Below are 116877 nucleotides of genomic sequence, written 5' to 3' on the forward strand. Positions count from 1 at the left end.
CCAAAAAACCCATTCAAAGTACTGTAAAAGAAACACAGGCTGCAGGTGGAAAAACCTGTGGTAGAGGACCTGTCAACTTGTGCATTCCGATTGGTTGGTACCAAGAAGAAAACCATCCAATCAAAGTTGGTTTAGGGGGGTCCTCTCGTCCAATCAGAAGAAGTCTCCAGGCAGCCCTCATTTGAATACAGAGCCTATAAAAGGGCTGCTGGCGGCCTCTCCTGCCATTTTTTGCTCTTCTCTTGCTGAGGACGGTGCGCGTCTGTTCTGCGTCCAGGTCTCCGGCGGGAGAAGTGAGCAGCTCCGGTGGACTCCGCTCGTTCCGGAGACGCAAACCGTGTTTCCTCCTCCTGGAAAGTGCGCAGTGTGCTTCGCTCTCCAGCTTCTCGTCTCCCGTGAGTCCTCTTCTCCTCCCAGAAAGCGTCCAGTGATCTTCGCTCTCCAGCTTCTCGTCTCCGGTGAGTCTCCCGTTATTGAAGTTGGGTAGGGTATCACAGGGGGGCCGTGACCACGGGCCCTGGACTCTCCCCAAGTGGAGGGCGGAGTGGGGCAGGAAGAGCCACCTGCTTTCCTGGCGGTGAGTGGACGTTTTCGTGGAATGGGTGCTGGTGGTGCAGGTGCCCTCTTGAAGGAGCTGCCTGACCTCCTTGGCATTTCTACCTAGCGGGGAGAACCTTAGGTGGAAAGGATTTTGCTGCAAATGTTGGGGTTTCATTCTTTATGGGTAAATAATACTTTTTTGTATATAGTCCACCTTTTCTTTAGCAATTCTTGTGTAAATTTCTACCTATCATTAGTTTTTGTGAATAGTGCTTCCATAAATACAGGTGGTATGGTGATTTCATTTCCCTTACTCATGTATCCAGAAGTGGGATAGATAAACCATTTGGCAGATCTAATTTTAGTTTTCTTAGGAGCCTCCACAGTGTTTTCCATAATGGCTATATAAATGTACATTTCCATCAACAGCGTATCAAGGGTGCTGTACATCCTTGACCGGATTTCTTAATTTTTAAAAAAGTAATAGGCGTTCTTACTGTGGTGAGATTAAATCTCATTGTTCTTTGATTTGCATTTCCCTGATAGATAATAATTTAAGCATTTTTCCTTATTTTTTGGCTGTTTGTATTTGTTTTGAGAATTATCTGTTCAAGTAATTTGCCAATTTTTCAGTTGGATTATTTGTGTTGTGTTAAATTTGTTAGGACATACGTGTTTAGAAATTTACCCATTTCTTCTAGGCTTCCTGGTTAGTCTAGCAAAAGCTTTGTCAGTTTTATCTTTTTAAAGAGCCAATTCTCTGTTTCACTTCATCTTTTGTTTGCTTAAAGACTCTGTTTCACTTATTCCTTCTGTGGTCATTGTTATTTCTTTCCTTCTGCTAATTTGAGGTTTGGTTTGTTCTTGTTTCTCCAAGTCGCAGAGATGCATGTTTTGGTTACATGAAATCTATTTTTTTGTGTTGGCACTGATTGCTATAAAGGTCCTCCTTAGCACTAATTTTACTGCATCCCACACGTTTTGGTATATTGTGCAGCCATTTGCATTTCTTTTGAGAAAATTTTAATTTTCCCTCTTGTATTTCTCAAGTATTCACTCTTCACTCAAATGTATGTTGTTCAGTCTCCATATGTTTGTATAATTTCTAAACATTTTTTATTGACTTTTTTTCTTCCACCATGATCAGAAAATATAAAGGATATGATTTCATTTTTTAAAAATTCAACACTTGTTTTGTGGCCTAATATATGCTCTATTCTAAGGAAAATTTCGTGAACTGATGAAAGAATGTGTATTCTGCAGCCATTGGATTCAATGTTCTGTAAATGTTAAATCCATTTCCTCTGGAGTATAGGTTAACTCTGGTTTGTTTTTTTTGCGGGGGTGTCTGGATGATCTGTCCTGAGGTGTTTAAATCCCCCACTATTAACATATGGAATCCTATTTCTCCCTTAATGCCTAATAGTGTTTATTTTATGAAATTGGGTGTTCCTATATTAGGTGTGGTAGATTTATCATTGTATCTTATCGTTGAATTAATCCCTTGATTATTATGTAATGATCTTCTTTGTCTCTTCTTAATTTTTGTCTGAAAGTTTACTTTTTTTCAGATATAAGTATATATACTCTTGTTTACTTAAATTTCCATTTGCTTGAAATGTCCTTTTTCATCTTCTCACTTTCAGCCTGCCTACTTGTGAAGTGAGTTTCTTCTAGACAGCATATTGTTGGGTCTATTTTTAAAAATCTATTCAGCCATTTAATCAGTCTGTTTACATTTAAAGATGTTATTGGTAGGCTAGGACTTACTCTTGTCAAATCATTAATTTTCTTCCAGTCTTTTGAATATTCTTGTCATTTTTTTCCTCTCTTGTCCTTCTTTGTGGCTTGATAGTTTACTATACTGATAGTATTTGATTTTTTTCTATTTCTCTTTTGTGTACCTAGTCTTTTAGTAGGATTTATTCTTTCACATGTTTCCATGACGGTAGTTATCTTTCTTTTACTTCTGGGTATAAAACTCCCTTCAACATCTTTTGTAAGACTGCTCTGGTAGTCGTGAATTTTCTCAGTTTTTGTTTATTTTGGAAGGTGTTTTTTTCTCTTGTGTTGCTAAAGGATGGCCTTGTTGAGTATAGTAATTTTGGTTGTCCATGATTTTCTTTTAGAACTTGGAGTGATTTTGGTTGTCTGTGATCTTCTTTTAGAACTTTGGGTATATTCTGTTCCCTCCTGGCCTACAAGACCTCTGCTGAGGAATCTATTGTTGCTCTAATGGGTGTGTCCTTAAATATGACTTTATGTTTTTCTCCTGTTGTTTTTAACAGTCTTTGTCCTGTGCTTTTTGACAGTTTGGCTATAATGTGCTATGAAAAGATCTTTTCTGGTCTTTTTTTTTTTTTTTTGGGATTCTATATACCTCCTATACATGGATATACATGTTTTCCAAAATTAGGAAAGTTTTTTGGTATTATTCTATTAAGTAGCTTTTCTATGCCCTGAAGTTTCATCTCCTCACCTTTGGGTATTCCAAAGATGGAGGTATTTATTCATTTAATGGGGTCCCAAAAATCTTAAATGCTTTCTTCATTCATTCATTTATAGTCTCTCTCTCCTTTCTCATTCTCACTTTTTCTCCCTCTCTTTCTCTGGATCAGTTATTTACAAGACCTATGTTCAAGTTCAGATACTCTTTTAAAATTATTTATGTTTGAATTAGCATACATTAATATGAGGGTATTTATTATAATTCTATACATGAGCATTATATTTCCAGTTCAGATATTCTTTCTCCTATTTTAGAAGAAATTTTATTGTTGCTTTCAACTATGTGTTAACTTTCTATCACTGTGACAAAATACCTAAGAAAATCATCACAAAAAGAGGAGGTTTTATTCTTGCTCATGGTTGCAGAAGTTTCAGTCTATGGTTATTTGGCTCCATTGTTTCTGGGCATGTGATAAGGCAGTATCTCATGGTGGAAGGGCAGCATATAGCAAAACTGCTCATCTCATGCTGGCCAGGAGGAATGTGGGGTAGGGAAAGAGAAAGAGAGAGGGAGGAAGGGGAAGAGAGAGAGAGAGAGCACACACAAGGGACGAGGGACAAGATAGAGCCTCCCAATGCATGCTGCCATTGACCTAGTTCCTCAAACTAGGCTCTACCTCCTGAAGTTTCTACTACGTCTCAGTAAGTCCATCAAATTATGAATCCACCAGTAGATTAATCAAATGATATCAGAATCTTCATGAGTCATTCAACTTCCAAAATCCTGTAATCTGGCAACTAATCTTTTGTACATAGACTTGGGATACATTTTGTGTTCAAACGATAACAGACTGTAGTTTTCATTTGACTTGCTGAACTCTTTATTTTGAACATTTCTGTTTTGCTCTTTTTCTAAATCTCTATGGGGTGAATTTTTAATTCATATCCCACATTGTCTTCTCATTTTCACTTAACTGTTTATCTGTATTCTCTTGGATACCATTGAACTTTCTTACAAGCATTCTTTAAAATTCTCTATAGATGAGGTGTTCCATCCATTTGGATTTCTAAAGAATCTATTGCTAAAGAGTTATAATCTTTCAGAGGCATATTACCTTATTTTTCATATTTTCATATTTTTTGTGCTCCTATGTTGAGATCTATGCATTTTGGGGATCAGATATCTCTACCACTTTTACAGGGTTTTTTTCTTAGTGAGTTTTTCCTGAAGGTTTATGTTAGGTGTCAGTTTGTTATACTATGTTGGCTTTGCTTCCGGCTGGCAACATAGTGTAGTCTCCTTGAAGCTTCATTAGCTGTAATTGGTGAGTTCAGCACAGAGCATTAATGAGTCAGATAGACCAAGTATCTCTGCATTGCACTGAAAGTGGGGAAACCATAGCAGTTCAGGCAAGTATGGTGTAGATAACAATGGGTATGGATACCATCTGTGTGGCTACTTCTATGATGGATGTGGTGACTCCTGTTGGGTAGTGGGGGTTTCATCAGATATTGCTGATGCTTTGCAACTATAAAGATCCCTGGTTGCTACAGTATTGGGGATGAAGTCATGTCCTTTATCAGTCAGTGGTTTAGGCCCTGATGGTACATAGAAGAGGTGGTAGCTGGAACCACAGCAGTCCCTCTGTGGTGCTCACATCTAGTTCTAATGGCAGAATGTGGTCAGATAATATGCAAGGGTGGATGGTTTATTGTTAACTGTATAGGTCAGGTAGCACTAGGAATCATGGTGTTCATTTCTGCTGCAATAGTGGTAGCACCTGCCTGAAGTAGGACCTCAGCTAGAGCTAGGCATAGTGGTTCTCAGCCCCACCTAGCTATGTGTGCTCAAAGGCAGTGTGATGGCTAGAGTCATGGAGTTGCTAAATACCCCCTAAGCAAACAGGTAAACAGCAGTGGAAATTGCAGTGTTCCTTCCTGCCTTGCCAATATCAGACACCTGAGTGTTGAGCAGGCAAGGGGCAGTAGAAACTGTGTGAGCACCTGCCTCCAGTCCCACCACCCATGCAAGTCCACACATGGATGGTCATGTCCTTAGTCTCAGGGGTGAACATCTGAATCTCCAGGTTCTCAGGGTGGCTCACCTCCTATAGCACAGGGCACACAACAAGATAAAATTCCATTCTGCTGGGCCAAGTTGGGTTTGCAAGACAGCTACTCCCAAGATAGTGAAATGGAATGTCCTTGGCATCTCAGAAATGGAAATATGCAAGGGTTTTTGACCACCTAGAGCAGTCCAAATCCAGATGATAATTTGTCAAGATGGCTCTTTGCAACAGCACCTTCAGGGGTATGTTGAGAGATGATATGAGACCCTTTTTCAAAGCAAGGCTACTCTGCAGATATCAGGCTACTCATCCAACTGGATAGCAACTGGATATGTTTCCAGTAATTAGGATTGCTGGCACCTGTACTGAAGAGTTAGTGTGGACTCTTTCTTTCACACTTACCTCTGCAAGTGGGGCTTGCCTGCTGTGGAGTCACAGTGGCAGAAGCTGGAGTATTTTTATTTTGTTTCTCTTACTATGCCATCATCTTAGGTCTCTGAATCTTCCAAAGTTCAGTCTCTCTAGTACTGATTTCCAGTGTTTTGTCATGGTCACTCACCTAAAAATGCAGCTATATACCTGGTGCTTTGGTTCTTCCTAGTGGAAAAGGAGATGGATGCTAAGCACTTCTGTTAGGTCATCTTGAATACCCCAAACAGTTCTTTAATGTCATACATTACCAACTGTATAATCAAATTTATTCACTTGTCTCAAATTCTACATATAATGTTTTTATGTATCTTAAGTCCTTTATTTTAAATGGTTGTTATCATTGAAAATATGTATTATTTTTAATACTCCAGTCAGCTCACTTTGAATCTTTCTTCATGACTTTTTTAATTTATGGGTTCACAATTTTTTCTCTACATGGTTCATTATCTCCTGTGATTTCAGACAACACCAAGTTTATTTTAAAAGTTTTTGTCATTACAAAAGAAAATCAGATATGATCCTCTTAATCTTCAGAGAAAATGATTCCTTTTTCTTGTATGTCTACAAAATGGGCCATTATTCTTTTCTGTTTATTCATGTATATGTATATATTTTTGGTGTGTGACTTAAAACTACAGGAATGTATTGTCTCACTGTTCTTATGGCTATAAAATTGGAATCCAGGTGTCAACAGGTAGGGTGATGCACTCTCTGACAGCTGCAGGGAAAAATCCTTTCTTACCCCTTCCCAGTTCCTGGCGGTTTCCAGCCTTTGGTATTACTGTGGTTTGTAGATGCATCACTTTAATTCTTTGTCTAAAATGTTCCTTTCTTGTAAGGACACCCATCAGATTGGATTATGGTCTACCCTAATGACTTAATTATAACTTGATTACTTGTCTAAAGACCCTATCGCCAGATAAGGTCACATTCTTTGGTACTGGGCGTTAGGACTTAAACTTACCTTTTTTTGAGATACAATTCAACCCATTCAAGTAAGTATTCAGCTTAAAAATGAACTAGAGACCATAATAATAGGAGTATAAAATATTACATGCAATTTTGAGGAAATATAATTTTTGAGATGCCAAAAAGAATTCTGCAACTTATTTCTGGATCCTAACAAGGTAATAATGGCTAAAGCATAAAATTTGTTTCACAATATAATCATATTTTCAGAGGGCAATGATTAATTATAGTTTAATAAACAGATAATCTTGAAACATTTATATTTATAAATGTTTTGGGCTGTAGCATTTATATTTATTGTTTCTTTCAGTTTGGCACTAAATTTCAATCATTGAATATCCCACTAGTACTCTGGTACCATATTCCATAGAACGGCCTACAAGGCTTCATTGACATTCTACCAAAATTCCACAATGTTGGCACCCATCTCCTGTGACAACCGCTATCTTCAGATCCATCCCAGCCTTCAAGACAAGGCAAGAGACAGCAGCATACAATAGAAGATTGGCACCCCGAGCATTGTTGATATTGCACAGTTCTTTTGGTGAATGTTCATTGTACAATGATCCATGACAGTCTGTACAAAATCAGAAATATAGTCCAAGTCAGGTGATTTTACTTTTGTTGCAGTTTCTAGGCATATAGTTAAAATAAAATAATCCAACTTCTCTCCATATGGTGGTTAAGGAACCAACTCCCCAGAAGGCAGAGGGGCAGAGCAGCTTTAAATCCAAGATGATCGTTCTTCATCCCCAGCCTGGGTGACTGGTCTATGGATACCTGACCCTGACAGAGCTGCCTGTGGGAAAGTTGCCTACCACAGGTTCACTAAGAGGCACTGCTCATGGCTGTTAAGAAGCAAAGAGCTCAGCTGTTTATTCATATTGAAACAGGAGAGCTATATTTATTTCTGGAGTTTCTAATAGACATAGTGGAATAATCCTAATTCCTTTAATACATAGTTGTGCTAGAGTGTTTTTCCTTCCACATATAACCCTAGATTCTAAGTTGGTGGAATTTACATTGGCTGCCTGGCCTTTCTCTAATGAAAATCTTATGAGTTGAGGTGGGATCTTGCCATTCAGCTATAGGATTTTTTAATGCAGCCAGATAGTTTATAGCTCCTTGAAGAATCTGAAGACATTTCAAAATGGTTGTCTGGGGGGCTGGTGGGGTGGCTCAAGTGGTAGAATGCCTGCCTAGCAAGCTTAGCGAGTGTGAGGCCCTGAGTTCAAACCCCAGCACCAAAAAAAAAAAAAAAAAAAATCAAAATGGTTGTCTGAAATTCCTTAGAAGTGAATTTCTTTGCCTTGATTCAGAGGGTAGAGTATATAGTGGTCCATAATCTAGAACTGGTTGATGAATCCATCTTAATCAATTTTGCAATTGGTGCTGATTCCACTTGGACTTTGATAATGTAATCTTCTCTTATATCATGTATATATATATATATATATATATATATATATATATATATATATATATACATCTTAGGTCATGTGCGATGTAGTTGCCAGTTTTTGTGTGTTTTTAAAAAATATCTTCATAGGTATTTTAATAGTAAATTGGGCAGAAATATTTTAGGCCTAATTCCATTTTAACCTGGTTGTCCGTAAATGCCATCATTACATCTTATTTGTAGGATTCTGCTAGAGGGAAGGAAAGTAATTTGATAAATGAAATGCACAATTTAGAAAGAAAAGCTATATACATTTGTATTTAGGAGGAAAAGGTATTACAAAATAAGAGCAAGCATGTGATAGAAATGTGATAAGTTTCTTTCTCCATTACCTCTGATTAAAGGAGAGAAGGTAAGACATACGTGTCTTGGGAGGGGACTGCATTAGACACAAGTCTGTGGTACATGCTAAGGACTTAGCAAATATTTCAATTTGAAAAGTGTGCCTGGCTATACACTTTGATTAATTTCCATGGAAACTATAGAATTTAAGTAGAGGCTATGAAATGCTTTGTTTATGACAGTGCTTTGTCATTGGAGAAGAATTTCTCTTAAATCAAGTATTAGGCTTTCTAGGCACACAATATGGTTACTCTTGTTTTATTAAAATTAGAATGACTTTTCATGAAAACATGACATAAAATCATACATAAACCTTTTCATGGAAATATACTCTTCTAGTGTATATTACTTACAACTTTATTTCATTACTATCCCAAAATATTAACTAAAAAAGATTTATATTTGCTATCACCTTTTGCTCTTTCAAATCTGATTTATCACCTGTTTCAGAGTTGGTAAAAGTGAAATTTCCTGAACTGTTTCTTACCGAGAAAGTGTTCAGCCTTTCAACATTAAATCTAATGTCAACTGTATCTCGTAGATGCTCTTAATCAAAAGAAAGAAGTTCCTCCTTCTCTTGATTAAATAGAAACCTATTTTCTGAATTCTTAAAGCCATGAATAAATTTTGATTTTGTCAGATAACTTCTCTGCTTTAGTTAATTAAGTTGAGAATTTTCTTCATTAGCCTATTAATATGGTAGATAACACTGTTTGCTTTTCAAATATTGAATATGGTAGATAACACTGTTTGCTTTTCAAATATTGAATCAGTTTGGCATCCCTAGAATAAAGCCTATTTTGTCATAGCATGCAATTCTTTTTACATATTACTCAATTCCATTAGCATTTTTAAGGGTGCTGTGTGTGTATTCACATTGGAGATTGATTTGTGGTTTTCTTTTTCTGCATTTGTGTGGGTTTTGTATCAGGACAATAACTTGGTACAAGCATTGGGAAGTCTATTTTCTGAAGAAATTTTATGGAATTGGCATTTAATCTTCTTAATCTGTTTGATATTCTTCTTCAGTGAAGCTCTCTGGGTTTGAAGTTTTTTTACTGGGAGATTTTCAATTATTAATTCAATTTCCTAAGTAGAAATAGGGCTATTTAAGTCATTGATGCCAAATGGAGTGAGTTGTGGTAGTTTATATTTTCACGGAAAATAGTTCTCATTTAAGCTATAAATTGTGTATGTTGTAAAGTTGTTCATAGCTTTCCTTTATAATCTTTTGATGTTTTTGATGCTAGTACCTGTTGTATTCCTACTGCTGGTGCATTTGGTATACTATTACATATTAATAACTTTGTGTATTTGTGTCTCCTGTCAGTCGTGCTAGATATATGTCAATTTTATGGATCTTTTCAAAGGGATTTTCTTATAGATGGCATAAAGTTGTTTTCTTTTAATTGATATATGTAGACCATTTACATTCAATTTAAATATTCAATTTAATATATGATGTCTTAAAGAGACATCATATAAAGGGGAATTTGGCAATGATACCTGAGCCTTAAATTTTAGCATACCAATCTTAATAAGATTGAAAAAGAGAGATGGAAGGAAATTGTAACAAGTTTGTTTTCTGTTACACATAGGGTAGCCAGTAGTATCTTGCCATTGAAACTAAAGATTAGAGCAATACATGTAAAAATATTTTAAAGTAATGCCGTGTTACTAGTATAATTTAAAATAGATTCCGTTTCCTTAATTACTAAAAAAGAAAAATATTTCTTGTAAAAATAATAGAAAATTGGTGAAGTAGAATATAAATCTCAATTACTTAGAAATCATAGAATAAAATTATTGGAGTGAAATGTTCTTTGTGAATATGAAAAGATCAAATTCTTCTTGCAGAGGCCAGCTGTATTTATACTGTGTGAGAAAAATGAAACCCCATCCACATGTTGTATATAAGAGAAGCATCTCAAGTACAGTGACTCAAACAGGCTAATGTTAAAGGCCTGGCAAATGTTCACCAGAAAAATGTGAGCCTCCAGTGCTCAAATAGCTAATATATTAAGAACAATTCAAGAGATTCATTAGATAGGGCAAAGAAAGTTTAAAAAAAAGTTGGCAAAAGCATGGTCCATAAACATGATAAAAAATTTGAAATTGTGCTGAAAATTATCACCAACACTTTAAAATATGACTAGAAATGTAAATGAAATTAACTGAAAAGTAGTTCTAGGAAATCTGGATGCACTGATGAAATTGCTAATTAATAAATATGAATATGGAGAAACTGAATAAAATAGTGCCCATTTTATACGATTTATATAATTTTGGACTATGCACAATGAGACTATGTATTTTCTTTACTTGGCCAGTTTATAAAAGTTGATTATATAGTTAGCAAGAGGGAGATGAAAAAATCCTACAAGGAAAGACATAATTTTTGATAACACAGAAATAAACTGAAACTGATAGTAAATTGCCAAATCACAGGAATTTAAAAACATTCTTAGTCACAGATTAAAGTAGAAATTAAACCTTTTGTAATTATGGTTTGTTTGGAAGTTATTTAAATGAGAGCAACATTTGCAGGTCTTATAGATGATTAAAATGCATTTAGGGGAACTCGTGACATTAGTACAGAAGGAAGAATGAAAATGAATGAATCTATCATTTACCTGGAGTATTAGTTAAGTAAAAATACATTCCACATATTTGTTTGTGTATAGGTGTATGGAAGTCAAGACAAGAAATTATTAAACATTCAAGATGAAACTAGTGAACCAGAAAAGTGATACCAGCAAGTAAATTCAATAATAAACTAAAAAAACAATGTACCATGATCACAGGACTGAGTAAGATTTATTGTAAAGATATAAAATCATTCCAATATTAGAAATAGAAAAGGAATTAATAACAGCAATAGGTCAAAGGAGCAAAAGCATGTCACTCTTGTGATAATGATAAAAAGTTACTTAACATGCCATTTTTATTGATATTAAATATTCTTCAGTGAAGTGGAAATAGACATTTCCTTAACTTTATAGTATCTATCTTAATTCAACAGCTAAAATCTATTCAGTGTTGGAACTTGACAACTGTTACTATTAAAACTGGAGAAAACAATAGTTCTCAATTTCACCAATAGCATGTGAAATTATTCTAGATATTCTGATAAATCTGAAAGGACAATGCAATATACAAGAAGTATATTTTAACATTAACATAGATGATACATATGACTTACCTATATAATAAAAACATTGAACCACTAACAGCATTTAAACTGAAATTCAATATAATTCATTCATTAAATTGAGTATAATTATTGGTTAGGCATACATATAACACACTTAGATGAGTTAATTCTACTGTGTGTACACATATATAACACATATATATAACATACACATACACATATATATATATATATAATTTTTTTCTCCATGCTTGCAAAGCAGGCGCTTTACCAGTTGAACCATACCTCCAGTCCATTTTGTTCTGACTATTTTGAAGATGGGGGTCTTGCCAAATATTTTCACAAGTGGGCTTTGAACTGAGATCCTCCCAATCTCAGCCTCCCAAGTAGCTAGAATTACAGATGAGAACTACCAGTGTCTAGCGAAAATTTGTTTCAATGGTTTTTTTTTTTTTTTTTGGTGGTAGTGGGGTTTGAACTCAGGGTCTCATGCTTTCTGGTCAGGAGCTTTATCACTTGAGCTATGCCCCAAGTCCTAATTCCAGTGTATAAATCACAATAAAGGAAAAAAGACTCCATTGATATTAGCAACCCAAACCATAAAATAGCTAGCAAGGAAAAAAAAAACCCTCAACAAATATTCCAGTCTTCTTTGAAGAAAATGTGAAAACAATATTGGAGGCATGTAAAAAAGACTTAAAGAGAAACAAAATGTACCCCGAGAAGAGAAAACTCAATACCGCAAAGTGTTATATACTAATCATGTATGAATTCATTATGACTTCAATGTGACATGTTCTGTGATATGTAAATGAGTTGATTACACATATATATAGAACAATCAAGAAATTTTGAAAAGGAAAAATAGGATTAATTTGAAATTTTGAACTATATTAAGACATGCTTGTGTTAATGTATGATGTGCTTCCTATCTTTCCAGAAAAGTAATCTAAAAATATACTAATAGAGTTTTTGGATATGATTATTGCTTTTGACTCAGGATGCAATTTCTCTGTTGCACACAAGGCAGTCGATACAATTTCACAGATGATACAAATGAAAGCAATATATATTAAACATTAATTGCTATAGTTTGACTAAAAGTATGGTTCGTTTTATTATATTACTCTGTTTCCAGGATTTCTACAACAACATTGTATTTTTATTACCATGAGAAATGTCACTTGTAAGACCTGCACAATCTCAGGCAGAAAGAACTTTAGAAATAGTTTTGTGTGGAGCGTGAGCCTATGTTTGTCAGGCACTGATTCAGGAGCTGTCATGCATGCTCTCATTTAATTCTCAAGCCACGTTTGCTTCATAAGAATTGTTATCACCTTAGTTAAGGGATGAGGGGAAAAAAATCAAAACAAGATTTAGAAAAATTAAATAACTTGTCCCAAGTCTGGAACTGAGGGCCAAACCCCATGTGCAGTTTCCTACATGGTGCCATATGCCTTCCTATCACAGAGGCTATACCTTTGGAAATACAGAGATCTTTTCAATTGACCATTTCACTTGGACAAGGCAAAAAGATACTAACCTTCAATTACAAAAAAGTCACTCATTTAGATAAACCAGAGTCCACCTCACTCCACCCTCCACCCACCCTCCTCCCAAAAACAAAAAAGGAAAAGAAAGAAAACTTCCCACAATGTTACTGGGAGTTTCAGTTCGGATCCTCGGTCCTTGCATTCCCACAAGAGAAGATTTCAAGCAAGATATGAATGTAGTGAAAACAATTAAGAGAAGTGAGGATACATTTTTATAGAGGAGAGCGGGTTGTCTTAGAGAGGAGACTGATGGTGCAATTTTTGTTTCCCGTATTTGTTGTGGTTTAAGGGGAAGTTTTGAGAGAGACTTTCATAAATGTATCAAGACAACATTGGGTCTTTATCAGTTAGATCTCATCACAAATCCTAACACAAACCGTCTATAACATACTTTTACCTTCCTGGTTTTGTCCTTATCTTTTTATTTACATTTTGGAACAATCCTTTAAGAGGAAACTTATTTAACCGGGTAAAAACTTTTTATCCAGAAAATATTCTCTTACAACTTTCTTATGCTTCCTCATGCTTTACCTCATTCCATCAATTGTATCTCAGCATGATAACACAATCCTTCTGTGACATGCTTTTAAGCTTCTGGTTTTGCCCTTATCTGCCTGATTCCACTTTGGAACAATCCTTGGCTTTACATTCAAAATTTGTTCTTATCCCAAAATGTTCTTCTTCTTTATAACCTTCTTTTTCTTCTTTATTTTTAATCTCCTTACCTCCTACTTACTGGTTGTTTTTACCTTGTCACCTACCCTCACATAACTATAGGTATTACACAAAATTTGCTGCACTTTTTATTTTTATTATTTTATTTTTTTTTCATTTTTCTTTTATTATTCATATGTGCATACAAGGCTTGGTTCATTTCTCCCCCCTGCCCCCACCCCCTCCCTTACCACCCGCTCTGCCCCCTCCCGCTCCCCCCTCTCAATACCCAGCAGAAACTATTTTGCCCTTATCTCTAATTTTGTTGTAGAGAGAGTATAAGCAATAATAGGAAGGAACAAGGGGTTTTGCTGGTTGAGATAAGGATAGCTATACAGGGCATTGACTCACATTGATTTCCTGTGCGTGGGTGTTACCTTCTAGGTTAATTCTTTTTGATCTAACCTTTTCTCTAGTACCTGTTCCCCTTTTCCTATTGGCCTCAGTTGCTTTAAGGTATCTGCTTTATTTCTCTGCGTTAAGGGCAACAAATGCTAGCTAGTTTTTTAGGTGTCTTACCTATCCTCACCCCTCCCTTGTGTGCTCTCGCTTTTATCATGTGCTCATAGTCCAATCCCCTTGTTGTGTTTGCCCTTGATCTAATGTCCACATATGAGGGAGAACATACGATTTTTGGTTTTTTGAGCCAGGCTAACCTCACTCAGAATGATGTTCTCAAATTCCATCCATTTACCAGCGAATGATAACATTTCGTTGTTCTTCCTGGCTGCATAAAATTCCATTGTGTATAGATACCACATTTTCTTAATCCATTCGTCAGTGCTGGGGCATCTTGGCTGTTTCCATAACTTGGCTATTGTGAATATGCACTTTTGATTTTTAAAAGAGTGTATTTGTAAAAATTTTTTTGGTCTTAAAGGAGTCTAAGAGTTATGGGATGTTGCATTTCAGCTAGGGCTGGTTAAGGTAACAACACTTCCAAACAACCTTGAATAGCAAAATTACCTCAGTAACAAGTAAAAAGAAGGTACAAGGGAAAGAAAATACACAGAGAGCCCAAAAGTCTTTAAATGTTCACCATATGGTTACAGTTTAGGATATGAAAGGCAAATTGATGGGTGATTTTTGGTCTTTCTTGACACAGGAGAGAGGAAAAGTAAATCTTGACTGTTGGGCAACTTTTGCAAGATAATAGTCCAGAATGAGGGTAAAACTGAAAAGGTGATCCAATCCACCCCATATTGATAAGGAATCAGCTAAGCCTGCCAGAATCAGAGAAAAATAAAGTCACCTACTCTGAGTAGGGGTCTCCTTGAGTCTCCTGGATTGGTTTGGCAAATATGTCACTGGACCCAGCTCACTAAGTCCAAGTGCCAGGAAGTTTTGGGTCCCATCAGAGAAAGAACTGAAAGATGGACACAAAGGAAACTTAAGCAGGAGCAGGTTTATTAATGCTAAGCAAAGAAAAAGTGCTCCCTCAAGACAGTTAGGTGGGCAGGCTTATGAGGGACAGCTGTGCAGAAGGTCCTAAGAACTCAGACTTTCCTTGGGTCTGTGAACATGAGGGTGGTCATGGGGGAAAACAGGAGATGTGTCATTAACTTTTGGAGACTGGCCAATGTGTCATCAACCCCTCCCACTTGTTGGGTATGGGGAGTTTTTGGCCTTGGGTAGTTCTGACTGGGGCTGCTATTTTCTATGAGCTCCAGCAGCTGTGGATCAGCAAGACCCTGCTATATGTCACAAGTTGTTCCGTTAACATCGACAGTCTAGGATGAGATTCTGTATCAACACCCAACCCATGGATCTCAGCCATCTGGTTTCCTAACTCCTTCCTAGCCCATATGTCAAAAAACAATTCTTGATTTGTATTTTCTCAAAATTTTATTATTTTAAAATCCATGTGAATAATTTCCTATATAATAGATTTCCTTAAGAGAGTTGTTTTATTGAATTATAATTTTGGAAGATGATTAATCAAATTGCCTGTTAGTAAAATGTTTCTCAAAAATGTTTCTCACATGCTTAAAAATCAATTTGTCTTCTAAGGATCTATTAATGCCATTATAATTTTATTGATAGAATTTGCAATACTTTATAAAGTGTATGCTAAATGTTTAATCTCAGTCTAGATTCCAAAATGTAAATAGTCTGAATTAAGAGGGAACTTATAAAATCTAACTTAAGATATTATGACTAGCAAATGAGTACATGTGAGGGAAAACTGTACTCAAAATGTTCTAGATGCCTATGCACAAAATGGTTTCTTTTGCCCAAGGAGATTAGGGGCTGGTTTTTAATGCAGCATGGAGTTTCCTCTTTAATGTACTTCTCCCACACTCTATCCTTTGTCTAGGTATGACTCATTAAAATTTTTGGAAGTAAGTGGGTACGAGTTCCCAGAAAACAGGGTCTTGTGACTTTTTCATCTTTGCATTTCAGTACCTAAACAATTGCTGGCATCAAGTAGTTTCCCAATGATTTATCTAAATTGGATCAAACCAACCAATAGTGAAACTTGTATCAGCTGCTTCAATGTCCTCATCTCTACCTTATCTCATATTGTAGCTAGTCTGAAGAAAAAACTTCTGAAAAGATATTTATAAACTGACCATTTGATAAGGATAAGCTTAAAATTAGTGTAGGAATGATGTGCAGATAGCTAAGTCTTTCAAGCCTCTTTCTGTAGTGATAACAAAATACATGAGGCCAGGGAATTTTTAAATAATAGAGGTTTATTTAGCTCACAGTTTGGGAGGCTGGAAAGTTCAAGAGCATGGTGCCAGTATCTGCTTGTCATTTTGTGAGAGCCTCATGCTGAGTCATAACATGGTGGAGGGAATCAACGTGGCAACACAGAGCTAGTGTGCTAGAGCTCATTTTTATAACAAAGTCTCTCCCTTGATAATCCATTAATCAGTTAAGTGGATAGATTTATTTATAAGGGCAGAGCCCCATGACCCAATCACCTCCCAAATACCCCATTTCCAAATATTATTAACATATAATTTTGGGGATTAGGCTTCTAACACAAGAATTCTGGGGACAAACATTTACCCATGGCCCATGTTATTCTTCAAGTTTAGAAATCATAAGGAAATAGGGATGCTTTTAATCCACTCTAAGACATAAGTGTTTTTATAATATTTTAATACTATGTGATAATGGTTTGGCTATTGCTATATTTTAATTTGAGTTACTCAGAAGATGGAAGGAGCTTGATAGTCTATCAAATATGTTACCAGAACAAAAAATTCAAATGGATTAGAAACTTTGTCTCCTAAAAGATCATGGATGTTTTGATCTAATTTGTGGATGTTCATTTATTTGAACATTGAAGGAAAGTTTCGAAAGGTCATTGTGATTATAGATTTCAGAATGAATTCAGTTTAAATTTGAATGTATTTCTTTTTTGCTTTGGGAATGTGTTTATGTAAACATTGCTTTGTAAAAACATTGGCAGTGGTGTGTGTATAATGAAAATAATTCATTATATTTATTGAAATCATATCTTCTGTAATGGCAACATCCTTAGGGAGGGGATGGAAGACAGTACCCATTAGATACTTTTCTGCATGTGTGAGCCAGACAGTATATTAGTTTTATCCAATTACCATCTGCCATCCGTTTTGTATACGGTATGCGTAAAGAGCTCACTGCATATAAGAGTTCTAGAAGATAAAGGTAGACCATATTGTATTTATATTTGCAAATACTGTATGTACAAAATTAGAAATATTTATGTGCCATTAAGGTCTGGATAAAGGAAATACAGAGTTAAAGCAGACATGCCTCTCTTGTGCAAAGCTGGGGGTTGAAGATAATGTTTGGCTAGAAATGTGTGGTTCATTTGTGTGCATAGTTGAATTATCATAAGTTTCTGAATGTATCACTTTGATTTCAGTTTTCAATAGTTTCCTCAGTACCACTTGCAGAGTAAGAGTAAAGAATTCCTAGATAATTGAATTGATTTATGATTGCACTGCTGAAATACATATAATATAGATTCAATGATGGAATTGATTTATTGAGGAAACACATTTAATCAATTTCTTGACATTTAAAGAATTACACATTTTGTGTGTAATTATGCATTGATATGAGACAATAACTAGAGCAATAGATTCTGTCAACACTGTGGCACATGCAGTTTTGAAATGGAAACACCAAAATTGTTTGATTTTTTTACAGTTGCATACTTTCAGTCATGCAGAGAAATAATAGTTTCCAGCATGAAATAGTTATCCAGGAAAATATTTTTTAAAAATATTTTTAAAGAGTAAAAAAAATGAGTTGTAATCTAAACCATTCAAATACATATATACGTACCCATACAAATATACCTGTACATAACTCAAAAAATCTATACAGATTCACAAGAAAACTTGGCATTCAGATTGTAAATGAAAGCCTTTCATCAGTCTATGATTTTGAAAATGGAAGCCTCAATGTTAAGTTTAATTGATGCATTAGCATGGTTATCTAGGGAGGCAGGTATAAGGCAAGTTTAATAAACCTGCTCAGATTGAGTCAATTATGTAGTGCAGTTGTAATATAACAAAGATCTGTGTGCATATACACATGTGTGCACACATGTGTAACATGCAAAGTGGCACTCAAGAAAACAAGAGGAAATGAGCCAGAAACGTCTATATCACAGCATGGATTTTTACCATTCCCTGTCTCATTGTCCCCACCGCCATGCTACCATTTCCTGGCATCAAATTTAAATGAATTGCTGCACTGAAGAACTCATCTAAGGCAGAGCCTTAGATGACTAATACAGGAAGTGTGTCTTGTTGTCCAGCCTATTGTATAGCTTCTCTAGAGTATCCATCACTGAATGTGACTTGAATCCACGACCAACATGAGTTTCATGTCTATAATCCTACTTTCTTTAGGCATCTTCTAGCTCTGGACTTTACCCAATTCTTTCACATCTTATAGGAACCTCTCTATCTTATTTTTAATTTACTTAGGGATTCTGAATTTTTCTGAATAAAAGGTCCTTTAATCATGTGCTCAAATGGCATTGATGAAGTGTATAATTTATTCCATTTGGTACCTCACATTGATATCAAAGCCTTAACTCAAAACTGTGAGTCGATAAGGAATTTGGGTTCACTCAACTCCTGTCAAAGAGGCTGACACCAATATTTCTGACATGGGGAATTTTTGCTGCCAACTCCCTTCTGTAAGAAAAATCCCCCAAATGTATGAGCTGAATGGGAACCGGGAGAGCATAATCTATGATTCAAGTATCATTATGTTTATTATGAGTTCAAGAAAATTTTAGTTTTTGAGTAAAGTACCTTACACAGGAAAATACAAAACAATGAAATTGACTAAGGAATGATTTGATGCACTACAAAAATGTTTTGTGCTTTATAACATTGTGTTCTATGGTACCTTTTATGAATAAGTACACAATATACAATGTACTGTATTTTTCCCCTACAACTGAATGTTCGTTGAGGTGTGGGGATCATTTGTTTATTTTTGTTGCTATCAAGTAATCTTTTACTTAGATCATTTAGTAAACATCTGTGGAAATACACATGAAATACTACCCTACTACCTACTTCTGCTAAGTATTTTTATAGCATTAATTACTTAACAAATTCTGCTACATGTTGAATGAGTGACCTCACAGTGAAACTTAAAATAGGATTAGGTGGTACCATCAACCGAAGAGAACTCAGAAATAACAAATAATTTTTAAAAGCTAGGAGAGAGCAAGGGCACACTAAGTATCATATAATAACCAGAAACAGTGATGTGAGGGCCAGACAGACATGAGTTTCAACCCTGGTTCTGCCACTCAAGGCCTGGGTGAAAATTTGCCTAACATCTCCAAACCTCATTGTAGAGGTTGTATAGTAACACTTATTTCATAGGTTTTTAGATTCTATAAAAGTTAAATGAGATCAAGCACATACCTACCCAAAATGTTTTTATTATTTCCTTCATACTACATAACTGGTGAGTTGTAGATACCTGATTTAATCATTACACAAGATATATAAGTACTGAACATCTCATGGTACCCACCCAAATATGCATATTTTAATGTTTTTATGTATCAATTAAAGTAAATTAAATAAAAATCTAGCTTAATGGTGTTCAAACTAAGGTTCTTTTCATTGCATGAGAATAGGTCAAGACAAACATCTCTGTAGTTAATAAGAACATAGGATTTGATATATTGGTATTTTTCCAAGACACCAGTACAACCTTAAAATATCCTCTGACTGATCTCGTTCATCAAGAGACCCATAGACTACTACATCAGGTGAATGACAATCTTTAGTGTTATATTGGGAATGGTTTTGTTTTTGTTTTTGGTGGTGCTGGGGTTTGAACTCAGGCCTTCATGCTTGCTAGGCAGGCCCTGTGCCACTTGAGCCACTCTACCAGCCCTGTAGTATTCTATTTGGGGCGTGAGTAGTGAATTTGCATCCTTTACCTTATAATAATGAACTCAAATAAGTGTTTCTTCCCTTAAGATAGTACTATCCTAAATGATGCACTTGAGAACATAAAAAAGGTACCTTTGGTTCTGTTGCTTGGACAGCTATTGCCATGGACATTGTGGTGCATGGAGATGAGCTGATATGGTAACTGTTAATATGGTGGCCCTTTGAACCTTACTGCATAATGGATTTCACAAGGCTCAGGGTCTGCTAACACCAGAGATAAACTTTGCATTGCTGTTCATCCCAAGCACAAAGAGGGTAATCTCTTTTCTGCCTGAATTAATATTTGCTGTTAGATTAAAATTCACAACTAGAACAGTCAAGATCTGGTGTAACAATGAAATTTATTCTAGAAATCTAGAGTCAAATACATATTTTTTATTGTTTTGCTGGGTGGGTATACATTGTGGCATTTATAAAAGTTCTTAGAATATATCAGATATATCATACTTGAATTTACCCCCTCAACCATTCTCCTTTATTCCCCCTCTCCCATTCCTGGAATGGTTTTAACAGGAATCATTTTTCATTTACATAGATATGTACACAGTATTTGCACTATATTTATCCTCCCACACCCTTTCCCTATCTCCTCCTCCATCCCACCAACCCTCCAGGCAGGACCTGTTCCGCCCTCCTGTTGTCTGATTTTGTAAAAGGAAGGAAAAAAGTGACATTTTTGTTTGTTTAAGACATTACCATGTATATATGGACATTTCCATATATATTCATATTTATAACACCAATTGGTTCATCTCTATTTTTCTTCTATTTTATTTCCCTTCTTATCATGGTTTCAATGTTTAAAAATTCTGTATTTATTCTTGTATAGAGAATATATCAACAATATTCACCTTCACTCCCTTTTTTTACCCTCTCCTATGTGATTTCCTCTTAACATGACCTGGTTTTCATAATATTATTGTATTTGTATTAGGTCTACATTCCACATATGAGGGAGAACATGCACCTTTTGGCCTTCTGAGCCTGGCTAACTTAAGATGATGTTGTCCAGTTCCATCCATTTACCTGTGAATGACAAAATTTCATTCTTTTTTGTGGCTGAATAAAATTCCATTGTGTATAAATACCACATTTTCTTAATCCATTTGTCAGTAGTGGGGCATCTTGGCTGTTTCCATAGTTTAGCTATTGTGAATAATGCTGTAATAAACATGGGTGTGCATGTGTCTTTATAGTAACCCGACTTACATTCCTTTGGGTAAATCCCTAGGGGTGGTATTGCTGGATGATATGGCAGTCCTAGTTTTAGTTTTTTTGAGGATCCTCCATACTGTTTTCCATAGTGGTTGTACTAATTTACATTCCCACCAAAAGAGTGTTTTTCCCCACATCTTCACCAACACTTGTTGTTTGTGTTCTTGATAGTAGCCATTCTGACAGGAATGAGATGGAATCTTAACGTGTTTTTTGTTTTTTTTTTAAGTTTTAGCAAGGATTTATTTTAAATATAGACAAAGTCAGAGGAGGGGGAGAGAAAAAGAGAGAGAAACATTTCCTGTCCTCATGCAGAAAATGGGAGCAAAGACTACTTAACGTGGTTTTGATTTGCATTTCCTTTATGGCGAGGGATGTTGAGCATTTCTTCATGTATTTTTCAGCCATTTGGACTTCTTCCTTTGAAAAAGCTATGTTCACATCATTTGCCCATTTATTCATTGGGTCATTGCTTTTGGGGGTGTTTAGTTTTTGACTCCTGTCTATTCTGTTCATTAATCCCTTGTCAGATATGTAGCTGGCAAAGATTTTCTCCCTTTCTGTGGGCAGCCTCTTCAATTTAGAAACCATTTCTTTTGTTGTACAGAATCTTTTTAATTTCATGTAGTCCCATTTTGCAAGCCTTTCTCTTAGTTGCTAAGCCTTTTGTGTTCTATTTAGGAAGTCATTGCCTATGCCTATTAATTTCAATATATTCTCTGCTCTTCCCTGCACTAACTTCAAAGATTCAGGTCCTAAATATACTTTGAATTGACACTTGTACAGGGTGAAAGACAAGAATCTAGTTTCAGTTTTCTGCATGCAGATATCTAATTTTCTCTGCAACATTTGTTGAAGAGGCTGTCTTTTCTCCATCATATGTTTTTGGCACCTTTGTCAAAAATTAGGTGGGCATAGCTGTGTGGATTCATAGCTGAGTCTCCTATTCTTTTCCACTGGTCTTCGTATCTGTTCTTGTGTGAGTACCATGCTGTTTTTATTGCTTTGGCTCTGTAGTATAGTTTGAAGTCAGGTATTGTAATACCTCTAGCGTTGCTCTTTTCTCTCAATATTGCCTTGGCTATTCATGGTCTTCTGTGCTTTGAAATGAATTTTAGGGTTGATTTTTCAACCTCTGTGATGTATCTCCTTGGAATTTTGATGGGAATTGCATTGAACATATAGATTGACATTTTCACAATATTGATTCTACCAACTCATGTGCATGGGAGATCTTTCTATTTTCTGTAGTCTTCTTAGATTTCTTTCTTCAGTAGTTTATAGTTTTCCTTGTAGAGGTCTTTCATCCCTTTGTTAAGTTTATTCATAGGTATTTTATTTTTTTGAGACTATTGTAAATAGAATTGTTTCCCTATATTCTTTTTCAATCTGTTCATTTTTGGTATATAGAAAGGTTACTTATTTTTGTAAACTGATTTTGTATCCTGCTATTTTACTGAAGATGTTTATGGTGTCAAGGAGTTTTTTTGGGTCTTTTAGATTATAAGATCATGTCATCTGCAAATAGGGATAGTTTGACCACTTTCTTTTTAATTTGTATTCCTTTATTTCTTCTTCCTGTCTTACTGCTCTGGCTAGGAATTCCAAGACTATGTTGAATAAGAGAGGAGAGAGTGAACACCTCGTTCGTTCCTGACTTTAGAGGAAATAGTTTTAGTTTTTCCCCATTTAGTATGATGTTGGCTATAAGCTTGTGATATATAGCCTTTATTATGTTAAGGTACATTCCTTCTATTCCTAGTTTCATCAGAGCTTTTATTGTGAAAGGATGTTTAATTTTTTCAAAAGCTTTTTCTGCATCTATTGAGATGAGTATGTGGGTTTTGTCTTTGCTTCTGTTAATATGCTGTATAACATTTAATGAATTGAGTATGTTGAATCATTCCTGCATCCTTAGGATGAAACTGACTTGATCATGGTGTATGATCTCTTTGATATGTTGTTGAATTAGGCTTGCCAATATTTTATTGAGGATTTTTGCATCTACATTCATTAAGGAGATTGGCCTGTGATTCTCTTTTTTTGTCGTGTCCTTGTTTGGTTGTGGGATTAGTATAATACTGGCTTCATAGATTGAGTTTAGCAGTTTTCCTTTCCTTTCTATTTCATAGAAAAGTTTGAGGTGTGTTAGTATTAGTTCTTCTTTAAAGGTCTAGTAGAATTCAGCAGTGAATCTGTGAGGTCCTGGAACTTTCTTTTTGGGGGAGACTCTTTATTGCTGCTTCAATTTCATTGCTTGTTATAGATCTGTTTAGGTGAGTAATATCCTCTTGGTTCAATTTTGGATTGTCGTATGTGTCTAGAAATTTTCCATGTCTTCTAGATTTTCCAATTTATTTGAATATATGTTTTCAAAATAGTCCCTGATGATTTCTTGGATTTCCTTAGTGTTTGTTGTTATTTTACTTTTGCATTTGTAATTTTATTAATTTGGGTCTTTTCCCTCCTCATTTTAGTCAGATTTGCCAGGGGTTTGTCAATCTTATCTTTTCAAAGAACCAGCTTTTTGTTTTGTTCATTCTTTGTTTTTTGGGGGTTTTTTGGTCTCTATTTCATTGATCTCAGACCTTATTTTTATTATTTCTTTCCTTCTGCTAGTTTTGGACTTAGCTTGTTCTTATTTTTCTAGGAGTTTGAGATGCAGCATTAAGTAATTTATTTGAGATCTTTCTGTGTTTTTAATATACATACTCATGGCTATAAATTTTCCCCTTAGAGACTGACTCCTTTTTTTGTGTCCCATAGGTTCTGATAGGTTGTGCTTTCATTCTTGTTACATTCCAGGAACTTTTTGATTTCCTGCTTTATTTCTTCAATGACCCACTGATCATGGTGCAAAGTGTTGTTCAGTCTTCAAGTGTTTGAGTATTTTCTGCTGTTTCTTTTGTTGTTGAGTTCTATTTTTATTCTGTTGTGGTCAGATAACATACAGTGGATTATTTCAATTTTCTTGTATTTATTAAGACTTGCTTTGTGACTTAAAATATGGTCTATTTTGGACAAAATACCTTGGGCTGCTGAGAAGAATGTATATTGTGCTGTTATAGGATGGAATATAGAGTAAAATACTTTTAAAATGTCTATAACAATGATCTCAACCTAGTTGCATGTTAGGATCAAATGGAACCTATAAATAATTCTGTATGCTCTGGCTCTACTCAGAGGCAGGAGGCCCATGCCCTTCTTATCTCCTTATAGCTCTCTGTCATGATTTAGTGTGCACTCAGTGCTGAGTATGGACTAATCTACTAGAGAAGTTAATGCTATCTTTCTTCTCACTGCAATGGACAGGAAACCATGGTCATGTTGCCATAGGGAGTTTTACCTCAAAGCTGAATTGGTATTTTCAAAGTGCTGGTTTTTGAAATTTCAGTTTGCTTTGACATGTGAGTTTCGGAAATCAGATAAGTCTGAAGCAAGTAGACTTTCAACTGGTTTATTTAATTTTGGAAAAGCAAACCTATCTGCATTCTGAGTGATTAAAGTTGCAAAACACTCAGTTGCAAAGTCTTCCTTGTGTTACAGGAAGTTTGACTTGGCTTTTAGAATTAGGTACCAGAAACATTCTGGAAAAAGCCTGATAATTTTTTTTTAAAAAAGATGACATCAAGAATAACTGTACAATTCAAGATATCTTCAAATCCTTTTCTGCCCTCCTTCCTTCCTTTTTCTGACAAGAAGTTGCTCTCTCTCCAACCCTCAGTAGAAACAATGAAGACATCTGTAAGTTTAGCATGTACTCTTTTAGGGTGTACGTAATAATTGAACTGCCCTGTATGTTCATACTTACCTGTTCCTTCCTCTCAGTAGTTGTCTAAGGGTTTTATCTATGCCTAACTGTAAGCAAACTATCCCAGATCGATGAGTCTCAGTCCACCTTCCTCCAGCCCACCAAAACAGACACATCCTGACTCTTTTCATTGACTATAGTTGGCCTGAATCTGTAACACACAGGTTCTCGGAGTGTTGTTTTTTTTCTTTAAATTAAAATGATGGATTTGTGAGTAAATCCATTCACAATTCAGAAAGAGCAAGATACCTCCTTTTGGAAGAAAGATGAAGTCATATTGCAACAAAAATCTGCCTCTAAAAAAGCTGCTTCTAAAAAAATCTGTTCAATATGTACCAAAGAATCAAATTATACTGATCTGAAGAGATGCATGTGGAAAAATGCATTAAAACAGTGAACCACATCTACTGTGCTTCTTGCAGTGAACAAAGAAACGCTAGATGTATCAACAGGCGGGGCAGGGCAGGGCCTCTTTTGATTAAAATATACTTACAGGAAGAGGACAAAGCAAGCTGTTTTAGCCTTTCTGGTTCTTTTCATAAGTGGGGCTGGGGGCAGCTGCACATTCTAAGTAATTCATACAGGAAAAAAAATCATTTTCAGTGGCTTGTGATGGCTGTGAGTGAGAGCAGGTTTCCGTGCAAGAATGATCTATGGGCCAGGGGTTACACCCCTTTTTGCTCACACGAGGACTGATTGCATGGCCCACAGCTGGAGGTAATCCAGATATCTGTTTAATTAAATGGGAGCCATCATTCTGTTTCATTACATCAAAGCCCAAGGTGACATAGAGATGAAATGGCAAATGTAAATTTTCAGTCCTTACTTTCTTGGATAGTGAAGGGATAAAAAAAATCTAGGTAGGGTTTGTTTGTGAGCAAAGAACATAAATATAATTGGGACATCTGTGACTGTTTCAATTCCCCATCAGGATTGTCCTTCAAGAAATCATATGTTTTTCTGGGGCAGTATGTTTGGTAGGATAAACCTAAGAAGATATGAATGAAGCATTCTTCCCTTCATGAAAAAAAATATATACTGAGGGCCCACTGTGGAAATGACATGACAGGTAACACAATCACAGATCCTGCCTAAAGCAAGGTTAACTAAAAACAATGCCATAAGGACACTGCTCATATGGCTTAATGATTTCACATACCAGCATGTTCATTATTCGTGCTACAAATAATGCTTAGGCATTTATTAAAACAGTATTTGAATGTACATGTTTATACTGAAATTCAGGTAAAAGACTTTATTAAGAGAATGAAATTTTAGGAACTTTGGTGTCACAATATACCCCCAATATAAAAATAATAAAAAAATTTTAAAAAACAAAGCAAAAGACAAAATAAGTATTAGCTGCAAAGTTCAAAATAATTTGCAAAAGCAAAACTCAAAAAGAAATAGAACTATGTGTTACTACTGTTAGCTGTAACATAATCTGTGTCTATCAAAAGAAGCATCTACAAGTACAATTTTCATATTAACCATATTCCCACTAAGTGATTACTCAACTTTTTCCTCAGGTCTAGCTAAGAGGAACATTTTAGCTGGAAAAATTTCTCCAGGAATCTCTAGACTTCTTTTCACTGTCCACATTGTGTACATGCTGTATCATTTGTGATAGATTAGCCACCTCCCTGTAGCCAGGTCTTTATTATTAGTGTCAGAAATTTCTACATTTCTGCCTGCATTTGTCTTGAACTGCAAGAACAGAAGCTTTTTGTGATGATTGTAATTTAGGTTCATTCCTCTTCAATGTGCTCTAAAACTGGTCTCTGCAATGGATTGTCCTATCTAAGGATTTCTTGTTTTTACAACACTGTTGTATCCCTTTGCGTTCTTTCTTAATCTGAAGGTGATGGTCACTATTGTACTTGAACAGTGAGGAGAAATTTTCTTCTCCCTGGTTTCCTGGGAAAAAGAAAATGCAAATACCAGATTAAGCCATGATAAAACTATAGGCAATGTAGTAGTTCTTGGCAATGCTATTAGTCATTAGGTTTCTTCTGGGATAGTTAATAACATTTTAAAGGCCAGCGGCCTGGGTTCATTTCCAAACCCACTATTCACAAGCTGTGTGATCTTGGGCAAGTCATTTCACCTCTTTTAACCTGAGTTTCTTCATTTGGGTGTAAGAGCTGATAGTGAGTAATCCCTCAGTATCTATTCTAGGAGCCACCTCAGATAGCAAAGTCTTCGGGTGCTGTGTCCTTTATATAAAATGGTACAGTATTTCACATAACCCATGCACATCCTCTCATGTACTTTAAGTCATCTTCAAATTGGCTATAGTACCTAATACAATGCCTACCCACCACTTAATCTGTGTGAACTCAGCAAGCACTTGGCACAATGCAAATTCAAGTTTTGTGTTTTGGAACTTTCTGGAAATTATGAATGAGTATTTTCAATCTGTAGTTGGTTGAATCCATGGATGTAAAACCTGTGAATATGGAGGGCTGACTAATTATCTGTGAAGAACAGAATTGACAGTATGTCTAACTCCACACAATTCACACCTGACCATAAAACACCTTTTTTTTGAATAGATGGGAGATAACTGAAAGGGCTTTTGGCTCTGCTCACTTCTAAGATCTTATCTAAGAAGGCTTTTAAGAGAATATACTTAGTCTGTGCAGGTTGCTTATTATAAATTCACCTGTAAACTACAGGTTCATGAGTCATAGCTCCACTGGAGAATACAAATTGATAACTAATATGTCTCCAAGTACGTGATTGAAAAGATATAAAAATAGGGACATCCTGAAAATCAGCAGTTTCCATGGGCTTATACTTCACACATAGTAATTTACTGATAATTCAAAGCACATCTCTATGTAAAAGACCAAAGTCCCATCCCATCTTTCAGGGGCTCCAGATCCCGATGCTGTATCAGTGACTGTTGCTTCTTTCTTGTTTCTTGCACTGAACATTAGCAAAGCTTAGGTAAACTTCAGTCAGATTTGTATTTAACATGAGGCTGGTTCTTCCCCTCCTCCCTCAAGAACCAAACAAATGGTAATTCTGTTGAATGGAGCATTCCCACATGAGAGAAAATTCAATCCTCTTCATCCTTCAGATTTCAGTTCAGATATCATGAATGTTTTTCAAGGATCCTCTCTGCCACCTCAACACACTCACACACAGTCAAGCAGGGTTAGATCACTTTACTTGCTCTCCTAGCTTTTTACATCATAGTGCTTCTTATGTTTTCAAATATAGATTAATTTCTGTGATTTTTTCCAATGGCTATCTTGCCAACCATGCTGCATTTATGAGAGAAGGGCTTGCTTGCCTTGTCTATTTTAATCAGCAACTTGGCCTTCCCAACACTTAACATTTGATCATAGGCATTTAAAAAATCATGCCAAATTTGCATAATTATAAAAGAGTTAAACTAGCATTTGTGGTAGGAAAGGGATATAAAATCAGAGCAAGGAAAAAGGGAATTCTGTGGTGATACATTGGGAAAGATGGAAACCAAAGGAAAGAAAATGAATCTTGTGATAGAACAGTTCTTCGTGGAGTCCAGAGTATCTGTAGCTAAGACATGGATGCTGGTACTTACTGAGATAGGTCTATCTTCACAATAAGAAGTGAAATTCAGGAGACAGGAAGTGGATCCTGAAGCAAGAGATCATTACCTAGGAGATGAAATCAAAACTGCTTTCAACATTTGGATGGGAGAAAAGACTCAAGGGTAAGATAACTGTGCATATAATGTATAATAATATTAATCATGCTAGTAAAAGATGTATGAAGTATTAAACAAAGAAGTACACTCTTCTTTTGTTTTTTTGGTCATATTGGAGACTGAACCCAGGGCCTCAGGCATGTTTGACAAGTGCTATACATTTAAGCTGTATCTCCAGTCCAAAATATATAAAGCATTTTCATTGTATTTAGAGTCGCATTTTTATTATTTTGTTTCCAAAAACAACAGTTTTTGAGACCTTTCATGTATACTCTTCTCTCTTCCATCCTACTTTTTAAAATCAGATCTTGAATTTTTCATCTGGAGATTCTCCTCCCATTTTCAAGAATACAATACCAAGCAGCTGTGGTGTACAGTGGCCTCAGTCCACAGTCTGTCCCTATCTCTTCAGTCTTATCCTTGCAGATTTTCTGGCCAACTGCCAATTGTCAGCATATGAGCCTCTTTGCATAGGGATATTCTCTAAACTCAAGCTGCTCTGCCTGGGAAGGATGGAAGGACAAGAAATGAACTCCTCTTTCTCAACCCCTACCTTCTCTCAACCAATGACTGATAGGAGGTGGTACACAAATACATCAACTTCCTTGTTCTGTGGTTAGATTAACTCTGAGGCTGAAATTCAGCAGTGTCCCAGAGTTACCCAGTAGGAGTAAGTTCCTTTCTTTACAGTGGAATTTTGCTTCGTAACTCATCCATTCTGAATGATTTTGCCTTCCTTGTCTCACTTTCAGTTGTTCCTGTCTGGGAACAACTGAAAGGCTAGAGTAGCTGGAGGAAGAAAGCAGGTACAAGATAAGCTCAAGGGGCAAGAAGGAGCCACAGAAGGCTGAGAACTATGGATGTCTTTCTTTCCAAAGCCCAATGAGAAGCCCCTAACATTTTTTTCTTCTGAGACAGGGTCTCTCTATGGGGACCAGGCTGCCCTGGAACTCACTACGTAGCCCAGGCTCACCTCACACTTGTGATGCTGGGATTACAGAAATGGACCAACATGCCCATTAACTTTTTTTTAAATAAAGGGGTGGAGTGATTGGAATTTTGTTTTAAAATGATGAAAACATTTCTTTGGGAAAAGTTTTTCGACTGACCTACCTGAAAGATGATAGCATCCTAAACTAATCCTGGTAATCAAAGTCGAGTGACATGGATGTATTCAGAAGATAGTTAGGAGATTAGTTTCACAGAAATGGGAGCATTATTCTAAATGTCATAGTGTATTCAGAAAAAAGGGCTTGAAAATTTCATACTTTATAAGTTGTGTCACATTTTTAATTTTTCAAATTAAATAAAAAGTAAGAGAAAACCCAAGATGCCATGTTGGTGAAAAGTTTGTTATAGTGCTCTTGGGGTTGACCTGAATCAGTGAGGACCCTAGGCCTGACACAAGCCAAAACCAGTCAGCCGCATTTAAGGGGTAAGCGTGATGTTGCTATGACTGCCTTAGCTTCATTGTGTCCCAAGGTGTCACCTGATAAATTTAGTGCTGCTAGCCTTGTTCCAGGGAGTCCCCTTAGGGAGTCACCCTTGGAACTAAGCCTGGTTACTCAACCTCTACCACTGTCAGTGTCAGGAACTTTCAGACATTTGTACTCACAGTATTCTCCAAAGTGCTGCCAATTAAAACAGTTGGCCTGTGTCAGTTGAAGCAATTGTCCTTTGAGGAGCATGCAGTCACTGACCCTTTTGCTAATATCAGGCAGCCACCCAGGGACTTAGCAGCTTTCCTTTATCCATCCTCAAAGCATAAAGTTCATTCAGTAACTTCCTTCAAAGAGCTGATTTCCTTTCAGGAAAACTCCAGTTATTAAAAGTAGATGAGCACATAGAAAGGCCTTTTACTCTCCTTTAAGTGAGAAGAGTAAGAATACTCTTATACTTGATGAAATACACCAACCTTTACTCTTCCACCTCAACTTCTCCCAAAGACAGAAAGGGAATTTCCTTGTACTTTCATAAAAAATAATGAAAAACCAACCTTATTTTAATTCTTAGGTCATTGGGTACAGTGGATTGTGTGTATGTTCAGGGTGACTATGCTTATGACTGGGGCTTATTATGTGTAAATAAACTGTTATGGAGTTCTGGGGAAAGAGTAAGGCATAGTCTTTGGGAAGGATCAAGAAGAACAGAATGTCTTACAGAAGAATAACATTTGGGTCTGATCTTGCAGACAAAATAGGACCTTGCCCAGTGCAGTAGAAGAAGCAAAGCAGGCAGGCAGAGATAATACATTGTACAAAGGAACTGATAAATAATAATTGGCCAATGCAAGAACATAGATGATATATGTCTGGGAGGGAAATCAATGCCAGAAGATGATTCTAGAAAGGTAGGTGGCAAATATATGGTGAAGGCTTATATACTATGTTTAATAGTAAAGGCTTTTTCACAATGAAACCCACCAAAGACTACGAAGGGTGGGTGCTTAAAAGAGTGAAATAGATGGGGTAAATTTCATCATAGTACATTATATGTATGTACTAAATATTACAGTGAACCCCTGCACAACTAATTTATGCTAATAAAAATTTTAAGAACAGAGTTCAGGCTTTTTTTCTTAGACATTGAGAAAAGATGCAACTTTCTGTATTTATTCATTTGATCAGATTTGCATTTTGAGGGTTGACGCTAGGAAAAACTTACAGGGTAAATGGAAAGAGAGTAACACCTGAGCTAAGAAAATTCATTCAGTGTTGTTGCAGTTGTCCTAGCAAGACATTTATTTAGCATCTCATGTGTACCAGAAACTATGCTAGATGATTAACATATGCAGTTATGTTCAGAATACAGGCTCTGGAGTGAATCTGCCTAAATGCAAATCCTGACTTCTCTACTTTCTAGCTGGATGACTTAAGCAAATGACTTAACTTCCCTGTGCTAGTGTCCCCATCTATAAAATGTTGATAATCACATATGTATATAGGGATTGTGGTGAAGACAGAATATGAGACACTTAGTTTTATATCTTTTATCCAAATAACTTTCCCTGAAGTGAGAATTATTCTTACTCCACGGATGAGGAAATTGAGTCTCAAAAATGAAGTTCACTTGTGTCACTGAGGGAGAAAGGAAGAGTTGGAGCTGGTATTTGAGCCCAGCTTTTTGATTTCACAGTTCATGATGTTAATTTCTTTTGTGAATGTTCCATATAATGCAACTGCCTGGAGTTGGGTGGAGGCTGGTGAATCTAAGTGACCTTTGGGGGATAGACTCTGCAGGAAGTGAGATGGCTTCTGCCATCATTCAAATAATGGAAGAGAGAAAGCATAGCAGTTCAAGAAATCTTTTTGGCAGCCTAAGGTGTTCTTAACCTCCAGGTTGCTATAGGTCTGCACAGAGACTAGTCTGGGCATGTGCCAGGGAACACATCACCTGTCTCTAATGCAATTTGTTGATCTTGCATTTGCACAGTGATCAGAACTTACATGCTCACAGGGAATAGTATGTATTCTTAGGAAAGAACAGTATGTCATCCATCACACTCAGCCTAACAGAAGTTGTGTCAAATACATTCATGAACTTAATGCTATAAAGTTCAAATGAGGCCTTTTCCAGATGATTTAAACAATCATGCTAACAAGCCCTAGATGACCTAGAAGGCTTTTGTGCTTTGACTTCAAGAAAATGAAATATTTGTGAGTTTCAGTACTGGGATGATCATGGGGTAGATATTTTTGGAAACGATAATCTTTTATTGCCTCATAATAAAGGACATAATATCATTAATGCCACATTAATGTGATGTGTCTAAGACTAGACGACAGGATATTTAAACACAGTCAATGGCCATTTTTACATTTGTAACTGACAGAAAAGGTTGCCACAGTCAGCACAGGTCAATAGCTATCCAGGTTCCAACTTGGTTCTAAGTTTTACACATTCAAAGCTTAAGATTATCCATCTTTCAGGTTAAAAGACATAAATTCTTGCTGAACAAATTCATAAAGGGATAAATTATATACTAGAATATTTAGTTTATCATGAGCTACTAATGTAGATGATAAATGATACCCCAAATTTAGATTTCCTAAGTAGTTCAGTACATTCCAAAGATCAAATTATCAATCTAAACATTGCTTCATAATGCTAGAATGAGAGGAGAAGGTGTAGATTGTCTTAAGGTATACATTTTGTGGAAAAATTACTTTTTTATTCTAAAATATTTCTGCCTCTGCCAAGACCATGCTGAAATTATATAGCCTTTGTCCTACAACAATTGACATGAATTAGAGTAATGCAGATGAGAAATGGCTTGAAATAAGACTCTACTGTGGGAGAAGAAGGAAAGAGTTGAGTGATATTTAAGAGGTAAACTCAATAGAATATAGAGATGGATTGTGTGTAGGAAGGTAGGCAAAAGGAGAAGTTGAGCTTATTTGTAGATTTCTAACTTTGGACGTGTCAATCTAGGGATAATTATGAGCTATCCACATGGAGGAAACCAGTTGGTATTGTCTTGGAAGAGATTTGATCTAGAAAGGTAGATTTGGAAATCATTACTATGTCTGTCTGTATAAGGATGCGATTTCCCAGGAAGTGTGCATGAAAAAGGAGCAGAAGGTAACCTGTAGAATTCTGTGGCACGCCAACAGTTAACTGGCAGGTGGGAGAAGAGGAGCCCACAAGGAAGAATGAGAAAATGGTGGCCAGAAAGGTAAAGGAAAAAAAAAGAGGCAGAAAAATGCTGTGTGAGACAAACTGGAAAGATATTTCAATAAAATCAAATGTTACTTAGAGACCAAATAACAAAAACATGAAAATGTATCTAGTGTGTAACATCTAGGGATCCTCAGTTGTTATTTATTGAGTGCTAAAGCCAGAATTCAGATTGTGCTGTGTAAAAAGATGAGTGGTAATAATTTCAGGCCACTCATTCAAGAAGCCTGGCTGTGGGGTTGCATGATGGGCTTTACAAGATGATGGTACTTGAGTTATTTGCTGATTAGAAAAATGCTAGAAGAAGAAAAGATGTTGGATATATAGAATGGAGAGCAATAAAGGACACTCCTGATTTTATTATTTCTTCAAATGGGACACTTAAAAAATAGTATTATCTTGAATTCTTTATTGAGTATATAATTTTCTTTTTTTTTCTTGGTGGTACTGGGGTTTGAACTCAGGGCCTCATGCTTACTAGATAGGCACTCTAACACTTGAGGCACATCCTCAGCCTTTTTTGCTTTAATTATTTCTCAAATATGGTCTTGCCCAGGCTGTCCTGTAGTGTGATCCTTCTATTTTGTGACTCCCACATAGGTGGAATGACAGGTGAGTGCCACCTCACCCTGGTTGAGATGGGGTCTTGCAAACTTTTTGTTTGGGCTGGCCTCCAATTGCCATTTTCTCAATCTCCCCTTCCATAGTAGGGGGTGGTTACAGGTGTGAGCCACCATGCCTGGCTGATACTCTCCAAGAGTGACATTTACAGATTCACCAAATTCTGCAAAATCTTCTACTTGGTTCCTGCTTATAAATAAATAGAGGTCTGGTCCTTGGTAATATATCTGATTGGTTGTGCTCTAAGCAGGGAGAAAGGTTGAAAAAATAGCATAAAGAAAATTTCTGTTCCAACTTGATGACCTACAAATTGTGCAATCAGTTAGGGTTATACTTACTCGTAGAGACAGGATTCAAAGGATGTAGGCTATGAGTGCTTACTAACCACCAATCTCATTTGTAAATATATTTTTTATGCTGGATTCTATGGTGAGCAGACCACTCTGGGTCCCAACTCTACAGAAGCATGATCTGATGCTGGAGATGAACGTGAAACAAATAAATGCTTAGTGGAACATTTCCCTTAAGAAAATCATCTCAACTGATACAGCACTATAGAATGGTCAAAATGTAATTAATCACAATGGATTAAGACTAATTGGAAAGATGTTTTAATAAAGAAAGTTTTCAATACAGTCAAATGCCACATAAGAAAAAGAATCTGTATTTTTGATAGAGGGAAGTGTATGTCAAGGCCCTGGAGTAAGAAGTACCAGTTAACATTTTATGGACATCTTTGTTTCCCTACTTTTACCCTATATCATCTATATGTTTTATTTTGTGAGTGAAAGAGAAGAGATAGAAGCTTCATAAAAATAAAGGGCTGAATTAACCAAAGATTTTCAAAGGAATAATTGATATTTTAGATGGGATAAAGAGTGAGAACTTGGGAATACAGAGTGCTTAGGTATTATGTAATTTTTTAATTTTTTTTTTGGTGGTACTAGGCTATGAACTTACAGCCTCACACTTGTTAGGTTGGCACTCTACCACCTGAGCCACACCTCAGCCCAAGTATCATGTAATTTTAAAAACTATGCATGTATTCACCATTGTAGATTTCTTCCTTTCCCAGTTCAAAAGGAAAACATTTCTAATAAGTTCCCAAATACTCTGCTGCAAGTGGACAAGTTCTGTCTGCAGGCACCTGGAGAAATCCCATTTTGGGGGAGGGTGAGGCAGATGCACAGGCACCAACAGGACTATTGAAATAAATCCTTAAAATCACAAGCCTTCTGCTTCCAGCCTTGGTTTTCCAAGATTTGGTTCTCTCCAGTCTTGGTTCTTTGACATAATAAGGAAGTTCTCTCACACTCTCCTGGACAGTGGCCAAGATTGCAAACATGAGTCTTTTATTTTTTTATTCATTTATTCTTATGTGCATAGATTGTTTGGGCCATTTCTCCCCCTGTCCCTCCCCACCCCCCTCACTTCCAGGCAGAACCTGTTCTGCCCTTTTCTCCAATTTTGTTGAAGAGAAGACATAAGCAATAATAAGAAAGACGTAGTGCTTTTGCTAGTTGAGATAAGGATAGCTATACAGAGAGATTCCTAGCATTGCTTCCATGCATAAGTGTGTTACAATCCAAATTGATTCATCTCTACCTGACCTTTTCACTAGTTCCTGATCACCTTCCCATATTGACCTCTGTTGCTTTAAGGTTTCCGTATTCGCTCCTCTGCAGTGGAGACATCAAACACTTTCATGTTTTGGGTTTCCTACCTAACCCCATACCTCCCATATGTGTGCTCCCCTTGTCATGTGACCCAAGTCCAACAACACTGCTGTATTTGCCCAAGATCTAAAGTCCACATATGAGGGAGAACATAGGATTTTTGGTCTTCTCAGCCTGGCTAACCTCATTCAGAATGATGTTCTCCAGTTCCATCCATTCACTTGAGAATGATAAGATTTCATTCTTCTTCATGGCTAAGTAAAACTCCATTGTGTATAAGTATCACATTTTCTTAATCCATTTGTCAGTAGTCGGGCATTTTGGCTGTTTCCGTAACTTGGCTATTATGAATAACACTGCAATAAACATAGGTGTGCAGGTGCCTCTCGAGTAACCTGAGTCACATTCCTTTGGATATATCCCCAGGAGTGGGATTGCTGGATCATATGGCAGATCTATGATTAGATTTTTAAGAAGCCTTCATATTTTTTCCAGAGTGGTTGCACTAGCTTGCATTCCCACCAGCAGTGTACAGTATTCCTTTTTCCCCATATCCTTGCCAACGCCTTTTGTTGGTGGTGTTTTTGATGGTGGCTATTCTAACAGGGGTGAAGTGGAATCTTAGTGTAGTTTTGATTTGCATTTCCTTTGGGGCCAGAGATGGTGAGCATTTTTTCATGTGTTTTTTGGCCATTTGAATTTCTTCTTTTGAAAAAGTTCTGTTAAGTTCAGTTTCCCACTTCTGTATTGGTTCATTGATTTTGGGAGAGTTTAGGTTTTTGAGCTCCCTGTATATTCTGGTTATCAGTCCTTTGTCTCATGTATAGCCTGCAAATATTTTCTCCCACTCTGTGGGTGGTCTCTTCAGTTTAGAGATCATTTCTTTGTTGTGCAGAAGCTTTTTAATTTTATGTAGTTCCATTTGTCCATCTTTTCTCTTAGTTCCTGAGCTGGTGGGGTTCTGTTGAGGAAGTCCTTGCTTATACCTGTTGCTTCCAGAGTATTCCCTGCTCTTTCCTATACTAACCTCAGAGTTACAGGTCTTATATTAAGGTCCTTGATCCGTTTTGAGTTGATACTAGTACAGGGTGAAAAACATGGATCTAGTTTCAGTTTTTTGCAGGCAGATAACCACTTTTCCCAATAAGTATTTGTTGAAGAGTCTGTCTTTTCTCCATTGTATGTTTTTGGTGACTTTGTCAAAAATAAGGTGGGCATAGCTGTGTGGATTCATATCCAGGTCCTTTATTCTGTTCCACTGGTCTTCATATCTGTTTTTGTGCCAGTACCATGCTGTTTTTATTGCCATTGCTTTGTAATACAGTTTGAAGTCGGGAATTGTAATACCTCCAGCATTGTTCTTTTTGCTGAGTATTGCTGTGTTGATTTTCTTATGTAGCAAAGGTCCTTAATTCTCAAACCTGAGGTTAAGCATTTCAGAAATAACACTACCTTTGAAAATCACTTCATGGCCTCTTCTTTTATTCTAATTCCTTGTTAATGGATTTCTCCATTCTAATTTTTCCCTTGGCTTCCTCCTTCCCTTTATCCTTCTCATTTATTTTTATGTTTAACTAGGATAAAGGAAGGCAAATATATTTTGATCCAAATTTCAATGTATAATCTAAGTTTCTAAGTTCACAGTGTGTATAATGTGAAATGTAAGAGACCTATCTGTAAACCAGGATGAGAGCAATCATGACAATGAGGGACTAAAACATATTGTTCCAATAAATTGAGTGTAGAGTCTTGGGTTACTGAGTGAATTTTCAGGAATAAAATGCAAAGCTTTCAAAGCTGGTGCTGAGGTTGTTAAAGGTGGTCCTCCCTGAATCCAAATTTAAATTTCTTTCTCCCTTGTCTTTTTCCTACCCAAATCTGAGAACAAAAGTTTCAGGGGTGGAACTGTAATCCAGCACTCGGGAGGCTTTTCAGAAGGATCCAAATTTGAGGCCAGCCTGGGTGGGCTATCTAGTGAGACGCTGTCTCAAATTAATAATAATAATAAAGGTAAAGGAGGTCAGCTATCTGAGAAAATGTGACAAGTAAAGTTCATAAAAAAGCAACAAGGTAATAGAGTGTCCTGTTCAACTATGAGTAATGATGCTTTTTTAGTGTGACCTTCTGTTTTTTTGAAGTTCTGCATTTTTTTATCCCACCATAAAAATATGTTTCAGTGTCTCATTTTTCATTTTCTTTATATAGCAAAACACTCATATTTTGAAAAAAAATAGCATTGTGAAAATGTTTGTCATTTTATTGGAAGGAAAGTGTTTTGTGCTCACCAAAAGGTTTCATAATGATAAAGACCTAAAATGAAAAAAATACCTGTGCAATTTAGAATGTGAGCCATTCCAGCTCAGTAATATCTTTTGATTCATAATAGGAGCTCAAATAATGTAAAATACCAATTGATGCTAATTTACAAAAATTCACAGAAACACCTGAAAGCTGATAAACTACACAGGTATTCAGGAATAAATTTAGAAATCAAAATAAGTCAAATGTGTTTCCTCAGATCTGTTTGTTTACTGACTCTGGTTAAGATCTTTTCCTTTAAGAAAGTTAATAAGCTTGATTATTTGGTTCATATCACTTGTAAAAAGTTAAACATGATCTCATTCATGATATTTTGGCTTAGGATTTAAGTGATTAAATCCTAAGCCTGAATTATTTTCAATCTACTTTGTAAAAAGAGCTAACTCCTAGTTTTCCCAGAGTGACTGTTGACCTGCATCTCTTCATTGAAATGAACAGACCAACATGCATTAACTGAAAGGTAATGATTATCACTGATCCAGCTTGATGCTAAATGATCTAGCTAAAGATAACTTGCAACAACAAACTGACCATCCATCTATGGCACTGCCTGAAGGGTTACAGTTAGCTCATAGAAGCGATGTGCAGGTTAGAAGGGCCAGCAGAGGTCATGCCAAGAAACGGAGTTGGAGGTGAAAGAGCACATCTTACCTGGATGGAGCCTGGCACTCTGTCATTTTAACAGTACACTAATTCCAGTAAGTTTCAGCACTTACGGCCTTGAAGCTTAATTACTCTCATTTGTCTTCCTAACAAATGATGCTAGAGCTTGAAGATGCCAGCAGTTTGCTCATAGTAAGTCCATAAATGAATGTCTAAGTTATCTGGGAACATCTTATGTGTGGATGTGAAGGATCACCTTATGCCAAAACAGTAACTGAAACACTCAACTCAGAAGTCACAGTGCCTGTCAGGGTACCTTTCCTTTTTATTTATTACAAAAAAATTTTGTTAGGATATATTCATTATACAGGGAAGGATTCATAGTGACAGTTCCTGTTAGGCTTATATTATACATTGGTTAGATCACCCCCACCCTCTCTCCCCCTCACCCTCTTCCCTGTCCCACCTAAAGCAATTGCAAGAGGTTTCTTTGTTCCATTTCACATAATTATATGCAGTCCATCAACCTTAATTCTCACCTTAATTTCCTTCATTCACCCTTCCCCCTCCCACTCATACCCCTCCCCAGACACCCACTGTATCTATTTTATAGTCCTGTCTTTCATCATTAATATTTAAGTTGATGTTCAAAGAGTCAGGGTAGCCTTTCAATTGACTTCTCGATAGAATTAGCTGAGCCTACATGTTTTGGGCACATGTAACTTCAGTACTTAAATAAACATATACATAGATGAATAAAATATGAAATAATTCCAAGAATGAGAGATGAGTAGGACAGATTGGGTTTTAGTCATTTTCACTGAAATTTAATAGAAACAAATAAAGAACTGAAAATAAATTGCAGTTAATTGAGATCCTACCCTCAAAATAGATTGAGTGGAAAGAACTTAGGGCTGTGTAGATCAATAATCTGCTGAAGTCAAGAGTGGGGTGCAGCTCAGTAGTAGTAAATAAATAAAAATAAGAATAAAGTCAAGGGAAAAAATCAAGGAAAAAGAAAGATTTACACTGTTTGGAAATGACACCTGGTGCTGGGTAATATGAAAGTGTTCATTTTATAAATTAATGTGATGCCTTACCCTTTCTTAAAAACTACTAATACATTAAAAAGGGAGTGGAATTTTAGAATGCTTTTTGAAATGAAACCTATATTGCAGACATCTTCTGTACAGATACTCAAGTTTTCTCTTAATTATGTTTCTATTTTCAGTTGCTAGAGCAAAGCACACAGTTACATATGGTGAGCATTAGTTTGAAGTGGTCTGTTAGCTTTTGTTAAGTCCTGTCATTAAATTTCTTGAATGAATTCCTATCCAGTTTATCCTACCAAATCTAAAGTTTGTTCAGGTGTTGAGAATGAGGAATTTCAAAGCAAGCAAATAGCCTCATGAGCTGGCACTAAAACAGGAGAACTAGCTAGAAGACTTATGTTTTGTAGGTGGAAGTTAGAGGAGAAAAATAGTAATCACAGGATGGACAGTGAGAATTGTGAGACATGAGGAAGGAGAGAACAAAATGAGAAGGACTCTCACAAAAAGGTCCATCAGAGAATAGTGTCTATAGCATTTTACTGCTCTCTGAAAACCCAAGATCTAACACAGTACTAGAACATTTTGGTCATGATGTCCTATTTATTGACCATTTGTCAGTGATGGTGATAGTATATTTACTGACCATTTTCTCTGTCAATCTTTATTTACATACGCTAACTTGCTTTATTCTATAGAAACTCTTATTTTCCCCACTTTATGGCTGGAAAGATTGAAGAATGTAAAGTTTTTTGTCTGGCTGCACAGTTAGCACCTGGGAGACCTGGATTAGTAGGCAGGAACACGTGATATGTAGTGTGTAGTTATTCACTCCAGTGAGTGACCCACTGAAAGCAAAGATTTCTGTGTGGCATTGGTGTTGGAAAGCCAAAGCAGCATTCTTTCCTGAAGCAAATAGCTGTACCTAGGAGCGTTTTGTCCAAAGTCTTAACAGTCAATTGGTTAGTATTTACTAAGCACCTGTTTATATGGAGGACCCTGTGCTAAGAATAGAGGACGTAAAAATGAATCTTTTGATAACTGCATTTTCACAAAATTCACACTTAGTTTTTGAGGCTATAACAAAAAGTAGCCATAATGATAGTAATATTAATAGCTGCCACTGCTGAGTGGTAACATGCGTGGCATTTAACAATGTCATGATGTGGGTTTAGTTCTGTTTGTTTTATAGATGAGGGACTAAGACTTGTGTAGGTGAAAGTAACTTGATCAGCCTTATACAGTTAGAAACTGGGCAACCCAGGATTTGTACAAGCTGAGTACAAATGGATCTTCATGGTATGTGTGTGGAGTTTCCAGCAGGAGAATGAAGCTAGTCTTGCACCCATGACCAAATGATCCTTCTCTGTATGGGAATCCAATACTCTAAAATGGAAAGGGTCACTTTCCAAAGAAAAATGGATCTAAGCAAAAAGAAATGTGAGTCGTGTCAATCAATTAGACTTGAGATACCCCGAGCAAGAAACAAGTCTGTGGAAAGCCCTTCCAAAGAGCAAGCAAGTAAAATCCTATACAACTGTCATCAGTATCCATGCAGGACTGGTTCCAGAACACTCACAATGTGCAAGTCCATTATATGAAATGGTGCGGTGTTTGCATAGATTACATTACTTCATCCAATGTAAATGATGTATAAATAATTGTATTTTCTAGGGAATAATGACAAGAAAAAGAAAATAATTTATTTTTTGTGAATATTTCCAATCCCCATTTTGGTTGATTATGTGAGTATTTGGTTCATACTGATCTCTAGGCAAAATAGAAATAAAACTTTTCTGGTAGAAATGCACTTGCTAAAAATTCAATAAATACAGTTTAAAAAATACTATCCATTCTGCTTTTTTGATGGTAAGAATTTGAAATAAAAATTTATCAGATCTCTTTGTAGAGCAAAAATCTTGATGTAACACTCCAGAAAATATGTCATGTGTGGAGTTGCATATTTGATTACTTCAAATATTAATAATAAACACATTTGGATTATAGTAGAAATACTGAATTATTTCTGTTCCTGCTGTAGAAAGTAATACGATAAAATCACTACTGTATAAAAGGACTGTCAAAGACTATGCAACTAAAAACATAGGGAAAATGATGTGGTAGAGGCATTCTAGAGAACTCATAAATAATAAAACCCTCATATAGTTTATGGATAAATTATATATAGATAAATAATATGATAAATGTAATATAAGTGTTATTTAGTTACATATGATATAAATATTGTAGTAATATAATAATATAACAGGCAAATCTCTAGTTATTTTTCTAGATATTAAGAATATTACAGTACCTGGAAGCTTTTAAAGCTATTATTGCTTATATATTATTTAATTTTTTTCTTTTTCTAAAAATACTCTATTTTAAGTTACTATGTATTTGAATTATTATGAAACTCTTCAAATTAAACTCACATAAATTGTAACCATTTTAAAGTGTACAGAGCAGTGCTATTTAAATGTTTTACAATGCCATGCTGCTGCCACCACTGTCTAACCCCTCAATATTTCCATCACTCCAAGATTTCCTCTCCTTGGTCCCTGGCACCATGCATTGCCTATTTTGAACACTTCATATAAATGGAATCATACAATTTGTGGTCTCTTGTGGTTTTTATCCACTTAGCAGAATGCTTTCATGGTTCATCCGTGCTATAGTATATACATATCAATACTTCATTCCTTTCTTTTCATTCTAGTTTGTCTAATAGTGCATTGCATGGATGTACTTCATTTTGGTTATTCATTCATCAGTTGACATGTGAATTGTTTACTATTGTTTTGAATACATATTTTGACTATTGTTATTAATGGATTCTATTGAACATGTTTTGTGTCAACATATGTTTTTAATTGTCTTGGATATATATGCATATATATATATGAGTTGAGTTCATAAAGTAACTATGTTTAATGTTTTAAGGAACTGATAAACTGTTTTCCACAGTAGCTGCAACATTTTACAGTTGTGCCAGCAATGTCTGAGGGTTTCAATTTTTTTTATTTCCTTGCCAACAGTTGTTATTTCTCATTTAAAAAAATCATTGCCAAATTAGTAGATGTGAAGTTGGTAGTTTATTGTGTTTTATTAATGTGAATTTCCTTAATGACTAAAGAGATATAGCATCTTTTCTTTTGCTTGTTAGCCATTTGTATGTCTTCTTTGGAGAAGTTATGTCTATTAAAATTCTTTGACCATTCCTTAATTAGGTTGTTTCTCTTTTACTGCATAGTTGTAATAGCTCCTTATGTATTGTGGATATTGGGCTCTAATCAGATACATAATTTATAAATATTTTCTTTCATGTGTTGGTTGTCCTTTCATTTTCTTAGTAGTATTCTTTGATGAACAAATTTTTAACTTTGATGAAATCCAATTTACCTATTTCATCTTTTGTTTCTTATGGTTTTGGTGTTTCAGAAATCACCATCTAACTCAAGAAAATCCAAGATTTATATTTGTATTTTATTGAAAGGGCTTTATAGTTATAGTTCTTTGATATATAAGATATATTTGCATTATTTTTTTACATGATAGAAGGGAGGGATTCCAAATTCATTTTTCTGCATGTGGATATCTGGTTGGTTCCAGCACTATTTGTGGAAAGGATTATTCTTTCTTCATTTAATAACTTGAGGACCTTGTTGAAATCAATTGATCATAGTTTTAAGGGTTTGTGTTTGGTTCAGAATTCCATTACATCGATCTATATGTCATTCTTATACCAATACCACCCTGTTTTGAAATACTAGTATTTTGTTGAGGATTTTTGTACCTATTTTCATAAGGTATGTTTGTCTGTATTCTTCTGGTCATGTCTTTGTCTACCTTTGATATTAGGATAGTATTGACTTCCTAAGATGAATTAGGAAGTATTTCATCCTCTTATTTTTTGGAAAAGTTTGAGAAGAATTGGTGTAAAGTCTTGAAACATTTGGTAAGATGGAGCAGTTAAAACTTATGGTCCTAGGCTTTTTTTTATTTGAAAAAATGTATTACTGACACCATTTCTTATCTTGTTATTTGCCTATTTTGTTTTCTTCTTGAGTCAGCTTTGGTAGCTTATGTCATGCTAGGAATATTTCTGTTTTTTCTTGGGTATTTAATGTTTTGGTTTAAAATTGTCCATAGCATTTTATGATAATCCTTTTTATTTCTGTAAGATCAAAAGGGATGTACTACTGTTACTCCCGATTTTAGTAATTCGAATCTTTTATTTTTTAGTCTAAAGAGTTCTTAATTTAGTTGATCCTTTCAAAGAACCAACTTTTTGTTTCATTATTTTTCTCTATTTTCTCTGTTTACTTTTGCTCTAATTTTTATTATTTTCTTCAGGTTTAGTTTTCTGTTTAAAATATTTTCTTAGGGGAGAAGTTTAGATCTTTCTTCTTTTTTAATTTTGGTATTTACAACAGTAATTTCCCCTGTGAGTGCTGCTTTAGCCTGCATTCAATCAGTTTTGATAAGATGTGTTCCATGTTTATCTATCTTAAAGTATTTTCTTATTTTTAAATTTTGTTCTCTTGATTTCTAATTTCATTCCAGTGTGTGTAGAGAAACATACTTGGCATAATTTTAATATTTTTAAAGTTTATGATGACTTGTTTTTATAGCCTAACACAATTCTTGGAGAATGTTTCATGTACATTTGTGAAAATGTGGTGGTGGTGTTGGGTGGAGTGTTCTATAGATGCCTTTCAGTTATGGCTTATAGTTGTGTTTAAGCCTTCATTTACTTGCTTATTTTCTGACCAGTTGTTGTATGCATTATTGAAACTGGCTTACTGAAATCTACAAATGTTAATGTTGAACATTCTATTTCTCCTGGCCCTTCAGTTCTATCAACTTTTACATCATTGCTTTGGGTCTCTGTTAGGTACATAAATGATTACAGTTTTTATACATTCTTGATGGACTGATATTTTTATCAAGATGTAATGTCCTCCTTTGTCTCTACTAACAATTTTTGTCTAAAGGTCTCTTTTTTGATATTTACATAGATACTCTAGCCTTTTTCTAATTTGCATTGAAGTCCATTTTTATCTTTTTACTTTCAACTTACTAGTAGTATCTTTCAATCTTTTAGATGACACATAAAAATTCATTCCCCTCATTCTCTCTTTTAGTTGAAGAGACTAATCAATTTATATTTAATATAATTAGTGATAAGGAAAGCATTAAATCTGCCATTTTGTTATTTGTTTCTAAATGTCTTATGCCTATTATGTTCAATTCTCCCATGGTTGCTTTCTTCCATGTTAACTATTTTCTTTGCGTGACTCATGCTTTTTTTTTTTTTTTGTAAAACCCAGATATCTTGAATATTATAATGTGGTAGCTATAGAAATTTGACTGTCTCCTCTCACTACAGCTTATCATTGCTCTTTTGGATAACGATTGTTTGTCTATTCATTGTTTTGAACTAACTTTCTAAAGTTGTGTTCTTTGTCATGTGTAGTCACTGTTCAATTTGCTCAGTGGTCAGCTAATGATTAGACAGCGATTTTCTCAAATGCTAGTATCCAAAAGTAACTGTCCTTTTAGAGGCTCTTATGTGTTTGTTGGCATACGAATGCCTTAGCCTTCACTTTCTTCTTGAACAGAGACTCAGAATTAGTCAGGGTTGAGAGCTTAGGGCTTTCTTGGGTCTTTCATGAGCATGTATACAATGCTGGACATGGGATGCCCTTCTAGATTCCCAAGAGTATTTGGGATCCTTTCAAACTTCTTTCAAAAGCCTCTTACTCTCCAGTCTTTCATTCCAAGGTTTTTGATTAGTCTGTTTTTTGTTCTAATAGTTGTGTGTTGCCTTTGGATGCAGCAAGTCCAACATTTGCCTGTAAATACTTTCAGCAATGCACCCACATCATCCTCCTACCCCTACACACCCACCATCTATTTCAGGTGTGCTTTATCTTGAGTGAGATGCACACAAGCTTCTTGAGTAACACTGGTCAAAAAAAAAAACCCCACCAATTCTTTGCCATGAGATCCTTTCTGCTCTTTATATACTACTATTGGGAATATGGTCTGTTATTTTCAAATCTACCATTGTCCTGGAGAGACAGATATGAGAATAGGGTAGGTTAAAGTGTCATAAAACTCATTGCTGTCACGAAGACTTAGCCAGTTTCTTGAATAAGAAATTCCTGGATTGTTACAAGCTTTTTATTAGTTTCCAGAGTTCTAAAAAAATTGATTCTGCCAATTTTTGCTGTTATTTTTATTGCTTTTATAAATAGGTGGGATTTTGGAGTTATTTACTTCATCACACTGATACTATTCCCAAAATATTCTCTTTTTTTGTATTTTGTTAGCATATAGTAATTGTACAAAGGGGTTTCATTATGACATTTCCATACATGCATACACTGTGCTTTATCATATATATCCCTCTGTTACCTTTTGTTATCCCATTCCATCTCCTCCTTTTGCCCTTCCTCTTCCACATCCTAGTAGCCCCCATCTTATTTTCATGTCTATTTTCCTCCTAGATTCCACATAAAGAAGAAAACATCAAATGCTTCTCTTTATTGGACTGGCTTATTTCAGTTAATATGATGATCTCCAGTTTCATCCAATTTCCTGCAAACAATTTAATTCATTCTTCTTTACAGTTGAAGAATATGTTGGGCTCATAGGCTGACTCCATGATTTGGTCATTGTGAATAGTGCCACAATAAATATGGGTATGCAGATATTTCTATAAGTTGACTTTGATTCTTTTGGTATATACCTAGAAATGGTATGACTGGATCAGGAAACTCTGTTTTTAATTTTTTATGGAAAGTCCATACTGATTTCCATGGTGACTAGATTAATTTACATTTTTACCAGCAGTGAATAAGGGTTCAATTTCCCCACATCCTTGCTAGCATTTGTTGTTGTTTATTTCCTTGATTATAGCCATTCTGACTGGAGTGAGCTAGAATCTCAATGTACTTTTGACTTCACCAAAGTATTCTCTTTTGAACCTAAGTTTATATTTTTTACTTAATGTTTCTTTTCCTAAAGAGGGTCTCCCAAGTTATGTGAGTACAAAGCCATACCAAATGTGAATGTGTCCTTACACAGGCCAGTGGGCAATTGTAAATGCAGTACTTCAGAGAAGGGATACAGTGTCATAGAAGGGGAAAAGTTTGAGATGACAGATTAGAGAAGGGACTTAAAAAAGTCTTCATGGAAGCACAAAAAGAGCAATGCTTGGAGGTATCACAATATGGGATTTCAGATTTTACTGCAGAGCCATAGTAACAAAAATATCATGGCACTGGCACAAAACAGACCTGTAGACCAATGGAATAAAATAGAATATCCAGAAGTAGACCTACACAACTACACCATCTGATTTTCAACAAAGGAGACACTGGGAAAAAAATGGTCTCTTCAACAAATGGTATTGGGAAAACTTGATATCGTCATGTAGAAGACTGAAACTAGATTCCTATCCTTCACCCTCTGCAAAATTTAATTCAAAATGGACCAAAACCCTTAATGTATAGCCTATAACTCTGAAGTTACACCAAGAAAAAAATAGAGAAACTTGAAAATATAGGCTAATAACTTTCTGAATAGGACACCAATTGCTCAGGAAATAAGAGTAAGAATTGACAAATAGGACTGCATCAAATTAAAAAACTTCTACATATCAAAGGTAGCAGTTTGTCTGGAATCAAGAGACAAACTGCAGAATGGGGAAAAGTCTTTGCCAGTTATTCGTCAGGTAACAATTAATATCCAGAATATATAAATAGCTCCAAAAATTAAACACAAAAATAATAATCCAATTAATAAATGGGAAAATGTATTAAACAGACAATTCTCAAAAGAAGTGGCCAATAAATACATTAAGAAACACTCAACATCCCTAGCCACAAATCAAAGTGACATTGAGATCTCACTCCAGTCAGAATGCTTATCATTAAGAAAGCAAACAATAACAATTTCCACTGGCAAGAACACAGTGGAAAGGAACCCTTATACCGTGGGAATAAAAATTAGTGCAGACACTATGGAATTCAGTTTGGAGGTTCTTCATAAAACTAAAAGTAGACTCACCATATAATCCTGCTGTAACACTCCTGGGTACATATGCAAAGGAATGTAAGTCCGTATATAATAACGACACCTGAACACCCACATTTATAGCAGCACTATTTATAATGACCAAACTATGGAATCAGCTTAGGTGCCCATCAGCTAACGAATGGATAAAGAAAATGTGGTGTGTATATACAATGGAGTGTTATTCAGTCATAAAGAAGAATAAAATTATATCATTTGCAAGAAAATGGATATAACTGGAGATCATCATATGAAGCAAAATGAACCAAATTGAGAAAGATAAATATCGCATGTTCTCTGCCATGTTGCAGAATTTAGACCTAAGGAAAACAATGTGTGTAAAACTGGGGCTGTTGGGAATGAGAACCAGTGAGAGGGGGACAGTAAAAGGAGAAGGTGAAGGGGGGTGGATATGATCAAAGTACTTTGTATACATATGTGAAAATAGGATAATTAAATCCACTGGAAATTGTTTAAAAAGTGAGAGAGGGGGTTAAGAAAGTAATAGAGGGGGTGAATTTGATCAAAGTATATTATATGTATAAATGGATATTTTCTAAAATGTCTTCATGGAACAATTGGATTTTCACTGGAAAATTTTCATGGAAGATAGCATGGAGATGGTGAAAAGATATTACAGGCCAAGTAAAGCAAAATTTAGATGATAGAAAAGCTGACATCACATTTGGTAGAAAACAATTACCAACTTTGACTTAGGAGAAGAATATTTGGGAGAAGTTGGTAATGCAGATTGAGGAGACAGGGGAAGGCCTCAAATGCCAGATTAGAGAGCCTTAACATAAATTTCATTGTTAAAAAGTTAAAAATGAATTTTTTTACCTTACATGTTATTTTGTCCTCAGAACCTCACAGATTATTCTGTAAATAGCATTGTGATTTATATTGCATTTCCTCTGCTGCCATCTATAAGTTATGTCTTATGTAGTGTTCTATACACTTAAGTGGTTATGAGTGAGTTACGGGACCTTACTGAACCTAGAAAAGACTTTAAAACCCTGCATGTTTGGAGAAATCACATTTCTGAGACTCACCTGTCACTTCTCAGGATAACTTTGGAGTCCTGGGCATCTTGATTGTGAAGTCCAAACAGGCCATGACTAAAAGAAAAAAAGGAAGGGTGTGTATGGGTGTGTGTGTGTGTGTGTGTGTGTGTGTGTGTGTGTGTGTTGTGTCACAGAATTAGAGGAAACAATAGAGATAATTACTAAGATCCAAAAGGAAGCACAAAATTCTAAGGTCTAATTTTTGGAACTGGTGAGGCTTCACATTAGCTATTCACTTCTAGTCATCCTCAAATAATAAGTGAATAGAACAGTCAGTGCTATTAGAATAATTTACTATTCATCAAGAATAATAAATGAGGGGAATAGGTTGTTATTAAAATTTGTCTAAAAATAGCAAAGAAGAAGGAAGAAAGGGAAGAACTACCACTTTTTTTTACTCTGGCACCAACTTGTGCATTGACAGCATGATTGCTTGGGTGCCAGGGGTCTCAGAGAAGAAGATGGAGCCAAATGTGCCTGCAGTCAGTGCCTCCGTCTTGGCTAGACACCAAAGTCAGCTGAAGCACTGAGGAATCTTCCTGGCTATCCTAGCTCCAAAAAGCAAAACACTTTCCTGCTTTACTAATGCTTTGCCCCAATGGATTGCCTGTTTTCTCGTTAATCATTAGTTTTTATGAACTCTGTTGGCAAAAAGTGCACAAATCACACACAGAGATAGATGCTGTCGACAGTTTCTGATCAGAGGGCTGCTCATTCATGGCAGTAATGGAATGAGCATCAGCCTTTGTTTCACTTGTTTACCACACAATGCAGATGTGACTTGGTTGCCTTATTTATTCATAACTCCCTCCCAAACACTCTCAAAGATAGTAAAAGGTGATGATGAGCACTGAGATATACTGCTGGGAAGGGAAGAAAGGGCAGGAAGTTTTGACTAGTTTCCTATCAGTTTACCTATAGGTTTTGAATTGCCATTAACATTATAAATTAGCTATAACTGGCATGCCTGAGCACTGAAGCCCCAGCAATGAGCTATGCTCCCCTGCTGCCCCAGGAGATCCTAAGACTTAACAATGTCCGGGGTGAAATAAGTCAAGGCAACCCAGAACCTGCATGTATCCCCTGCTTGCTATGTGAGTTCATTGGTAAGGCCAGATTCCATCAATGTTGATGGCAAGTTTCCTGTCAGGCCCCATTTGTTTTACTACAACTAAGTCTGATGGTCTGAGTCACCCAGCTGATACTTATTCAATAAATAAGTTTCCCATGGTGCTAATGAAATTCTAAATCAGGATCTACATCCTTTTATCCCAGTAGACACCTATGTAAAGTACAATGTAACATTGTAGAAATAATTTGCAGGAAAAGGATGTTCCTTTGCTCTGTCTAGCAGCATCCAAGACTCAAATGGCAATGGACTTGTTGGGGGTGGGGTGTTGAGAGCTTAAGAAATGGGTAAATAACCTATTTGTGAAGTGAATTTGTATATGGTTTGAACTAGCTTGATATATTCATGGTTGAATTTTAAAAGTTGATAACAATTTCATCTTTCTAGAGTTGGGTTACCAGATAAAATGCAGAAAGCCCAACTGAATTTAAAATTCAGATAAATGAATGACTTTTTAAGAATGTGTATGTTCTAGATATTACAATAAACATATTTATATGTTTATTCAGTATTTATCTGAATTGAAATTTAACTTTGTGTATTATATCTTAAGTCATTAAATCTGGCAACCCAGCAAGGGTACTGTATCATACAGGGTATCTGCTCAACTGTGGAAGAAATACTGTTCTGTTTATATGATTAGGAGCCCTTCACAGATGCGTGTACCTTGTAGAATCACTCGTGTTGTTACTGAACATGTGAGAAGGCACATCTCTAAAGCCTGTTAAACCATTATTAACATGTGACTTGTATTCTGAATAAACTACCAATAAATATGTACGATGCTAAAATAAATAGCATGCACAAATGGTTCCAAACACAGTATCACTTGATTCCCAGTGCCATAATCAAAAGGTTTCATGCAAATGAAATGGCTCCAGCAGTTATCAGTGTAATGATGTTGTGAAACAGCCCTACTATCAGGTAACCTTATCTTTTAAGCACTTTTCAAAATGCCTAAAATGTCACACTAAAACACTTTTAAAATTAAATAATGCCTTGCTATTTCTGAGGTGAGATGCCTGCTGAGTTTAAATCATTTTTAAAGAAATGAAGAAACGTTAGTAATTTTCCTGCAAACTTAGGTAGTTATCTGATTCCATGAAAGAAATACATTAACATATTTTAGGCTAGGCTAAACATTTTAGTAAATGTTTAGTTACAACAATCAATATTTCTAATAAAATTATCTTTCCAAAGATAAGTCAAAAGGTTGAACTAAAAAGTTGAAATTTCTGTACAGATATCTAAGAGGTTTTAAAAGAAACCTAGAGGAGCCCTTTAAAAATAATACAAAACAAAACAACACTCAGCAATAGTGATTCTTTCCTGACAGGCTGCAACTCACTGAAACTCTAATCCACTTCATCCCCCAGCTAGGGCCACCGCACACCAATCTCAAGCACCACAAACCCAACTGAAAGCAGTAAAAAAATTAAGGAAATCTGGTCAATGCTTCTGCATTCCATCAACACTGTGCGCTAAGTGTCTTTGTTCTTGTGCTGTGGTAACAATAATCATGATTGATTTAGCCCTAAGTGTGTGTTCAACTACACCATATCAGTGGGTGGGTTCTATGGGTTTCCGACATGAAAAGTGATCTTTTCTACCTGGTTACCTCTTCTCCTACTCAAGGGAAGTGTAAGATGACAATATCATGGGGTAGTCAAGAGAAGCCCCACATGGTGACTTTGTAGTTCTAGGTTTTTTCATTGTGATAAATTTACACTACATTGGATAAGCAGACTAACTAGTTGAAAACTTGGTAGAGACAGGAGAAAGAACCTAATTCAAATAGGGTAATAGTACTGAAAGGACAGTGAGCTTAGTGGGGTTCAGAGGTAGAGAGAGAAGAGAGTCATTTGCATGGAAGTTCAAGCATCATGAAGCCGGGGGGAAAGAGGAGCTGGGAAGGCTTTGAGATACGTGATTCTACTGAATGTGCAGGAAGAAAGCACAAGCCAATTTTTCTCTTACACATTTTGCCTGGAATGAGTTGATTTTTCTCCTGGTTGAGTCACATTATTCTACTTTGTAAATTGAGTATTTTTTATTTTAACTAGACACTGGATATTGCAAACATTACAATATTCAGTTTAGATTTGGTTGTCTTCCTTTTTATTTAATATGTCTAAGGAGTACAGTATCATGCTCTGATTTATATATATTATGTATACATATGTACACACGTATATATGAATATATAAATAATGAAGTGATTACTCTGGTCAAATTATCCTATCCATTACCTTCTATGGTTACCATTTGTATGAATGGAAAGAACACCTAGCTACTGTCTTAGCAAATCTCTAGCATATACTACAATATTCTGACCTATAATCCTTATGCTATACATTATATATAACCTTTGGCCCTCTATTTTCCTGCCCTTGGTAACTTCTGTTTCTATGTATTGAACTTTTTAAAAGATTCTACATACACATGAGATCATTCTGTATTTGTCTTTCAATGTTTTATTTCACAAAGTATAAATGTCCAAGTTTACCCATGTTTTCATAAATGAAAGTATCTTCTTTTTGAAAGACAAATAATGATCCATAATACATTATATACACACATACACACATTCGTCTATCAATGGGCACAGGTTGTTTGCGTATCTCATCAATTATGAATAGTGCTGAAATGAAGATGAGATAGCACATATTTCTAAAAGGTGCTGATTTTGTTTTATTTAACTATATACTCAACAGAGGGATTGCTGGATCATATAGTACTTCTATTTTTAATTTTTTGAGGAATCTCCATACCATTTTCCCTAATGGCCATGCTAATTTACATTCCAACTAACTGATTTTCCTTTGCTCAGACCTCATCAATACTTACCTCTTGTCTTTTTGGTAACAGCCACCTAACAGGCATGAGGTGCTATCTCATTGTGAAATTGATTAGCATTTCCTTGATGGTTAGTGATTTTAAGCACCTTTTAATATGCCTGTTGGTAGTTTGTCTATTTTCTTTGGAAAAATGGCTATTTGAGCTCTCAGAGCCATTGTTTCTCTGATATTTGCTGTTTGTCCAGCTTCATGAAGTCTCACCCTATACATTGTCACAGCTTAAAGTTTAGCAGAAGATTTGCTGGTATCACTACACAAGTTTTGACCTCTTGCTCTTACACTCTTCATTGTAAGTTCAGGTCACCTCTTCCTCCGTAATCTTTGTTCTGCCTTCTGAGCCTGGCATCATGTGTTCACCCACTTAACAAATGCTGTTTGGGAACCTTCTATACACCAGGCATATAATTCTAGATGCTTGGAAATACCAATCCAAAAAAACCTCTGAATTTTAGAGGGAGATTGCATACAAAAGTGGGAGACAATCTGCAGAATAAATAATAAAAGTTAGATTACATAGCATATGATAAAATTATAAGCTGTATCGAAATAAAAAATGATTACATTAAGAGGCATCAGGGTATGGGAGACTGAGATTTTGAATAGTCAGTCAAAGTAGGCATCATTATAAATAGGACTTTCAGGGAACAGTGATTTAAACAGAGTGAGGGAACTAGCTATCTGCATGTTTAGAAACAAAAGAAAGAAAAAAAGGAGTGTTCTTGGAGTTTTGGAGAATCAGCAAAGAGGTCACTGTGCATAGAACCAAGTGAGCTGTGAAAAGCCCTGTCAATCATTCAAAGTATTTGCATTTCTACTGAGTATAATGGAGAGTCATTTTAGGTTTTTGAGAAAATGATACAATGTGACTTATACTTAAAAAGAAGTTCTCTTGCTTATTCATTGTAAATGAACAGTAAATGCACAAACAAAGAGAAACCGGTCACACTGCTCTGCAGAAGTCATGATCATTGGAGAAGGGGGGTAAGCAATGGAGATAACAAGAAATGGTTGTATGCTGAATAAATATTTTTAAGGTAAAGTTTAAAGAATCTTATAATTGTAACCATAAAAGATTAAAAGCAATCTCAGGTAACCACAAGGTTTTGGGCTGAAAAACTTGAAGGACAGAGCGGCCTTTCAGTAAGATAGAGAAGAGTGAATTAGCAGACTAGTAAGAGGACTAACCAAGAGTTGAGTTTTAGATTGAAGTATTAAACTCCTAATGAATATTCAAGTAAAGATGTCAAGGAACCAAGTAAAATCCAGAGTAGCCTGAATTTCAGATGAGATGTCTCAGCTTAAGGATATGAATTCAGTAGTTGTTGGCATAGAAATTACATTTAAGGCAATGAGATTCAATGATATCACTGGGGTTGAGAGAGTAGATAGATATGAGAAAAAGAAAAAAATCTCTAAGTCCTTGAAAAATCATAAAATTAAAAGGTCAGGAATAAGAAGAAACAACAAAAGAGACTGACGAGGATCTAGTGAGATGGTAAAACCAAGAAACTATGTCCTGGAAGTCAAATGGTAGAATATATCATGGAGGAAGGAGTTCTCATCTTTGCTTACTCTTGTCAGTTAGTCAAGTATAAAAGGACTAAGAATTGAACATCAGGTTTAGAGACATAAAAGCTATTGGATGCTTAGTAAGAAGAGTTTAAGTAGAGTGGTTGGTTTTGATTCTAGAGAGGATAGAAGCAGAGGAATAGGAAACAGTAGTTTAGTAAATTTCATCAAGTTCCAGTCTATGACAGGGAATGGATGGATTAGGAAAAAGAGCATGACTGCCACGTGACATTGTTGGGTGCACCTGAGGTTCATATCATAAATTTAAAGGGAGAACAACCAGGGTTACTTGTAAGTTTTTCTTGTGCTCCCCACATTCAGGTAATAGGTAGTGATAAAGACTAAAGCCTGAACTATGTATGATTTTGCCATAAAGAATTGGGATGAAGTGGGGGATATAAGGAAAATGTGAAGGAGGCTGAATGTGGTGGAAATATGTACTCATGTATGAAAATGGAAAAATGAGACACGTTGAAACTATTACAGGGATTGGGGAGATGGGATAAAAGAGAATGATGGAAGGGGTGACCTCAACTATGATATATTGGAGGAACTTTTGTAAATGTCACTGTGTACCCCCAGTATAACAGTAATACAATAAAAAAGAAAGAAAATATGAAAAAGAATTGGGATGAGCCAGGTGCAGGTGATTCACTTCTGAAATTCTGAGAGCAGGAGGATCATAGTTCAAGGCTAGCCCAGGCAAATAGTTCACGAGAACCTATCTCCAAGATAACTAGAGCAAAATGAATTAGAGATGTGGCTCAAATGGTAGAGCACTTGCTTTGCAAGTGTGAAGCCTTAAGTTCAAACCTGAGTTCCACCAAAAAACAAAACAACAAACAAAAAAGAACTGGGGATGAGTTATAATGATAGGCCATGCGATTTAAGCTGAGAAGACGGCTCAAATTTTTGGAGATAAATGGACTGGTCCCAAGTAGGGAGCTTTTTAGTTACAGAACAAAGTCAAACCTAGCTAGACACCATGTGCATGTAGACTAATGCTGGCATTTTAGAAATTTCAGAAACATTTGGGAATGTTGTGCAGCCCTTACCCAGGTGACAAAGTGAGACAGGACAGCCAGGCAGATGCTTAGGGCACCAGTGTCTCAAATGCATGAAGACATTACTGGAATACTCAAACATCAGCCAAAGTGAGAAAAAAATGGAAAAAGATTTAACAAAAAAAAAAAAAGATTTTCCCCAACTCTACACAGAGGGGTTGGAATATGGTTGGAAAAAAATATTTCCACTGTTGGACTTCACTTTGCCCATGTAGCTTCAAACTGTGTATTCCTAAATTGTAATTGTTGGATTTTTACTACTCATTTTATAATTCTGCTTTTTAATACTGTCTGTACCAGGACTGCTTAGAAACACACGGATTCTATTTTCATTGTCATATAATTTTACATACTTATGAGGTACAGTGTGAAAATATAAATGTACATGATGATCAAATAAAGATCCTCTCTTCAAACTCCTCTCTTCCAGTTCTTTATACCACATGTAACAAATTTTTGTGGTCTATCATACCTTTATTATACTGTAGAGCATTGGAACTTGTTCCTCCTCCGGCTGTGCTGTGGTCCTCATTTTCCAACCTCCCTCTATTCTCACTCCCCCCGTCCTTCCCAACCTTTAGGGGACCACTTCTCTACTTTTTACTTCTGTGAACTGGACTTTTTCTTTTAGCTTCCACATGAGTCAGAACATGTAGCATTTGTCTTTCTGTGTCTCACTTATTTTTATTGAGACATTATGCTCGTATAACTTTATGGGATTCACTGTGGTCCATGTATACAATGTGTAATCAAATTGGGGTAATAACCATTTCTTCAAATGGTAATTGTTTTTATGCATTGGGGATTTCATACCTTTCTAGTCACTTTAGTCCTTTTGAAATACATCACAGATTGTTTTAGATAATAGTTACAACCTTACTATGCTATGGAAATACAGGACTAAACTTCTGTTTTGGTGCCCCTAATTTAACTTTTCTGTTTTCCCTCCTTCCTGTCCTTCCCTGTCACTAGGCTGACCATTCTGTTTTGCTCTTCTGTGAGGTCAGCTGTGTAGTTTCTGCAAATAAGTGGGACTATGTGGTGTTGGCATTCTGCAGATGGCTTATTTCAGCCAATAGCCACCCACATTGCTGCAAATGGCAGGATTTCATTCTTTATTATAGCTGCAAAATATTCAGATATATATGCACATCACATTTTCTCTATTCAGTTATCCAAGATGGGCAAATTAGTCCATTTACAATTAGTCTATTTAAAATAGCTAACATACTATCCCAGTATATCTCATATAGCATATATCCAATAGCTATCTCAAGATACAAGGGAGTCTGAGCATATTTTTGGTGTGATTTTATCTCCTTTGGATATATACCCAGTAGTGGAATCACTGGATCATATAGTAGTTCAATTTTTAGTTTTTTGAGGAATCTTCATACTGTTTTCCATAATGGATATACTAGCTGGCACTGCTAAAAGAGGGGAGAAGAATTCTCCTTCCTCCACATCCTCACTAGTACTTGTAATGTTTTTTAATCTTTTCTGTTTGTTTTTGCAGTCCTAGGATTTTTACTCATGTCCTTGTACGTACTATGCAGGTCTTCTATCACTTGTGCCACACCCCCAGCCCTTTTGTTGTAGTTATTTTTCAGATAGAGTTTTGCATTTTTGCCCAGGTCAACCTGGATTGTGATTCTACCATTTATGCTTCTTGCATAACTGGGATGACAGGTACATGTCACCATACCCAGCTTATTTGTTGAGATGGATCTTGCTAACTTTTTTCCCCTGGGCTGGACTCTAACCATGATCCTCCTGATCTGTGCCTTCCAAGTAACTGGTACTACAGGCATGAGTCATAAAGCCAGATATTTTTTGTCTTTTTGATGGTGGCCATTCTAACTGGGGTGAAACGATATCTGGTTTTGATTTTTCGTTTCACTCATTACAGAGATTGAGCATTTTCATATACTCGTTGATCATTCACATGTCTCCTTTTGAGAAGTATCCTTTCACATTTTCAACCCACATTTTTATTGGATTGTTTGTTTTATTGGTGTTCAGCTTTTTTGAGCTTCTTATATACTCTGGATATTAATCCTTTGTCAGATGAGTAGTTTGTGAATATTTTTCCCAGTCACTTTTTTCTTAATTTGGTTGATTATTTCTTTGCCTTATAGAAATTTCCCAGTGTGATATAATCCCATTTGCCTGTTAATAACGTTTTCATACTGTTTCTTAGGTTCCTATTTTAAAAATCATAGCTTACACCAATGTCATAAAGTATTTCTGTGTATTCCTATAGTGATTTCATGCTTTCAGGATTTACACTTCTATCTTTGATCCATTTTCTGTTGATGTTTGGCTATGGTGAAAGGAAGAGATCTAATTTCATTTTCTGCACATGCATATCCAGTTTTTCAGCACCATTTGTTGAATACTTCACTGTATGTTCTTTACAGTTGTTAAAAATCAGTTGGCTGAATAAATATGGATTGATTTCTGGGTTCTCTATTTGTGTGTCTTTCATGCCAGTACCATGCTATTATGGTTACTATAGCTTTGTACTATGTTTTGAAGTCAGATATTTTGAACCTCTAACTTTATTTATGCTCAGGATCACTTTGGTTATTCTGGGTATTATGTAACCATGAAATGTGAATTGTAGGATTTTTTTTTCTAATTCTGTGAAGAAAGTCATTGATAGTTTGATGGGGATTGCGTTGAATCTATAGATTGCTTTGGGTAGTATGGTCATTTTAACAATTTTAATTCTCCCAATTGATGAACATGGTATATCTTTTCATTTTTTAAGGTCCTTTATTATTTCTTTAATTGATGTTTTATAATTTTCATTGTAGAACTCTTTCACATCTTTGTTTAAATTTATTTCTAAACATTTAAATTTTGTAGCTATTGTGAATGGGATTGCTTTCATGATTTCTTTTTCAGCAACTTCATTACTGGTGTATTAAAATGTCATTCTTTGTGTCAATTTTGTATTCTGTAACTTTACTGAATTTGCTTTTTCGCTTCTAACAGCTTTTGATGGAGTATTTAGGTTTTTTTTTAATGTATAAAATTATATCATTTGCAAACATGGATAATTTAGCCTCTTCCTTTCCACTGTGGATGCTCATTAGTCCTTTCTCTTGCTAATGACATCCAGGACTATGTTGGATAAGAGTGGTGAAAGTGTATATTCTTGTCTTGTTCCAGATCTTAAAGGAAACAGTTTCAGTTCTCTACTGTTCTTTAGGATTTCAGATGTAAATTCTTCATATATAGCCTTCATTATGTTGAGATATGTTCTTTCTACATCTAATTGGGAGCTTGTCTCATGAAAGAATGTTGAATCTTACCACATTCCTTTCTGTGTCTTTTGATATGATTATGTGGTTTTAGTCCATTATTCACTTGATTATTGCATCGATTTAATTGATTTGAATGCATTGAATTCCTGGGATGAATCTGCTTGATTATGGTATATGATCCTGGTGTGCAGTTGAATTTGATTTGCTAATATTTTATTCAGGATTTTTTTTTTGCATCTGTGTTCATCAGGGATATGAGTGTCTGTAGTTTTCTTCTTTGTTGTCTCTTTGGTTTTGGTATCAAGACAACACTGTTTTCATAAAAGGAGTTTGGCAGAGTTCTCTCCATTTCAGTTTTTTGGAATAATTTAAGAACATTTGGAATTGGTTTTGTAGATTTCAGCAGTTAAATCATGAAGTCTTGGAATTTTTTTTTAGGCAGGAGACTTTTAATTACTGTTTCAGTATTATTACACATTATTTATCTGTTTAGATTTTCTACTTGATACAATTTTGGTAGTGTTACATGATTCAGATATTTACTCATTTCTTCTCAGTTTTCTAGTATTTTGTTTTATCATATAAATTATTCATAGCTGTCTTATGATAGTTTTTATATGTACATATACTATATATATGCCTCCTTTTTAATCTCTGACTTGACTTATTTATGTTTTGGGTTTTTTTTTTTCCCTTGGTTACTCTAGCTAATGGTTTGTCTCTCCTTTCAAAAATCCAATACTTTGTTTCATTAATCTTTTATATTTGTTTAGTTTAGATTTTATTACTGCTTTAAACTTTTTTCTTGTACTAACCTTGGATTTTCTTTGTTCTGGCTTTTCTAACTCCTTGGGGTACATTATTAGATTTTTTAAAAATTTGAAATCTGTATTTTTCTGGTACATGCAAGTTTTTCAACAAACCTCCCTCTCAGAGTGATAAGGGCATAGCTCAAGTGGTGGAGCACTTGCCTAGCAAGAGCAAGGGCTAAGTTCAAACCCCAGTACTGCCAGAGCAACAACATCAACAATCAAAGGTGCTGGACAAGCTGTTAGGAGTTAAAGCAAGTTCATGCCACAGACCAGAAGTTAAAAAGCAAGCAAAAAGTTTATTGAAAGGATAGTCCCTCTTGATGGATGTGACCTAGAGAAAGAACTAAGCCAAACAATGGCTGAAGTCTAGGGGATGATACAGAGCATTAACTGGCTTAGGTCTAATTATTCTATCATGAAACTTTATTTGTGATTGGTTGGTACTGAGCCAGCTTCTCACTGAATTCAGTCACCTGTCTGTCCCTCTCCTTATCAAACTGACCATTCCAAGAAGGTCTGGTCAGCTCACCCTGGCCTTGGGGCTCACATCTTGCAGCTGTGTTTTGTTATTTTGGTCAAAGACTTACTATTTTTGTGAGAAACCTATTGTTTCTCACGTCCCTTTTACTTGTCTGTTTCTAAAGTGCCTCTCTCATCCGAAATGAAGTCACCTCTGTCATTGCTCCCCTTACAAACTCAGATGGTTCTTCATTGATGTTCTGTTTGAATGATCTGCCCATTGAGGAAAGTGAAGTGTTAAACTTCCCAACTATTACTGTATTGGATTGTCTCTCTCTGTAGACATGATAGTGTCTGCTTTGCATATTTATGTGGAACAGTATTGGGTGTATATATATTTATACTTATATCTTCTTGCTGAATTGGTCCTTTTGTCACTATATAATCACATAATTACCTTCTTTGTCTCTTTTTAGTTTTTTGATTTAAAGTCTACTTTATCTGATGTGAGTCCAGCTACAACTAGTCACTTTTGATTTCCATTTGTGTAGTTTGTTTCCAACCCTTCATTTTCAGTGTGTGTTTATCTTTATGAGTAAAGAAAGTTTCTTTCTGGCAACATAGAATTGGGTCCTATTTTTTAAATTTTTGTTGCTGTCTTGTTTGGTTTTTTAAATCCATTCAGCCAGTTTACATCTTTTGGTTGATGAATTTAACCCATTTGCATTCAGTACTCAAATACTCAAGTACTCAAATACTCAAGTAGTAGAGTATTTGTAAGCTCAGGTGCCTGAGTTAAATCCCAGTGCTCCCTGTTCTCACCCCCAAAAAAGAAGTTCTGTATGTACATACCACTTCTAATCTGCTAGAGGTTCTTATTACTGCACTAAAAAACAGCTAAAAACAAAAACTATCCAAACTAACTTTACTTTCAGAGGACATGATTATTATGTAGTCAATTAAATCGCAACTTTATAGCATTTTCAGGGTAAAAGGGGCTACTGGAGTGGCTTAAATAGTAGCCCTGCGTTCAAACCCCCAGCACCACAAAAAAAAAAGAAAGAAAAGAAATTCAGAAGTAATAATTGAGTGTACCAAGTTTTCAAGATTCAAGATCAATATTAAAAAAATTTATTTCTGTATGATAGCACTGAACATTGAGAAATTCAAATAAAGAACCATGCCATTTAAAATAGCATCAAAAATATGAAATTCAGCCACAAGAAGAATAAATTTTTTCATTCTTAGGTAAATGGATGGAATTGGAGAATATCATGTTAAATGAGGTTACCCAGGCTCAGAAGGCCAAAAAGCTGCATGTTCTCCTTCATATGCAGATTATAGACCTAAAACCAATGCAGTAATATTATGGGACATGAGTCGCACCAATGGGAGGCAGTGCAAGGAGGGATAGGGCAAGGGAAGGAATCTAAAAATTCAAATGAAGTTGATATGCTCACTGTATAGGAATGAATGTAGAAATTTTAGACTGACTGGGATCACCATGAGAAGGAGACTAGGGAGGATGGAAGAGGGGAATCAACTGGAGCTGTAATGCACAGATGCATGGGAACAACACAAGGAAACTCCCTGTGTAGCTATCTTTATCTCAAACTAGCAAAATGTCATAATTTTATCTTTACTTTTTTATGTTTTTCTTCTAGAAAATTAGAGAACAGGAGGGCAGAACAGGTTCTGCCTGGGGGCAGTGCAGTTGGCATCAGTGAGAGGGGGGAGGTGGTGGAGAAAGGGGTAGGAGGATGAACATGATACAAACAGTGTTTGTAAATGCAAAAAATGATACATGTTGAAACTGTTCCAGGAATCAGGGGAGGGGGAATGGGGGAGAGAAGTGGAGGGGGGGAAATTCAAGTATGATGTATTTGACACACTGTAAGAACCTTTGTAAATGCTACAATATACTCACACCCAGCACAATTTAAAAAAAGATAAAGTATGAAATTCTGAGGTATAAATCTTACAAAATACCTGCAAGATCTGTTTACTGAAAATTTTAAATCTATATCCAATATTCTTTATTTCTTAAGTTGTGAAAATTCTTTTGGACACCTCAAATAAAAGACATTCATGTATCTATGATGAAGAGTGAACAAGGTGCATCAGTTCTCTTTCTTTCATAAATAAAACACAGCAGATATAACTAAAGAACCATCCTGCTCCTAGTGCTTCCAATATTTCACTCTCATTTCTTCTAGTGGAAACCTGTGGAGAAATCTTTGAAGTCTCTTAAAAAACATGAGATTCTTACACCTCTTCCAGTAAAATATTAATTAGCATCATTAATTAATCTACACTTCCTACTTGTTTTTCTATCTTGCAAATTATCCAAAAATAATCCTTGAAATAGTTTGCTATTTCTGTTTTATTCTTATCTAGGTATCCATGGCACATATTTTTTCAGTGAAATAGAAATCTACTTAAAAGCATTATTTACACAAGAACTTATGATTATTTAAAGCAATTTCCTATTTTTCTCAAACATGTTTATAGTAGTCTTTTTTTAAAAAAGAATGCCTTTTATACCGAAAGAGCCTTCATAGAAGGAAAAATCCACTTAAACTGCAAGCTGTCAATTCATTCTGAATCACAGCTTCCACCCTGATTTCAAAACTAGAGTGCTGTTGAGGTTTTAACATGAAGAATAGAGTCTTAGTTAATGCAGATGCACATATGCAGGAAATACTATAGCTCTTAAAGACAGGACTAGCTCTCAGACACTTGATCTTAGAGTCTCTTTCCAGTATAAGGTTGTTTCATCTACAATGAAAATCTATGGTTTAGTCACTTTCACTGGGTATCTTTGCTAAACTTCTGGTAACATGCTTCAAATGCTACATCAGCACCTGCTGCTTCACCTGGCACTTTAATGTCATGGAGATTTTTTTTCTTTTAATTTAAACCTTATGCAACAACCTTCAAACCTATCTTCTGCAGCTTTCTCACCTCTTGCAATCTACACAGAATTGGAGAGTCATGACCTTGATCTGAATTAGACTTTAGCTTAAGGAAACACTGTGACTTATTTAACCCTTGTATCCAGACTACAAACACTTTCCCATATCAGAAATAAGGCTGTTTCACTTTATCACTTTTGTAGTCACTAAAATAGCCCTTTGTATTTTTTTCAAGAATTTTTCCTTTGCATTTACAACTTGGCTAATGGCTTGCCACAGCCTTAGGACCATTTGGCTTTTGACACACCTTCCTCATTAAGCTTAATCAATTTCTGCCTTTGATTTAAAAATGAGAGACACAGCATGATATACACAGATCTGAAGTACCAAAGTGAAACCCCTTTGGACTAACAATATACAATTTAAAAAGTATGAAAGACCGGAGGGTAAAACAGGCCTTTCCTGGGGCGGGTACAAATGGAATGGAGGTGAGCAAAAGGAAAGGGTGAATGAGGATGAATATGGTGGATGTAAAAATCACCAATTCTGCAAAGTGGAATAAAGTTTACTGCATTAAAATAAGGTATGCCTTTGCATTCTCCCCTCAGGACAACTCTGGGCTATTTTTTTATTTTGTTGGGCTGAACTTCTAAAACCATCTTCTAATTCTTTATGGGTGCTCAATATCAAGCCTTAATAAACTAAGTGATCTCCTAAGTGGCTAATAAAAAAGATATCAGTTTTTCACATCTGATAGGAAATGTGATCTTTATTTTGAACAGTCATCTAACCTTGTTTAAACAGTGACTCCTCTTCAAGGACGATTCACAGGAGAGCAATTACTCTGCACATCAAATAAGGCTACATGTCCTAAGGGACACATTGTGTCCTTTCTTAAGGGACTGATGCCTTTCCTGAGGCTTGACATTACTACATTTCCATTTAAATAAAAGGCCTTTTCCTTTTTAATGGATTCCATAATTTTAAGTATTTAATTTATTCGCTTGTTTTCAAATACAAAGCCAGTCCACCCCTGAGAAAATGTTATCAGTTGTAGGGGGAAAGAACAGTTTTAGCAAACCCAAACAGCCCAGTCACAAACTAGCCTAGGATACAAACTGTATTAGAATCATCCAAGACAACAGTTGTTTAACCATGAGGTCATCTAGAAAGTTTTACATAACTGTTAGAAAATAAGAGGCATGGAATAGTCACAGAGACAGCTGAAACACTGGTACAGGGTTTTTTATTTAGGCAGGAGCCCTGTGGAGGGGGACCCCAGCAAGAGAGCAAGAGCCCATTGCCATGTACAGGCTTGGGCTAGAAATAGGGGGCTAGTGGAAAAGTACCCGGAAAGTCACTGTCTTGCCCAGCTGTCCCTGGCATATATCCAGGATGACAAAGGTGAGCCATCTGCAAGGGGGAGAGTCTAGTCCTAACATGGCTGTCATCCTTGTTAACCCCAAAATAAACCAACTCTTAAATGAACATGACTCAGTTACCTTAGTAGTTAAAACCTTGACAAAATCACCAGAGAACACAGGTAAATATTTATGGAGATTAAATGTGGAGTTAGGAAACATAGTGGCCAAGAATCATGGCTCAGATGTTGATAAGAAATCATATCCCAGATTGTTGACATTAACAGATGGCTCTTGACATATAGCAGGATCCCATCAACCTGCAGTCAATGGAGCCCCCCTAAAATAACAGGCCCAATCTGGTCACCTCAGGGAAAAATTCCCTCCACCTGCCGTGTGGAAGGAGTAGAACTAACACCTCCACTGTGTTTAGTCTAATAAAAACTGGAGATCTTGACTTCCAGTGTAGTGCTTCTTTTGGAGTTTTATTTATTTATTTATTTACTTATTTTTATCCTATCTGGAGGGTGCACTTTGGCTTTACGTAAGTAAATCTGTCTCATATCAGTGCAGCAGTACTCCCTATGTCCAGCTGCCTCTTGTCTCTCTTTGTTTTAATAAACTCTTGTTATCTTGACAAATAAATGGATTAACCTGTAGTATGAAAAATTTCTGAGTTACCTTGACAAAACCATTATAAGACAATTTTTTGTAAATGTTATCTAGACCAATATAGTATTTTTAAGGTAGCCTTGTTGTTATGAGCTTAGAGAATTAAGTTTTAGCTTAACATCAGTACATTAAATTTTGAAGTTATAAAACCTTTAATGTAACTGGATTTTAGTTAACTTTAACCAGTTATATACCATCTACAAGTTGTATCATTTTATGACAATTTACTCTTTATCTTTGTGACAATTTATTTCGTATCCTCTGGGAAGCTGGTCTTTATCCTCTTTATCTAAAAGTATTCTTTAATCCTTTATTAATTTTGAAAAAACCATATCCTTAATACCTTTTATATATTTTGTTACTTGTTGAAAATAACTCATAAAGTCTTTTAACTTAGAGCCTTACATTTTCATGAGAAAAAAAGGAAAGAAAGTAACCCTGAAATTTTTTTGTGTGTAAAAGCAATTTATAGAAAGCTTATTTGTTAATAGACCCATATATTATAAGGGAGAATTAAATCCCAGATTTTATTTATGACAGAATGAAACAGGCTAAGGTCATTTTAGCTACCTAAATTCCAAGATTTTGTTGCAGACTGTAGCCTCTTTTTTTTTTCTTCCTGGCTAAGCTAGAGTGTTAACCCCTGAATGTCTGCATCCTAGTGAGACCTGACTGAAATAAGTTTGAAAACCTGTTTTTTGTTGTTGTTTAAGGTAGCAGTAGAACAGAGTAATAACTTTTACATTTACTCTATAATAGGAATCGTCCCTAAGATGTTTACATATTTAAATGTAAAAGCCTAAGCAGTTTATATAACAAAGATCTTTAAAACAAATATCCTGGTTTTGTTACCTTGAGTATCATATTAACCTTATAGTAGCAATTTAATAACCATTTTAAGATGTTTACATACACACACACACACAAAAAAAAGTTTTATAAATTAAGCATGCCAGAAAAAAATGTCAACTTAAGCGCACATAAAATGAGCAGGAATTCCAGGAGCAGATTAAATTTTGCCCATGCTTTAAACAAATTCACACACACACACACACACACGCACACATTCACACCGAAGTTTTAACAGTTTCCTTCCCCCTCTGGGAGAAGTCCCTGACCTGTGGAACTCCTCTAGGAGGTTGCCGGGAGTGGATTAAGCTCCCCTTCTGTCCAGTGGGACAGAACCTGACTGAAGACCTGTGGAACTCCTCTTGGAGTTTCCTGGGAGTGGATCAAGCTCCCCTTCCATCCAGTGGGACAGGACCTGATTTAGGACTGATTTCCCTGGGGTGGTGCTTACCGAGTCTGGGTGAGACTGCCAGATGAGTTGATCCACTTCTCCTTGGAGTCCATGCTGGGTCAAGGCTGCTCAGAGAGTTGGGGCACCAGGGTGAAGGAGGACCCAGAATACCATCAGGTGGTGCGCCACCTCGTTCAGTCCCGTGTCCCTCCCTACTCCGATGCAGCCCAGCCACCAGCTGGTGGCACAAGGGGCCAGTTGGTTGGAATCTCACTGGGTCCTCCATATGTTGTGGCAGTATAGTCAGAGTAGAAACCAAGCGACACTCAGAGGAGTGGAGAACTCAGATTTTAATTTTACGCTAGCGGGCCCAGACATGTACCTGTGTCTGAGCCCTGAACAAAGCATTCACAGGATATTTAAAAGGCAGTGCAGGGCATCAGGTTACAAGGAATGTGCTCTCCCATGAAGTAGGGCTAGTAGTGGGTTAGAGACCTAAGGTTTAGATAAGAACAGCAGGGGAGTCCTGCTTTGGAAAGTTTATTTACAAGTGGAGACAAAGAAAGGCAGGAATGGGTGCTTATCTCTGCATGGTGCCTTTCATCTTGGTCCTGAACTTTTGCATGGCTCTAATGGGCAATTCCTCATGTTTTACAGCTCTGTTTGATGTTACAGCTTTTAATTGACAGTTTACCATGTTTTACAATCCTGTTTTAAGGCTAGCTTCCTCTTCAACAACATCACAAACTTGGTACCCAAGAGCCAGATGGAAGCCCATTTGGAAATCTCCCTTGAGTGTCACAGGTTCTGGTAACAGTTCCACTGCTGTGTGAGCTGCATATAGAAGGGGGTAGCACAGCAGACTTGCCTGATGTCATCAAAAACTATTCTCAGTCCCCTAAATGATAGGAGTGGCTCACTGAGCATTGACTGTACGAACAGGATAATTGATGCTCAACACCTACTGTTGTTGTATGTGAGTGAGTCCATTTTACTATGTACCAAAAAGCTCTAATGAGCTTTTTTAATAGGCAACATTTTGTAATTCACCCCTGGAGGAACTGGGCACTTCCAATGTGACTGTACTGGAAGAGGATCTTGCAACCAGAGATTGGTCTCAGGATTCCACCCCATGCTCTTTTTCCCTTTGCTGACTTTGGTTTGTTAATGGTGAAACCGTAATAAAGAACAGCCAAAAGTATGTTTATATGCTCAGTCCTGTGGTTCATCAAATATGGGAAGGTTCTGAGGCTTTCCTAACACAGTTTAGAAAAGAAATCTTCCCCAGAGCCTGCAGTAAAATCTAAACAAAACAAAAACAAAAAAATGTTGCTCTGCTGACACCTAAGCACAGAGAATCCAGCAACATCCACCCAGACAACAGACTACACTATGACATAACCATTTGTCTTAGAAGAAGTCACTAACTGCAGATAATTGTTACAGCAGCAGTAGGAAATCAATACGATGTTAAACAAATGTGTTTTGCTCTTACTAATAAATAATATAACTAGTACAAGGAAAATTTTGAAATGGTAAATTCACTTGAGTCGCCAACTCACATAAAAAAAAATTAGCTAAAGAATAGGTAGAGTTTTCTCAGTGTCTTGCTGACTATGAAAGCACCTGCACTGTGCGATAGCAATGAAAAGCAGCCCAACTCAGCCCCTTCTTTTAAAAAGAAACCTTAATACTCATAATTACCAACTTGAAAGGTTTGCATGTATGTTGTATTCTGACCCAGGCTTAGAGAAAAACATAATTCACTGAAGTCATGTTGGTTGTCTTAGTACATTTCCTGCTACTAAAATAAAATACTATAGAATGGCTAATCTGTAAACAATAGAAAGTTACTTCTCACCATTTTGGAGGTCAAGCAGTTCAAGATTGGGGCACCTGCAGATTCAGGCCTGCTGAGGCCTGTCCTCATTGACAGCACCTGTTTGCTGGATGCTCACTTGCCAAAAGGGCTCAGGGCCTCACTGGTTCCTGTAAGCCCTTACACAAGGCACTAATCTCATTCATAAAGGTGGAACCACAATGACTTGATCACCTTCTAAAGGTCACACCTCAACACTATTGTGAGCTGCTAACTCTAGGCAAATAATTTTAGAGATCACCACCAATATTCGGGGGAAAGCTACAGTCACTACTCCTTTAATGACTGTCAGCCTTCTTAAAAATTTTGCTTGTTAGTTTCAAATAAGGCCATCTAAAGAAACAATGAACCAACCAAAATAATTGAGTCACTTTGCCTCATTCATTTTGGCAACCTAAGGTAAATTTTGTTCATTATCATTCTACATTTCTGCCTAGGAGACCTTCCTGAATGCCACCTTTTAAGCATGTGATATATGACCTTGGAGCATGTTCAGGAATGAGCCTCCTCTAAATGTGATGAGAAATCTTTCCTATGTGAACAGGTATGCATTTTCCCCAATGACTGCTGTCCATTATTCTGGTGATACTCCTTTCTTTCTTTGTCTTGGGAAAGTTTGCTGTGTCACTCTCCTTTTAGGGGCCTATATTTCATCCCTTTAGGCACCTGCCTTTAGGAATGTTTTATCTTCTTTCACAATTAGGAGGAGACACTACTGTGCTTCTGCACCTGTGTGCAAAGATTTTCTTTAGTCTCCCTAAATGTTTTGCGTTTAAGTATGCCTTTCTATCTCCTTTATCTAAAACAAAGTTATTTCTGTCATTTGTTCCTAGGGATATTTCTGTCATTTTATTTTCCCTCACATTTGTCCCCTTATAATAATGTAAAGTGTACCATTCTGACCAATTTTCAGTCTACAGTCCAGTGGTATTAAGATATTCACAGTTTTGTGGGAATCTCAAACTGCAATATGGGACACTGAGGCAGTTTAGCAGGAAGCAACATTTTATTGTGCTGGCACAGACCCAGGCTCCTGTCCAAAGGCTGAGCCCCCAGAACAAAGGGGTCTCAAATCATATACCCTTGCAAGCAGGTTACAGAAGCAAAAAGCAAGGTCTAATCCATATATGCTTCCATACAATTCCATAGGCTACTTTACCCTAGTGCTACATGACTTTCTCCCTCCCCAGTGCCACATGACCTTCCGCATATTCAGATTCCTCAGGTTTTAACTCGCTGCTATGCCATCCTTACCTCCCTGCTATGCAGGCCTACTCTGTTTTTCTTCTGATCCTCCTCCCTGCTACAGACCACCATCCATCTCCAGAACTTTCTCAACTTCCCTAACTGAAACTCTGTATCCAATAAATTCTAACTCAACAATCTCTCCTTCCCTCATTTCTAGAAACCATATAATCTATATCTTTATTTTAAAAAGTAATTATCATTTCTTACTGACAAATCTTCACACTGCATGCCCTTATATGCTCCACCAGCCTGTCACAAATAATGTGCAGATGTTCCAGACCAGGTACATATTAAATGTGTAATATACTATATATATTTTTGATAATCAGTAAGTTAAGCAAACAAAATTTAAACCTTTTTAAAGAAAAATGAATGTGTTACCAGAAGTAGAAAACAACGCTGATAATTTAAAATAATTTCCTGTATTTGATAAGGAAACCCCTAGAAAGATCAAAGCTGGGGAAAGAATCAAAGACAAGTAAAGCCCTTCCCCCTTGCAGGGGCCCCTGCATCCAGCTTTCTCTTAGAAACTGCAGAGGGCCTTCATCCACAGCTGTATCATCCACATGATACATTGTAACCTTGAACAGCTAACCACCAAGTCTGCTTCTGCACTCCTTGCTTGCTTGCTGCTGCTTTTCTCAGTATAAAAACCCCAACCACCCTGTGCTCCAGGCCTGCACCATTTTGGAGATAGCCAGGTGCTGGCCTGCTAGCGTGATAAACTTTCCTTTCCTCCAACAACCTGGGTTTGAGTCTTACTCTCACTGGCCAGTCATACTGTCTGTAACGTTTTCTGCAACATATTTATGATTTCAAAAGAATCTCAAAGTGACCTGTAGACTATACATGACAAAGGGCCCCACGGTGCTAATGTTCTTGTTAGGTCCTGAACACCTGCTCCATTGGGACAATTTCCATTACATATATATTTAAATGTTCAGTATCTTTTGAAAATCTCACTTAATCAAAGGCCAAGGAAAAATGAATTTGCTTGATTAAATGATGAGAAGGCAATACAAACTACTGTGTAATTGAACAAAAATGATCACGTAGGGGAATAATGAGAAGATATTTGCAGTATTTTACTACATTGTAAACTTGTTTTACTTGTACTTCATTCATAGGTTAATTATAGGCAATGGGTTTTTAATTACATCTTGTCTTCACTAGAAAGCTTTGTGCAGAGAAGGGAATTCTCAGAGGTAAAAACAAGTGCATGACTTTTTTAAGTTTTAACAAGGACCAGAGCAGAAACATAACCCAGGGGAAAAATTCCAAGTGAGCTGTGGTGAAAAACATCTACCTATCTTTAAAGCATGTAGAGGTCAAGCAAAGAAACCCCAAATTAACATTTTTCTCAAGGTAATTTTCCTTCCTGGGCCTTTGTAACATTGTTTCAAATGGAACTTCACATATAACTGTATCTGAATTCACAGATGACTTATTAGGGCTCTAGCAGATGACCCAGTGAGTTGGAAGAGGGTGAGGCAGGCTGGCAACTTCCCTGACCCACCACAGTGGATCATAGGGAAGGGGCTGGCTGCTCTTTGTATGCTCCTTGCCCACCTGCTCAGCAAGCACTGGGCTTCATGATAAAGCTTTTTCCACAAACTTGCCTTCTTTGTCTCCTGCAGCAGAGTCCTTTCTTAAGAATCTGAGAGCCATTCCCAGGAAAGTAACCAACACAAAATAAGACCTCAGTCTTCAAGACACCATCAAGGAGAGAATTTTAACTTTGAACATTATCAGACACAGCTGAACCAGTCATATTCATACTAACATGTATATTAACTTTATACTTTTCAATCTTGGCTCTGAAGATCTCACACTTCCCCTTAGTTATTTGCTTATGGTTGGCTTTAAAAATTGCTCATTCGGAGCTCACACAGCTCAGCAATATGCTATTAATAACCCACTGACTTCACTGTAGACAACACCTCTGTCTTGTGGGTTATGATGATAATTGGTGCCAGCAGGTGTAGGATACACAATATATGTTCAAAAACAAAAGTTGAGAGACATCAGAAAAGTGAGACAGGGTTTCAATATGTAACCAGGCTGGCCTCAAACTTGCAATCCTCATGCCTCACAAGAACAGGGCTTCAGGTGTGTACCATCAACACCTGCTTTTGGAATACAAAGTTACTTAAGGATCAGATTAAAGACTGATATTACATCACATCCTTATTTAGAATGCAGATTTCAGAAATCTTGCTGCTTTTGTATGAGAAATGAAAACTGTCTTTTAATTTTAAATAATAATTTAATATTGATAGAAACAACCTGAACACTAAAATTCAGTTTTTCAAGAATATTATTTTATCTAAATGCATCTATTTTCTAAAGCAGTTATAGGTTTCACTTCTTCAAATCTGAGTTTTGAACATTGTGTTCAGGCATTTTGAGATGATATCTTTTCGGCAATTTTTCTGTCATAAAAAGGAAGATATATAGTATAATCAATTTATTAAATGTATATTTGGAACCTGATCTGAGACATGAAATGGGAAATCTAGAAGAACCACAGCATAGATTTAAAAAATAAACTATATTTATTTAACCTTTAATTCTATGTTGAATGATAAAGTAACCCATTACTATCTCCATAATAGCCAGCCTTTTCTTTAGGAATCCCTTAGAAAACACTGATGAAAATGTGGCAATAAGGTCAAATGTCACGATGTTGACCCTATGGATGCAGCCTCTCCCCTTCTGGTTCCAGGAAATGTTTGAATCTGCCGAGATGTCTCCACCCACCCCTCTCAGTGCCTTTCACAGACCTCTTTCTTTCATTTAGTGCTAGTGGTTTTCAGAGTATACTTTTATTACTTTTCATGCATCAATATAAAACAACATAACTTCGTAAATAAGGTGAATGAGTAAAAACAAATGTAGACATAAAATATAAAATATAAAATATGAAATGAGTTCTAGTTGATTAATTCAAATGTTTCATGTGCTGAAACAGTGAAGAACTTTAAAACCATACAATACATTAAATTTTAAACTATTTTGGTATTGGGGCAATTAGACTACCTAAATTTATACAGGAATGCAACCTGAAATATGGGCAAGTTGGTCTCTCATCACCTGCATGCACCAACACGAGGCAGTGATTAACTATTGTCTATAAAATTCTTAGAACAAGTTGTAATATTTGGCACAACTCTAATTCTTAATAAAAGCTCTGGAAGTGAATAATTTATAGACAAATAAGAAATTAGGGGAATGAGAGAGGCCATCATTTCTTAAAGTAAAAATGCTACAAAAGATGCCAAGTACATTATAACTATCTATCATATACCTGACAGAATTTTCATCAGTAGATAATACTTCATGAATGAGTATGAAATCTGATAGCAGATTCAGATAACACACATTATAATGCAATCAGAGAAGCAGAAGCCATAAATACTAATCCTGATCAGCTGATTGCTGCATTCTTACAATTAATCTAAGTATGCAAAGAAAGTAGCTCTAAAATAGAAGAGAAAGTTTAGGCTGCCACTTCTTAATGTTACTTGACGTATTCTGAGTTTTTTGGAAATAAATTGAACTTTTATTTGAGATTTTTCCTCCTAATGTGAATACTCAGTACTCACAGTGGTGGACCCAGAATCATAGAGGTTTTGGTCCCAGAAAATAAGAATGTCAAAAAACAAACTCTTGTGCCTCTTTAAACTAATGAAATTCAGTGCTTACTTAGTTATGGAAATCACTGGGAAATTGAGATGTTAACAGATACTAAGAGTAAGTACAAGAACAAAGATGTTTAATTTGATAATGTAATTTTTAGTTGAAATCTGCTTTTAATAACAATATACTTTCCTCAAGAGCTACAAATTATTTGAGTGATGCTTTAAGAATAAATCTTACACCCAAAATGCTTCTTCATGGTGAAAGCCCATGGTAGGGCATGATTGTGGACACACTCACCAACCTGAACCCACTGAGATTTTCATGTCTGTTATTTCTTTTTCCTTCTGATCTACTTGAGCATTATTATGTACCTGTATCTGAGTGGGAAGGGACACAGTGGACTCAACCTACAATTAGCCCCCGATCTTTGAAATGCTATGAAATAGGAGAAAGGCCAGGCACTGGTAGCTCAGGACCATAATCCTAGCTACTTGGAAGACTGAGGTCAGGAGCATCACAGTCTAAGGCCTGGGCAAAAAGTTAGGAAGACCCCCACCTCCAACAAAACGTGGGCATGGTCGCATGTACCTATTATTCCAAGCTACTTCAGGGCTGAGGTCAGGAGGATCTCATGTTGAAGCCAGCCCAGAAGGGAGAGATTTTGTGAGACCATCTCAACAGAAAAACACTGGGCATAGTGGTGCATGCCTGTCATCCCAGTGAAAGCAAGGATAAAATCATGGTCCAGGTTAGTACTGGCAAAAAGTAAGACCTTGTCTTCAAAATAACAAGATCAAAAAGGGCTGGAAGCATGGCTCAAGCAGTTAAAAGTGCCTGCATGACAAGCAGGAAATCCTGAGCTCAAACCATGGTACCACACATCCAGAGAAAAACAAAGGGAGAAAAATACAATTCCTTAGTTATACTGCCATTATTTAAATAATGCATTATATAGGGCACCAATAACTTTAAGTTATACTTCCTGAGCTGGTTCTTCTTTCCCGAAAAAATTATCTTCCCCTTTGAAAGGTAGTGGAAAACTTGAGTTTCAACTACATCAACTTATTTAATCCAACAGGAAAAGATACTTGAGTGGCATGAATGGTCAATACATCTCCCAAAAGTAAGCGCTTAGCTTCCTTCAGTCTGACAGGATAGAGGGGAATCCTTATTTGCAACAGGAGCCTTGTGGCCTCCTCCCACTGCATTCTTGGGACAGTGGTCATTGCCCCACCATTACCATGACATCTTCATATCACATAGACATCATGTGGTGTTGTTGCAGGAAATAGTGGGGAAAACAAAGTCACAGAGACCACTTTGCAGGAAGCGGGAATTTTATGATGCTAGCAGACTCAGGGGAGATAATTTCTCAAAGGCCTGAGCCCTGATCAGTGTTAAGAGATGAATTATATACCCCCCAGGTGGTTTATGTAACCAAGAAGTTTTTGCAGTAGATGGTTCACAAGTGGTCAGAAAGACAAGTCAGTTACAGAGAAACAAGTTGGTTACAGAGATTCCCCTCAACCCCCTACAGAAGGTGATCACAGTCACAGGAAACCTTGCAGAGCCTAGCTGGAGGTCTGTGACAATTTTGAGCTTGCAGAAAGCTACTTGTAGCCCCCAGAGTAGGTAATTCCAGGTAAATTCTAGACACACTGTAAATCCCAGAAAAATAGGCATGTTGGCTCCAACAGTGTCTTGGTTAGTTTACCTCCAGTAGCCCTGACATTAGCTCATGTATTTCATTTATTTGTTTTCTTTAGTTTTTCATAATCAGTTCACTTGACTAATCACCCTTCAATAGCCTGTTCTAAAAACTAAGAAGAGATGAAATAATTGGAAATAATCTATAACTTCCACTAATTCCCTTCTGACTTGTTTCCATTATGAGCAATTACTGACAATCAATCCAGAGGGTAGCTATCAAAATAAAATGTAGAAAAATTTATAACAAGCAAGAGGAAAGCCAGCAAATGAAGAATCATTTTCTTCAATTTCATTAAGTGCAATATAATTGATTTTTCAGCTATAAGAATGTATGAGAATCAACTACAGTTAGATCTTTTCTGTCAAAAGAGTTAATGTGTAACTATCAACGTGTAGATTCTAGCCAACCTCCCTGAATTGCTTCTTATGTGCTTTGTGAAATGTTGTTTGACCCTGCAAGGTTCTTGTGGTCAGACAAAGAGCTCTTTACCACCAGATGACCTAATCTCAAACTGCTTGGTGAGTAAAATGTCAGCTCCTGTCCCAATTTTCAGGGGACCTTGAGAAATCACTTTCTCACTGAGCTGTAAAAATGTCACTGCATTGGAAACCTTCCCTTATCCTACACAATAGCTAGTCAGTTGGGAAGACTGTGAACCTAAACCCCTCCATCAGGGTGAGGGTCAGAGAGGAAAAAACTGAGCTGACTCCCACTCAGTGTGTTCTGCCTACAGACTATTATCTGTGGCTGCACCCTTCTGAAGAAGTAAAACTATTATGTTTTGGTTTGCTGAGTGACTTCTGAGTGTTTCTTTGATCACTGTTTGGGAACAGCACTTCTAACAAATGGAAAATAATTAAGAATATAAACCCTCTCTGAAGAAGTTCATGGTGGATTAAAGGAAGACAACAGTAGACTCACCATCTCTCAGATTTAGACACCCAAACCAGGGAGTCTGAGCAACTGATGGACGCCCAAGGCAAGACAGAGGCTAAGGGAGCATAACAGTTGTCTGTACAGAGAATTCACCATGTGTTAATAAGCACACTGACTGAGGGTCTCCTTTCTTCTCTCTATTCCTTTTATTAACAGGCAGGAAAATGCTAGAAATTTTAGGAATCATCAGTGTTGACAGAGGTGTGCTAGGAAAAGTGTGACCACAGGCTCTTAAGGAGAATGAAAGTCCTGACTTGTAGCATTTGCTATTTTCTGTAGTGTGTTTCTACCATGATCAAAATCAAAGGTATTCATGGGATGTTACTGAGCACAGGGCTGGAAAGAGATGCACATTTCAAAACATTGTATGGTATTTCCTACAGGCAGAAGATATGTGACTAGCATAAAGAATATAACGCATAGTAAGAGGTCATAAAATGAGTAATGAGTCAGGTTTGAGAATTGATTACCATAGCTTTGGTTTTGATTTTTTATTTTTGGCAGTGCAGAGGTTTGAACTCACAGCCATGCACTTGCTAGGCAGGTATTCTATCACTTAATCCACACCCTCAACTCTTGCTTAGTCATTTTACCAATAGGCTCTTGCATTCTCTCTCTCTCTCTCTCTCTCTCTCTCTGTCACTCATTTCTCTCATTGTTTTTTGTTTTTTTTTTTTTTTTTTTTTTTTTTGGTAAGGGACCATCCTTGAACCAAGATCCTTTTAGCTATGCCTCTTGTGTAGTTGGGTTTAATAGCACAAGCCACCATTCCTAGCCAGTTAGTTTGTATTTAATATGATTTGTTTAATTGCAAGCTTATATTATTTTATTTTTAATAGTGGTGTGGAAAATTCAAGAAAAGTTAAGAATTCATTCTTGCCACCTACTAAAAATTGGTAAAAGCAACTGACTACTTGATGGGAAAATATTAGAAGTATTTCACAATGAAACTTCATTGTACAATTAACTTGTGCTAATGAAAATTTAAACAAAGAATCACAAGCAACAATACTCAGTATTTGACGATATCAGCTAGGTATGGTGGCTCATGGCCTGTAATCTTAGCTACTGGTGAGGCTGAGATCAGGAGGATTATAATTCAAAGTCAACCCACAAAAAATCTGCCAGACCCCAACTCAACTCATAAAAATCTGGGTGAAGTGGTACTTGCCTGTCATCAGAGCTACAGGGGAAATATAAATAGGAAAATCATAGTCTAAAGCTGGAGCTGGCATAAAAGTGAGACCCTATTTGAGCATAATGCCTAATGCGTAAAGGGCAAGGTCATGGCTCAAGTGCTAGAGCGCCTGCCTAGCAATCAGAAGGCCCTCAGTTCAAACCACAACTGCCAACAAAAGTGAAAAAAGAAAAGGAAGAAAAGTAGACAAAGCTTATTGTAAAGAAAAGAAGTAATGGTTTTTGCAATGTGCTCGCTCTTTGGGAAAAACATTTGATAACATTTTTTCTAAATTATTATTTATATAACATTAACTTTACCATCAACTGCTAAAATTGATTCCCCAAATCACCTTTGAGAATGGTCACAAAGGTGACACCATCTCTAAGGCCTTGGAACAGGAGCATCTCTGTGGAGAACAAGGCTGCTTGTGTACCACACTGCTTCTGGCTGAGTTAAATGCACACAGCCGAGGGCTAAGGTGCCTCCAGTATCCCCCTTCGCTGTCCCAAAGGTCCATGTTTTTTCCTACGATTTCTGTAGCAAAATTTGGGAAGACCTGAGTTTATTTCTGTTCCCTCCATCATTATAAAATATTTGGATTTTAGAAACTGTTAGTCTTGACAATAGTCTAATAAAAATATTTCTATCAAAAAAGGTGGGTGAAACCTAAAATGCTTCAAAGCTTCAAAAATTATTCATAAATACTTGCTTTTAACAAGTGAATTTGCAAAACAACTGATAAAATTCCATTTATGATTTAGTGGGGAAAACGAGCTAGGTACAAATAATAAGCTCATAATAATGACATAAAAATAGAGAATGCTACAGGTAGGCTAAAGCAATTTTCTTTCTCTTCAAAATGACCATTAATATGCATAAAATGATCCTATAAAAAAATCTCATCTTTAAAATCCACTTATTCTTTCATAGGTTCAGATGTACTTAGATTTTTGAGAAGTGTAACAATTACAGGGAAATTAATAATCTGCTACAAAGTTTTTTATAGAAAATAAGATCACATCATAATTGTTCATGATTTATGCAAATGAGACAAGATTGCTAGGAATATCCTTGTATGCAATATTTTTAAGTTTTAAAGTATTTTTATTAGTGTACATTAATTGTACAAAAGACTTTCATTTTGATTTTTCATATTTGTTGGCATTCTTATGTAACAAGTTCAAGTTTATGCATCACTTAAATTTTGTCTCAATATTTGAACAAATTGTGATGCTGCTTTTTCAACAGATTATACTTATCTTGCCATAAAACTGCTTTAGATGGAAGTAGTAAAATAATGACTGAGCTTTTAAAAAATTATATATATATGTACATACATGAAACTACACATAGAGATTTGGATTTTCCCTCAGCTGGATAAAATATAATTGGTTTATGCCTCCCAATCTAAGTGAAACACCACGAGAGTTTCCTAGGTCCTTGACCCCCATCTAAAACTACTTGATCTGATCCTCACTCTCAAATAAAAAGCAATTCATGACAGACTTCCTTTGTTAACCACAGCCACAGTATCAAGTTTGCTCTTGGTTTCTTCAGCACTTTCCAAATTCTTTGTAGACACACTTAGGTTAAATGGAAAATTCCAGGGTGCTTTAGCTTTTGAACTATATTGAAATTTCATCAACAGAGAACAGAAAATGCATGTATTTCAGTCTTCGGAACATTATAATGGAACCTATTCATTGGAACTCCTCTGTGGAATAGGACAATATCTGGAGTACTGCAGATACCTAGGGATCATTTCTTTTATAGGAGTGAAGTCTGTAGCCAGTGTTCATCTCCAATAGCCACTGTTCTTGGAGGCTGGTAGCGCCACCCAGGTCTCTCAGAATCTGTGAACATCAGAGGACACCTCCTCACCCTTTAAAAGGTTGTGTTCTCTTCACAAAACTAGCCTTCTCTCTTCATCCAGATTCCAAACCAAAGTCTTCATACTTTAGACTCAACCCTTTCCCCAAAATCCTACAGGACATTCCAAGCTTGTAACCATGGCAAACAGAATCCTTGTGAACCATAGTATAATTCTCTAGGTCCTAATTTCCACCTGTGATCTCACTTACCTCTAAAAATGCATATCCCACTTTCTTCTTGTCTGCAATCACCTTATAACGGTGCATGCTTGGCACCATTTTTCATCCCATGAGTTTGAACAACTCCATCAGATCCAAGTGCTTAATTCTGTGCCACTCAAACGCCCAGCCCACTATGACAAAAGAGGAGGAAAGCATGGGTGATTTCTGTACTGTTGTCTACTTCTATCAGAAATAAACCTTATAATAGAACATGGTTATATTTTTGCCAGAACAAAGTCAGAACAGAGACATTATTCCTGGTTCTTGGCTAATTTATTTCACAAATACAAAGGGTTTATGCCCAGCAATTAGCAGTGTTCAGACTTAAGCACTTTTGTTTTTACTTCTAGGTATCATTTCCTATTGTAACAGTATTTGTGAATTTTTTCTTAGACTTAGTTTATGGCCATAGCATAAACTCACAGATATTTCAGGGATTGATCTGGATCCACACGTTGTCTGTGTAATTATTCTTTAGGGCTTAAGAATTCACTTTTAATGGTAAATCAAGGGCTAACACTATAAGAACAATTTCAATTGAATTTAGAATTGTAGTACAGCAAATTGCTGCCCATCAGCTGAACAAATTATGAAATTGCATTTGATACAAACTCAGAACAGTAACTGTTAGAAAATTAAATGATACATCATGTTCCCTAAAGTGGAGTGGATTTACACTACTAGTGTGTCCATTTTGAAATGACAACATTGCTAGAATGGATTACATATTTTGAGAAAAATTTAAATTGTAAAAAAATCTTCCAGATTACTAAAATCCAAGTAATATATAACATATGCACACTTTATTTAAAAAGTGCCTCCTGTACAATACCATGTTTTGACTTGCAGAAAAACTGTGACAAACATGGAAAAGATAAGGAAAGGAGGGAGGGAAAACATGAACAAAGTACATTGTATGCATGCATGAAAAATCTCATAATGAAGACCAGTTGCTAATGGCAAGAAAAATAAAAAAGGGGAGGAAGCATAGGGGAACAGAGAGAGCAACTGAGGTAGTGAATATGATCAAAGTATATGATTTATAGATATATCACAATGAAACCACCCTCGTTGTACATTTTACAATTAATATGTGCTAATAAAAATGTGGAAAATATGTGTTTAAAAAGATTTTCTTTTTATTCCCAACTCCGTAAATTTATTGACAATGAAAGCTACCAGGAAATAGCTCAGTGCTAGAGCATGCCTAGCATTTTCCAGGTCCTGGGTTCAATCTCCAAGATACACACAACACAATTTCTTTTTTTTACCAATATTGAAGAAACACATAGAAATGTAACCTTCACCAACTGAACTTATATTTTTGTTTTTTTCCTTTTCCATCTCTATAGCTAGGAACTCAATTGGACAAGCTAAAGAAAGAATCAAATCTATTGCTTCATGGTGCTGTGAGCTGTGTGACTCTCCAAACCTCCAGGAAATCAGAACTTTGAAGGGAGCATTGTTCCTGTGTCCTCACTAACTGTCCAGCTCAGGTGCCCTGGGAAGAAAGAATTTAGACCTGCTGAAAAGCAAAAGTTAGTAATTCAAATTATCATCTTCACATGGGCACTTAAAACTTTTGTTCAGCAAGAACAGATTCCAAAGAATTGAGGTGGGTTCAAAAATCACAAACAGTTTCCCATAAATAAATCACCATATTTATCTTACATGATCAAACAAATTTTAGTAAAGTAGCAGTATTGGTCTTTATTTCCTCAGTTTTTATTACACTGCCTGGCACACAGTAGACATTTGATAACTATTTCCTGAATTAAATAGACCACAAATTGGAGAGGCTTGTACACCTTCTAAAATCTCCATATCAAAGATATATTTCATTCCTGGTATGTACTGAGTTTAAAGTATTTAAAGAGCAAAGAGAAGAACTGTGGTCCTCATTTTCGAGGCCAGGGGTAGAGAAGGGACAGCAGGGGTCAGAAAAGCACAGGCTGACAGCAGGGCTTCCCTCTCCACAGCACTCATTTCAGGAAATATTCCTGTTCCTGCTTAAACAGGGGAGGCCAGGATAGTTCAACAACCCACCTCCTCTTAGATTGAAAGTTATGGACACTTCTGCATCAGAAGATAGTAACATCTCCATACCCACACAGAGATGGCTTCTTGATGTAAACCAGAATTCAAGAGTTCTCTGTCTAAAGGGTGGCCACGCCCAAAGGCTGTACTTCCATGGGTCTTCCTGGTCCCCAGGCAGGACTGTCAGACCCTTTCATACATCAGAGAATTCTGTAGGTGAAGCAGTAGTCCTCAAACTTGAAAACCAATATGTAGGGAGCACCTAGGCATTTTATAAATGGACACTCCCCACCTCCACTCCTGAATTTCTGGTTTCCTAAGAGTTAAGTTACTTTTAGCCCCAACAGACCAGAGTTCTTAGGATGCTGTGGGTGTATTGTGTGTAGTCAAGGTAGACAGGCTGTGAACTCTAGCATAAAGATGCACAGATTCACACAGAAAGTGAAGAGATCTGTGCAGTCGATGTTCCCCTGGAGGGTGCCCTAGCAGCTCTACACAGTTTCCATAGGAAGAGCCTCAGTGTCTGTATAATGTTCTGTGGTTGAAGTTTGCCATAGTAGGGCAGTGTAAAGACACAGTTTCAAAACCTGAAGCTAATGCTTCAAGAAATCATTAGACGCTAATGTGTGAGTATTCATACTTGGAATGCTCAAGTATGACTCATATTAGTGTAGATACTGCCCTAATATTTAATTTGAAAAATTTACTATCCAAAACTCAATGTGCATCATGAATACAGACAAATCTGAAATACTGACTTGAAGGGACAAAAGTTATTCTAAACTCAAGTGTTACTCAGTTCTTTAAAATTCTATGAAATTATCAAATAACTTAGTGAACTTGTTAAAATGGTCACAAAACAATCCAGTATTGCATTTTTAATTTTTTTGCATTTGTTCACAGGAGTCACCATGTTTTTGTTATTGCCAAAAATTATGCATTATGTTAAAATGGTAAAACCAAAGCATTTTTGTGAAGTATATATTATGTTTATATTTGCAGCAACATGTCCTTAAGTGAACAGCTTATTTTGCAATGTTAGAAAACTTTGTATTCTTCAAGTGAAAAAAATCATCCACTGAAAACTGAGGACAAAATCACATCTTTACTTCTCAATTACATGATTGCAGAATAATTGCAAATTGCTACTCCTGCTTCTTCATACCCTAAGATGAATATTAAAGAACTTAGAGGGTCATCTATATATATTTAGAGGAACATTTCTTCTGAAAGTCAATGTGACTTTAAGAGTTACAACAATCTAAACTGTGTACTATCACATTTAATCCATAAATATGATAATAACTGTTAATTCTCAAGATTTCCATTGCTTGAGACTGTTTACTTAAAAGTTCTTTCCAAGATGGTGAAGAAATTTTTGTATTGCCATTGAGAAACATTTAAAGCAACAAAAAAATAACATATTCCAAAGTTACAAACTCACCATTTTATAACAAAATGAGAAAACAGAATAAATGTCATTACAAATAATTGTGTATCTGGCATTTCGTATAATGTACTAGGCGAGTCCAATGATACCTGACTACCTTCATCAGGTTTACTTATGTGGATTGTTTTATAACTTCGTTCCTCCCTTCCTCTTTCTTCTAAGGAAATCAGGGGCAATTGCCTGCAAATCATCAGAAGGTTCCTAAGAGCCAAGCCTGGGCTGTACCTGAGCTGTACTGTACTACCTGGGGCATACCTGGGCTACAACTGTGATGTATCTGTACTGTATCTGGTCTGCATTTGAGTGTACCTCGGCAATAACAGGGCTCCACTTGGGCCATTCCTGGGCTGCACCTGAGTTATACCTGGGATGTACTTGATCTGGCACCTGGGCTCCACTTGGATTATACTTAGGCCACTACTAAGGGTGTCTTTGTGGACACTATCCAAGGGACAGAAAGGCTGAATTTGGGGCTGTGATGTGCTTTCATATAACTAGCTATCAACAAGTATAATCAACACATTCCAAGCAAGAGAACTTATAAACAACTCCAACAAAAAATATCATGTTTTCCATTCCAGAGGGAAAGACATCTTTCCTAACATAGCACAGTAATTCCTTTGAAGTACTTAAGAAATTTATATGTATACATTGAGAGAAAAAGGAAAATTCTTCTATTTTATTACAGAATCTGGATTCAATGACAGTTAAAGTTTTAACAGGACTCATTCACTGGGAAATATTTTCTGTTTTATTTCACTGGGTGGGTGTTACTAAGTAGCATTGCTGTTTTGTGTAATGCTTACTTAAATTATTTAAATTTAAGTTGTAACAGCTCACTGAAAATTTAGTCTCTGGTCCCAAAAGTTCCATATATAATCATTCCTTTTGTTTCAAAAGTAGATGCCACTGCTGTTAATGAGTGGAAATAAAATTATTTTAAGACGTGTATGTGTATATATGTATTTTTCTATGTCAAACACATAGTAAATTAGATTCATATTGAATAATGCAGTACATTGTCATATATTTCATTAGATTCATTTTATAAAAATAAAATACCCACTTGATGTTATTTTCTTATGGTGCAATTAAATCTTATTTTTCCAGTGGGAATTAGGTTTGAACTCTAAGCTTGTGTTTGCAAAGCAGGCACTCTTATCTCTTGGGCCACACCTCCAGTCCTTTGTAAGTAAACATTTCTGAAGAAAATTTACCTGAAAAGGGTGGTTTCTCTGTCTACTTATCTTTACAGTTATGCTGCTGTAAATGTATTGAACAGGCTTTGTGATCAAATAAAGGTGTAAATATGCAATATGTAATTCAGAGGCTACACAAAATCAACCAATTGTTATGCAGACCAAAACTCAAAGTGGAAAAATTTATTCCAATCTTCTATATTGTTAATATTGGTTTGATTTTATGCTTCCTACTTGCCCATTTTTCCAGTTTTATCCTTCCCCTCTCTTCTTGTTCTCGTCTACGTAGATTAGAATCCCTCCATCCATATTTTTTTTCCATTGGTTTGGGACCTATACAACATATTACTATTCTTTGTGTCATAGTCCATGAAATTTTATAGTATATCCCACCTTTTTTGTTAACAACACCAAACTAAACAAATGTCACTTCCTTCACAAAATAATACAAGAATTAAAGAGTGCTTTTACTCTGATCACCCCTTTTCCTGTTTGCCATATTTATTTCCACTTGTTCATTTAGATTTACCTTGTCCTCTCTGTTTTAATTCCACAAATAGCGCACAGATGTTGCACATACAGCTTTACATTTCTTTCACCCAGCCAGGAAGAGACTCAGAATTCCCCCAGCCCAGTCAAGCAGGGTCAAGTCTGCAAGCACAGTGGGAGCTTCTTCTTGCAGTGAGTTTCCATGAAGCAAAGCCCATGGGCCCTGTGCCCAGAGGTGGTTGTGAACCTAAAGAGTTTAGTCTCTTGGAGGCTTTCCTCTTCATATCTTCTGCCCAGAGCATATTTTCCCTTTCAGTCCCTGGCACCAGCCTGGTTCTGGTCATTCTTTCCTATTAGGATTGGATGCTGCTTCAAGGACCAACTGAACACCGCAGACTTATTTCCAGAGAAGTCTAGTCATCCACTGCTCCAGGCAGCCTTTCAGATCCTGAACATAGAGCCTGGATCAGATCAGACTTGGATTCATAAAGGACCACTGTATACAGAATTTTTTCTAATAGCTCCTGCCCTTTTCATCCCCTTTGGCCTTGAGTGATTTTCCTGACTCTCTACTTTCTCAACTCTACCTCAGGAGCACCCAGCAGTGTTAGGAATGTAAGCCATGTATCTTCCAAATCCTTGGGCCAGCAATAGGGTCTGGAGCAGGATGCTAAGGCAGATTGTCTGCACTGACATCCTAAAAATCCAAGAAAGCTGGTCAGCCAGGGAAGCAGGCTTTCAACTGAGTCAGGGCAGACTTTGGATTTGTGAATCACTCTCATACACACAAACCTAGGCTCTACAAACTCCATTATGCACGGTAGCAAATAAGAAATAATTCCACTTCCCAACAGAATCCCCACCTAATCCATGTGTGCTTTTGCTACAATTGCACATAGCAATTTTCATTCCCCCTGACATCCCCACAACATAGTGGTTTTCATTTTCCCCACAGCATTCTCAACCAGCACCTCCTAGGACTCATGGACATAGTCATATGAATACCATGTGAGCTCCCAGATAGGTGGGATCTCAAGAAGAGACCCAAAAGACAGCTAGACCTAAAATTCAGCCATTTTCTGACACAGTCACACAAATCTGTTGTGTTGCTGGAAGGAGCATAAGCTAATCTTAGAGGCCTTCACTGAGGCATATTCCTGTCCCAAATGCCAAAATAAAATAAATTTTATGCCCAAGATACCAAGGAATCAGGAGTTACCAGCATATGTAAATGTCAACTAATCAGGCATGGGTGCATCACTCAATTACAGAAATGTAATTAGGATTGAGCACACTTGCTTCCTTCATTTGCATAAGCAGATCAGCTAGACCCTGCACTAGAACTTCCTCTACATCAACCAGTAGTTCTCTTTGCTCCTTCTGAACACACTCATTTGTTTTTTACTTCCAGAAGGCTATCACTGGGTTGCAAGTTGTTTGTTATTTTCATAAACAAAGGCCTCCTTTTTTACCTTAAATTCTTTCTCAATGGATTCCTATTACAAGTGACAATTTTGCCACTTTTCCCATTAATTAATCACTGCTAGCAATACTGTATTTAGTTTAAGTTTATCAAGCTCTCAGGTTGCCCAAGGATTTATATATGTTCACAGAAAAAAAAACCTAATTATAACTTTGATACTACAGGTAGTGCTGAGTTTGATGTCTTCAGGCAGTGGGCAGCTCCTGCGTTAATCCAACCAGTAATTCCAGTGCTTGCTCACAAGGTCCAGAGAAATTTTCTGTTGGGTCTTAAACATCCCAAGAAATGGGATGATATGACAGGGGCATGTGGGAACCCTACACTTAGAACCTAAACATAGTTTAAGAAATAAGAACCCATGCAGGGTTATCCAAACTGCTACAGATTCCATATGAGATTCACCAGCCCCTAGAAACCTGTGATATTAAAAGTTCCTTCTACATGGAAGATAACCTTTCAGTCAAGTGATGGAGCCATAAGACATACAGAGTCTGAAAGCCATACCTGAAACTGTAGGAAGTCACATAAATTAAAATAACTACAACATTTAAAATATCCCTGAAGATGACAAGTCCAAAAATGTATCTTGCTGGGAATGTAGATCAGAGGTATAGTGCTTGCCTACCTTATGCAAGACCCAATGTTCTGTCCTCAGCACCACACACACACACACACACACACACACGCTATACATGTCAGTTTTAATTTTCTTATCCGTGAGTTAGATATAACTGATACCTTCAGCTCACAGCTAACATTAATAAAGTTATCTTATCCTGATGTGTGACCACATACAAATTTATTAAATGCCACATCCCATATAAAGATATGTAATACTTTTTTTCATTTTGATTTATAAACTTGAAGGAAAATTTTTTATTGCTGGTCTATTAACAGGTATATAAAAATTACATAATTTCTAACTTTAAATTACTTACAATGTCAAAAATATTTCCTGTTCAGTGAGTTACATTAGTTCACTAAAAATAACCCTTTTTCTGATACATGAGAATATTTTTACCTTCCATCAAGACTGCTCCCTTTTATATTATTGAAAGTTACAGTTTCTTTTTTTTCTTTTATTTGTATGTGCATACAATGTTTGGGTCATTTCTCTCCCAAGGTTACAGTTTCTAATGAGCAAGGAAGGAAATGAAGCAACAAGCAAAGTAAGGATACTTATTTATTATTAACACACAATGCTATTTTACACCTATTATATTAGTGAATTCCTCTTTCACAGCATTATTTTCATGATGCTGAACACTTAAGCAAAGTTTCTAATTCCTACAAAACTTCAGAAATATTTATCTGCTCCTTAATTGAATGAGCCAGTAAAAGAGCATTTGAGAAATTAAAGATTGACAAGTACTTATAAATAAATGTGAGAATAAGATTGTTAGATTAGATAAAACTCATTCATGTCCTACATGATAACAATATCTTTGGTTTTAGGTGCTGAAGATTGAACCTAGGCCTTGTGCATGCTACATAAGAGCTACTCCACCGAGGTATATCCCCAGCCTATAGTTGCTTTATGTACCTGAAAAAAATAAAATCATCAGGTTAGCACATAATATCTCAGAGGTTAAACACAAATCAAATAGTAACTGAGTAACTCAGTTGTTGGAGCACATTCCAAGACAATTAAATATTCATGGAGACCTAGTGAGGTCTTTCTGTAAGACTGAGAGGTCACACTTCTATATACCTGCTTTTGCAGTATTTGTAAGTTGTATATAATTTTTCTTTTATTAAAAATTTTACTTAATAAATGCTGAACATTTATAATTTGATCAATAGAATCCAAATAAGGAAAAACAAGTATCTATATGTTGAAGGAAAATTACATATTGATTTATGCCTTTTATATGTGTGCAGATTCAGCATTAAAAAGTACTCAAAAGCAAGGAGCAGATGCCTAAATCAGGCAACTCATCCGCAGTCTCTGACTCAGGTAGTACTCTAAATACACACAATAGAATTTGATGCACTGAAATAACCCTGCTAAAGTTCTAAAGGGTAAGTGAGAGAAAGAGCCAAGTGTCATTTCATCTTGGTTACATCTTTGTTACATTTCATCTGGGGCCACAGCAAACCATGGATTTATCACTTCCAAATTGTTTAAGCTATTTTACACTTTTATATTCAAGTTCTGATTTTGATTGAAGAGAAAATTTAACAAAATTTCATCAGTTAACAGAGATGTTTCTTTTAGTGAGCATCTCATTTAAAAGGGTATTTTTGAGAGATTTGGGTTTAGTTTTTTTTCTCCTAAGTCAGCCTAAATAGAGAGGCAGATTTTCTCAGAGGTCCTTGAATCTTGAGCACTCCCCCAGAAGACCCAGCAGGCCTGACAAACTCACCAAGAATATGTCCTTGTGGTCATTTTGTTTGCTTTTACTTAAGAAGTCTTCCAAAATCCTACAAGCTTGTGCCCCACCGAACCCGCCTGTATCCTTGCATGTCACTTTGTGGTGACCGATCCTGAGGACTCTTATTGCAGAAAATGTTTTTGTTTTATGTAAGTTTCCAAAAACGTGCTCTAATAGTTCTGTGAATTAAGGTCATCAAAATTGTATAAATATGGGTCTGCTTGCTACTTTTTTCACTGTTCTTCACAAAAGTCCCAATATGCAGTGCCCACTGAACCATGATACTTTTGAGCCAGGCCATTTTCCAACATATTTCCCTGTATCAATGAACAGCTTCCTCTTCCACCTGCTCCAAAGGCAACATCTCTTGGGCAGCCATACTACACCAAGCTGATTAACATGTCAGATTGTCTGGCTCTAGGCAAACATTATGCATACTATTGAGGCAAAGAAAAGCCTGAATCAGTTGAAATATCAACCATTGTTACTCCCTACTAGCCAAGGCTCAGTTTTCTCACAGACTGTATGTTGAACTCTTAGCACTCATGGCATTACTTAAGATTGAATGTGCTCACTTATCAATAGAGAGTGTTGAGTACACTTTCCAAATCATAACTAATAGTCCATGTCTGTTGAAATGACGAGATTTCTGAAAAAAAAAACAAACTTTTTGAAAATAGACATAGGAAAAAATACATTACTGGGCATTTAAATAAACATGTATTCATGATTTTATACTTCTTAGCAATGCAAACATTGTGTTCAGTGCCTACATTTTTCATATATATAATTTTACACAAAAATAATCAAGGATAATCATGCTATAAGGTAATAATTAGTTCCCACTATTTGTGTTTCAATATAAAACCAGACTGTGCAATTTTATAATTCAATAGATTAACCCTGTGCAGTATTATAGAGATATATTAATACATAATTATCAAAGATGATATAAAGTAATGCTTTGACATATCTGACATCCAGTGCTCAAGTTAAGAAACTACACATTTTCAGGTCACAGCTACAATTCCTTAGGCAAAGGTCTAAGTATTACATGAAAGTCAGGGTTTTGTTTCCCATGCTGGCCACAAAATGGGCTGAATCTGTACTCTCAGTCATGGGCAAGAGATTTATTAAGGAGGAAGGAGGCATCCATGGATAGAAAACAATCCTTGTTTTAACTCTGAGAACACAGATTGACAGTATGTGACCTATCTGTAACAGGTCACAATATCTTTTATTTACTTCTTTTTCCTTGCAATGAGAAGGGCACTTCTGACAGGAAGTGAAAACAGAGGAAACTTCTAGGGAAATTTTCAGGTGCAACACTGAGGAGTAAGGACATGAGTCAGAGCTACTCAAGAGTTGAATCCCTGGATCTGTAAGCATCATGCCTTCCACCAAAAAAATCATCACAGCAACAGAAATTGCAAACACACATTGCACGCTTCTACTGAGAAGTGGAGGAGGCAGTTGACATCAGTTAGAGCTTGTGTTTACTCATATGGAGACAGCTGCCCTGCTGTAAATTTAATTCCCTTCTGCTGCTTCTGAACAGGAGTTGGGAGAACATCACTGCTCAGAATAATGATCAGTCTATGCTGAATGTGCAGTCAAATTGTGGACATTTTCTTAATCTTATTACATCTCTACTTCCTACAAAATGACCTGAAATTCATAAACTAATGGGGGATATGCAGGGATAAGTATGAAGCAGAGAGCTACCTAATGCCTCCACTTTTCCTCTTGGTAGAACCAAAGAACTATATAGAAACTTCTAAAAACATGACTCTCATTCACAATCTGTATTCAAAGATTCCCTGGAAGAATGCTCAAGAGGAAAGCTCCACATAACATAGTCTCCTCTTGACTAAGAACAGAGTTTTTGAAGGCAGCCCAGTTAACTGTTCACAGATTAAAATACAGATACTCCATATTTTTGAGATTTTAGTCTATTCAACTTGGTTTATTCTCAAAAAGACAGAGAGATGCAGAGCTTAAGAAATGGACAAATGTATGGTGTTGGTCATCAAGAAATATTTTTAATCCTGTGGAGTATCTCCTGACTTAAACTCTCCCATAGATTAGGATGATCCCATCAAAGTGAGAAGAAAAGGATGAACTCCTGCGAGTCAGCTGTGAATGGAGGAAAAGTGGCTTCAGGTCCATTTAGGGAAAACATCTTTCTTTATTCATGCTTTAAAAATATTATACGCAGTGTTCAAAACTTTCATATTGGTACTCAAGACGGATTCAATTGAGATAATGATAATGTCTCATTTGAAGATATTATTTGAGTTCCGAAGGCTCATTTTACGGAAAACAAGATTAACCATCAAAAAACTTGAGAATGCTGGGGTTTATAATTTCTTCTTTATTTCCTAAATCCTGTACTGCTGGCATACTCCTCATTATGGTTTCTTAAAGGTTGGGCAGACTAGCAGGACCTTTCTACCAGGGCTTAATAGTGACAAATTTCAAAAACTTGTTTGAAATGTTTTCTTTTCACACACAAACACTTGCAAATTTTCAGTAAGCAAAGAAACAGTGGTTCATCTATTTGACTATCTATTGAGATTAATAAACTTCATTTGACATTACATCTACAACACAATTGGTACTGTTAAGATGAAATAATGAAATGAAGCTTGTTTGGCTTTATGAACCTTTAAATCCATAAAGTAGCTTAAATATATTCCCAACACATGAAGGACCATCAGGAGCCATTTTCATCCTGTGGTGACCAACTTTAATGTCCAAAGTATTCTTGGTTAATATAAAATTACTTACTGAACTTTAGCTAGAATATTAACACAACTAAATCAAAAGAGGCTGATGAAGAACAAAAAATCTAGTAAAACAACTCATTATATCAGTTGTCTTTAATGACAACTAAGGAAACAGGGATGTCAACAAAATGTTACTCTCATGGGAAAGGTTTGTGAAGCCACATTTCCTCCAAGTAATAGTGACTGCCAGTGACTCTCTATATCTGTACTTCAGTGGCTATATTCTGAATTATCTCACAATTCATTTCTGCAAGCAATTTAATACTGGTCCCTTTTAATTTCTTAGTGCAATGGGAAATGCTTTCTTATGGACATACTTATTGGGTTTTGCTAAATGCTTCAGTTTAATTCATTGATGGAGGGGAGCATACAAAACTAAGATAAAAATGGGTCTGAAACACAGGGCAATACTGGTTAATAAGAAAGGGAGATCCATTTTTAGAGGTGAATCATACACACTGGGGTGTTAATAAGTAAGTCCTAAGTCACCAGGGCCATGGGGCATGGATAGACCAATGGGTGGAAGAGTCACTTCAAATGCATTGCTTTTCCTTTCATTGCAAAATTCGTGGTAGTGATGGAGTGGGGCCTCCAAAAGCAAAATTTATATACCTGAAAGCAAGAGTATTTTCTCAACTTGACTACTAGCAGTTTCCCAAAGGCACACTGAGTTTTCCTCCAGCCCATGAGTCTTTTTTTAAAGACATTTCCTGAAGGGAACATAGTGAGAAGAAATACACATGGGACTGTCTGAAACTTCCCTGTGGAAATATAAGTAGTGTGATAGATTCTGATCTGAAGAAACTATTGGAACTTTTCTTAATTGTCAGGTTAAAATGCCTCAAGTCTGCTGAATTTACTTGGCTAGCATTCCATAATGTCAGTCCAGAAGTAAGAAATTAGGATTTCTGCACTGCATCCTGGCACCAAAATCAGTTCTCTGGGTCAAAGTCCTTCCACTGGTTGAGAATTTACCCAAAAGGACAGTCCATTTTGGTATATAGAAGGGTTCCTCCTATTGTGATCTTCGGAGGAATGGAGAAAATTCCCATAGAGGCTGGAAGCTAGAATGGACCCACTAGCTCTCTACAGGTCAGCCCTCTGTGGAGTTAGGAGTCTATGTTTGGGGTCTCGGGGACAAGGGCCTAGGTCCCCCTATTATCCCTGTGCATAGCTGGCCATGTAGCCCTGGCCCTTAGAGGTGGGACCTGTGTCATTTGGGTTGAGATGGCCCCCATGGGTGATGCTCCACTTCTCTAATTTTAAAGTCACTGGGTGAAGTGCTCGACTTAGCCATTTATAATATTTTACTAGTGTGTGGTAAGCACAACCAAACAAAATTTTAGAAATACACCTAATTACAAGAGTGAGGAGGGCAAAACCCAAGTTCTTCCAACTGTTCTCAATAAAGGGACCCTCTTGATTTTGTCTCTATCTGTCTGTTTTTACTGTGGAATAATCCTTTAAGACAAAACTTTATCATGTAAAAATCTTTTTGACCTTGTTACTTGTTCACATGTACTTGTAGATATTATGTAAACTTTGTTACTGCTTGTATTTGTAAATACATGCTTTTAAACATTTTCCTCTTTGGTTTTATATGAGTCTAAGAAGTACAAAGAAAGTTACATTGTGCTAAGTTAACAAAACTTGAACAGCAAAACTATCTTAGTATATGCACAGAGGCAGCAGAAGGAAGAAAAAATACATAGACAACCTGAAATCTTTACATGTTAACCCAGTAGTTATAGTTTAGGATGCAAAAGGCAAATTGATGGGTAATAATTGAGTCTTTTGGACACCAGAGAGAGGAAGAGGAGGAGGAGAGGGAGGAAGAATTGGGGAAAACATAGGGCAGTAGGGTCCAAACAAAAGAGTAGGTAATGTCCCATGAATACCTGAAGAAATGTAAGGTTATAATAAAGGCACCTGCACATCCATGTTTATTCTGGCACTATTTTGAATAGCTAAGCTATGGAAATAGACACGATGCCCCACTACTGATAAATAGATTTAAAAGATGTGGTATTTATATACAAGAGAATTTTATTCAGCCATAATGAAGAATGAAATTTTGTTGCTTGCAGGTAAATGGATGAAACTGGAGAACACTATCTTAAGTGAAATTAGCTAGGTTCAGACAGCCACAGGCTACATGTTTTCTCTCATATGTGGAACACAGACCTAATACAAATACAAGGAAAATTTTGAAAAATAGGCCATGCAATGGAAGTTTACTAACAAGATGGTGAATATGGTTGATGTCCTCTGTTCTCTATACATGAATGAATATAGACTTTTTAAAACCTATTTAAATTATCTTAAGTGGACTAAAGTAAAAAGAAAAGTAGACGAGATGAACCAAGGCAGGTTATAATACATATGTACATGGAAATTCCCTGCATGTTTATCTTAAACAAACAAAACTGTCATTTTTCCTTTTTTCAAAATCAGAGAACAGGAGGCAGAACAGGTACTGCCCAGGGTGTTGGTACCAGTGTGTGTGTGTGAGATGTGGAAGAGGGAACAGGGGAATGAATATGGTGCAAGTACTGTTTATTCATGTATGTAAATGTAAAACTGAGACCTGCTGAAATTATTCTAGGAATGTGGGGAAAGTGGGATAAGGGAGAATTATATATAAACTGTGATATATTATTGGAGAAGTTTGTAAATGCTACAAGGTACCCCCAGCACAACAATAAAAAAAAGATAATAATGATTTGTCAAATTCTGTGTGTGTGTATGTAAGTTTGCAAAGTTTTTTTGCACTTTTTCACTGATTTTAAAAACACTGGAAACATAAATGTAATTTGAAGGATTATTTTAATTTTTATGTTTAGTTACATGAATACAGAATGAAGTCATAACTTTTTAGGTAACATTCCATAGACAAAGATAATAAAAAGAAATACAAATTACTTTCTAAATTTTATTCAAAATTCACAAAACTAAACAAATATAAAAGAAATTTATTTTTCAAGTCTGAGTTGATGACATGAATGATTGTATTATGTGAGAAAGTTAGAGATCACACAGAAATCTTGAGAATGCAAAAACATGTGAAACAATAAAAATTTTAGAGACAATTCCAAATTTGCAAAAATTGGATGGAGCTAAAGGATGAACTCCAAGGAAATAGATAGTATATGGACTCATGGAAGAAGGTCCAAAATATGGATTAAAGTCCATATCTGATAATATGAGACACCTACAGGACTGAGAAAGTGGTCTTGAGCATAGGGACAGGGAAAAAGGGCACCCATGGTGGATCCCAGAGAAATTCCACTTGTGTTTTCTAAGGAAGATAGACAAAACATTTAACCCACATTAAAAATGAGTAAAAGGAAAGGAAAGAACATTGAGTTCCTTTAGGTAAATATAGAAGATCACATTATCCATGACAGGGAATGTCTGCAGCTTATTTAGGGAGAAAGAAAAAGAGAACAGCACTCTAGCCTTTTTATTTCTTCAGATGAAATGGATCCAAACAAAAGCAGGAAGATGATTGTTGCTCTGAATGGTAGTCTCTGTGCTTCTTCCTCAGAGGGAAGTTAATATCACCTGTCTCTGAGCAAACGGGGCCTGGTCTCCCAGGATGTCAGTTGCAGAGCCCTGAGATGCAGGCTTCTGTCTGGGAAGGAAATCAGAACCAGGATACTTCCCAGGTTCTGTGAAAGGCAAAGATTTGATGGTCCCGGGATGGTCGTCACCCAGTAGAGTATGGGATGGGAGGCTGTGGAGGAATGCTGCTTTCATTTGGATGTAGGAACTCCAGGCCCACCCATTCCTCGTGGTTACCCATAAATTCTCCCCCCACAAGGAGGTTATGAAGAAAATGGAGGTTAGTGGAGGTGGAAACACCTTGTAAATGATGAAATGTGGATCACCCATATACCTCTCACTAGCACTGTCAGTATCCTGTGGTCTTGAATGATGATGCTTGGGATCCAGACTATAAGTTCATGTTCTCTTAGGGACACTCATTCTCCATGAATATCCATAGTTATTCCCTTCTTCACCATAGTCCAACTTTTATTTCCAGTAACTGGAGATTTCATGAGAAAACTACAGGAAATTTAGAAGCTGGTTCTTATTTTACAAAAATAAGGAATTTGCCATTTCTTTGTGCCCTTCTTCTTACTAGAATCTAAGATGTGACCCCAGGGCCTGGCACTTAGCTGGGGAAAGATTAAAGCTAAAAAAGAGATATGATTATTTCTGGGGTGTGAGACAGAAAGGACTCTGAAGTGACTGTTTCTGGCAGTAGAGGAGCTTGGGGCTGCAGATACTCACCCCAAGCCAGTGTAGCTGCAACTTGTGCTTCATATGCCCTGTAACCATCTGGGAATCTCCATGATAAAGAATGTTTACATGAAGAGTTACATGGTGATGCCAGAGGGGAAGTGCTAAAACCAGAGCTTGTTAAAGCATGCCTGACAGGATCTGACTTCAAGACTACTCTAAAGCAACAGTAATAATGACTGTGATTGTGGAGAAAAAAAATAGAGAACATATCAATGATCAGAATGGAAAGCCCAGAAGCATAGCCCTAGGAATATAGCAAAGGCAATACAATAGAGCCAACATCCATTCAGCAAATAATGCCAGAATATCAGGACATCTTTATCCTCAAGCATCCCATCATGAGTGGAATGAGTCTCAGAAATAAAGGAGAAAAGAGCAGAAGGAGAAAAAATACTTGTAGAAAGCATGACTGAAACTTTACCAAATTTCATGGAAAACACTGATTTACAGACTCAGTAACTGCTCCTAGTAAAAGAAGTGTAAACATATCCATTTCAAAATATATCACACTCATAATGAGGAAATATGAAGAAAGATTCTGATAAGCGACAAAGGAAAACCTGTCTCATGTACAAGGGAACATGTAAGATCAATAGCAGACACCCAATCAAAACAATGGACAGTGAGGTGGCATAAACAAAGAGAACAAAAGAAACTTGGTCAAACAAGAATTCCATGGATAGCAAATCCTGTAATAAAAAAGGAAAATACATTTCCAGAGAAACAAAGACTTATAAATTTACTGTTCTCATATTACTAAAAATACAAAGTAACTCTTTTGAATGGCAAGAGCTAGTTCTCAGATTTTAGAATACAGGATTGATTTTTCAACGTAGTCTCCCCCATTCTCTATTATATCTATCTATCTATCTATCTATCTATCTATCTATCTATCTATCATCTATCTATCTTCTGAAGCTTATTCTGAACTTTCATTGATTTTAGAAACAAAATACAAGAGACATTCAGAAACATATATTGAAAGTTTATATAAAATTTTATATTCTTTCAAGAAGATCCCCTCCTTGTTTGTGATTGTGGCACAGCCCAGGACAGCTGGCTGAGAAGCTGGGCATGATATGAATTAATAAAGTATTTTTATTTATGAATTTTTATTTAATAAAGTATTTTTTAATTTATGACACAATAGCTGATGATAGTGTTATTTAAAATTTTTAATCAAAATTCACAAAGCTAAATAAATGTAAAAAATTAATTTTTCATGTTTGAGTTGATATAAGGAATAAATATATTATGTGGAAAAGTTATGTGGGAACTATTAGGAATACAAAACCATTTGAAACAATAATTCCAGAGACAAATCCAAATTTTCAAAAACTAAAAAATAGTTGGAGTTCAAACAGACATTTCCAAGGAACCAGCTAATGTTGGTGCTCAAAGAGGGAGGAACAGAAAACGAGCTATGAGTTAAGGTCCATCTCTGACAGAGTGTGCAGGTAGAGATGGAGGTAGGAAGGTTGTGTTGGGCAGGTGGCTGGAGGAGGGGCTGTGGTGCAGTCGTGTTTATTGCCTCACATCCCCTCAGGAGCCTTTTGTGATGAGGCCACAGCTCTGTGAAGCAAGCCTGTAAACTTAATGCCTACTCCCAAAGGGAAATGCCAGAGTTCAGTTGCCCAAGAGCAATAGTGTGATTCAGATGATGGAGAATTCTCTCTTTCATCTGAATAGCATTAGTGCCACATGGCTGAGCCCCAGCTCCACTACCTGGGCAATGGATATGATTTTTGCCTTTGGATGTGGACTAGGGCTTTTCTTCCTATTGATCCCATATCTACAGAGTAATCCACCCTCACCACCAGCTGGGAAAAAGAAGAACCCAAAGAAGGTAGAAAACCCATAGGCCAGACTCAAAAAACAGTGGTTCTCTCTCTTTTTTCTATTGTGTTTACTTTTCCAAATTAAGTACAAACCTTGTCAGAAGGAAATTCTAAGGAACAGAGCAATACTTATCTTAGGCACTGGAAGGTCAGTGCAGAGGTGAGAGTGGGCACTCAGTCCCCTTCCTGAGCTCTCAAACCATATGTGTGGGATAGGGCAGGGGCCAGGTTGATGTCAGTCGTCATGACTCAGTGGCCAAGGACTGAACTCCAAACATTTGGAGTCTTTTTTCTCAAGGTACGGTCCTGTGGGCCATGTCCTTCCTCTGTGTTGGTGATCATCAGGGCTATTGTGAGCTCCTGAGATTCTAGCATCAGAGGACGGAGTGGCCTCTGGCCTTAGGGAGAAGATGCCAAGAGGCAGTTCAGAGGTACCTGCAGGACCTAGAATGTGGTTGTGAGCAGAGGGACAGAAATGGAGGGTATCTGTGGTAGGTCTTACAAAGAAATTCCAGTTGTGTTGTCCAAAGAAGGCTGACAGAAAACATTTTTACCCACATTCAAAATGAGTAAAAAGGAAACAAAAGGACATGGAGAGCCCTTAGGTAAATGCAGACCATCATATTATTCAGGTCAGGGAATGTCTGCAGCTTGTTTAGGGAGAGGAGAGGGAAAATGGGGCTCAAGTCTTTTTCTTTCTTGTCTTTCAGCATCAGATGAAGTGGGGGCAGAACAGGAGGAGGAAGAGTGGCATTCTGAAAGGTAGGCTTTGTGCTTCCTATCCTGATTGGACTTGATCTCACCTGTCCCTGAGCAACCAGAGCCAGATTTTCTAGGATGTCAGTTTCAGAGCCCCGAGAAGGAGGTATCTGGGAAGGAAATTAGAGCCCAAAATACTTGAAGGTTCTGTGAATGGGAAAGCTGTGATGGGCAAGGGATGGTTGTAGCCCAGTAAGGAGAGATGGGGGAATGTAGAGCAATAGCACATTGATTTGGAGGTGGGAGCTCTAGATGAATCTGTGAAGCTCTTTTAATTCACTAAGACCCATTTTTCTTGAGATGACCTTTCATATAACCTGTGGATGTAATGAAGGCAATGGGATTTGGAGGAGGGGGAGTGCCATGTGAATGATACAATATGACCCCTTCATATGCCTTGGTCAGTACTCTGTGGTGATGACTGGGATCCATATTTTAATGTCATATTCTCTAAAGGACATTCCACTCATCATCTTGGATGATGAATTTACTCCAAACTTCCCCATAATCAAATGTCCATTTCTAGTAACTACAGAATGCATGAGAAAACTAGAGGTGACTCAGAACATGGTTCTAATTTTGCAAAGGTAAGTAATTTGCCACTTCTTTTTGCCCTTCATCCTATTAGAATCTATGATGGGACCCCCAGACCAGGGGCTGACTACGGGATAGATTCAAGGTTGCAGTGACATTAAGGTTGTTGTGACATCAGCACTGAGATGTGGGAGAGAAAGGGCAGACTGAAGTGAATGCTTTGGGCAGTGGAGGGTCCTAGGGCTACAGGTGCCCACCTCTGCCCAGCCTGGCTAAAGCTTGTGCCTCCTATCTCCTATAGCCACCTAGGGAAACTCTGACAAAGCAGGCCAACATCATCTATTACATGGAGATGCAAGAATGGAGGAGTTGAAACCACAGCCTGCTACAGCCCACCAACCATCTAGGCAAAGTGTGGAAAGTCCTTCTCCAAACACTTTGCCACCATTGGCCTCCCTAGTTGCTCTGAATCAGTTCCCCCTGCCTTTGGTCTCACCACTATCTGTAGAACACCAAGAAGACAAGTCTGACTTGAAAAGAATTCCACAGAGTTCCATTCCAGTTCCCTCTTACCTGACATCCCTTGGCAATACCATTTCAGGCCTTGACCGCTGCAACCATCCCATTTCATTACTCTCTTGGTGGTGGGCAGCTGCCAAGGCCTTATATTTCCCAGCTTGGGCACATTCAAAATGCAACCAAGAACGTCGGTCCCATCAACCAGCTGAACGCTCCTGGGGTAACACTATACCTTGGCAAATAGAGGCTGGGGTGCTCTCCATAAAACCCAATGTTCAGAAGCTTTTGGAGACACTGATCAGAAAAAGAGTGGAACTAAAACTATGGGAGGAAAAAGAAAAAAAAAGGGTTGTTTATCAAACCAATGAGCCCAGACTACCCCCTGCACTTTCTAGGCAAGATATTGAAGTCACAGAACAAAAAAGAGGGCTCCACACCAGACCCCTTTTGGAATACAAAAGTGAAATCACAGAAGTTTCACAGTTCTCCTCAGCAGCTTTCTTACTCCAAAGACCTGGGGGACCTTGTGCAGGAGAAATGCAACCAGCTTTTCTGGGGTCTTCCTTCTCTACATAGCGAGTCCCTGGTGGCTACTGCCTGGGTCCATAAGAGGTCTACCTCTGCCCAACCTGAAGCTGTTGTACTCAACAGAGTCTCTAACTCTTTCCCAGTCCAACTTCAAGCTAAAGGACCTCCACAGCTTTTCCAGACCGAGCACCTACCTCAGGATGTGGCCCAGTCCCAACGTTCGACACAAAGCTTGTCCCAATCACTGGGACAGGTCAACTCCAAGGCCAACCTTCTGCATTCTTCCCCAAACCAACCACTTTCTTCTCCATCACAGATTAGTTCATGGTCAATAAACTGTCCTACATCCCAGCACATGGCACAGACCTTCGTTCCAAATGAAGATCAGAATCTGGAATGGCCCTGGCAGAAGCAACTGAAATGGAGGAAGATTTTAGCTTCAAAATTCCAAAAATCTCAGGAAGCCGTTAACCAGTCCACTCACAACCTTCCTCAGGGCAGCCAGGACACCCACACAATCAAGTCAACCTCCATCCTTCCTGGGGATTCTCCTAGTCCCGAGCTCCAAGAGCACAAGGTGGAACAACAGAGTCAAGACAGATTCATCAGAGATGAACAGCAGCACTTTCCTCCTATCAGATTCCCAGTATCCCAGGAGCTGATGCAGCCTAAGGACAAATTCCCAGAGAAGTGTCAGTACCAGGCAAAGGACAAGCATGGATCCTCTCAGCCCACCCAGCCCTCTGTACTCTCTTGTGTGAGGAACAAGTGTGTGGAGAAGGTGGGGTCCAGGTGTTCTGGAAGAACTCAGAAGTCTCTAGAAATGCTCAAACTAGATGACACAAGCAAAGGTCTAGAGCAAGACCTGAGGAAGGGTCTAGAAGATCTACCCTGTAGTTCAGGAAGCTCTTTACTGAAAGGTGTGAATGACGATTCTGAAAGCTATTTGATGAGGCCCAGGAAGTATCACTCAGGCACTAACTTATCTATAAAACCAGACAAAGAACACCTGAAAAAAACCATGCAAGAATATGTACTCAGGAAGCTGGAACAAATTGAGAAAGGCATGATCCCTTTGTGTGTGCGGCAATCCTGGCTTGCTGCCAGCCATGCTTTTCCAAAGTCCAGTAACCCAGAAAAACCCATAAATCAGGTATCCTGTAAGGGTTGGACTTTCAGGGTGAACACATCTCAGGAGCTTTCCTTTCTTGATCCCAAAAGTTGCCTGACACTAGAAACACATATCATAAGGTACCAGATGAGGCAGAGATGGGATTCATACATGCAGGCCCTTGAGCCAGTGAAGGACAACTTAAGTGAGGCTCCAGCCTCGCCCCTTTCACAGTCTGCTATTCCTTCTTCAGCTGACTACATTGCCAGTTATCTGGAAGAACATCCTCAGAGGAGTCTAAGAGAGAAGGCAATAAGAAAAATGGCAGTTGCTACCCTGCAGAGTCCATTCTCTGCTCATGCACATGCAGAGCTGCAAAGGATACAGACAGGGGTCCAGTCTTGTGGCAGTGGTGGACTGGCAGAGGTCCACCAATCTGTACAGGAGGGAAGCACTCCCTTTCAGCCCAGGACCTACAATCTCCTAAGAGGAACCAAAAAGAGCAGTACTGTCCTGGACACCAGCAGAGGCAATGTCAAGCCAAGTCCAAGCCCAGAGGTGGCCAGGCATGAACTGCAGGAGGAGAGTATGAGCAGGACCTCAGGTGATCCCAGCCTGAGTGTGACATCCAAGAAGGTCAAAGTAGTGTCCCAACCTTCAAAAGTCAAAAAGACCATGGAGAAAGTGCAGGTGGAGAAGGAAATACACCCTTCATGGGAAGTATCCATGGAAGCCAGCATGATGGCAAACGTTCAAACCATTAATTCCAATCTTAACAGTTCAGAGTCTCTGAGGACCAGTAAAAGCCCCTCCCATTCTAGGATTTCTATTTTGCAGGACCCTGTAGATGTAGACCTGAAGGCTCAGGTAGGCTGTGAGGCTGGCAGTCATCCAGACTACCACTCTAACATGCTCCCTACCACAGACAGCCTTCCTTCTCAGGCCTCTATGTCCAGTTACCAGTGCATGTCCAGAAGCAACAAGACATCTTCCCAGGGTCCATGTGACCTCTTCCTGAGGGACTGGGTAAGTCAGGACAGGCAGGAACCCAGGGTCAGCGGAGTTAAGGTTCCAGTAAGTAATAACAAAATGATGTTTGGTCACCCTGATGAGAGAGAGAGCTGTGGGTGGCCCAGACCAGGAGAGCAGGATAAAAAGCCTACAGGGCTGAGGCCCAACCAAACTGTTGGGCTGAGCCACCTTGAAAAGGTCAGTGCAATAAGCACCATTTGGAGCAAGTCCTCCCCATGCCCTCCAGAGAGGGGACAGATTTCTCCAAAAAGGGGAGAAGTCAAGAGAAAGATGAAGCACTTTCTGCAATATCATGATGCCAATTCCAAAAGCAAAGTGCATGAAGACTTCCTGCTAAAAGTTGATTACCCATCGGCCACTACCCAGAACCGAGGGTCAGTCAAATGCAGTGGGACAGCTAAAGCCCAGGCAATTACAACTGTTGTCGGACAGATCCTGGTGGACAAACTTGGGCTTCAGAATAGAAGTAGCAAATCACACTTGCACTGGTATAAAGAGGATCCCCAGGCCCAGCTAGCAGACACTACTTCCCCAACCATCCCCTATCATCATAAGTCAAGTGGGGCAGTGGCCTCAGGACACTTTCAACATTACCCAACATGCTGTCTTCAAAAAGGTGTTCTGTTTGGTTAAGATCACGTTTCTCACGACTTTCCTGAGGATTTTCTCATGTGAGAGGTCCTCTATTTCCTACTGACCTCATTTTACCAATCTTGTATATCTTCCTAATAAATTATGTTATATCACATCACAGGAATGAGCTTCTGTCTGCGCTCTGCTAGGCTTAGGGAAATGTCACCATCTGGTCTCCTACGAGATCTTTTAAGGGAATGGGGCATGCACATAGGGAGAGGACTGTGGAATCGAGGAATCACCCTCACCTGAAGTTCCCTTTTTGCATCTTAAGTTTCCATCATTTGGTCACTACAGAAACAAACCATAGAAAGAATTTAGGATTTGTCAGGATGAGTCAACCCAGGAAAACCCCACTCCAGGGTCTGGCTCATCCTTTCTTTTCCCTCACTCCTCCTCTTTGTGCAGCTCTAGTGGTGGCTGTACAGAGGCAAAAGAGGGTCACATAGCTTCACATGTCACAAAGGAGGAGCAGGAATGCTGAGGGTATAGTGTGGCAATCCTGACTTCAGAGGCAGAGGAATTGTGATGGATTTCCTGGTGAGGTGAAGAAAAAGGATGTTCTGGGAGCTCCTGCAATTCCCAATGGAGGCTGAGATGGTGATGGCCCTTCAACTCCCTCTTAGCTCATACTGGATGTCATGACAGTGTCATACCATCAACTTTGTCTTCCTCTCTCTGTAAAGCAGTAGCATCTTTGTCTGTGTAGGATTGGAATCCATAGGACAGTTGCTGAGGTACATGTTACCCTATCCACTGTCACCTGCCTTTCCCTCTGAGCAGACCTTTCTATACAGTAAATATCACACGGTGAACAAAGAGAAATATGGGAAAATTACAAAGGCTGGAGTCAAGGAAGGAGGCAGAGGGTCATGCAAGTGCCATGAGGGTTGCCATGGACAAAAAGCTCCTGCCCTCCCACCCTGGAGTCAGGAGACCACAGGGACTAAGCTACTGACCAAGGCCCCTCCCCAAGGCCCGCTGCTCTGACTTCCAGACCACAGGCCTCAAGAAGCCCTTTAGCTCCAACACAGACTAGAGAGAACACAGTTTATTGAAGCAGGGAGGAATTTCTTCATAGGATTTAATAAACATACACGTCATCACCTCTTCAATTCCAGAAAGGAGGAGTTGACAACTAGTGGAAGAACCAGGTCTACGGAACTCTGGCTGTGACTCAAAGCCTGGTGACCTTTACATGTGCACATAGCTCCCGTACTCTTCCCAGGGAGAGGTGAGAACCTATGAAGACCATTGGGCTTGCCTGGGGTGGCCCAGAAACTCTTTCTTGGATCCTAGCTTTTGTTTGCCCTAGACCATCATGGGAAGAGGCATCCGACAGGATTAGTCCACACAAGGGTAAGTGACTTGTTCAATATTTCCAAGCATCCAGTATTACTGGCAGGGCAGGAATGTCCCTGCTGGGCTTCATTCAGGTTCTGGCCCAGTTTCCTCATCACAGGGCTAGTCCATGAGGGAAGCAGGGTGGGGTCAAAGCAGGGAGAGGAGCAGCCAGACCTCCACATCCTCCTATGTTGTGTCCCATACACGGTCACAGCTCAAGGGGCCTCATTTATTACCTTGTGCAGAGGTCTGTGCCAGGAAGTAACTCTGAGGCAGATGACATGGGATGGCTCACCTTCCTTCCCTGTCAGAACCTTATATGTGGGATTGGGTAGCCCCTTAGGGTATAGGTGTGGGCCTTATGGGCCTCTCCTGATGACAGTGACGTAAAGGGTGGGCCCATCAGCAAGAGCAGAGCCACTCAGCTGTGACTGCTGAGTGATTCTGAATGAGGACCGCACACAGAAACCTCCTCTGGAGACAATACAGAGAAATCTCAATGACACACACAGACCTTGAAGAGATTTCCCAGAGACCTCACACAGATCCGTTCCCAGAGAAGTCCTCCAAAAAAAAAAAAAGGTCTACACAGAGAGCACAGAGAGCATGTACAGACCTCACAAAGAGACTTACACAGCCACAGCATGGACTGTCCTCCCCCAGAAGGCACACATGGCCATGAGAATGGCTCAGTGACCTTATTATGGAGAAGCCTCTTATACAGAAACCTTCCAGAGATATTATAGACTTTGCAAAGAGTTCACACAAAATTCACCCAGAGACAACACACAGATACTAGTCCCTGTCCCACAGAGTCCTGAGAGAATCCTCTTCAGACTTCCAACAGCATCTCCCAGACTTACACAAACCTCACAGTCTTTAAAGGGAATTCCTCCTATGGAGATCATAGAAATAGTACAAGGAAACATTTCACTGCAACAGAGATTTCACTTTGATCCAGGGATTCCATACAGAAAAGACACCAGATACCCCACAGAAATCCCACAGAAAGCCCCACACCCATTCCTCCTTGTACCTCCAGCTGGGCACTGTTTCCAGAACCCTGGACCCTCAGACATTGTCCACATGGCTCCCAAATGAGGTTCTCTGCTTAGGCAGAAGCTCAGCAAGTTTTGTTGTTTTGCCTTTGAACAGAAGAATTACACATTCCAAGTGTAGACCAAGGGTAGACCTACAAAATTGTTTCCTAGCAAGTAGGAGAGTGAGTCATAATGTCCTCATATTTATTTACATTTTAATTATTATAAACATAATCTCCTTTATATATGTAAAAGTCTCAATACTTTAGTGAACCTAGCTTAAACCAATAGAATAATTATAATACTTCATTTTTTAATAAAACGGTAGGAAATGCAGAATTTCCTAAGACTCAGGCAGGGATATTCATTTTAGGCCCTAAAAAGGACACACCTGTTATCCTAGCTATTCAGGAGGCAGAAATCAGGGGGATCATGGTTTGAGGCCAGCCCCAGACAAGTAGTTCACAAGCCCCTATCTCAAATAAAACCATCACACAAAAGGGTTGGTGAAATGGCTCAAGTTGTAGGCCCTGAGTTCAAACCTCAGTACCTCACAAAAAAGAGGACCTATTGCTTCAATACGTTTGAAATTTTTCAAAATAGATCACTCAATCCATTTTTGAGATACATGAAACTACCAGATAGGATCTTTGAAACATATGAATTGAAGATAGAATATGTTTAATCAACATTTGTATTAAGATAAGCCAGAGCCTGATAGATTCACGGCTGAATTTTACCAAACCTTTAAGCAAGAACTAATACCAATACTCCTCAAACTTTTCTAGGATCAGAAAGGGAAGGAACATTACCAAACCCATCCTATGATGGGTTTGCATTACTCTCATTCCAAAACCCAATAAAGATACAACCGAAAAAGAAAATCATAGACAAATATCTTTAATGAACATAGAAGCAAAGATTCTCAACAAAATACTGGCAAATAGAATTCAACAACACATTAAAAAGATCATACAACATGGCCAAGTAGGTTTCATTTTAGAGATGCAAGGATGGTTTAACATATGTGAATCTATAAATATAATACTAGATATAAACAGGAGCAAGGAAAAAAAGCCATATGATCACCTCAATAGATGCAGAAAAAAGCCTTCAACATAATTCAACACCCTTTCATGACAAAAAGCTCTGAAGAAACTAGGAATAGAAGGAATGTTCCTCAACATAATAAAGGATATATACAACAAACCTACAGCCAACATGATACTAAATGGAGAACAACTGAAACCACTCCTGATAAAGTCAGGAATGAGATAGGGAGGACTGCTTTCCCCAATCCTATTCAGTGTAGTTTTAGATATCTAGCCAGAGCAATAAGACAAGAGCAAGAAATAAAAGGGATTGAAATAGGGAAGGAAGAAGTCACACCATCCCTATTTGAAAATGACATGATCCTATATCTAAAAGACCCTAAGAACTCTACCAAAAAGTGATTAGAAATCATAAAATCTTTTATCAAAATTCACATACAGAAATCAGTAGCCTTCCTATATACACCAATAATGAACAGACTGAGAACCATATCAGGGAAATCACCCCATTTACCATAGCCTCAAAAATAACAAAGTACATTAGACTAAGTTTAACAAAGGAAACCAAACGCCTTTTCAATTAAAACTATAAATGACTGAAGACAGAGATCGAAGAAGATATCAGAAGATGGAAAGATTTCCCATGTTTGTGAAGCACTAGAATCAACATTGTGAAAATGCCCATACAACCAAAAGCAATCTACATGTTCAGTTCAATGACTATCAAAGTTCCAATGACATTTTGCACAGAAATAGAAAGAAATCAGTCCTGAAATACATGTGGAAACACAAAAGACCTCACATAGCCAAAGCAATTCTGAGCAAAATGTCCAATGCTGGATGTATCACAATACCTGCCATCAAACTATAATACAGAGCCTAAAGGTACTGTAAAATAGGTCTTGGCACAAAAACAGACAGGAAGATCAAGGGATTAGAATAGAAGACCCAGACATAAGCCAATGCATCTACAGCCAACTGATCTTCGACAAAGGAGCCCAAAATACACGATGGAGAAAAACAGCCTTTTCTATACATGTTTCTACATGTAGAAAACTGAAACTAGATCCCTGTGTTTCACCATATACCAAAATCAACTCAAAGTGAATCAAACACCTTAATGTAAGGCCTGAAACTGAAACAACTCAAAGAAGTAGTAGGAAATAAAATGGAACAAAGAGGTATAGGGAGCAACTTCTTAAGTAGAACCCAAAAGGCTTAGGAGCTAAGACTGAGCACATGGGACTTCATCAGACTAAAGAGCATCTGCACAGGAAAAGAAACAGTCACTAGACTCAAGAGACAGCCCACAGAATGGGAGAAAATCTCTGCCAGCTACGTGTCCAATAAGGGACTAATATCAGAATCTACAGGGAACTCAAAAAACTCAACCCCCAGAGAATCAACATCTAACTGAAGAAATGGTCACATGAAGTAAACAGGGATTTCTCAAATGAAGAGGTACAAATGGCCAGTAAATACACAAAGAAGTGTCTAACTTCCCTGGTCTTAAAAGAGATGCAAATCAAAACCACACTCAGATTTCACCTCACCCCAGTTAGAATGGCCACGTTCAAGGGCAATAGCAACAACAAATGCTGGTGAGGATGCGGTGAAACAGAAACCCTTATATACTGCTGGTGGGAAAGCATATTAGCACAACTACTATGGAGAGCAGTATGGAGATTCCTCAAAAAGCTAGAGATGGAACTGCCATATGATCCAGTGATACCACTCCTTGGCATCTACCCCAAAGAACATAAGTCAGGATACAATAGACCCATGTTCACTGCAGCACTATTCCCGTTAGCCAAGCTATGGAAACAACTGATGAATGGATCAAGAATTTGTGGTATATTTACACAATGGAGTTTTACTCGGCCATAAGGAACAATGACATGGTTTGGAGGTAAATGGATACAATTGGAGGACATCATGTTATGTGAATTAAGTCAGACTCAGAAAGGATAGATCCAGAAGGTAAACATACACACAAAACAAGCATACACAAACTCATATGTAGAACACATTAGTAGTAGTGTAACTACTCCATGGAACTTGAGGGAAAGGAAAAAGAGAATAGAGAATCAGTAATATCGTAAAACATAGCATCTGTGAAGGTAGAGGTTGCAAGGATGTGCACTGAAAGCTGTTGAAACAGAGGGGCTGGGAGGTAAAGGGGGAAGAGATAGCAATGTAAGGGGTTGAACAGACCAAAATAAAGTACATCTGCAGCAGGGATTCATAGAGAAACCCCTTTGAACATCAACTTAAATATTAATAATGTACAGCGGGGGAGGTACTAGTGGGAGGGGGAGGGTGAATGAAGGAGATTAAGATGAGGGTATATGGTTGATGGACTTCATATACTCACATGAAATAGGACTTATATGAGTAGCAGGGAGGGCTGTTGAGGGGGAGAGAGGAAGGGTATGATTTAACCATTGTACAATATAAGACAGATTGGAACTGTCACTCTGAATCCTCCCCATAATGAATATATCCTAATAAAACATTTTTATTAAAAAAAGATCAAGTTATCAGAGAGAGGAGGAGAGCTGTGTCTAAGGCAGGGTATCTCTTCCTTTAAAATTGCCAGGAAACTCTGTCTGGCTTGGAGCCCATCTTGCCCCACCACAGGAAATTAAGTAAGAGTGTTTGGCTCTGGTGACAAATGCAGGGCTTTGGGGTATTGGAAAGTTACAGGAAATTAGCAGACAGGACAGCTCACTTGGCAATAAAGTTTAGAAAAAAAGGTGTAGAACAGGGCTAAGAAGCAGGATTTAAGGTTTTTTTTTTAACCTGAGAGCAAATGCTTGAATAACAGATGATAGATGGTTTTTGGACATAGCAGGGTGATTATATAGAACAAATATTCTCACGTGGTTTTCACGCAAGACAGTCTTAGAAAAGGATCACAGTTACATATCCCACATGAATAATAGGTGAGTCTAGATTCTTTCCTGGGGCTCTGACACTTGTAGGTCACAACCCTGCCACCAGGGTCTAAGGCAATCCATTCCTTAATATACCATATCTGAGGCAGGTTAATGATAAAAAAGATGGAGACTCTTAAACATGTATGACTTACAATACTATATTTCAGGCTGAACATTTTCTTTCTGAACCTCCTTTTCAATTTCAAATATGCGCGAAGTGAAACCCCCTAGCCCTGGTAAAGCCCAAACTCCTGTCCACTCCCTGATGATTGGACTGCCCAGGCTTTCTCCCCTCCCATCAGCTAGCACAGGGTTAAAAATGCCTTGAAAACAGAGAGAGCACTGTCTCTGCTTCAGGCTCCCACCTGGCTCACCATGGCCTTTTGTAACTCCTTTCCCTAACATTTAATAAACTTTTATGATCACCCCCACTATGTCTACATATCCTGCCGGCCTGGATGCATCCGCATAGGATATACGAATATGAAATTTTCTGTTTACCAGCAACTGTGACATATCCCTCCCCCTACTTTGAAAAAAAAATCACACAAATGTTATGAAATTGTAGAAGTGGACTGGGAAGTCTGTATTTTAGATAGAGTTACAAGTGAGGTCAAACTAATGAAAGATTGAAATGAAAGGAGGAAATGACTCCTAGATATGAAAATAATACATGATTTGCCAAAGAATATGTGTATATGCACATGGAACATTAGCCAAAAGTCTGTAGAATTCAAGCTTCATTAACTTCAAAAAAATAAATGTTAAAGACTTATACCCAAGAATGCTTAAAGTTTTAATTATGTGCATTTTAGTTTTGTGATTTGAGTCATTCCCTCTGATTAAAGACATCAATCAGTAATCATTAGTTTACTCTTTAACATTAACAAAACTAAAGAAGTGAAAACTATTAAGTTTTACATGTGAGTTAAGTGAAAAATATTAACTTTTACATGTGAGTTAGTGAACGGGAAAAAGATTCTGTAGATAAGACGTACTTTTGTGCCCCTGAGAGCTTAAGTGTTTGGGTGAAAGAGAAATTTCCGGGCAGTTGTCAGATGTTCAACGCACTGGAATTGGCTGGGTCCAAGCCAAGCACTCTGAACTATAAAGGTAGCTCAGGTAAAGATCTTGGTCACAGAGGGAATGAACAGAAAGGTTCTCTAGGATAACTACATGAGATGGGGAAAGGGTGGCACTGGAAAATGGAGCAGCAGGGCTGGGCAGAAGGCTCTGCTGTGCTGGTGGGTGGGGGAGGGGCTCTTCAGACTATCCCCTTTTGTGGGCCTCCCATGCTTTGTGATGTAGGCTGCAGACCTGGGTATATAGCCAAGCCCACACCCCACTCAGAACTCAGTTGCCTCAGGCAGCAGTGCGATTCAGATTATGGAGAGTATCTCTTTTCTGAAGAGCCACATAGAGCTATGGCTGAAATATAGCTCAGCTTTCTTGGATATTGACCCCAAGTGCACCTTTCTTAGTGCCTTGGGGTTGCTACTTCTGTACCTGTGTTACAGATTATCGAAACCAACTTTACCAACCCACGCCAAAAAGAACATCCGAAAGGTAAGAAAGTAGGGTAAACCCCAAGAAAGAGAGATTCTTTGTTGGTGTTTTCCATCTCTGTTCTTACATTACTGAATGAGTTTGGTTGTCTCTGAGAGACATCTGACATGGGAAGTCTGAGGAGAAGACAAAACATCATGACTCTAGGCTATGCATCTTAGTAAGTGAAGGGGTTCATGGAGAGAAAGGTTTCCATCTGAAGTCCACAGACTCCCTCTCTGCCTGTGCTATAGGGGTTCAGGATAAAATCCCAAATAGTGATTCTGATTGGCGTAGCTAGAGAGATTGGCTTTCATGAAGACTGACACTTGATCTGAGTCCCATCCCCATGTCAGGTGTCCCTTCACCAAGCATTTCTTTGTGCTGGGCTGGTCAGGAGAGCTGTGCTGACCTCTGAGGGCCTCTGAGAAGAGCCTGGAGCCTGAGCTCTGTCCCCAGGACACAAGGTCCTCTGAGGAAGCACAGATGTGATTGTTGGCTGCAGATTCTATGCTCTCCTTTTGACTGAGAGCCCCAAGTGTGGACAAAACCTGCCTTCACCTTTAAAAGCTAATAAAAGAAAGCAAAAAATCTCTGTTAATCAAATGGACAGTCATATTCTACCTGGTTAGTGGATGTTGGACTGGCTACAAAGAGAGCAGTATAAGTGAGTCATAGCCCCTCATTCTTTCCTTTTTTGTTCCCAGCACCAGGGCAGATATAAGAGGAGGAGAGGTGCGTTTACAGGTATGTCTTCCTATTTGACCTGAGCTCTCCAAGGGTGCGGCCTTGAATTCCCAGCCCCATGGTCTCTGAGGCAGTCAGTTCCTAGATAGTCTCTCTCAGCACACAGAACCCTCAGAGGAGAGGCTCACAGGAAAGCAGTCATTCCTGAGACACTTCTCAGAGTCTGCACTCTGCTCAACCGTGGGCATGAGACCTGTACAGCGGGTACTGATGACCAGTGGTGACATGTCATGTCGAGGTTGGACTTCACGATGCTTTAGGATCAAAACTTATGTCTCCTGACATTGTGTAAAGTGCTTTACCCCTTAATATGTTAAGCAGCGTACCTATCCTAAGGGACTCCTATAAGATGCTTATTTATTTCTAAGGGACTCCTGTAAGATGCTTATTTCTAACTTCATTTTGTATAACCCACACGCTGATTTTCCAGGACACAGGACTTTCCAGAGAAAAGTGGAGGAGGAGGAGAGAGAAGCAGAAGAGTGGAAGAAGCTGCTTTGCATTGTGACAAGGTGATCTTCATGTCCTGATCCTGTTTTAGTATGTTCCATGCATCCCAGGAATTCAGTAAGCCTGCCCTAGTCAAGGGAGGGGCAGCCACAGCAACAGGCATAACAATGGGGATCTTGGGGACAGGCTACAGAATGGATTGTGAGGTCATATGTATGTGGGAGAAAGTAAAGGTCATACCAGGCTTCAGGTTTTCCACCCCTACTATGGCATCAGGCCCTCTGTTCTTTTGTGTTGGTCCTGGTTATAACTTTGCATTTTGTCTCCCTTAGCCTCAAGGACAAGCAACATGATTCCACCCGCTTTCGAAAACTGCTATGTCCAGACCCCCTGTGTGGGTTTTGCAGTAAAACAGCTACTGAGGTCAGTAACCTGATATCTCTGGCGTCCTTGGAAGTTTCTACAGCTTCTGAGTCCCCAGTGGGATCCCCAGCATCTAAGAAAGAGTCATCATCATCCCTTACCTCTCCTCTCTCAGAAATCCCTCCAGAACATCCAAATCCAGGCCCTACACTTGAGCCTTCCATTCTCTTACCTAAACAGGACACTCCTTTGGAGGACTTACCTTCACTCTCACCACTGGATGACTCTCTGCCACCAGAGCCTAATTCTCCCTTCAATGCTAAATTCCCCGTGGACTCACTCTCATCCCAGAACCTTGCCTTTCCCACTCCCCTACCTCATCATACCCAAGATGCAGACCTTGTGTTCCCACAAGATGCCACTTTGCCTCTGGAGGGCAGCCCTGGTGGGTTGTCCACTTATTATGACCCAACAACCAGGGCCACTAGCCATTCCAACTTGGCAACATCAGAATTTTCACAGAGAGAGCCTGGTGAAAAGAACTGCTTCTCTTCCACCTTGGCACAGTATGAAGCCACGCAGGATTTCCTTGCTCTCCATTCTTCTGAGGCCTCTTCTGGAGGTGACCCTGCAATATACCTTAAAGACCCTGGCAACCTCTCATTTGTCAACCTTGATGTCTTCTCATTCCTGGAGAGACAAATCAAAGAGAGAGGTGATTTCTTAATATTGAAAGAAAAGGAAAGGCAAACAGAACCTTTTCCAAAACAATTTAAACTAGAGTACCAACTGAATTCTTCAGGGAAAATGTTAGAGTCAGTTGCTGATCAGCAGGACTCTGCAGTCTCCCTTCCTTTTGGGAGCAGCAAAGGCAAACCAGTGCCCCAGCACTGGCACATGCCTCAGCAGCCTCCATATCTAAAGAACTCTGAACATGAGTCACCACAAAAAGATACCCAACTTTTCTGGGGTCTTCCATCAATTCACAGTGAGTCACTGAGCACTACTATTCCTGCCTCAGGTGACTCTTTCTTTATCTGCTTCAACAGAATGTTCAGTGCTTCTACAATCCATGAATCCCTCTGAGTCAAAGAACAGTGATGGACTCTCATGGATCTCTTCCTTAAAGAATCAGAACAGCAAAGAGCTGAACAATTTCCAACTGAGCCAGCCCAATACCTTCCGGAAGAGGAGTTCAGAGATGTTTCCTCTAGAGGAGGGAGTGGGGAAGGAACAGGGACATAGTTTAGAGATTGGCCCAGATGATCATCTGGCCAGTGATCAAGATGGGCCTTCAGATAATGGTCTAGGCTGTGACTCTGAGACAGACACAGTAAATAACTCAGAGAGTCTGTCCAGGAATAATTCAAGAACCTCAGTGCTGAGCCTAGATCAGAACCAACTTAAGGATGCCATGGAAATAAATTTGAACAAGAAATTTGAGGAACTCAGTGAAGGTCAGACTCCTAGCGCTGTGCGTAGTTCACAGCAGTCTATGGAGATGACCTTGCCTCCACCTGAGAAACCCCCTGTGAAATAAAGCAGAGTGATTTGGCACCAATGATGGGCAAAGGCAGTGACCTGAACATTCCCAAGGATATCTCCCTCCCTGATTCCAAGAAACGAAAGATTTTGGAAGACCATATTAAACTTTTTCATATGAGGATGATTAGTGGCCTTCCTCAGAGGGTCCAGGAATCAATAAATAACTTTAATGTAAGAGGAGGCAATCTCAGGCTTGTCCTGACTTCAACTTTCCATCTTCTACCACCCTAATTTCTGAGGTGGATTCCAACCGTGGGGTCTCCAAGGCCCTCAGAGGAAACCCTAATGCTTACATTAAAGAAAAGATGGGGACAAATAATCCAGTCCCCAAACTAGATTATAGTCTCCCTGCTGCCTCACCTGGGGGCAAGGAAGGGCAGGAGCCCCAAATGCAATCATTCTCTGATATCGAGAATGATCATATAGCCAACATTCACAGAATGGATGACAAACAGCTTTTTCCACACCAGACCCAGAGTGTCATACAAAAGGCCAGTCAGAAACAGTCTGTAGTGGGCAATACATGCATCATCCCAAACCTGCCCACAAGAGCATCTGAGGCTGTACCTGAGCCAGTTGATAAGACACTGAGCTCCAGAAACACGGTACAAAAGCCGTGGGTGGAAAGAACGTATAGGGGAAAGTCCTCCCTCTCTACTAACTCTAGGGAGACATTTAAGGTAGAGGAGCTCTGTGGTCTCCAACCACGACCTAGTATGTTGACAAGCAGAGACAGGGGCAAGTTCCCAGTCATAGGTGGGAATCCAGGTAACTCAGAAAGTACCCTGGCCACTGAAAAGTCCCCAGGGGGAACATCAGTTCCTCACTATCCTGACGTGAATTCAAGAAAAATAGAAATGACCCTGGCTAATGAAAAGTTCCAGAGGGGAACATCAGTTCCCCATTATCCTGATGCAAATTTTAGAAAAGGAAAATCTACTCTGATCACTGAACGGTCCTCAGTGGGAACATCAGTTCTCCATTATCCTGAGGTGGATTTTCAAAAAGTAGAAGCTACCCTTACCACTCCAAGGCCCCCAGTGGGATTGTCAGTTACACGTGATCCTCAAGCATGTGATTTAAAAAATCAGCTGATGAAAGAGTTGAAGCTGAAACTGGAGAGCAGGAAGCAGAGCCAGGCTCAGAGCCTTCCTGCTGATGTGCCCCTGGCCTCAAACGCATCGACTTTCAAGACTCCTGACCGTGGGGTCCCTAGTGGCAATATGGCAAATTTCCAGGTGCTGCATGTCCAGTTGGACAACACAAAGACCCACCTGGAGCAGGGTCAGGAGCCCTGCATCACCGAGCATGACTTGCAAAAGGGTCAAGGAAAGAATTTGCCATCAGCTGCCAAATTCACGAGCCATTCTGGGCTCAAAACAGGAGAGTTTGGTGGAGGGGACGCACGGTTGGAGACATCCCAACCCAGGAGGAAGAGCTGCTACCCTCAGGACAGGGCATCAGAGAAGATACATGAGAGCAAATCATCCTCAACCCTGTCACTGAAGGGACAGCCTCCCCCTGAAAACTGCTTCAAAAACCAGATGAAGTACTTTCTTCAGTGGCTTTGCCCTGGAACAAGAGGCAAAGGGCAAGGAAGTTCAATGGGAAAGGGCAGCTCCCCATCCTCATCTGTGCAGGGCAGAGGACTAGGTAAGGGGAGAGCTGCCTTTACTGGGAATAGCAAAGATGAGAAAGACACAAAAGGTTTCACAAAATTCCTAGGGGAAAAATCTTGGAGAGATGCAGTAAATGGCACCTGCCCCCAAGGGCCCCTTTTGTCTTTTACGAAGCTTGGGAAAACTCAGAACAAGGCAAAACTGCAGGTCCAGCCCAAGACTGATCCTGTCCAGGGGCATCACTTCACCCACAAAGCTTCCTGCTCTAAAGTGCTATGTGCCCAGTCCTGCAAGCAAGAATGTGCTTTTTCTGACCTGAGTTATCTTAAGAGGAACAAGCAGACAAGAGAAGGGGGCGGAAAACCCCCAATTAGTGTGCCATTTAAGGAGCAGAGGCGTGCTCCACCCTTGCCCAACAGGGAGCCTGTGCCCCAACCCAGCTCCACCAGCAGGTCTCAAGAGCGGCAGGTGCCTCTGGCTGCCACTACCATTCTGGAAGGCACTAGGCTGGCAAAATTTTCCCCGATGTTGAAAGATAACATTGTTCTTCAGCATTTCAAGGGAGGAAAATTTCCTTCCCCCAAATAAATAATTCACTTCTCCAATAAATGTTCTTCAATAAACTGCATATCTCCAGTAAATGTTCTTACAGAAGTGCTGTCTTTTTTGTGGGTACTGGTTTTGGGCAACTCAGGGCTTGTGCTTAGAGAAAGGAAGATGTGCCCCTTTCGACTGCCTCTACTGGCTTCTACAAGGTTACCAGTCTGCTAGAGCTCTTGTTGAGGAATGACTGGCCCCACCCCCAAATCTCCTTCCCTCCCTGTTGAAGTCTGAGGATTCAGTGCTTCTTCTTCCTACCTCGTAGCTTAGCCACAGTGACATTGTACGGTAGCTCACATTTTCCCCCACACTGATTGCTTCCTGTCCTCCAAAGTCATAGGGAAGACAGGTCTTTTTAGCTGTAGGATCAGGGGTGGGACTATTTTTCAGAATAGAGTGCGTGACCCTATTGTGGGAGTCTTTGAAGGTACTGCTGCAGTGCACACTGGACTGGGTGGGGCTGAGTCTAGGAACGAAGAGGATGCTGCTGAATAATCTGTCATTTGGGCCATGGTGACGGCTTTCTAAAGCACACTTTGACCTCGCCTTGGAGGTTTCCCTCCTGACAAATCACTCAAGGGAACCGGATCCCCTCCATGGTTATTTCTTCAGTCTGCCCTGGGCTGATGACATTTTTGTAGAGAAAAAGCAAACTTGAGCTGTCAGTGTAGGAATGTCACACAAGGTAAAATAAAGATGAGAGGAGAAAATTAGAGTATGAAAGTCAAAACAGAAAGGGTAAAGACTGACCTTGCCAGTAAAATTAACACTTATGCCCCATTACCCCACATCATGACCTGTTCCTCTTTTTCCTACTGTGATCCTATCAGCACTTCCTCAGGGCTGATGAAGACACCTGAAGGTTTACTCATGTCATACTGGCAAGTGTACTTTAGGTGGGACTCTTGGAGCACTAAATATCTGCCAGGCTCTCATCAAGCTACATCTGTCTCTAGGAAAGGTGACCACCTTTCATCTATACTTGACAACATGCAGGATCTCTCCCTTAATGAGTACAGTTCACATGTCTTTGATCTACCTGGGCTTGGTGGAGCCATGGCAGATCTCTCCCGGGTTACCTGCACCTCATATTCCAGAACTGAGTCCTCAACTCTGCACAGGGTCACAGGCATTTGGGGGCTTATTATGGACCTGTATGTAATGCTTTTATTGTTCAAGTCTGTGCTTAAAGATATCCACTCTTAAAGTAGTTGTCTGGAGGAAAGATAACGCCTCTTGTAAGAGACTCAAAATTTGGATGTTTCCTACAGGATAGTTGAGGTAGTTCTTACAGAAAAATTTGTGAATTCCACATGTCAAAAACAAAAACAAAACAGCTCTCTATTATAGTCTCCTCTCTGTCCAGAGATGTGCCATTGAGTCTACAGTGTGTGTGTGCAGATTATGTGGTGGGCCAGGAAAGACAGAAGGTACAGACACAGTAGGGGATCTGAATATCCATGAGGATGGGCAGCCAATAACTGGTCTCTGAATTCTTTATTGTCCTAACTTAGGATCCTTTATTTCAATTGCTGTTCAGTTACCCCATATTCTAGAATCATCACCAGG

The 116877-nt window shown here is 37.8% G+C and overlaps 3 protein-coding genes and 1 long non-coding RNA gene across 9 annotated transcripts; 3 read left to right on the forward strand and 1 right to left on the reverse strand.

Annotated features, from left to right (window-relative positions):
- The first annotated feature begins 235 nt into the window (after window positions 1–235).
- On the forward strand, window positions 236–102404 carry LOC141415556 (spermatogenesis-associated protein 31E1-like). Of its 6 annotated transcripts, XM_074052431.1 has the most exons (5): window positions 236–458; window positions 68608–68714; window positions 80333–80518; window positions 97659–97710; window positions 98234–102404. In XM_074052431.1, exon 5 carries the CDS (start codon window positions 99125–99127, stop codon window positions 102062–102064), a length of 2940 nt encoding a protein of 979 aa, XP_073908532.1. In that variant the 5' UTR covers window positions 236–458; window positions 68608–68714; window positions 80333–80518; window positions 97659–97710; window positions 98234–99124; the 3' UTR covers window positions 102065–102404. The 6 variants fall into 6 exon arrangements, 2 of the variants coding, with proteins under 2 accessions (XP_073908532.1, XP_073908533.1); XR_012440543.1 differs by lacking the exons at window positions 97659–97710; window positions 98234–102404 and adding an exon at window positions 82020–83416 and having other exon boundaries at window positions 80333–80595; XR_012440545.1 differs by lacking the exons at window positions 97659–97710; window positions 98234–102404 and adding an exon at window positions 82630–83416 and having other exon boundaries at window positions 80333–80595.
- On the reverse strand, window positions 26607–66679 carry LOC141415563 (uncharacterized). Its single transcript, XR_012440548.1, has 3 exons — window positions 66352–66679; window positions 28721–28796; window positions 26607–27063 (listed from the first exon to the last, which is right to left on the reverse strand). It is a non-coding gene; the product is annotated as an uncharacterized lncRNA (long non-coding RNA).
- A 188-nt stretch (window positions 102405–102592) lies between the features above and the next one.
- On the forward strand, window positions 102593–113104 carry LOC141415487 (spermatogenesis-associated protein 31D3-like). The gene is made up of 5 exons (XM_074052199.1): window positions 102593–102604; window positions 103364–103423; window positions 110692–110731; window positions 111162–111243; window positions 111514–113104. The coding sequence occupies exons 1-5, from the start codon at window positions 102593–102595 to the stop codon at window positions 112628–112630; spliced, it is 1311 nt and encodes a 436-aa protein (XP_073908300.1). The 3' UTR covers window positions 112631–113104.
- Window positions 113105–113294: 190 nt separating this feature from the next.
- LOC141415557 (spermatogenesis-associated protein 31D1-like) lies at window positions 113295–115349 on the forward strand. The gene has a single exon (XM_074052440.1). The coding sequence runs from the start codon at window positions 113395–113397 to the stop codon at window positions 115294–115296; it is 1902 nt and encodes a 633-aa protein (XP_073908541.1). The 5' UTR covers window positions 113295–113394; the 3' UTR covers window positions 115297–115349.
- The last annotated feature ends 1528 nt before the right edge of the window (window positions 115350–116877 follow it).

The sequence above is a fragment of the Castor canadensis genome, chromosome 13, assembly GCF_047511655.1.
Source record: "Castor canadensis chromosome 13, mCasCan1.hap1v2, whole genome shotgun sequence".
NCBI classification, from domain to species: Eukaryota; Metazoa; Chordata; class Mammalia; order Rodentia; family Castoridae; genus Castor; species Castor canadensis.

Coding starts and splice junctions, on each gene's coding strand:
- LOC141415556 (XM_074052431.1), top strand. CDS start 99,125: ATGAGCCCAGACTACCCCCTGCACTTTCTAGGCAAGATATTGAAGTCA.
- LOC141415487 (XM_074052199.1), top strand. Junction 103,424..110,691: donor CAGGATTAGTCCACACAAGG/GTAAGTGACTTG, acceptor TTTTGTTCCCAG/CACCAGGGCAGATATAAGAG. Junction 111,244..111,513: donor CTGCTTTGCATTGTGACAAG/GTGATCTTCATG, acceptor TGTCTCCCTTAG/CCTCAAGGACAAGCAACATG.
- LOC141415557 (XM_074052440.1), top strand. CDS start 113,395: ATGGGGACAAATAATCCAGTCCCCAAACTAGATTATAGTCTCCCTGCT.